This window comes from Pseudophryne corroboree, assembly GCF_028390025.1.
Source record: "Pseudophryne corroboree isolate aPseCor3 chromosome 3 unlocalized genomic scaffold, aPseCor3.hap2 SUPER_3_unloc_1, whole genome shotgun sequence".
In the NCBI taxonomy this organism is placed as follows: Eukaryota; Metazoa; Chordata; class Amphibia; order Anura; family Myobatrachidae; genus Pseudophryne; species Pseudophryne corroboree.
In genome coordinates, this window is record NW_026967493.1 from 4,302,585 (window position 1) to 4,446,763 (window position 144,179).

At 48.1% G+C, this 144,179-nt stretch overlaps 2 protein-coding genes across 2 annotated transcripts; both read right to left on the bottom strand.

The window, feature by feature from the left end:
• Positions 1-1,861: 1,861 nt before the first annotated feature.
• Positions 1,862-68,253, bottom strand: LOC134983085 (zinc finger protein 84-like). The gene is made up of 16 exons (XM_063948779.1): positions 68,137-68,253; positions 66,790-66,975; positions 65,548-65,704; positions 64,703-64,900; positions 63,785-63,908; positions 63,570-63,667; positions 63,403-63,466; positions 63,126-63,185; positions 55,951-57,009; positions 45,784-45,854; positions 39,862-39,928; positions 39,649-39,746; positions 39,421-39,520; positions 34,887-34,981; positions 26,747-26,867; positions 1,862-4,501 (listed from the first exon to the last, which is right to left on the bottom strand). Exons 3-16 carry the CDS (start codon positions 65,623-65,625, stop codon positions 2,961-2,963), a joined length of 3,774 nt encoding a protein of 1,257 aa, XP_063804849.1. The 5' UTR covers positions 65,626-65,704; positions 66,790-66,975; positions 68,137-68,253; the 3' UTR covers positions 1,862-2,960.
• A 14,160-nt stretch (positions 68,254-82,413) lies between these two features.
• Positions 82,414-122,248, bottom strand: LOC134983128 (oocyte zinc finger protein XlCOF7.1-like). The gene is made up of 7 exons (XM_063948861.1): positions 122,173-122,248; positions 102,397-102,497; positions 102,076-102,267; positions 93,722-93,776; positions 91,964-92,061; positions 91,722-91,833; positions 82,414-84,444 (listed from the first exon to the last, which is right to left on the bottom strand). Exons 2-7 carry the CDS (start codon positions 102,472-102,474, stop codon positions 83,747-83,749), a joined length of 1,233 nt encoding a protein of 410 aa, XP_063804931.1. The 5' UTR covers positions 102,475-102,497; positions 122,173-122,248; the 3' UTR covers positions 82,414-83,746.
• Between the last annotated feature and the right edge of the window lie 21,931 nt (positions 122,249-144,179).

Below are 144,179 nucleotides of genomic sequence, written 5' to 3' on the forward strand. Positions count from 1 at the left end.
GGAGATGGTTCATGACCCCTTACAGGGGACACCATTTAAAGAGTCCTCTCCCTAAATGTTTTAGAAGCTGCGCGGAGGTTAGTGCTGGTAAAGAGTGGCTGAAACCTGGCAAAAGGTTTCCAATCTTATTAAGGGAATGTGTTCCTCATTCTTTTCATCCATCAAATAGTCTGGGATAGGGATGGCCATCGGTGGGATATCCATTGATGGTTACCATAGATGGTACCATTGATCGATAACCTCGATGGTGGGAAACTGTCTATGAGGTAACCATCGATGGTTTCACCCATCGATGGTCAGCCCTACTTTAATATTGAGGAAGTCGCGAACCAATCAGGACCCAGGGGGTATGCCTTCATGTTTGTCAGAGGGGCGGAGCTATGCTCTGTGTCCTCAACACCCTGGAGAGAAAAAAAAAAAAATATTCAATAGCTTCTTACCATCGATGGTGGTAAACTATCCTGTTCTCCCCCATCGATGGTAAAAGTAGTTAACATTGATCATAAACGATCAATGATTTTGAATCATTGATGGCCATCCCTAGTTTGGGAGACAAAGGGCAACAAAGAGAAGAACATGATGGTGCAGTTGGAGAAAGAGTGTTAAGAGATGGCTAGGAGATAGGAGAGATTAGGGCACTGTTGAAGACATAAGTGGAACTGAGGAGGGACGGGGAGATGTACTTATCCTTGGAAAGAGATAAAGTACCAGCCAATCAGCTCCTAACTGCCATGTTACAGGCTGTGTTTGAAAAATGTCAGGAGCTGATTGGTTGGTAGTTAATCTCTCTCCACTTTATCCCACTCCAAGGATTAGTACATATGCCCCACAATATGAAGACGTGCAATGCATAGTTCTATGGGGGTTATTCAGAGTTGTTAGCAAACCCCAATAATCACACTATAAAACCATGTTGCACTGCAGGTGGGGCAGATGTAACTTGTGCAGAGAGAGTTAGATTTAGGTGGGTTATATAGCATTGCAGGGCGGCAGATGAAACGTGTGCAGAGAGATTTCGATTTGGGTGGGTTATATTGCACTGCAGGGGGAGCAGATGTAACATGTGCAGAGAGATTTAGATTTGGGTGGGTTATGTTGCACTGCAGGTGGGGCAGATATAACATTTGCAGAGAGAGTTAGATTTGGGTGGGTTATTTTGTTTCTGTGCAGGGTAAATACTGCCTGCTTTATTTTTACACTGCAATTTAGATTTCAGTTTGAACACACCCCACCCAAATCTAACTCTCTCTGCACATGTTACATCTGCCCCCCCTGCAGTGCACATGGTTTTGCCCAACTGCTAACAAGTTTGCTGCTGCGATCAACTCTGAATTAGGCCCATAGGGTGCAGAGCGCCTGCAAAAAATTTTTTGTGTAGTTTCAGTCGCTCAGTGCTTGCGATCACTTCAGACTATTCAGTTCCGGATTTGACGTCATGCACCCGCCCAGCCACGCCTGCGTTTTCCCTGGCACGCCTGTGTTTTTCCGATCTCTCCCTGAAAACAGTCAGTTGCCACTCAGAAACGCCCACTTCATGTCAATCACTCTGCGGCAACCAGTGCGACTGAAATGCATCGCTAGACCCTGTGCAAAACTGAATCGTTCGTTGTGCCCGTACGTTGTGCGTGTGCATTGCGACGCATACGCATGTGCAGAACTGCCATTTTTTAGCCTGATCGCTGCGAACAAATGCAGCTAGCGATCAACTCTGAATGACGCCAATAGTCCTGGAGTCAGAGAACTGTACAGACCTCTATAGAAGCAGCAGGGTTGGTGCCAGAGCCAGCGAACTATAAATGCAATGGTACTGCAAGGAATTAATGGTTGAGATTTTTTATTTATATGTAGAACACTTGTGAATAGTCGTGAAATATAAGTAGCTTTAGCTACTGGGGAACGCAGGCTGCATATTCTAGAATACCAAGGCTGTAACTAAATAAAAAAAGAAGGTATAAGCGCGGTATATTATGTCGACATGTCAACACTGATAAAATGTCGGCATGATTAGGATGTTGACAAAACTTCTCTGGTGGTTCAGTGGTGACATCAGGATGACTTCCAGCAGATCCTGCGTGGATTCCAGTGGGAAACAGGACTAATCTTAACCCCTAACGTCCCCTCTCATATCCTAACCCTCCGCTGTCAGTCCGTGTGGAATGCCGACATTTCAGATATCAACACTGTAAACATGTCGACATACTTTGTAAATGTCAGCTTAAGGACTACACCCCTTATAAACACGTCTCTTCCATCATTAAGGACTCGGATACTTCTGGCTACGGGTCGCTGGGTTGACCCAACTTAGGTCGACACTCATTAGATCGACATGGTCGTTGGGTTGACATGCACTATGTCAAAAGGTCGACATGAGGTTTTTGACTGTTTTTGGTGTTGTTTTCTCTCCGTAAAGTGACGGGGAACCCCAATTAGTGCACCGTGTTCGCTCGCCATGCTTCGGGAAAGGTGCCTCGCTCAGATACCACTTGCTCGGCACCGGTTACCGTTCCAATAGTAGTCCACGTGGATCGTTAAGTATGAAAAAATCCCCAAAATAAATTTTTTTTTGAAAAACTCATGTTGACCTTTTCACCTGTCGACCTAACGACCTTATCCCCTGGCTACAAACTACCACATAGCCCATCAGTAACCACCTATGGGTATAGTACTGCCACTGACCGTCACTTTCCCTTAAACCACATTATTAACCAATGAAGAATTGGCTTTATATGCCACATTTTTTTGTATTTATTAAAAGCTACAGAACACACAGAATAAAGTCAGCACAGTAATTAGAGATAAATACAATTTATCTAAACCTAAAAGCGATATTCACCAAACGCTCCCAGTATTATATAAGAAACATCTCTCAGGAACACAGATATTGAGCACATTGGGCGCCATCGCAGACTTGTAGATCAGGTCAACTGGGGAAGAGAACTTACAGACCTAGTAACACCATTTCACCTGTATGAATCCAGGTGAACTTTCTGATGTTTAATAATGTTGGATTTCTCTGCAAAGCATTTCCCACAGTCGGAGCACGGAAATAGCTTCTTACGTCTGTGAGTTCTCCGATGTTTAATAAGAAATTCCTTCTGTGTAAAACATTTTCCGCACGTTGGACACGGGAACGTTTGTCCATCGGTGTGTGTTTCCTGATGTTTTATGAGACCCGACTTCTGTGTAAAACATTTCTCACACTCAGAGCACGAAAATGGCTGATCCTCTGTGTGAGTTCTCTGATGGTTGAGAAGATTGGACCTGTGCGTAAAACATTTCCCGCAGTTGGCGCACTTAAATGGCTTCTCACCTGTGTGAATTATCTGATGCGCTACAAGATTTGATTTAATTGTAAAACATTTTCCACACTTAGAACACGGAAATGGTTTCTCCCCTGTGTGAGTTCTCTGATGTCGACTAAGTTTCGCTTTCTGCGGGAAGCATTTACCACAATCTGAACATGAAAATGGCTTCTCGCCCGTGTGAATTCTCTGGTGTTTAAGAAGATTTGATTTCTGTGTAAAACATTTCCCACACTCAGAGCATGGAAACGGCTTCTCGCCAGTGTGAATCCTCTGATGTTTAATAAGAAATTCCTTGCGTGTGAAACATTTCCCACACTCAGAACATGAAAACGGATGTTCCCCAGTGTGAATCCTCTGATGATTAATAAGATTTGATTTGTGTGTAAAACATTTCCCGCATTTTGAACATGAAAACGGCTGTTCCCCAGTGTGAATTCTCTGATGTTTAATAAGACCTGATTTCTGTGTAAAACATCTCCCGCATTCAGAACAGGAAAATGGCTGCTCCCCTGTGTGAATTCTCTGATGATTAATAAGATTTGATTTATGGGTAAAACATTTCCCACACTTAGAGCAAGGAAATGGCTTCTCACCTGTGTGAATTATCTGATGTGCAACAAGATTTGACTTAATTGTAAAACATTTTCCACACTCAGAACATGGAAACGGCTTCTCACCAGTGTGAATCCTCTGATGTCGAATAAGTTTTGCTTTCTGCGGAAAACATTTCCCACAATCAGAACATGAAAATGGCTTCTCACCTGTGTGAATTCTCTGGTGTTTCAGGAGATCGGATTTCTGTGTAAAACATTTCCCACACTCAGAGCATGTAAATGGCCTCTCCCCGGTGTGCATTTTCTGATGTATGACCAGAGTCGACTTCAGAGTAAAACATTTTCCACACTCGGTGCATGAAAATGGCTTCTCGCCCGTGTGAATTCTCTCGTGTTTGAGCAAATCTGATTTCTGGGCAAAACATTTCCCACATTCAGAGCATGGAAATCTTTTGCCACCTCTAAAAACTACTCTCTGTATAATGATATCTGAATTATCTTGATTAGAGGGGTCAGAGGATGTATTTGGGGTAACTAGGGTTTCGTCTGCAGAATCTTGTTTGATGTCATTATTTTCTAAGTCGTCACAATCAGTAGATAAATCGGGATTTCCCTCCAAGGTCTCGCCATTCTCTCCGTCTGCTGAAAATGATAAAATAAAGTATTTTACCACATCCTGTTGAAGACACTAATGAAAATAATTATCTTTGCTACATGATTTATCCAAAGAAGTTATTTGCAAATATATATTATATAATTACATTGATATTCCTTATGCACAGCTCCCCATACTATCTGTAATTGTGTACATTACATCCAACATAATGGTACACTAACCAAGGACTTGCTAACTAACAGGAGCCTAGATGGCAGGGCAACTAGAAAATGTCTGCTAGTGCCTAGAGCCATCAAGCACCTCAGTATAAGCACCCTTCCTTCCTCCTTACTTTTGTTATCCCATAGCCAGATTAAAGGGGGGAATGCAGGGCATACTGTAGCCCGGCTCCCCTCTGTCCGGGGGACCCGCCGGCCAGAGCACACTGACATCACTAGCTTTCCCTCTTATGCAACAGCAGAACCAGACAGCCAGAATGCGAGCAGGACAGTATACAGTGCAGGCAGAGACACAGGAGTATCAGATTTCATGAACTATTGATCAGGCTTCCCAAGCAGAGGAGAGATAGGAGGGTGGAGAGAACTGTGACACATGGTGGGTTCCCTGCGTCACTTACAGCTCTCTCACACCTGGGTGTCTGAGTCCTGTGTAACTTGTTATCTAATGAGGGTCTAGAGAGAGAGAGAGAGAGACACACACACACACACACACACATACAGAGTCCTCCTGAGTCCTGTCCCAGTGTGTAAGTAGTACAGAGGCTGCTGCTGCTATTTTTGCATGTGACAAGATAAATTATAGATTTTATTTTTCTATGTATATTTTAAGGTTTAATGGGTATTTCAAGTTTGTTCCACTATAGGTACATTTTATAAAATAGTTGTCTTTCAATTAGGTGGAGCTATAAACAGTACCCAGTCTTTATTAAACTATTAGTTTAAATCTAATATACACCATTGGGCTACATTTAATACACACAATCCATACCTCACACCATGACCCATTCAGGAGGGACAAGATTCTTAAGTTATGATTGCAATCAGCTGAAACACCTTTCTTATCAATTAAATAGTTCAACACAGGTGACTACAATCATATATTAAGAGGGAAGTTCATGTAAAGAGCATTTTTCACTCCTGGAATGGCTCATGTTGGAAGGTATACACAATCTTATACACAGCCCCCTCCCCCCCATGGCACCGGGGACCCCTGTCTAAAGTGCCCTGGGCACCCCCAAGGCTTAATCCGGCCCTGCGTTATCCAACTGTGTCTTGGAGCTGCTATCAGTCCACTATGGAGCGTGAGGAAACCTCCTTCCGCGAACCCATTGGTGAACGTTGCATTCCGGTTCTTTCCTGCTAGTATCCTGTTATGGGCCTACAGTCTTCCATCTGTACAGCATGTACAGAGAGTATAGCTGGGCACACACTGCAATGATCGGCCAATCCAGCGATGCGTCAATACAATATATCGCTGTAGCACGCCAGAGCATGCACTGCACGATCTACCGTACGATGACACAATATATTGTTACATGGTTAACGTAACTGCTCTGTGTCGTCCGGTGTTTCGTCCCATCTGTAGCGTAGGACCACCAATGTAGAGACTCTTTGGTGTGGCTTATCATATGTTTGCAAATGTATGTAACTGAGATCTCTGCATTCTATTATTATGTAGGATGTAAAATTTGTTGGCTTTTCTATTTGTAGTGTGCTTGGGTTAATGTGTTTTTTTTTCTTGTCCCATCTGCCATGCAGCACATCAGATGGGACAATGAGATGAACAAGGCGCGTAAGCAACAGATTGGGAGTACAAACTACACAACGGTCGTGCAAAGTGGTCGCAAATACCATGACTGCAAATTGCGTAGTGTGTACCCAACTTACATAACAGGAATGGATGTCTATAATTGCATACTTGAATTTTCTACCACCAGATATGACTCATGTTCTCATTGATGGTGTCAGATAATACTCCCTGGGACAAAGTACGGCTCATTATATTATACACCGCTCAATTTTCTAGAATTGGCCCCATATATGGCTGAATCTTCTACAGTCAACACCATATTGGACTTGGCTTTCTAAAACAGGCTCGGCTCAATTCTCTAGAGTTGGCTGGGTTTAGCATTTTAATTCTTGGCGCCCGTTATGGCTCGATTGCCAATGCTTGGCCAGCACATACGGGCTCAGTATATTATATATTACACCAGGCCTACATATTACGGGGATAATTCCAAGTTGATCGCAGCAGGACATTTTTTAGCAGTTGGGCAAAACCATGTGCACTGCAGGGGGGTCAGATATAACATGTGCAGAGAGAGATAGATTTGGGTGTGGTGAGTTTAATCTGCAATCTAAATTGCAGTGTAAAAATAAAGCAGCCAGTATTTACCCTGCACAGAAACAAAATAACCCACCCAAATCTAACTCTCTCTGCAAATGTTATATCTGCCCCTCTGCAGTGCACATGGTTTTGCCCAACTGCTAAAAAATATCCTGCTGCGATCAACTTGGAATTACCCCCTACATTTGGATCCAAATATGGTCCACATTTCTTAAGGACAAATTCATCTATCAAGCACTTGTCACTCCATGCCTGGCGATTCGGATAGCGTTGCAGCCCCAGTGTAGTGGTTAAAGCACTCCTCTGTCTGTAATGAATTCTCTCTACTTGCACGCAGCATTATAATAATATGTAATATGGCTCAGCTTTAAAGAATTGCCTACCAGATTATAGAGCATAGGTCGGCAAGATTTTATTATTCTACTTACAAATGTGTCGGCAGACCTCTATATGGCACCAAATAGCCCCGTTTGACACTGCTCCACAGTGAAGTCCACCAGCGGCATTGGTGAGCTGACTGCAGGCTGCTTCTCCCTCAGCTCCTCTCTGCCTGCATAGGTGATTTGGTGGGTGTTGCGAGTTGGCCGCAGACATCTTGAGACCGCTCTCCACCACGACTGCTTCTTGGAGCTCTATGGTGTCCCGGCATTCCTGAGACTGCGGCCGCAATTGTAGACTGGTCACCTGCTCCAGCGGTGCCTTCAGCTTTCTGCCTACTCATGATGATCTGCTGCAGCCTGTCTTCCCCTTTGGCGGCTTGAAGTGGCGGTGTCCATCTTGGCTGGGTGAGCCCTGTGATCCCTATTGGATGCCATTTCTTTCACATCCTGTGCATCAGAGAGTGGTCCTTATCTACCCGGCTACTGTCTGGCATAGGTACTCAATAGGTGCATTTATTTTTGCCTGCTTTTCCTCGACTCATGGTGGTGCCTTTTATTTATTTATTTTTAAATTATGTAGTTTTTTTATTGAAATTTTCAAAGTACAGAACATAGAAATGTAAACAATAACTAAAACATAACATGTGCCATTAATAAAAAGAATGTGCTAAAAGACAAGATCCATATGTGTGGTTCTGTGGTTTCGTGTGTATAACACTCCGTCAAGGGACGTAAAACCTCAGCAATTACATCCGGACATAGTATCTGTAGCTACAGCTGTCTGTAACACATCAGTGCGGTGTGAACCGTCCTGGACAGGTATCAGAATAGGTGTTTATAATCTCTTCATAGAGTTAGGGTACTTAGACATTTAATTCAGGTCTGCCCATCCATTCCACTTCTCCACATGCCTAGTAATGGAACCACGCGTTTTGAACATATGTCGCTCATGCCTGGCCACATCATTAACCACTTGCCTGGCATGGTGGCATCAGATGCAACCATGCCTGCAAGTGCTCTATCTGACCTGGTCGCACAGGATGCGACCAGTCAGATAGAGAGTGTTAGCAGCGGCAGTGAAGATAAACTTCCCTCCGCTGCTGCTGCTGTCAGAGGGACTGGAAGGTCCTTCTGCCTCCCCGCACTCTCCCCCTGTGTCTGCCGATCACTGCTGATTGGTCAGCATGGCAGGATTCCCGCCCCCCCCCCCTCCCCCCTCCAGCGGCTGCAGACAATGGCAGCCACTGGGGAGTGTAAATTAACCCTCCCAAGCCACCCCCTGACCCCCACTGTATACCTACAGGCTGTCCCGGCTTTCAAAATGAAAGCTACGATGTTCCCGATCGATGTTTCCATTTTTAAAAAATATTTTATTTATTTTTTAATTTCCTTTTTTTTTTTTTTTAACTAAAATCATTTGGGATAGGGTTAAATTGATGTTCTTCACCTAATTCACTCATAAAAAAAACCCTGACAATTTCAGAGCAGTTTTGGGAGAAATAAATCGTCAGTTAAGTGGTTAACCAGCGCCCTCCAATGGTATATGTTAAGTGAGTCAGCTGAGAACCAGGCTCTTGCTATAATAACTTTAGGTAAGGTAGTGAGGCAGAGAACATATATATATATATATATATATTGTGACTGAATGCGTCTCTTCAAGATCAAGGCCAGATATGCATATAATAGGATTAAAAGCAGGAAGGGAAGGAGTAGTTAAAATGATATCCTGCCACACACCCTCCCAGAAAGAAGAGAACATAGGTCAGTCCCAGAGTAGGTTGCAAAACCCAGTACCTGCAGCTCGACATTTTGGACAAAAGGAATGGTCTACGAGACCAGCGCTTTGCATGGACACAGGAGTACGGTAAGTCCTATGTAAAACATTAAAAAAAACCTGACTATATCTAATACAGGGTGTAGATAGATCCAAGTATTTGGAGCCATTGCTCATTAGACAAGGGTTCCAGATCCAGCTCCCACTTGGAACAGAGACCATTTAATTGATCCGGGTTGAATCTATCATTTATAGCAGTATACGGGTGGATATTTTCCCCCTTTGGCCTGGGGTGGATAATAGCGTTTTAACGAGTGAATCTAAGATCACCAGGGAATCTCGGGGAAACATACGTTATGGTAAGAACTTACCGTTGATAACGTGATTTCTCTTATGTCCACAGGTATCCACAGGATAACATTGGGATATGGTTGAGTGACAGCGGAAATGGCACCAACACGGTCACGAGCTTTCTGGCCTCCCAGGATGCATCGGGGCCTTCACCATAGAGTCCCGCCCACTGACTCAGTCAGATCAGTTCTTTCCACAGCGATTTAGGCAGGAACATCAGGTAGAGACCTGTTTAGGCGATAAGAACACACATGCACACCCTTCCATACAAGAGGGAAGAGGTTTTAGTGATTGTCAAGATAATCAAATCAGGTGCGTCAGGGTGGGTTCCCTGTGGATACCTGTGGACATAAGAGAAATCACGTTATCAACGGTAAGTTCTTACCATAACGTATATTTCTCTGACGTCCTAGTGGATGCTGGGAACTCCGTAAGGACCATGGGGAATAGACGGGCTCCGCAGGAGACTGGGCACTCTAAGAAAGATTTGGTACTATCTGGTGTGCACTGGCTCCTCCCTCTATGCCCCTCCTCCAAACCTCAGTTAGATTTCTGTGCCCGGCCGAGCTGGATGCACACTAGGGGCTCTCCTGAGCCCCTAGAAAGAAAGTATATGTTAGGTTTTTTATTTTACAGTGAGACCTGCTGGCGGGTGGTCTTCTGTTTGCCGGCGGTCGGGCTCCCGGCGCTCAGTATACCGGCGCCGGGAGCCCGACAGCCGGCATACCGACACTTATTTTCCCTCGTGGCGGTCCACGACCCCCATAGAGGGAGAATAAAATAGTGTGGCGCGTGTAGCGCGCCACCGTGCCCGTGGCGAGCGCAGCGAGCCCGCAAGGGGCTCATTTGCGCTCGCCAAGCTGTCGGTAAGCCGGCGGTCAGCCTCCCGGCGCCGGGATGCTGGTCGCCGGGAGCCCGACCGCCGGCCAGCCGTAGTGAACCCCTGCTGGCAACAGGCTCACTGCAACGAGGCACTAAGGGGAGAAGAAGCGAACCTACCTGCTTGCAGCTAGCTTGGGCTTCTTAGGCTACTGGACACCATTAGCTCCAGAGGGATCGACCGCAGGACCCGTCCTTGGTGTTCGTTCCCGGAGCCGCGCCGCCGTCCCCCTTACAGAGCCAGAAGCATGAAGATGGTCCGGAAAATCGGCGGCAGAAGACTTCAGTGTTCACCAAGGTAGCGCACAGCACTGCAGCTGTGCGCCATTGCTCCTCATACACACTTCACACTCCGGTCACTGAGGGTGCAGGGCGCTGGGGGGGGCGCCCTGAGCAGCAATAAAAACACCTTGGCTGGCAAAATAACCACAATATATAGCCCCAGAGGCTATATATGTGGTAATTACCCCTGCCAGAATGCATAAAAAAGCGGGAGAAAAGTCTGCCGAAAAAGGGGCGGAGCCATCTCCCTCAGCACACTGGCGCCATTTCTCCCTCACAGTTCCGCTGGAAGGAAGCTCCCTGGCTCTCCCCTGCAGTCTACACTACAGAAAGGGTAAAAAAAGAGAGAGGGGGGGCACTAAATTTAGGCGCAGTATAACTTATAGCAGCTATAAGGGGACATAATTCAGTTAGTCCCTGCATTATATAGCGCTCTGGTGTGTGCTGGCATACTCTCTCTCTGTCTCCCCAAAGGGCTTTTGTGGGGTCCTGTCTCCTTTAAGAGCATTCCCTGTGTGTGTGTGGTGTGTCGGTACGGCTGTGTCGACATGTTTGATGAGGAGGCTTATGTGGAGGCAGAGCAGATGCCTAAAAATGTGATGTCACCCCCTGCGGGGCAGACACCGGAGTGGATGGACTTATGGAAGGAATTACGTGCAAGTGTCGACTCCTTACATAAAAAATTTGACGACATGCCAAACCCGGGACAGCCGGCTTCTCAGCTCGTGCCTGCCCAGACAACTCAAAGGCCATCAGGGGCTCTGAAGCGCCCACTACCTCAGATGGCAGACACAGATGTCGACACGGATACGGATACCAGTGTCGACGACGATGAGTCAAATTTAATGTCCACTAGGGCCATTCGTTGCATGATTGAGGCAATGAAAGAGGTATTACACATTTCTGATATAAACCCAGGTACCTCAAAAAAGGGTATTATGTTTGGGGAGAAAAAACTACCAATAGTTTTTCCCCCATCTGAAGAATTAAATGAAGTGTGTGAAGAAGCGTGGGCTTTCCCCGATAAAAAATTGGTGATTTCAAAAAAATTACTAATGGCGTTCCCTTTCTCGCCAGAGGATAGGTCACGTTGGGAAACTCCCCCTAGGGTGGATAAAGCGCTCACACGTTTGTCAAAAAAGGTGGCACTACCGTCTCCGGATACGGCCGCCCTAAAGGAAGCTGCTGATAGAAAGCAGGAGGCTATCCTGAAGTCTATATATACACACACTGGTGTTATACTGAGACCAGCTATTGCTTCAGCGTGGATGTGCAGTGCTGCTGCTGCTTGGTCAGATTCCCTGTCGGAAAATATTGACACCCTACACAGGGACACTATATTGCTAACCGTAGAGCATATAAAAGACTCAGTCTTATACATGAGAGATGCACAGAGGGAGATCTGCCGGCTGGCATCTAGAATAAGTGCATTGTCCATTTCTGCTAGGAGAGGCTTATGGACTCGGCAGTGGATAGGGGATGCAGATTCAAAAAGGCACATGGAAGTTTTGCCTTATAAGGGTGAGGAGTTATTCGGGGATGGTCTCTCAGACCTTGTTTCCACAGCAACAGCTGGGAAGTCAGCATTTTTGCCCCATGTGCCCTCACAGCCTAAGAAAGCGCCGTATTATCAGGTACAGTCCTTTCGAACCCAGAAAAATAGGCGGGGAAAAGGCGGGTCCTTTCTGTCTAGAGGCAGAGGAAGGGGAAAAAAGCTGCAACAAACAGCAGGTTCCCAGGAACAAAAGTCCTCCCCCGCTTCTTCCAAATCCGCCGCATGACGGTGGGGCTCCACAGGCGGAGCCAGGTACGGTGGGGGGCCGCCTCAAAAATTTCAGCGATCAGTGGGTTCGCTCACGGGTGGATCCCTGGATCCTTCAAGTAGTATCTCAGGGGTACAAGCTGGAATTTGAGGCGTCTCCCCCCCGCCGTTTCCTCAAATCGGCCTTACCGACAACTCCCTCGGGCAGGGAGGCTGTGCTAGAGGCAATTCACAAGCTGTATTCCCAGCAGGTGATAGTCAAGGTACCCCTACTTCAACAAGGACGGGGTTACTATTCCACACTGTTTGTGGTACCGAAACCGGACGGTTCGGTGAGACCCATTTTAAATTTGAAATCCTTGAACACATACATAAAAAGATTCAAGTTCAAGATGGAATCGCTCAGGGCGGTTATTGCAAGCCTGGACGAGGGGGATTACATGGTATCCCTGGACATCAAGGATGCTTACCTGCATGTCCCCATTTACCTTCCTCACCAGGAGTACCTCAGATTTGTGGTACAGGATTGCCATTACCAATTCCAGACACTGCCGTTTGGACTGTCCACGGCACCGAGGGTGTTTACCAAGGTAATGGCAGAAATGATGATACTCCTTCGAAAAAAGGGAGTTTTAATTATCCCGTACTTGGACGATCTCCTAATAAAGGCGAGGTCCAAGGAGCAGTTGCTGGTCGGAGTAGCACTATCTCGGGAAGTGCTACAACAGCATGGCTGGATTCTAAACATTCCAAAGTCACAGCTGGTTCCTTCCACACGCCTACTGTTCCTGGGGATGATTCTGGACACAGAACAGAAAAAAGTGTTTCTCCCGCAGGAGAAAGCCAAGGAGCTGTCATCTCTAGTCAGAGACCTCCTGAAACCAAAACGGGTATCGGTGCATCACTGCACACGAGTCCTGGGAAAAATGGTGGCTTCATACGAAGCCATTCCATTCGGCAGGTTCCATGCAAGGACCTTCCAGTGGGACCTCTTGGACAAGTGGTCGGGATCGCATCTTCAGATGCATCGACTGATAACCCTGTCTCCAAGGACCAGGGTGTCTCTACTGTGGTGGCTGCAGAGTGCTCATCTTCTAGAGGGCCGCAGATCCGGCATACAGGACTGGGTCCTGGTGACCACGGATGCCAGCCTTCGAGGCTGGGGGGCAGTCACACAGGGACGAAATTTCCAGGGACTTTGGTCAAGTCAGGAGTCGTCCCTACACATAAATATTCTGGAACTGAGGGCCATTTACAATGCCCTAAGTCAGGCAAGGCCCCTGCTTCAAAACCAGTCGGTACTGATCCAATCAGACAACATCACGGCAGTCGCCCATGTAAACCGACAGGGCGGCACAAGAAGCAGGATGGCGATGGCAGAAGCCACAAGGATTCTCCGATGGGCGGAAAATCACGTACTAGCACTGTCAGCAGTGTTCATTCCGGGAGTGGACAACTGGGAAGCAGACTTCCTCAGCAGACACGACCTACACCCGGGAGAGTGGGGACTTCATCCAGAAGTCTTCCAACTGTTGGTAAACCGTTGGGAAAGGCCACAGGTGGACATGATGGCGTCCCGCCTCAACAAAAAGCTAAAGAGATATTGCGCCAGGTCAAGGGACCCTCAGGCGATAGCTGTGGACGCTCTAGTGACACCGTGGGTGTACCAGTCGGTTTATGTGTTCCCTCCTCTGCCTCTCATACCAAAGGTACTGAGAATAATAAGAAGGCGAGGAGTAAGAACGATACTCGTGGTTCCGGATTGGCCAAGAAGAGCTTGGTACCCAGAACTTCAAGAAATGATATCAGAGGACCCATGGCCTCTACCGCTCAGACAGGATCTGCTACAGCAGGGGCCCTGTCTGTTCCAAGACTTACCGCGGCTGCGTTTGACGGCATGGCGGTTGAATTCCGGATCCTAAAGGAAAAGGGCATTCCGGAGGAAGTCATTCCTACGCTGATAAAAGCCAGGAAAGAAGTAACCGCAAACCATTATCACCGTATTTGGCGGAAATATGTTGCGTGGTGTGAGGCCAGGAAGGCCCCTACAGAGGAATTTCAGCTGGGTCGTTTTCTGCACTTCCTACAGTCGGGAGTGACTATGGGTCTAAAATTGGGTTCCATTAAGGTCCAGATTTCGGCTCTGTCGATTTTCTTCCAGAAAGAACTGGCTTCACTGCCTGAAGTTCAGACTTTTGTAAAGGGAGTGCTTCATATTCAGCCCCCTTTTGTGCCTCCTGTGGCACCTTGGGATCTCAATGTGGTGTTGAGTTTCCTGAAATCACATTGGTTTGAGCCACTTAAAACTGTGGATTTGAAATATCTCACGTGGAAAGTGGTCATGTTATTGGCCTTGGCTTCGGCCAGGCGGGTGTCAGAATTGGCGGCTTTGTCATGTAAAAGCCCTTATCTGATTTTCCATATGGATAGGGCAGAATTGAGGACTCGTCCCCAGTTTCTCCCTAAGGTGGTATCAGCTTTTCACTTGAACCAACCTATTGTAGTGCCTGCGGCTACTAGGGACTTGGAAGATTCCAAGTTACTGGACGTAGTCAGGGCCTTGAAAATTTATGTTTCCAGGACGGCGGGAGTCAGGAAAACTGACTCGCTTTTTATCCTGTATGCACCCAACAAAATAGGTGCTCCTGCTTCTAAGCAGACTATTGCTCGCTGGATTTGTAGCACAATTCAGCTGGCGCATTCTGCGGCTGGATTGCCGCATCCTAAATCAGTAAAAGCCCATTCCACAAGGAAGGTGGGCTCATCTTGGGCGTCTGCCCGAGGGGTCTCGGCTTTACAACTTTGCCGAGCTGCTACTTGGTCAGGGGTAAACACGTTTGCAAAATTCTACAAATTTGATACCCTGGCTGAGGAGGACCTTGAGTTCTCTCATTCGGTGCTGCAGAGTCATCCGCACTCTCCCGCCCGTTTGGGAGCTTTGGTATAATCCCCATGGTCCTTACGGAGTTCCCAGCATCCACTAGGACGTCAGAGAAAATAAGATTTTACTCACCGGTAAATCTATTTCTCGTAGTCCGTAGTGGATGCTGGGCGCCCATCCCAAGTGCGGATTGTCTGCAATACTTGTTTATAGTTATTGCCTAACTAAAGGGTTATTGTTGAGCCATCTGTTGAGAGGCTCAGTTATATTTCATACTGTTAACTGGGTATAGTATCACGAGTTATACGGTGTGATTGGTGTGGCTGGTATGAGTCTTACCCGGGATTCAAAATCCTTCCTTATTGTGTCAGTTCTTCCGGGCACAGTATCCTAACTGAGGTCTGGAGGAGGGGCATAGAGGGAGGAGCCAGTGCACACCAGATAGTACCAAATCTTTCTTATAGAGTGCCCAGTCTCCTGCGGAGCCCGTCTATTCCCCATGGTCCTTACGGAGTTCCCAGCATCCACTACGGACTACGAGAAATAGATTTACCGGTGAGTAAAATCTTATTTTCTCTGGCTGGAACAACAGGATAACATTGGGATTCCCAAAGCCATTCTAGTGGTGGGGACGCTCCTGATTACACAGGAGGACCTTTCGCCCGAAGTCTGCGTCATGAGAGGCAAAAGTATCCAAGGCATAATGTCTAATGAATGTGTTTATGGAAGATCATGTGGCTGCCTTACATATCTGTTCTGCTGAAGCACCCTGTTGAAGGACCTACCTTACGTGTAGAGTGTGCAGAGACATTAGCTGGAATAGGGAGATCTGCATGAGAATAAGCTCCTGATATTACCATTCGGAGCCATCTCATCAGCGTCTGTTTACTAGCAGGCCATCCTCTTCTATGGAATCCGTAGAGGATGAAGAGGGAATCTGTTTTCCTGATGGCACTAGTACGATCTATGTAGATTCTTAAAGCTCGGACCACGTCCAGCGACGCTTCTCCCGCAGATAGTCCCGATACCTGAAAAGCTGGGACTACAATCTCTTCATTCAGGTGAAACTTTGATACCACCTTTGGAAGACAACCAGATCTAGTTCTGAGAACTGCTCTGTCTGGAAAAAAACTTAGGAAAGGAGACTTACACGATAACGCTCCCAAATCTGACACTCTTCTGGCTGACGCCATTGCCAGTAGAAAAAGTACTTTAGCCGTTAACCATTTAAGATCTGCTCTCTTAAGTGGTTCAAACAGAGGACCCTGGAGGAATTTAAGAACTAAATTCAAATCCCAGGGAGCTGCAGGAGGAACAAATGGAGGTTGAATATGTACCACTCCCTGAAAGAAAGTACGTACATCCTGTAAATCAGCGATCTTTCGCTGAAACCATACAGTCAACGCTGATACTTGAACTCTCAAGGAAGCAACTTTCAAACCTTTATCCAATCCTGCTTGAAGGAAATCCAAAATCCTGGATACTTTAAAAGATCTTGGATTCAAATTTTTTCCAGTACACCAATGAATATAGGCTTGCCATATTCTATGATACACACGGGCCGAAGAAGGCTTTCTTGCTCTAAGCATAGTTTGGATTACTTGATTCGAAAATCCTCTAGCCTCTAAGATAGAGGTTTCAACAGCCACGCCGTCAAAGACAGGCGATCCAGATGACTGATAACAAGGACCCTGCATTAGCAGATCTGGACGTTGAGGGAGCAGTATCGGTGCTTCCACGGACATTCTTAACAGATCTGTGTACCAATGCCTTCTTGGCCAAGCTGGAGCTATTAGAATTATTGCTCCTTTTGCTTGCTTTATTTTTCTCACTACTCTGGGTAACAGAGATATTGGAGGGAACAGATACGCCAGATGAAATCTCCATTCTACTGACAGTGCGTCTACAAGGACCGCTCCGGGATCCTTCGTTCTCGATCCGTACCTCGGAACTTTGTTGTTTAGACGAGACGCCATGAGGTCTATCTTTGGTAGACCCCATCTGTTCACTATTGCCTGAAACACTTCTGGGTGTAATGCCCATTCAGTTTCCTGAATGGTGTGTCGACTGAGAAAATCCGCTTCCCAGTTCAGTACACCTGGTACAAACACTGCTGACAATGCTGGAAGATGGAGTTCTGCCCATCTTAGAATGGGAGTTACTTCCTCTATCAGTCTCTTGCTGTGAGTTCCTCCTTGATGATTGAGGTACGCTACTGCTGTCGCATTGTCTGAGCGAATCTGGACCGGTCTTCTTTGCAGACTGTCCTTTGCCTGAACTAGAGCCATGTAAATGGCCCTTATTTCCAACAGATTTATCGGCAGGCGACTTTCCCTTGCGGTCCATTTTCCCTGGAACCACAGGCTTCCGAGTACCGCACCCCAGCCTTGCAGGCTGGCATCTGTTGTCAGGACTTGCCACTCTTTTATCCAAAAGGGTCTCCCCTTGTTTAAATGGTCTGTCTGTAGCCACCACGCTAAAGAACTTTTTACGTTTACTGGAAACTTTATCATCTGCTTTTTTATTGTCTGATGATTTCCGTTCCATTTGGTCAGAATAAGGTGCTGCAATGGTCTGGAGTGGAATTGCGCATATTCTACCATGTCGAAGGTTGATACCATCAGACCCAACAGTCGCATTGCTGCATGGACTGACATTGTCTGGGCGTGCAACGCTTCCTGCGCCATGACCTGCACCTTGACTATCTTTTTCTCTGGTAAGAGAACTCTCTGTAGGTCTGAATCCAATATGGCCCCCAAATGAACCATCCGCTGTGACGGATTCAGGGACGACTTCTCCCAATTTATGAGCCACCCGTGTCTCTGTAAACAAACTATTGTCTGTTGAAGATGGCTCAAAAGTACATCCTGCGAATGTGCTAGGATTAACAGGTCGTCGAGGTATGGGAATATTCTTATCCCCTGTTTGCGCAGACAAGCTGCCATAACCACCATGATCTTGGTAAACACCCTGGGTGCTGTAGCCAGCCCGAAGGGCAGAGCTTGGAACTGAAAATGTTCGTGGAGGATGGAAAACCTGAGGTAACACTGATGCGACAGTGCTATAGGCACATGTAGGTAAGCATCCCGTACATCCAGAGATACCATGTAATCTCCCAGTTCCATAGCCAACATTATGTAGCGTAACGTCTCCATGTGGAACTTCGGGATCCAAATGTATTTGTGCAACATTTTCAGATTGAGAATTGGTCGATATGACCCATTTGGCTTCTGGATTAGAAATAGATTGGAGTAAAACCACTGTCCCCTTTGTGATGGAGGTACTGGGACAATCACACCTGACTGCAGTAATTTTTGGACTGCTTCTTGCAGGGCATTGGCCTTCGACTCTATACGAGATGGGCTGGTGCAAAAAAATCTTTGAGGAGGCTGCCTCCTGAATGGGAACCCATACCCCTGAGATACTACCTTCTGCACCCAAGCATCTGTTGTTGACTGTTGCCATATGTGTGCAAAATGAAGGAGTCGGCCCCCAACCCTGGAATCCTCCAGGCGGAGGCCCGTCTCTTCAGGCTGACTGTTTCTGTTCAGGCTTGGAAGCTGGCTTTTTGCTATCCCACTGCTTCCTACCCCTGGTTTTAAACTGGGGTTGCTTAGGCTCCTCTTTAGCTTTTGCTTTGCCAACGAAAAGAGCGAAATTTTAAACCCTTGGACTTAGGGTTATAGGTAGCCAGAAATCTGACCTTCTTTGATTCAGGGTCTGATTCTAGGATATCCGATAAAGGTTTTCCAAATAATATATTACCAACGAAAGGCAATGCTTCCAATTCTTTCTTGGATTCCGCATCTGCCTTCCAGGTACGTAGCCAAACTGCTCTGCGAGCGACTACTGTCAAGGCTGAAGCTTTAGAAGCAACTGTACCTACATCAATTGCTGCTTCTTCCAAGTATTGGGCAGATTGTCTTAAATGGCTAAAACGATCCTCTTGCTCCCTAGTAGGAGAAAAGATGTCATTCTCTAGTTCCTCTATCCATTCGCCCATTGCCTTTGCTACCCAGGCCGAAGCCATAGCAGGTCTTACTACTGCTCCTACTAGAGAAAATATATTTTTCAAAAGGCTATCTACCCTTCTGTCTGTGACATCATTTAGTGAGGTAGATGACAGTGGTAAAGCAGATTTATGCACAAGTCGCAGAACATGTGCATCTACTTTTGGAGGAACTTCTCTTTTTGAACACTCCACAGCTGGAAATGGATAATAAGAATCCCATCTTTTAGGAATCTTATATTTCTTACTGGGCATCGCCCAAGACTCATCCATCATTTCTGTCAGCTCATCTGACGCTGGGAATTCAGCTTTAACTGATTTTGTTCGTTTAAACACAGGTGCTTTAGATTTTAACACGGTCTTGGCTGGCTCTTCCAAAGAGAGACCAGCCTTCACAGCATTAATAAGTTCAGCTACATCTTCTGAACTAAAACTCTGCGACTGATCATCATACGGAGTATTTGAATCTACTGTATCATCTGTTGTATCACCTTGTGTAGTCTGCCACATAGACGTATCTGTCTTAGTCTTACCTGTCTCTTGGTTGCTTGCAGAGGCTACTGGAACCAAGCCGTAGGAAGGGAGCTGCATGTATGGGTTAATAGTGTAACCTAACCCCTGAGGTGGTGCTACCAGAGTTAACTTGTCCGCTATTGACGATAGAGTCTTTGCGAACATATTCCATGGCGGCTCTGTTGGTGGTTGAACCAACTCCTGTTTTTTCCTTTGCTGAAAAGCAAAACAGTTTGCACACAAACCCTCATAAGTGACTAATTGGTTCATATCAATTAACCCTGACTTACAAGATAAGCTGTAGGAGTGCTTGATAAATTCTCCTCGTCACTTTTGCAGCTCACAGACATGGTAATAATCTGTTAATGACTACACAATTTGTGACTGAAAATCACCTATATATAAGTATATAGAAGTGAGATCAATCTGACCACAGTGCACCTGTTATGCACACCAGTGCCTGCAGGAAAGTACTGGTGTCAGAACTGTTATGCACTCCAGTGCCTGCAGGAATGTACTGGTGTTTGAACTGTTATGCAAAACAAATGGACTCACAGACAGACTGGGGAATATGACATAACGTACACAGAAGGTGATAGGGTAACAAAATACACACAAAGTGAACAGAGAAGCCCAGAGGCTAAGGAACTGGGTATCTCCCTTGTATTAGAACTGCTCAGATGGGAAAAGCAAGATGTTGTGTTTTAATACGTAGAGAACCCGAAATGCTGTTGCTAAGGGCAACAGCAAAACCCTAAAGGGTTACCAACGGGTGTGGCAGTAAACTCCTTGGTCAGAGATGGAATGATAGACACAAGGAGAGTCTCCACAATCCTAATTCTCACTTGCAGTGCACAGGTTCAGCTTACTGCCACTAAACTGACCCCTGACACCTAGCACAGTGAGACAGGATTAGACAGGCAAGTCTTAGAATACAGCCGCAAACTTGCTAAGTTCACAGAGTAGTAACAGAACCCCAGCAAGCTAAACGACTGACTCCAGTCTTACTGCTAGGTCTGGATTGGCAGAGTGTAATACCAAATCCCCAGGCCTATTTGCAGTAAGCAACAAACAAATACAAAGCTACACAGTACTGGTTAACTTTCAGGAACTGACTAACCAACAAAGATTCAGCAGCATCTGCTTACCCTGAGAAGAGGCCTTATAAAGCAGGTGCTGTCCACGCCCCACTCAGACCTCACAGACTGTGAGCACAAAAACCAGCACCGGATCCCCTGCCGTGCACAGAGCCTATAACCACTGCACAGCAAAAGACCCGAACCGGAGTATCAGCTGCGCTCAGGTTACTCCGCTAGCACTTGTCTCCCGGTTGCCATGACGACGTGGCAGCACAGGGCAGGAGACACTAACAGCACCTGATTTGAGGGTCAGAACAGGACTGACATTACACAGAAAAGTCAGCACACATACTAGCAGTCAGTCACATGTTAAAGCATTAGACATTCCCATATGAGAATACAACCTCCATAACAACTTATACATAAGTAGGAAAATTGTACTTCTGTTTTTAACTGGTTCTTTTTCAACATAACATGCAGAAAAACAGTAATATACAGGTCTCATATGCAATAGGTACTAAAAATTAACAATTCATACTAACAAGTAGAGAGAATTTTTAGTACTGTATACCCTGCCTCCGGAGAGCGGGATACAGGGAGACTCACCACACTTTCATATCCAAGAAAATACGCTCGTAAGACGCTGAGTGGATTCAGACGCTACTGATGTACACTACCGCTCTTGATAACTGATAACGGACACGGTCGCTCACTGACGGACACGGACGCTCAGCGACTTCCACGTGTATGCACACGCTAAGGCATGCGACTCGGTCTAGGCGGGATTTCTAGTGTACACAACCGCAGCGTCTAAGCTGCGACCGAGTACCCTCGTGGTAGCGTCTGAGCCGGAAGTGAGGTCATTCAGTTCATGGACGAGAGACACGCGGGAACTGGTCATGAACTCTGAGGAGGTGCGGCCAGGAGAGCGTCTGAATCCCCCCGTTTACTTAAACCCTAAGGATTGCTGCCTCTACCTAGTCCTGGCGCCTATGATCCCTAGAGCGTAGCGCTGTCGCACTCGAGATGTTCGGCGCATCAACACACTGTTTGTAGTCTCCACCAAATCAGTGTAGCTGTGTCCTGACCCCTCTAGTAAGAGGAAATCCATAGACTTACCGTCCCCCCATGCTCCGGCCACAGCCTGGTTACGTCTGCTGGACCTGCTAGAACATCCGACACAGACGCCCGTCGAGACAGCACTAATACCCGAAGTAAGCGTTGTTGCGACCCGGTGGGGAGTTGTTGGAGCGACTCTTTCTAGTATGCGTTTAAGACGCTGTTAAGAGAAGTCGCTCAAAAAAATATAGTAAGTCTATAAAAATAAAATAATAAAAGCTTGAGGCTGCTATTCTCAGCAGCCCTGTGACCATGCGGCTTCCTGCCGCACCAAGCAAAAAACTGATTTGACTGAGTCAGTGGGCGGGACTATATGGTGAAGGCCCCGATGCATCCTGGGAGGCCAGAAAGCTTGTGTCCGTGTTGGTGCCATTTCCGCTGTCGCTCAACCATATCCCAATGTTATCGAGTGGATAATCCTGTGGACCCAGCCAGAGAAATTGAGTTTGTACAGCATGCCGTAGCTGGAGGCATCTGAACAGAGCGGTGCTGGGAACATTGAATTCCTCCTTTAATTGATGAAAAGACTTAAAGACACCGTCATAATATAATTGACCTGATAGCACTCCTTTGATAATCCATATATTATCTAGTGATAGCTTATTCAATTCGATTTATGTGCTATTAAACCATAATGGGGCACATTTATCTTAATCGGACCAGTCGTAAAGAGTATGCGCAAATTGCCAGACCAGTAAGGCCTGACGCAACAAAGGAGGCAAACTAGTAGCAGAGAGGCCGGAGAGAAGGAACTGAAGTGGAGAGAAAGAAAAAGTAGAAGACCACTGCACCCGCTCAGCCAAGAATCCCACCATAGTCAGGTCCACCGAGTCCTTAGTCCAGCTGGATAGATGGGACAGTTATGCAGCAATATAGTAAAATCTCAAGTTAGGGAGACCCATTCCCCCAAAGACTGTGGCTTGCATAATGTTTTAATGGAAACTCGTGCTGGTTTATTGCCCCAGACAAATGACGATATGACACTCTCAATCTCACTACATTTTTATTTTTTGGGATATATATTGAGGACTGGTGCAGAACATATAAGAATTTAGGTTGCATCACCATTTGAAATAGATTAGGTACCTGAACCGTAATGTCCATTGTAGGGGGTGAGCCTCACGTATATATCTTCAGGAAAGTGACCGGAGATGGGGAGAAGATACGACTTACCCCAATTAGTGAACAGGCCCGAAAAGGTACTAAACTTATCAACAGAGTCTACAATGAGTCTTTAGAGTCCTGCAGAAAGAGGAGCATATCGTCTGCGTAAAGAGCCACCACATCCTCAGTATTCCCAATTTTAAGTCCCTTACCACCCCGATCAGTGAGCAACAAGCCAGCCAATGGTTCTATTTGCAATTGCAAATAGTGCAGGAGATAGAGGGTGCCTTTTATTTTAGGGTGCCTTTTATTTTAATATCTTGACTTCCTCTTTGCATTTGCGTGCTGATGTGTTTTTCTATATTCTCTTTACAGTTTGTCATTTTTAACTTGTACCATGTGTGTTTATAGATCCACCTTGTAAGGACATTCGTTGCTTTGAAAATGGTTAGGATCGGGTGGGAGGGGGGGGGGGGGGGGGGGGGAAATCAGGATTTTTAAACAGGTTTAATATTCCCGATCCCGCGTCGCGACCTTTGCGGCAATGGGGGGATTGCCACAATCCATCGCTGGTGAATGGAGGGCATAACATTAATAGACCTTAGCAGTGTCCATGCATCAATGCTGGGGGTGCAGGAGGACAACCATAAATCACTGATGGGCAGCTAATCCACCATCACCGGCGGTTGGAATCCCACCGGTCAGTGTACAGATGCCGGAATCCCGACCGCTAGAAATGCCGACTAACAGGGACTTTCCCCCACTCGTGGGTTTTCCACGACACCCATAGAGTGAAGACAGAACCTGTGGTGAGTGCAGTAAGCCCGCAAGGTGCTTTGTTGCGCTCGCCCCCACCACCACCGCCAGGATCCCAGCATCGGGATGCTGACCACCGGGATCCGAGCCGCCGGCAAAGCACATCCAACCCAACCCAAAGGGGAAAACCCCCAAAATATGGTAATTTAGGTGAGCAGTTCCAAACCCAGATGCCATAGGGTTAGCAGAGGCGGGTGTAAATGTCAAAGTTATGTCAAGTCAGTTTGGGGAGGTACGGATGGTGTAATGGTTAGCATTACTGCCTCACAGCACTGAGGTCATGGGTTCAATTCCCACCAGGGCCCCAACTGTGTGGAGTTTGTATATTCTCCCCCTGCTTCCTCCTGGCACCCCGGTTTCCTCCCACAATCCAAAAATATACTGGTAGGTTAATTGGCTCCCAACAAAAATTAACCCTAGCGTGAATGTGTGTGTGTGTGTGTGTGTGTGATAGGGAATATAGATTGTAAGCACCACTGGGGCAGGGACTGATGTGAATGGCCAAATATTCTCTGTAAAGCGCTATAGAATATGTGTGCGCTATATAAATAACTGGTAATAGAATAACAGAAAAGTCACACAGCCATTAAGAAGACCAGAGGGGAAGTAGCAGACACAGGCATGAATAGGGAACAATGAGAAAGGACCAAGCCCAGCACAATACATATGTAATGAAAAAACAATAAAGCTAAAATGAGGAAGACCCTGGTCAGAATCCCTGCACTTACAGGACAAATGAAACTATGGCCAGTTCCAGTATTCAGGTACCTATAGTTAAGGGGCGGAGTCATGTTAATTCTAATGTTTTGTCCCGCCTTCCAGTGGGAAACTGACCAATCTTCATTGGTGAACCGTTGGCAGCAGGACAGGTGACGGTACCTGTACTACCCATAGGGCCGACCCAAAGGACTCCCGCTGCTAAATATTAATGCACTACAGAAGGTCTAGTTCCAAAATAAACTGTATATAGTGAGGCTACAATGTCTGAGCTGTGTTTTCAGAGAGAAACATAAAAAGGCACAGATCAGAGGACATCAGGTTCAGAGTTTGATTTGGGCTCTGGCCTGGGACCACTAGGCAGGATTGGTGTGAACTTCGTTAGGCGGTGTAATGACGCGTCTCCTCATTCAGTGATATCTTCTGGATAGTTACTGAGCAGGAAGGATAACAGATAAAATACTAGGCTAGGATATGCTGCCCTGCAATGGTAGAAGATGCTAGCTGAAACCTTGAACACAGGTTGACGAGTTAGTGCTCACTGTAGGTGAGGAGTGTCAGCAACCGAGGTATTTGCACAATTGGTAAGAGTAATAATGCACACTGCAGGTTGTGAATGATAATGCACGCTGGTATTGGATGTGCGCTCTGCAGGCTGTCACTGGTACTGCACGCTGGTAATGGATGTGCACTCTGCAGGCTGCAACTGGTACTGCACGCTGGTAATGGATGTGCACTCTGCAGGCTGCAACTGGTACTGCACACTGGTATATGATGTGCACTCTGCAGGCTGCAACTGGTACTGCACGCTGGTAATGGATGTGCACTCTGCAGGCTGCAACTGATACAGCACGCTGGTAATGGATGTGCACTCTGCAGGCTGCAACTGGTACTGCACGCTGGTAATGGATGTGCACTCTGCAGGCTGCAACTGGTACTGCACGCTGGTAATGGATGTGCACTCTGCAGGCTGCAACTGGTACTGCACGCTGGTAATGGATGTGCACTCTGCAGGCTGCAACTGGTACTGCACGCTGGTAATGGATGTGCACTCTGCAGGCTGCAACTGGTACTGCACGCTGGTATATGATGTGCACTCTGCAGGCTGCAACTGGTACTGCACGCTGGTATATGATGTGCACTCTGCAGGCTGTCACTGGTACTGCACGCTGGTAATGGATGTGCACTCTGCAGGCTGCAACTGGTACTGCACGCTGGTATATGATGTGCACTCTGCAGGCTGCAACTGGTACTGCACGCTGGTATATGATGTGCACTCTGCAGGCTGTCACTGGTACTGCACGCTGGTAATGGATGTGCACTCTGCAGGCTGCAACTGGTACTGCACGCTGGTAATGGATGTCCACTCTGCAGGCTGCAACTCGTACTGCACGCTGGTAATGGATGTGCACTCTGCAGGCTGCAACTGGTACTGCACGCTGGTAATGGATGTGCAACTCTGCAGGCTGCAACTGGTACTGCACGCTGGTAATGGATGTGCACTCTGCAGGCTGCAACTGGTACTGCACGCTGGTATATGATGTGCACTCTGCAGGCTGTCACTGGTACTGCACGCTGGTAATGGTAATGGATGTGCACTCTGCAGGCTGCAACTGGTACTGCACGCTGGTAATGGATGTGCACTCTGCAGGCTGCAACTGGTACTGCACGCTGGTATATGATGTGCACTCTGCAGGCTGTCACTGGTACTGCACGCTGGTATTGGATGTGTACTCTGGAAGCTGTCCCTGGTACTGCACACTACAAGGCAGTGTGATAATGCACACTGGTGCAGATGGAATAGTACTGAGCACTATGCACAATGCAGGGAACAACAGAAGCCTGAAGCACAAAGGTAGGAGCCGGAGAACTCGGGAACACTGATGTGCACAATGGAGTGTGCACCAGACAGAAGAACCAGGAATCAGAGCTGCTGATACTGGAGGCAGGAACAGGTAAAGTACAAGTTGTACTGGCAATGAGCAGGAGAAACTGAGGGGTATAAAAAGGTGCTCTGGTCAGTCATTGGTAGTTGATTGGACAAATTCCAGAATCAGCTGATTAATTCAATATGGCAGCGCCTATGCAGCGCTGACCTGAGGAGAAGCGCCAACACACTGATGCTCACTTGACACAGCAGGTTTACATCCACTGCCCTGACAAGCACGCCAACTGATGAAATGACAGCGCCGGGTACGGTAAGAGGTTCTCAGAGGCTGCTGTGAGCGACATAGAATATGTGACACTGTTCTTACTTACCTGTGCTGATACCTGTAGGGATTTCCTCCTCCTTACACTGCTGATCACCCATCACATACGTCTCCTCTGTCTCCTCTTCCTCCTCTATAGCCTCTACTTTAACAACAATCAGGTCTTCAATCTAAATATCACAAACATATCCAATAATTTGTGATTAAACAGTGGGTACGACCCACACAGCCCTTCCACAGATCATTTATTGTGTATAGTCACATTAGGGTGTATGGATGTGTAAGGGGGGGGGGGGGGTTTGAATAGGATGCAGTACATTACAGCAGTAGTACAGGTAGTGTACGGATGCTGTGTGTAATGGGCAGTACAGTACAGGGAGTGTGTATACATGCCGTGTGAAAGGGTGAGAGGATAGGATGCAGTACAGTACAGTACAGTACAGGTAGTGTGTATATATGCCGTGTGTAAGGGTGAGAGGATAGGAAGTGGTACAGTACAGGGAGTGTGTATATATGCCGTGTGTAAGGGTGAGAGGATAGGATGTGGTACAGTACAGGGAGTGTGTATACATGCCGTGTGAAAGGGTGAGAGGATAGGATGCAGTACAGTACAGTACAGGTAATGTGTATATATGCCGTGTGTAAGGGTGAGAGGATAGGAAGTGGTACAGTACAGGGAGTGTGTATATATGCCGTGTGTAAGGGTGAGAGGATAGGATGTGGTACAGTACAGGGATTGTGTATACATGCCGTGTGTAAGGGTGGGAGGATAGGAAGTGGTACAGTACAGGTAGTGTGTATATATGCCGTGTGTAAGGGTGGGACGATAGGAAGTGGTACAGTACAGGTAGTGTGTATATATGCCGTGTGTAAGGGTGAGACGATAAAATGTGGTACAGTACAGGTAGTGTGTATATATGCCGTGTGTAAGGGTGGGAGGATAGGATGCGGTACAGTACAGGTAGTGTGTATATATGAAAGCCCAGGGCTATAAAAAAAGTCAATAAAAGTTATGTTTTAAATATTCCATCTCAATTATCATATCAATTTTACTTCTTCTACAAGAGTGCGCCCACACAAGAGCCTTCTTTTTTCTTCCCATTTTTCAAAGTGTGTATATATGCTGTGTGTAAGGGTGGGAGGAGAGGAAGTGGTACAGTACAGGGAGTGTGTATATATGCCGTGTGTAAGGGTGAGAGGATAGGAAGTGGTACAGTACAGGGAGTGTGTATATATGCCGTGTGTAAGGGTGAGGGGATAGGATGTGGTACAGTACAGACAGTGTGTATATATGTCATGTGGAAGGATAGGAAGTGGTACAGTACAGCAGTGTGTATATATGCCGTGTGTAAGGGTGGGAGGATAGGAAGTGGTACAGTACAGGTAGTGTGTATATATGCCGTGTGTAAGGGTGAGGGGATAGGATGTGGTACAATACAGACAGTGTGTATATATGTCATGTGGAAGGATAGGAAGTGGTACAGTACAGCAGTGTGTATATATGCCATGTGTAAGGGTGAGAGGATAGGAAGTGGTACAATACAGACAGTGTGTATATAGGTCATGTGTAAGGGTGGAAGGATAGGAAGTGGTACAGTACAGACAGTGTGTATATATGTCATGTGTAAGGGTGGAAGGATAGGAAGTGGTACAGTACAGCAGTGTGTATATATGCCGTGTGTAAGGGTGAGAGGATAGGAAGTGGTACAGTACAGGGAGTGTGTATATATGCCGTGTGTAAGGGTGAGAGGATAGGAAGTGGTACAGTACAGGGAGTGTGTATATATGCCGTGTGTAAGGGTGAGGGGATAGGATGTGGTACAATACAGACAGTGTGTATATATGTCATGTGTAAGGGTGGAAGGATAGGAAGTGGTACAGTACAGGGAGTGTGTATATATGCCGTGTGTAAGGGTGAGAGGATAGGAAGTGGTACAGTACAGGGAGTGTGTATATATGCCGTGTGTAAGGGTGAGGGGATAGGATGTGGTACAATACAGACAGTGTGTATATATGTCATGTGTAAGGGTGGAAGGATAGGAAGTGGTACAGTACAGCAGTGTGTATATATGCCGTGTGTAAGGGTGAGAGGATAGGAAGTGGTACAGTACAGACAGTGTGTATATGTGTCATGTGTAAGGGTGGAAGGATAGGATGTGGTACAGTACAGCGGGTGTGTAAATAAATATGCCGTGTGCAAGGGTGGGAGGATAGGAAGTGGTACAGTACAGGTAGTGTGTATGTGTGTCATGTGTAAGGGTGGAAGGATAGGAAGTGGTACAGTACAGCGAGTGTGTATATATGCCGTGTGCAAGGGTGGGAGGATAGGAAGTGGTACAGTACAGGGAGTGTGTATTGATGCGGTTTGTAAAAATGAGGGGATTTGACACGTAAATACAACAATAGTATCTAAAATCAGGGAAATATGAAGGAGATACAAAGACGTGTACAGCTGTACATATATGTGGAGAAATGCTATCTCTCAAGAGTATGTAACGTACGCCCATTTCACTCCCAATTCTGCATCAGCATCTACAACTTTAGCACTTGGGTAAAAAATAAGATTTTACTCACCGGTAAATCTATTTATCGTAGTCCGTAGTGGATGCTGGGACTCCGTAAGGACCATGGGGATTAGCGGCTCCGCAGGAGACTGGGCACAACTAAAGAAAGCTTTAGGACTACCTGGTGTGCACTGGCTCCTCCCACTAAGACCCTCCTCCAGACCTCAGTTAGGATACTGTGCCCGGAAGAGCTGACACAATAAGGAAGGATTTTGAATCCCGGGTAAGACTCATACCAGCCACACCAATCACACCGTATAACTCGTGATACTATACCCAGTTAACAGTATGAAATATAACTGAGCCTCTCAACAGATGGCTCAACAATAACCCTTTAGTTAGGCAATAACTATAAACAAGTATTGCAGACAATCCGCACTTGGGATGGGCGCCCAGCATCCACTACGGACTACGAGAAATAGATTTACCGGTGAGTAAAATCTTATTTTCTCTGACGTCCTAAGTGGATGCTGGGACTCCGTCAGGACCATGGGGATTATACCAAAGCTCCCAAACGGGCGGGAGAGTGCGGATGACTCTGCAGCACCGAATGAGCAAACTCTAGGTCCTCCTCAGCCAGGGTATCAAACTTGTAGACTCTTACAAAAATGTTTTAACCCGACCAAGTATCAGCTCGGCAAAGTTGTAAAGCCGAGACCCCTCGGGCAGCCGCCCAAGAAGAGCCTACTTTTCTCGTGGAATGGGCTTTTACAGAATTAGGGTGCGGCAGTCCAGCCGCAGAATGTGCAAGTTGAATCGTGCTACAGATCCAGCGAGCAATCGTCTGCTTAGAAGCAGGAGCACCCAGCTTGTTGGGTGCATACAGGAGAAATAGCGAGTCAGTTTTCCTGACTCCAGCTGTCCTGGAAACATATACTTTTCAGGGCCCTGACTACATCCAGTAACTTGGAATCCTCCAAGTCCCAAGTAGCCGCAGGCACCACAATAGGTTGGTTCACATTAAAAAATTATACCACCTTAGGAAGGAATTGGGAACGAGTCCTCAATTCCGCCTTATCCATATAAAATACAGATAAGGGCTTTTGTATGACAAAGCCGCCAATTCTGATACACGCCTGGCCGACGCCAAGGCCCACAGAATGACCACTTTCCACGTGAGGTATTATAGCTCCACGGATTTAAGTGGCTCACCCAATGCGACTTCAGGAAATCCAACACCACGTTGAGATCCCACGGTGCCACTGGAGGCACAAACGGGGGCTGACTATGCAGCACTCCCTTAACAAAAGTCTGAACTTCAGGCAGTGAAGCCAGTTCAATTTTGGAAGAAAATCGATAGAGCCGAAATCTGGATCTTAATGGAACCCAATTTTAGGCCCATAGTCACCTCTGACTGTAGGAAGTGCAGAAATCGACCTAGCTGAAATTTCTCCTTTGGGGCCTTCCTGGCCTCACAGTACGCAACATATTTCCGCCATATGCGGTGATAATAGTTTGCGTTCACTTCTTTCCTAGCTTCAAATAGCGTAGGGATAACTTCCTCCGGAATTCCCTTTTCCTTCAGGATCCGGCGTTCAACCGCCATGCCGTCAACGCAGCCGCGGTACATCTTGGAACAGACAGGCCCCCTGCTGCAGCAGGTCCTGTCTGAGCGGCAGAGGCCATGGGTCCTCTGAGATCATTTCTTGGAGTTCTGGTTACCAAGCTCTTCTTGGCCAACCCGGAACAATGAGTATAGTTCTTACTCCTCTCCTTCTTATTATTCTCATTACCCTGGGTAAGAGAGGCAGAGAAGGGAACACATACACCGACTGGTACACCCACGGTGTTACCAGAGCGTCCACAGCTATCGCCAGAGGGTCCTTGACCTGGCGCAATATCTTTGTAACTTTTAGTTGAGGCGGGACGCCATCATGTCCACCTTTGGCCTTTCCCAACGGTGTACAACCATTTGGAAGACTTCTGGATGAAGTCCCCACTCTCCCGGGTGGAGGTTTCTTAGTTGTCCACTCCGGGAATGAACACTGCTGACAGTGCTAACACATGATTTTCCGCCCATCGGAGAATCCTTGTGGCTTCTGCCATCGCCATCCTGCTTCTTGTGCCGCCTTGTCGTTTTACATGAGCGACCGCCGTGATGTTGTCTGACTGGATCAGCACTGGCCGGTGTTGAAGCAGGGGTCTAGCCTGACTTAGGGCATTGTAAATGGCCCTCAGTTCCAGAATATTTATGTGTAGGGAAGTCTCCTGACTTTTCCATAGCCTTGGAAGTTCCTTCCCTGTGTGACTGCCCCCCAGCCTCGAAGGCTGGCATCCGTGATCACCAGGACCCAGTCCTGTATGCCGAATCTGCGGCCCCCTAGAAGATGAGCACTCTGCAGCCACCACAACAGCGACACCCTGACCCTTGGAGACAGGGTTATCCGCCGATGCATCTGAAGATGCGACCCGGACCACTTGTCCAACAGATCCCACTGGAAAATCCTTGCATGGGACCTGGCGAATGGAATTTCTTCGTAAGAAGCTACCATCTTTCCCAGGGCTCGCGTGCATTGATGCACCGACACCTGTATACGTATTAGGAGGTCTCTGTCTAGAGACAACAACTCCTTGGACTTCTCCTCCGGGAGAAACCCTTTTTATCCTGTTCTGTGTCCAGAACCATACCCAGGAACAGTAGACGCGTCGTAGGAACCAGCTGCGACTTTGGAATATTCAGAATCCAGCCGTGCTGTTGTAGTACTTCCCGAGATAGTGCTACTCCGACGAACAACTGCTCCCTGGACCTCGCCTTTATAAGGAGATCGTCTAAGTACGGGATAATTATTTCGGCCATTACCTTGGTAAATACCTCGGTGCCGGGGACAGACCAACGGCAACGTCTGGAATTGCTAATGACAATCCTGTACCACAATATTGAGGTACTCCTGGTGAAGAGGGTAAATAGGGACATGCAAATAATCATCCTTGATGTCCAGTGATACCATGAAATTCTCCAGGCTTGCAATAATCGCCCTGAGCGATTCCATTTTGAACTTGAACCTTCGTATATAAGTGTTCAAGGCTTTCAATTTTAGAATGGGTCTCACCGAACCGTCTGGTTTCGGTACCACAACATTTTGGAATAGTAACCCCGGCCTTGTTGAAGGAGGGGTACCTTGCTTTCACCTGCTGGAAGTACAGCTTGTGAATTGCCGCCAGTACTACCTTTCTCCGAGGGCAGCCGGCAAGGCTGATGTGAGTTAACGGCGAGGGGGAGTCGCCTCGAACTCCAGCCTGTATCCCTGTGATACTATTTGCAGAACCTAGAGATCCACCTGTGGGCAAGCCCACTGGTCCCTGAAGTTCCCGAGACGCGCCCCTACCGCACCTGTCTCCACCTGTGGAGCCCCAGCGTCATGCGGTGGACTCAGAGGAAGCGGGGGAAGATTTTTGATCCTGGGAACTGGCTGCTGGTGCAGCTTTTTTCCTTCTTCCCTTGTCTCTGTGCAGAAAGGAAGCGCCTTTGATCCGCTTGCTTTTCTGAAGCCGAAAGGACTGTACCTGAAAATACGGTGCTTTCTTAGGCTGTGAGGAAACCTGAGGTAAAAAAATTTCTTCCCAGCTGTTGCTGTGGATACGAGGTCCCAGAGACCATCCCCAAACAATTCCTCACCCTTATAAGGCAGAATCTCCATGTGCCTTTTACAGGCAGCATCACCTGTCCACTGCCGGGTTTCTAATACCCTCCTGGCAGAATGGACATTGCATTAATTCTGGATGGCAGCCGGCAAATATCCCTCTGTGCATCTTTTATATATAAGACAACATCTTAAATATGCTCAATGTTAGCAAAATATTATCCCTGTCTTAGCGTATTAATATTATCTGACAGGGTATCAGACCACGCTGCAGCAGCCCTATTTATGCTGAGGCAATTGCAGGTCTCAGTATATAACCTGAGTGTGTAAATACAGACTTCAGGATCGCCTCCTGCTTTTTATCAGCAGGTTCCTTCAAGGTGGCCGTATCCTAAGACGCAGTGCCACCTTTTGACAAACGTGTGAGCGCCTTATCCACCCTAAGGGATATCTCCCAACGTGACCTATCCTCTGGCGGGAAAGGGTACGCCATCAGTAACTTTTTAGAAATTACCAGTTTCTTATCGGGGGAAACCACGCTTCTTTACACACTTCATTCATCTGATGGGGGAACAAAACACTGGCTGCTTTTCCTCCCCAAAAATAAAACCCCTTTTATGTGGTACTTGGGTTCATGTCAGAAAATGCGTAACACATTTTTCATTGCCGAGATCATGTAACGGATGTTCCTAGTGGATTGTGTATATGTCTCAACCTCGTCGCCACTGGAGTCAGACTCCGTGTCGACATCTGTGTCTGCCATCTGAGGTAACGGGCGTTTTTTGAGCCCCTGATGGCCTTTGAGACGCCTGGGCAGGCGCGGGCTGAGAAGCCGGCTGTCCCACAGCTGTTACATCATCCAGCCTTTTATGTAAGGAGTTGACACTGTCGGTTAATACCTTCCACCTATCCATCCACTCTGGTGTCGGCCCCACAGGGGGCGACATCCCATTTATCGGCCTCTGCTCCGCCTCCACGTAACCTTCCTCATCCAACATGTCGACACACCCGTACCGACACACCGCACACACACAGGGAATGCTCTGACTGAGGACAGGACCCCACAAAGTCCTTTGGGGAGACAGAGAGAGAGTATGCCAGCACACACCAGAGCGCTATATAATGCAGGGATTAACACTATAACTGAGTGATTTTTCCCCAAATAGCTGCTTGTATACATATATTGCGCCTAAATTTAGTGCCCCCCCTCTCTTTTTAACCCTTTGAGCCTGAAAACTACAGGGGAGAGCCTGGGGAGCTGTCTTCCAGCTGCACTGTGAAGAGAAAATGGCGCCAGTGTGCTGAGGGAGAAGCCCCGCCCCTTTTTCAACGGACTTTCTCCCGCTTTTTCTGGAATACTGGCAGGGGTAATTTTACATCTATATAGCCTCTAGGACTATATATGATGTAGATTTGCCAGCCAAGGTGTCATATATTGCCCTCAGGGCGCCCCCCCCCAGCGCCCTGCACCCATCAGTGACCGGAGTGTGAGGTGTACATGAGGAGCAATGGCGCACAGCTGCAGTGCTGTGCGCTACCTTGGTGAAGACCGAAGTCTTCTGCCGCCGATTTTCCGGACTCTTCATGCTTCTGGCTCTGTAAGGGGGACGGCGGCGCGGCTCCGGGAACGAACACCAAGGTCGGGTCCTGCGGTCGATCCCTCTGGAGCTAATGGTGTCCAGTAGCCTAAGAAGCCCAAACTACCACCTGTTAGGTAGGTTCGCTTCTTCTCCCCTTAGTCCCTCGCTGCAGTGAGTCTGTTGCCAGCAGATCTCACTGTAAATAAAAAACCTAAATATACTTTCTTTCTAGGAGCTCAGGAGAGCCCCTAGTGTGCATCCAGCTCAGCCGGGCACAAGAATCTAACTGAGGTCTGGAGGAGGGTCTTAGTGGGAGGAGCCAGTGCACACCAAGTAGTCCTAAAGCTTTCTTTAGTTGTGCCCAGTCTCCTGCGGAGCCGCTAATCCCCATGGTCCTTACGGAGTCCCAGCATCCACTTAGGACGTCAGAGGAAAAAAAAAGTATGTAACTCGTTTCCACCTACCTGATCCTCCTGCGGGATATCATCATTCTCTGTATCATCCTGGGAATAAAGAGGACGGGGACATCTCTCTGGGGTATTCCTGTTACTAGCTCCATCTGTAGGAGACACGCAGTGACTGAGTACATTGTATATATGTGATTATCAGATGATGTGTGTAATAGTGATCTGTAGCTGCACTATTCTGTAAGGCTGTAAGTGATGAAGAGCTAGCAGCAATGGCACTGTCCAGTACAGAGTCATTGGTCTTTCTTTCTCTTCATACGGGTAGGTTGTCTACTGTAATCTTAAGTCTTCTATTCATCCATTGGAGGATGCTGGGTATAGACTGTGGCTGACGAGAGTTTGTGCGTTTTGCATCTGCTGGCAAAATACTCAAAGTTCTTCCTCCTCCTCTATACCCCACGGGCTGCCTGGGAACCAGTATTACTAACTGTCCCGCCGCAGCTGGCGCTTGCTTCAGGGCTACTTACAGTGCTGCTCTTTTATTTATTATTTCTCTGTGTCTTTCTTCACTTTCTCCACCTTGGTGGACTTTCGTCGGGCCTTTCTCCCTGTCTCTGTCTTCTGCAAAGCCGCATTCTCCTGGGTTGGGCAACTGCCCTGTGATAGACTTCCATCATTTTTGTCTACTCCAGAGGTCACTCTTTCACTCTCTCCTTTGGGCTCTCTAACCAGCCCCTTATAACTTTGACTCAACCATCTTGGTTTTGGGGCCTGGCATGGTCAGTTCCTGGTCTCTGGCATCGGTCACCTACCTTTTGGAGAGGGACTGGATCGCTGCCACCTCTTCTAGACCATGTCACCAATGGATGACAAGAAATTTGGGGATTTTTGCACCAACTTCACATCCTTCTCCATTAGGGGCACTGGATGTCCCTCCATGTTACGCTCTATTGTTTGCATTCTCTCTCATGGTTTATATTATAATTACGGGCCAGATTCATGTACGCAAAAGCATTAGCAACTGCAAATTTGTACGCAGCGGCTATGCGGCCGTATGCAAACGTCCCCCAGGTCCTGTACTACTTACCTGTCCTGAGACAAAACTGAAGTCCTCCCGCAGCCAATGGGGAGCCGAGGGGGGAGAGCTTGCTCAGTAAATTTAAAGTGGCCAAGGTCTCCAGCTAGAGATGGGCATCGGTGGGTTAACCATTGAGGGTTTTTAACTATCAGGAGATTGCGCATGTGCCAACCGTGGCTGATGTCCGACATGGGACGTCCATGGCTGGTGGTTGCATCAGTGAACACCCATCAATGGTCAGACGAGTTGCCGTCAGTATTGAGCCAAGAATGGTTACGAACCATCAATGGCCGCCCAGTCAATTTTTCCGTAAAGGGAAATAAAGTGAATGGAAAAACATCAGTGCTACTTCCACATTACATGCGCCGCATCGGTCTCAGTGTGGATTTAGACGCAGTTTGATTGACAGTCAGCGACTGTTTGGGGGGGGGGGGGGGGGGTAACAGCGACTAAAATGCAGGCGAGTCACAGCCGCGGGCGTCTCTTTACAAACAACGGCTCCTGCATACCTGCTCAGATCCGCTGCGACCGGAGACACGGTTTGTGACCACCTCTCAATCCGCCCCATTGTCCTTAAAGTCTGCGTCATGAGTTCATAAGGGAATGCGTCTTTATAATCTGAAGTACTAACATGGACCAGGCAGCCCATAAATCTGTGCTCAGCTCAAACCCACAAAACCGAAGGGTACAATGACAAGTAGCCAAGTACGAGCCAGTCACAGCGCTTAAACATATACAAAGAGCACGTTAATGTCAGTCTAGTGAGGGTGTAAGCTTTGTATGAATGAAACGGAGCAGGTAAATCAGGGAGGGTGACGCTGCACTACAAACATGTCACACAGCTCCGTAGCAAATGCAGCGCACGTCACATTTTACAGCCCGTCAGACTTAACAACCAAAGGCGTTTTCCTGTAGTACAGTCCGGGAAGTTGGAACCAGGGGTGATCCATTATCTCTTTTTGTATTCTAGACATAACATTTACGGATGCTGCCGGATTGGCCATTTTATGCTTATGATTGGCCCATTCCTCCAATGGAGGACCTCTAATCACTAGCATTCGTCTCTGAACCGCGTTCAACAGCCCTAATGCTCAGTCCAAATAGAACACACGGTATGCACCATAAGGGGCCAGTAGTGCAAGAGTTGAAAGCCATAACTCAGTGGTTCCCAAACTTTTTGGAACCATGGCACCCTAGAGTATCAGCATTTTATTCATAGCACCCCTAGGCCAAAAATTTATTAGCGAGAGATTTTGTAATAAATATTAAATCAAAGATTGTGTTTATATGTCATCTTTAGGTTCCATTATGTGGCGAGGAACAAGATTTGCTTCTGTTTGTCCACATATTTTATGATTGGCAGCCACCAGCACTGGTTTTGCCTATTTCATTGACCAGAAATAATTTTGATTGGTCCTGGACCACCAATCAAAGGCACCCCTGCAAGTGTTCTGAGGCACCCCAGGGTGCCTAGGCACACAGTTTGGGAACCACTGCCATAACTGCATATATGGAACTAAATGTGCATATTCGCCTGTATGCAGATGTGCGCGCACCTCTACGGCCTTACTCCCCCTTACAGCACGGCCTGCAATTATGTCCGCACGCCCTCTCTGATTTAGTGCAAATGAGAGAGCGCCCCGTTACAGTCTAAATAATCCCACTGGAAGGCAAGGGGAGATTGCGTTCTTTCCTGCATCAGGGATTTAACCACAGCCTTACCCCTCTGACCACAGGAACATAAGGAACGGACTTCCTCTTTCTGCTCCTATCAGGGCTGTGATGTAGTGCATCACATGCCCCTAATGCATCCCATAATTCCTTCTGATTGGCAGTCTGATGCCAAAAGTGCTAAGAGAGGAACCAAAGCTCCCCTTAGCACTAGGTATCGTTCAGTCATTCATTACATCGTATAGTGTACGGGCAATCTTGCATGGTCCGGAGCGAAGGAAATTTGTCCCAACCGTCAGCAAGATTGCCCGTCGTTCTAACATGTACCCGGCCTTAATTCTCCAATTCAGATCTACGGCCAATGGCGTGAGGAATAATGTTAACGGGGTCTGCCAGACAGGCCCCCAGGGTGGTGCTAGATAGTATTAACATAAATATAATTTTTATATATATATATATATTATATATTTTTTTTTATATATATATTTGTCAATTAAGGGGGGTATTCAATTGTAGTCAGAAACTGTTCTGACCTATTCAATGGGGCTGCTTTTCCCCCCCATACAAGTCGGCAATTCCGACCTGTCGGAAAACATGTGGATCGGCAGATTAATGGCGGATCCACGTGTTTTGTCGGATTCCGCGGCCAAAAGTTTTGACCCAGGTTCCGACAATGTCAAAAGTCGGATTGGCTTTGTCGTGAACGGATTTGGCAGCTCATTGAATACGGAGAGGTTGGATCCTTTCCGTCAGAAAGGATCCGACATCTATTGAATACACCCCTAAGTGGTTAAAGCGGCAATGTTTTTAAAAGCAACTTGGTTTTGCCTTTTAAAAATAAATAAATGCTGCTTTAAATCCTGTGGCAAGTTCTGCACTTTTGCTAAACGGGATCCTATGACATGCCTTGCAGGGAGGAAAGACTATGGGGTATATTCAATTGAAGTCGGATCCATTCCGACATTCATTTGTCGGAAATGGATCCGACCTGGGCTATTCAATGCATTATCAATTCGACGTTAAAAAAAGTCGAATTGAGATGCGGAAGCTGAGATGGGTGAGAGCAGCGGTTATATAGCCGCTGCTCTCCCACGACTCTCCTTCCCCCCGGTCTCTCTGCCTCTCCCCGTCAGCGGCGGCCACTGAGAGGTAACTGCAGCGGCCGGGGATACCTGTCAGGCGGCGGGGGACAGGGTGTGCTCATCAGCGGTAGTGCTCTGCATCCCGCCGCCCCGCTCCCCCGTCTCATGTCTCCACATCCCTCCTCTCTCAGTCCCTGCATCACAGCCGTCGCTCACGGCAGCGTCCACTCGACTCCAGCAAGCGAGGTCTCGCTTGCTGGAGCCGGGTGGACGCTGCTGTGAGCGGCGGCTGTGACATCCTCCAGCACTGCTCTCCCCCCGTCTGGCTGCCCGCGGCTCTCCCCCCTCTCCTCCACTAAGGTCCCTCATCTCAGTCCGACATTTTTTTATGTCGGACTAAGATGGTCGGAAACGGGGCCAAATCCTGTCGAATTTGGCCCCGTTTCCCTCAAAAGTACGTGAATCAGCAGCTATACCGCCGAACTCTTCGACAAGTTGAATTCCCGGACTTGTTGAATAAAATGAGCTGAGATCACGATTCGACCTAAAAAAGTCGAAAACTGACGTCTTTTCGGCAGATGGCAGCTTTCGACCCTAATTGAATATACCCCTATAGCAGTAAGCTTAGTGCAGGTACTGTGCCCTTCTAAAGGAGATCATTCATAATTTATGCAAAATGTCTAATGTAACCCAACATTAACAGCTTCATTCTCACCGTTACACAGAGTGTGTACAGTGACAGTATGTGATTATTACTCACCTGTGCTGATACCTGTAGGGATTTCCTCCTCTTTACACTGCTGATCACCCCTCACATACATCTTCTCTTCCTCTGCTTTAGCAGCAATCACCTCTTCATCCTACATAAGGCACAAACCAATTAAATAACACATGTAATAATAATAAAGTTTAATTGTAATATCAGCTGCTCTACAAAGTATAGTGTACAGTCACTTTGGTATTTGGCGAGACCTTTAATCCCACCTACCTGACCCTCCTGTGGGACAGTGTGATTCTCCTCTATATGATCCTGGGAATAAAGAGGACGGGGACATCTCTCTGGGGTATTCCTGTTACTGGCCCCATCTGTAGGAGACACAGTGACTGAGTACATTGTATATATGTGATTATCAGGTGATGTGTATCTAGGTGGCCCCCATAGCTGCTCTCTCCATTACACTACATGACAGTCTCCTCTTACCCAGTGATGTGAGGGGCCGGTCATTCTCCATCATCACGTCCTTGTTGTCCGCCTCTTTGTCAGGACTCTGATTAAATAAAAGATGAGGTCAGTGTAACGTAAAACTCCCAGAATGCCTCACTTCTCCAGTCCCCAAGTAGTTGATCTCGTGGGTGCGATTTAATATCCTCAACGTCACGTGACTCGTATCCCTCTACATCAGAGGTTCTCAAACTCGGTCCTCGGGGGCACACACAGTGCATGTTTTGCAGGTCTCCTCACAGAATCACAAGTGAAATAATTAGCTCCACCTGTGGACCTTTTAAAATGTGTCAGTGAGTAATTAATACACCTGTGCACCTGCTGGGTTACCTGCAAAACATGCACTGTGTGGGCTCCCGAGGACCGAGTTTGAGAACCTCTGCTCTACATCAATGATCTATAAGGACTAATTACCCCATAGACGTCAGTCTCTTCTGAAAGTGTTTTGCCGTTTTATTTATGCACAAAACTACTACAACAATTAAAGACTATGTACAATATAAACCCAGGGAATATAAATACAAGTTGGGCACAAAGTAGAGAACTGAGAGACTCTTATCACAACCCTTCCCTGTGGAAGTTTCCATAAAGTTCCATTAAATACTACAGCAGGGGTAGGGGAACTGTGGCACCCCAGCTGCTGTGGAACTACATATACCAGCATGCACCGCAACACCGTTATAGCATGTCCTAACAGCAAAACTGTGGCAGGGCATGCTGGGGTGTGCAGTCCTACAGCAGCTGGAGAGGTTGCCTACCCTTGCACTACTATATGTTTCAGGATAAAACCCCCAAATATATATATATATATATATATATATATATATATATATATATATATATATATATATATATATATATATTAAATATAGAACATCTACTTCTATGGACGTAACTGGAGTACGGATGTTTGGGGCGTCTAGAGGTCACGTACCCAGGATCCAACGGCATTAGAGGTCAGTATAAAGGATGAACAGTGTGGCTATAATGAACGTTTTTCTAGTCAGTACTGTCTGCAGCTCTAATAGGCGGAATGCCACCATATTTAGCAAGAATACTATATGCAAGGCATGGGGGAGAAGAACCCCGAGGGGGAGAGGAAATAAGGTCTAAAATCTGGATGACGGTGGAAAACATGGCGCTGTACATGGAAAAATGCACGAAAAAGGTCCCAGCACATAGATACCTTAGAGAAAACTCAAATTCAAGTTTATTTTTCCTCTTTAAGCTTAATGCGAATAAGCCTCATACCTATACGTCATGTCTCGCTTTCTTCAAAAGGCACAGATGCACAGGGATAGTGGTATTGGGGACGGAACAGCCTAGCAGCCAATCAGAATTCATCAGCTGCATTCTGATTGGCTGGCAGACTGTCAGTGTACAGTGTAACTTAGCCTTGTGTGTCACGGACATCTAGGAACCGCCTTGTCCGCTCTACAGGACACATAATTATAGAGCGGATACTAATGCAGCGATCAGGCCTGGGACCATGGGACGTGTAATGCGCATCAGGGGTGGGGGAGCCGCTTCAAAGAAAACACACAAAAATAATTTTTTTTTTACATTTCCAAAAAATTGGCTACAAAGAGATCTAAAAAAATAAAAACAAAATAACATTTGTTGGTATCTTTTATAACAGAGTCTATACATGAGCGATTCATTTACCTGTACCGCGAGGTACTGTGAGCGGCACGGCGTAGCTCTGCTCCAGTAGTGACATGAATGCTCCATATTGATTTGGCGCATGCCCACTGCAATTACAACTTGGTTGCAATATGGGTTCAACACACAAAATGGCGGCTTCAGCGGTGGGTGGGCGACAGGTGCTCAATTGCTGGGTCTTGGCAATTGGTGAGAAAGTGTGGGGGGGGGGGGGGGGACACAGCAATGGAGAAGACCCCACAAAACTAGTAATATGTACCTCTCAGACCAGCCTCTATCACCTATGTCACGGTTCCCTGCACATTATAGGTCATCTGTGCTGCAGGGCTTTAGGAACACTATATGAGGAAGGGCGGCAACTCGTATTTAAGATTTGGAGGGAGGGAGGGGGCGGATCAAAAAAATAAAACTTTTATATTTTTTTGGTAGCAGACAGACTCATGAATAACAACGTTCGTAACCCATGTGGCATGCTCTCCTCAGTCCGACACAGGGCGACAGAGCGCTATGGGGGTTAGGGTAATTTTTTTCAAATACATAACACAATATATGAGAAATAAACCCAGGTTTTGCCCCTGGGCAGGAGTAGTGCCCAGCCCCTGCCCTACGGCCCCTATAAGCAGATCTGCTGCATGGAAATTGATGTATTGATGGCTGCCCTTGGATATGACACGGAGCAGCTCTATGCTGATTACTACTGGACCACATATATGAGAGTTATGCATGAAATGCTGTTACAATAGACTCTGTGATTGGTGACTGTTACCTGTTACACCGGGTGTCCGGCCTCCCTCTGCACCACAGGCGGCTCCTGACTCCCGGAGACCCAGCTCAGCTACTTTCTGGGTTACACTAATCCACTTAAAAGGATGCAAAGGATGGGGAACTACTTCCTGTTTAGCTAGGACGTCACTTCCGCCATTTGAACCGCAATCAGGAAGATAACTCACCAAAGATCGACGGTGTGGGCGGAAGCGGAGCGCATTGTAATCCCGGAAGTGACTGGCTGTCACTGGCTTGCATGAGGGGAGTGAGTTCGTTAATATTAATGAGTATAAATTAATATTCAGTAAGTAGGGTGTGTCCGTGACATTCTCATTCACCCAGCATGTTTTTCTCTGACTCATTTATTATCATCTGTGTCCATTAGAAGCTCTCTCCCCATTCACTGTTCCACAATACACAGAGACAATTATACAGCTTCATTCAGTCGGATACATGTTACATAGACAGGAGTCACTTATGTCCCATGCATAAGCCCTTATACACTTTGTATACATATTATATACAGCTAAAGGAATTAGAATTAATTTCATTATGCACATGAGATTATTGTATTACACTAATATGGGGATGAACGTCAGAAGCCCGCCATCAAAACCTTCGCATCTAACCAATTTAATGAAATAAGACACCGCCATGGTTCACAAGTGCACAAAATTCATGACGCTATAGCCAATCGTGGATGTAGTCGATGCTGCACGGCTGAATTCAGATGTATTTTAACGTTGGACGGCCATCGCTTCCACACCTTGGAAAGCAGCCATCGAAAGGTGAAAACATCATTATCAACTGGAAAACATTGATGGTGTCAAAACATCGAACACTGATGTCCATCCCTAAATTAATTTGCTTACATATGCATATGATTATTATTTTATTTATAAGGTGCCAAAAGGGTTCCTTAGGGCCGTAGAAAGGGATAAAACAGCCAATAGGATACGTAAGCGCAGACGAATACAGTATATACATTTACGTAGATACAAAACAACAGCGAGCAGTTGGCATAATTACGTAGCGAAGACAAAGGGAAGAGGGCACATGGATAGGTTATTACAGTCAGTGCTGTCTTTTCGTATGGGCTCTTGCCCAAGGGCCCCAGGAGTATAAGGGCCCTAGGCTGATAGCTGAGGGTCAGCTCTTTCCAGGGGTACCAGATTTTTAAAAATCAGCCCTAGGGAACCGGAGATATCCGACTTCAAAGCAGTGGTTCCAATCCAAGCCTGTTAATTGTTCTTCCCAGCCAGATATTTCGGGTTCTGTCAAAAGCTGTGACTCTCCCCTTTCAGTGGACATTGGCAGCTTGTCTCTACTGTGCCCAGAACCAGAGATATCAGCCTTCCAGCAGCTGGTCCCAGCTCCAGCTCCACACGCCTGGTATGAAGTTTTATATTTTCGTCGGTGGATCGCCCTGGCTCCTGCACTCTGATCCCCAAGTCCCCAGTACCTCCTAAAAGGTGTCCCCAGTACCTCCTGACAGGTGGCACTCTCTAGTTTGTTTTATCCCATTAATGCTAAGAAATCTATTTCCAGGAACTGGAGATATCTGCAGTAAAGCAAGCTGCCCTCCCACCAGAAAATTATGAATATTAAGCCCACTCCACTATCCACACCTCCCCTAGGTATAAAATATCCCCTACCACCCTGAAAGTCATGTACCAGATCCCTTCATTCAGCCCAATGTCCCCTTCTACAGTTTAGTGTTCTCCTTCCTGCCCCATATGTGCAGTAAAGGAGTAATTATCAGAAATTATATCTCCAGGTCCTGCATGCTGAGCGAAAGATAGAACACCCCCTACCAGGGCCAGTGCTAGGGTGTTCGGCACCCCCCTGCAAACTATAAATTTGCGCCCTCCCATATTCAACAAAGGGTCAGCGCGCGCCTTTGGTACGCGCCTGGAAAAGGGATGTGGTCTCACAAGTAAGAGGCATGGCCACACAATAGGACCCCCATTTAAAATTACGCCACATAGTAGCACAATCTTATTCATCTTATACGTAATGTCCCACCCGTAGTAGTAGCGTCCTTATATGTAATGCACCCCAGTAGTAGTAGCATCCTTATACATAATGCACCCACAGTAGTAGTAGCGTCCTTATACGTAGTGGATCCCCAGTAGCAGAAGCGTCCTTATACGTAATGCCCCCCCAGTAGTAGTAGCAGCAGCAGCGTCCTAATACGTAGTGCACCCCCAGTAGCAGAAGCGTCCTTATAAGTAATTCCCCCCTAGTAGTAGTAGCATCCTTATATGTAATGCCCCCCCAGTATTAGCAGCGTCCTTATAAGTAATTCCCCCCTAGTAGTAGTAGCGTCCTTATATGTAATCACCCCCCAGTATTAGCAGCGTCCTTATACTTAATCCCCACCAGTAGTAGTACCGTCCTTATACATAATGCCCACCAGTAGTAGTAGCTTCTTTATACGTAATGCCCCCTCCCAGTAGTAGTAGCATCGTTATATCTAATGCCCCCCCCCCCCAGCAGTAGTAGCGTCCTTATATGTAATGCCCCCCCCCCCAGCAGTAGTAGCGTACTTACATGTAATGGCCCCCCCAGTAGTAGTGTCCTTATACATAATGCCCCCCCAGTAGTAGTAGCGTCCTTATACGTAATGCCCCCTCCCCCAGTAGGAGCGTCCTTATACGTAATACCCCCCCAGTAGTAGTAGCGTACTTACATGTAATGCCCCCCAGCAGTAGCGTCATTATACATAATGCCCCCCTCCCCATAGTAGTAGCGTCCTTACATGTAATGGCCCCCCTGTAGTAGTAGCATCCTTACATGTAATGGCCCCCCCCAGTAGTAGTAGCGTCCTTACATGTAGTGCCCCCCCCCCCCCAGTAGTAGTAGCCTCCTTACATGTAATGGCCCCCCTGTAGTAGCGTCCATAATTCGTGCGCACACAGACATACCTCACACACACAATTCACAATACACACCCCCCCACCATATACACACACACACACATACACTCCACTTACCGAAGTCTGACTGTCCCTCTCTCTCTACAGCAGCCTGGTCCGTTTAGCTCCACCCCTTCCGTACCGTTTAGCTCCACCCCCTTCCATCCCATTTAGCTCCGCCCCCTCCTCTGATCCTACACAGCCGCTGTCACAGGTGATTGGGGACAGGGAGAAGGCTTTTCATGCTGCCGACACCGCTGCCTGTCATACAGTGACAGGCACAGCAGCTGGCAGCAGCGGGGGGGGGCAGGATGGCCCATCAGGGAAGGGATGCAGAGCAGGGACAGCGCCCCTCCGTCCCAGCGCCTCCCTGCACTGCATCCCTTCGCTGAGCGGGTAGCGCCGGGCCTGCCCCCAGCGGGACATCAAAGCTCCCGCTGACAGCACCCCCCACCCCGACCGCTGGAGGATGGGTAGGGGCCCCAGTGCATTGCTGTGCCCAGGGGCCTACACTGCTGTTAAGACGGTTCTGATTAGTGTGCCCCCATTTACTCACCTTCACCACAAAATGAGAAGATATCAATCTTTGTGGACAATGTTCTGCAGCGCAGAATGTCCCTCCTGAAACTACATAGTAGAATGAGTTTGTGGATAAACTATAAACTTCTTTGAGGGCTATCCTGTCTATAGATCTACACTAAAAAGGTCTTCAGTCAATAGGTCAACCACTAATGGTCAACATGCATTAGGTTGACGGGGTCAAAAAGTCGACATGCATTAAGTCGACACAAGGCTATTTTTTGGAAGGGAGGTTGTTTTTGTCAACTTTTTGATACTTCACTATCCACGTGAACTACGATTGCGAATAGTAAGCATGGTAAGTGAACGCGGTACACTAACGGGGCTTGTCTGTGATAAAACACCCCCCAAAAAATACAATTGTGTCTACCTTTTTTGTGTTGACCATTTCCATGTCGACCTTTTGACCGGTCGACCTTTTTTTACTGTCTAGCTATTCCATGTCGACCTTTCAACCCTGTGGACCATTATTGGTCGACCTGTTGACTGTAGACCTTTTTAGTGTAGATCTAATAATCCACACCCGTGGCTGGGCGGGGTCATCATAGCTATAAAAATGATCACAGTTCTCTATCATCTTCTAATGCTTTTTAGCGTTACTCAAAAATTCTTGACCAAATCAGTTTGTTATAGAAAGCCACCAAGGAAAAGCCCACAGTAACATCAGATGTCCACATTACAGCTACCTACCGTCACATTGGATTGACCAAGACAACTAGCTAAATTTTCCAACCGCCTCTCCCCGGTAGGCCTCCTTAGGCTAAAAAGAGTGTACAGTACCTCATGAGGCCATTGCAACACTGAAATGTGGGCATTGTGCAGGGCTCCAGTGAAGATCAATGTCTACACTGGGTGTGGTTCATCAAATCGACAGTATGTAGGTCTACAATGTTTAGGTCGACCACTATAGGTCGACAGTCACTAGGTCGACATGGATGGAAGGTCGACAGGTCTAAAGGTCGACATGAGGATTGATTTATTTTTGGTGTCGTTTTCTTCGTAGAGTGACCGGGATCCCAAATTAGTGCACCGCGTTCGCTCGCCATGCTTCGGGCATGGTGCCTTCGCTTCGCTCAGCACAGATTACCGTTCCAATCGTAGTCCATGTGGATCGTTAAGTATGAAAAAATTCAAAAAAAGAAAAAAATTTGAAAAACTCATGTTGACCTTTAGACCTGTCGACCTAGCACGTCGACCTAGAAACCCTGTTAACCTAGTGACTGTCGACCTATAGTGGGTGACCTAAACATTGTCGACCTAGACAGTGTCGATCTTCAGACCGGATCCCGTCTACACTCACCCGTTATCCATTGTGGAAGAATTGCATTCTGGGATTCACTTTGTTTTCAATCTTATAGAAAGAGATACTTGAGTCTCCTTTGATTCCATACAAGAAAAATGCATATTTCAACCCTACATTCTATTTATTGCTTTTAAAAAACAATGCCCTCCACTGATGGCCTCAAGACACTTACCTCATGTTTTTACTTGGGAATGATAGCCTCCTCATAGAATACTATACTAGGATCCGTGTTAGGGCTACAAACTAGAGATGAGTAGGAATGGCAGAGAGACCTGGGTCCACCAGAGGAGGACTACTTGGATGTTGTGAGGAAATAAGTGGCCTCTAGTTCAATACCACTTAAGGAGCATATCTACAGGCTCTAAGATAGGTGGTACTATGCCTCAAATGTACTTTCTTCACTTTCTAATCCTGAGTGCTGGAGATTTTGTGGTGAGGTCATGTGGGAACTTTGCACATTTGTGGGACGTGTCCCAAAGGGTGCGGAACCTTCTGAGTTCATTCATAAATTGCGCTACGCCCAAAGATCCTGGTTCCTATCTCAAGACGCAAACTTTCATTAACCTGGCCTCCCATATTCCAGCTGGGGCTATTGTTTAGTAGCGGAAGCATTGAAACAGACGGAGCTACCTAATGTTTCCTATTATAGTATATTGTACTCATGGGGGGTAATTCCAAGTTGATCGCAGCAGGAATTCTGTTAGCAGTTGGGCAAAACCATGTGCACTGCAGGGGGAGCAGATTTAACATGTGCAGAGAGAGTTAGATTTGGGTGTTGTGAGTTCAATCTGCAATCTAAATTGCAGTGCAAAAATAAAGCAGCCAGTATTTACCCTGCACAGAAACAAAATAACCCACCCAAATTGAACTCTCTCTGCAAATGTTATATCTGCCAACCCCCCACCCTCTGCAGTGCACATGGTTTTGCCCAACTGCTAAAAAATTTCCTGCTGCGATCAACTTGGAATTGCCCCCCATGGTAAAGATTACTTACCACCCCTATGATAATTTTACTTTAGTCCGGTCACCTCGGACATGTGAGGAGAGACGGGATCATCGCTCGGTTACTCCTTTACAAAGCATTTAAAAGCCTCAGGGGGAAGTTCTAATTTATTAATCCATCACATTGTCATCTTTAAAGTGTAGCATCTCCGTCGGGTGGACTAAAGCTTGGGTGTGAGAGTGGATGACACGGGCGAGGTGCGTGCGCCACTTAAACACACCCAGAACACAGTCTCGACACACCTGCGTTTTTGTAGCCATCTCCCGTTAACTTCTCCATATGCCGTCGACCTGTCACTATCTTTGCGAATATATCCTCTCTGCGACCGCTGCCGCAGACCATCGCGTCACATGCGCAGTAGCATAAGATGGCTCCACAGCGTCTGACAGACACTGCATGCGCCTCTGGCATAGACCCTGTCTGTTCCTAGAGAAGGTCTACAAATTGTATTTCATAGCGATTTATTAAATACAAAATAAAAAAGGTTTTGGACCTTGGTTTCCCAAGGTGATTTCATTGAGTGTGAAGGCCATTTAATGAAATTCAGTGCTGATTTGTGTAGTGCTAGGGACAAGAGAGACTTCAACTCCCCCCCCCCCCCCCCCCCCCCCCCACCCAGGGCCAGGCGCCTAAGCTTTCAGGTATTTTGGGCCCCCTCCGACACTTCAATCTTTCACTCCAATACAGCTGACATTTGGGAAGCAGAGCTTATCCCATCATTCACTTTCAGTAGTCACACGGACAGAGATACCCAGATGAAATAAATGATGACCTCTTTTCTCACATCACAATCGTTCTTCCTTTTCTTTTCTCGTTGAGATAGCGCTAGTGGTCCGCCCCCCCTTCCCCCCCATCCCATTGTCTCAAAACAAACCTCAGCTGATTACAATGCACAGAGCCCAAGGGAGCAGGTGTCTCAGCAACTAAAAAATAATAATAATAATGGGCACCTAGTCCCTGCAGAGCCCCTGGGATTCAGCCTAATGGATAATACAGCCCTTCCCCCGCCCATCTTTTCTTCCTTTTTTTTTAATGGTCTCTCACTTTATGTAATAATGTATTTGGCCGTATTAAGTGCTCTACTTAAGATTTGATTTTCTTTTTCCATTGCAGACTATTACATATCCTAATTCTGTGCAGTATTATATATGGGGCAGCATGGAATTGTGCTGTATTATATATGGGCCATCACGGAATTGTGCTGTATTATATATGGGCCAGCACGGAATTGTGCTGTATTATATATGGGGCAGCACGGAATTGTGCAGTATTATATATGGGGCAGCACGGAATTGTGCTGTATTATATATGGGGCAGCACGGAATTGTGCAGTATTATATATGGGGCAGCACGGAATTGTGCAGTATTATATATGGGGCAGCACGGAATTGTGCTGTATTATATATGGGGCAGCACAGAATTGTGCAGTATTATATATGGGCCATCACGGAATTGTGCTGTATTATATATGGGGCAGCACAGAATTGTGCTGTATTATATATGGGGCAGCACGGAATTGTGCTGTATTATATATGGGGCAGCACAGAATTGTGCAGTATTATATATGGGCCATCACGGAATTGTGCAGTATTATATATGGGGCAGCACGGAATTGTGCAGTATTATATATGGGGCAGCACGGAATTGTGCAGTATTATATATGGGGCAGCACGGATATGTGCAGTATTATATATGGGCCAGCACGGAATTGTGCTGTATTATATATGGGGCAGCACGGAATTGTGCAGTATTATATATGGGGCAGCACGGAATTGTGCAGTATTATATATGGGGCAGCATGGAATTGTGCTGTATTATATATGGGCCATCACGGAATTGTGCTGTATTATATATGGGGCAGCACGGAATTGTGCTGTATTATATATGGGGCAGCACGGAATTGTGCTGTATTATATATGGGGCAGCACGGAATTGTGCAGTATTATATATGGGGCAGCACGGAATTGTGCTGTATTATATATGGGCCATCACGGAATTGTGCTGTATTATATATGGGCCAGCACGGAATTGTGCAGTATTATATATGGGCCAGCACGGAATTGTGCTGTATTATATATGGGCCAGCACGGAATTGTGCAGTATTATATATGGGCCAGCACGGAATTGTGCTGTATTATATATGGGGCAGCACAGAATTGTGCAGTATTATATATGGGCCAGCACGGAATTGTGCTGTATTATATATGGGCCAGCACGGAATTGTGCAGTATTATATATGGGCCAGTGCGGAATTGTGCAGTATTATATATGGGCCATCACGGAATTGTGCAGTATTATATATGGGGCAGCACGGAATTGTGCAGTATTATATATGGGGCAGCACGGAATTGTGCTGTATTATATATGGGCCATCACGGAATTGTGCTGTATTATATATGGGCCAGCACGGAATTGTGCTGTATTATATATGGGGCAGCACGGAATTGTGCAGTATTATATATGGGGCAGCACGGAATTGTGCTGTATTATATATGGGGCAGCACGGAATTGTGCAGTATTATATATGGGGCAGCACGGAATTGTGCAGTATTATATATGGGGCAGCACGGAATTGTGCTGTATTATATATGGGGCAGCACAGAATTGTGCAGTATTATATATGGGCCATCACGGAATTGTGCTGTATTATATATGGGGCAGCACAGAATTGTGCTGTATTATATATGGGGCAGCACGGAATTGTGCTGTATTATATATGGGGCAGCACAGAATTGTGCAGTATTATATATGAGCCATCACGGAATTGTGCAGTATTATATATGGGGCAGCACGGAATTGTGCAGTATTATATATGGGGCAGCACGGAATTGTGCAGTATTATATATGGGGCAGCACGGATATGTGCAGTATTATATATGGGCCAGCACGGAATTGTGCTGTATTATATATGGGGCAGCACGGAATTGTGCAGTATTATATATGGGGCAGCACGGAATTGTGCAGTATTATATATGGGGCAGCATGGAATTGTGCTGTATTATATATGGGCCATCACGGAATTGTGCTGTATTATATATGGGGCAGCACGGAATTGTGCTGTATTATATATGGGGCAGCACGGAATTGTGCTGTATTATATATGGGGCAGCACGGAATTGTGCAGTATTATATATGGGGCAGCACGGAATTGTGCTGTATTATATATGGGCCATCACGGAATTGTGCTGTATTATATATGGGCCAGCACGGAATTGTGCAGTATTATATATGGGCCAGCACGGAATTGTGCTGTATTATATATGGGCCAGCACGGAATTGTGCAGTATTATATATGGGCCAGCACGGAATTGTGCTGTATTATATATGGGGCAGCACAGAATTGTGCAGTATTATATATGGGCCAGCACGGAATTGTGCTGTATTATATATGGGCCAGCACGGAATTGTGCAGTATTATATATGGGCCAGTGCGGAATTGTGCAGTATTATATATGGGCCATCACGGAATTGTGCAGTATTATATATGGGGCAGCACGGAATTGTGCAGTATTATATATGGGGCAGCACGGAATTGTGCTGTATTATATATGGGCCAGCACGGAATTGTGCTGTATTATATATGGGCCAGCACGGAATTGTGCTGTATTATATATGGGGCAGCACGGAATTGTGCTGTATTATATATGGGCCAGCACGGAATTGTGCTGTATTATATATGGGGCAGCACGGAATTGTGCAGTATTATATATGGGGCAGCACGGAATTGTGCAGTATTATATATGGGCCAGCACAGAATTGTGCTGTATTATATATGGGGCAGCACGGAATTGTGCAGTATTATATATGGGGCAGCACGGAATTGTGCAGTATTATATATGGGGCAGCACAGAATTGTGCAGTATTATATATGGGGCAGCACGGAATTGTGCAGTATTATATATGGGGCAGCACGGAATTGTGCTGTATTATATATGGGGCAGCACAGAATTGTGCAGTATTATATATGGGCCATCACGGAATTGTGCAGTATTATATATGGGGCAGCACGGAATTGTGCAGTATTATATATGGGGCAGCACGGAATTGTGCAGTATTATATATGGGGCAGCACGGATATGTGCAGTATTATATATGGGCCAGCACGGAATTGTGCTGTATTATATATGGGGCAGCACGGAATTGTGCAGTATTATATATGGGGCAGCACGGAATTGTGCAGTATTATATATGGGGCAGCATGGAATTGTGCTGTATTATATATGGGCCATCACGGAATTGTGCTGTATTATATATGGGGCAGCACGGAATTGTGCTGTATTATATATGGGGCAGCACGGAATTGTGCTGTATTATATATGGGGCAGCACGGAATTGTGCAGTATTATATATGGGGCAGCACGGAATTGTGCTGTATTATATATGGGCCATCACGGAATTGTGCTGTATTATATATGGGCCAGCACGGAATTGTGCAGTATTATATATGGGCCAGCACGGAATTGTGCTGTATTATATATGGGCCAGCACGGAATTGTGCAGTATTATATATGGGCCAGCACGGAATTGTGCTGTATTATATATGGGGCAGCACAGAATTGTGCAGTATTATATATGGGCCAGCACGGAATTGTGCTGTATTATATATGGGCCAGCACGGAATTGTGCAGTATTATATATGGGCCAGTGCGGAATTGTGCAGTATTATATATGGGCCATCACGGAATTGTGCAGTATTATATATGGGGCAGCACGGAATTGTGCAGTATTATATATGGGGCAGCACGGAATTGTGCTGTATTATATATGGGCCAGCACGGAATTGTGCTGTATTATATATGGGGCAGCACGGAATTGTGCTGTATTATATATGGGGCAGCACGGAATTGTGCTGTATTATATATGGGGCAGCACGGAATTGTGCAGTATTATATATGGGCCAGCACATAATTGTGCTGTATTATATATGGGGCAGCACGGAATTGTGCAGTATTATATATGGGCCAGCACATAATTGTGCAGTATTATATATGGGGCAGCACAGAATTGTGCTGTATTATATATGGGGCAGCACGGAATTGTGCAGTATTATATATGGGGCAGCACGGAATTGTGCAGTATTATATATGGGCCAGCACGGAATTGTGCTGTATTATATATGGGGCAGCATGGAATTGTGCAGTATTATATATGGGGCAGCACGGAATTGTGCAGTATTATATATGGGCCAGCACAGAATTGTGCTGTATTATATATGGGGCAGCACGGAATTGTGCAGTATTATATATGGGGCAGCACGGAATTGTGCAGTATTATATATGGGGCAGCACGGAATTGTGCTGTATTATATATGGGCCAGCACGGAATTGTGCTGTATTATATATGGGCCAGCACGGAATTGTGCAGTATTATATATGGGGCGGCACGGAATTGTGCTGTATTATATATGGGGCAGCACGGAATTGTGCTGTATTATATATGGGGCAGCACGGAATTGTGTTGTATTATATATGGGGCGGCACGGAATTGTGCTGTATTATATGTGGGGCAGCACGGAATTGTGCTGTATTATATGTGGGGCAGCACGGAATTGTGCTGTATTATATATGGGGCAGCACGGAATTGTGCTGTATTATATATTATATGGGGCAGCATGGACGGTGTAATGGTTGGCATTACTGCTTTGCAGCACTGAGGTCTCAAGTTGGATTCCAACCATGGCCATAACCAGTGCTATTTTTGTAGGAAAATAGGTTCAGGAACTGTGGGAGGGGGAAAAGTGGGTGGTGATGTGGGTGGAGCTACCAAAGGGGTGGGCCATCAGTTGGTGCATAAACTTTTTTTTAAACACAATGTCCCCAGCAGTGTTGTATATACACATAATGACCTCAGCAGTGCCGTACATACACAATGCTCCCCCAGTGCCAGATACACAGTGCCCCCCCAACAGTGCCAGATACACAATACTACCCCCACTGCTGCTCAGGCCCGCCGCTTCCCGTGTCTGAGCGGAGGAGAGCGCAGTGCTAGTCTCTCCTGACCCTCACTGTGTCCATGTCTCCCACAGCCATTTAAAATGTAGCTGGGCCGTCAGCCAATCAGAGCTCGCGGGCCGGCACCTGATTGGCCGCCGGACCATGAGCTCTGATTGGCTGACGGCCCAGACACATTATAAAAGGCGGCTTGAGACCGGAACACAGAGAGGGGCAGGAGAGATCCGCACTGTGCTCTCCTCCCCTCAGACACAGGAAGCGGCGACGGTGACAGCAGGGCAGGGCAGGCCGCAAACGTCTCAGAAAGCCTTTCCTGATTACATCATTTTAGAAAAGACCTTCAGGAACGGCGTTCTGGCCCAAAAATAGCCCTGGCCCTTACTGTGTGGAGTTTGTATATTCTCCCCTTGCTTCCTCCGGTTTCCTCTCACAATCCAAAAATATACTGAAAGGTTAATGGTCTCCTAACAAAAATTAACCCTAGAGTGTGTGTACGTGTTGATGTAATAGGGAATATACAGGGTGATTCAAAAGTCGCAGTACACCCTTTTGTTTAAAAAACTGCAGAAAATGGGAAAACTGAATACTCCAGTAAGGTAAAGGTGAGGTGGGCTATCTTTTAGGGTATGTACCGAACATCTGCGCCATCTTGAAATCGGCCATCTTGAACATCAGAATTTGTTGAAAATTTTATTGCTGCAAACAGATTTGAAATAGCAGTTATGGTTCACTTTTTTTGTTGGAATTACAGGCTGAACTGTTCTCCATAAAGGACAGTCATTTAATGTGTGTGCATTGTGCTGCTTTGTGGGCTCTTCACGACGGATGCCAAAACCGTTGTTGAGTTTGTCTCGTCAGTAGCACTGTTTGGACGACCTCTCCGTGACTTGTCAGCCACAGTCCCAGTTTCTCGGTATTTGGAAATTAGGCACCTGACAGTGTTATGTGAAACTGGAGGTCTTTCTGGGTGCCGGTTGTTAAAATCTGCAGCTATGACATGGAAACTTTGTTCTTCAGACATCAAAATAACCTCAATTCTATCCTCTTTTTTTGTCAAAGCCATCTTCAGTTACCTGCAACAAAAAAAGTGTTGTAACTTTTAAACCATAACTGCTATTTCAAATATGTTTGTAGCAATACACATTTCAGCAAATTCTGATATTGTTTGACATGTTACACAACCCCCTTTCCATTTGAATAAACTTCCTTAGATTCAAGATGGCCGATTTCAAGATGGCACCTGTGTTCGGTACATACCCTAAAAGATAGCCCTCCTCACCCATACCTTACTGGAGTATTCAGTTTTCCCATTTCCTGCAGTTTTTGAAACAAAAGGGTGTACTGCGACTTTTGAATCACCCTGTAGAGTGTAAGCTCCACTGGGGCAGGGGCTCATGTGAATGGCCAAATATTCTCTGTAAGGGTGCTGCGTAATGTGTGTGCCCTATATAAATAGCTGGTAATAAATAAATTATATATGTACTAGTATTTTGGACACATCCTTCATGGGTTTGCTAGCAGGACCCATTCCACCCCTCCCCTCATCCATCTCACTACCACTCCATTTCCCCTCCTAGGCACTAGGTGGAGGGTTAGGGGTTAAGGCCCTATCTAACCGTTCCCTTTAACTTTCACCACCAGGGGGTGCTCCTGCGCTAGATGGACACCATACACCGTTATATAATAGATTGAAAGAAATAGTTATAAAAATAAATAATATAATCATACAAGGTGACACCTTTATGTCAGGATAACAAATTGTAGGGTTCAAGAAAAGAGCCTGTGTCAGACGTAAAGAAATTGAGTATTTAATTAGATTTACTGTTTGGATAAAAAAACTTTGAATTTGAAACAAGCCGAAAGTTTTTTTTTTGTTTGTTTTTTAGCTGTGTATATGTGTGTGAAGTCTCCTATGATCTATGAGATGCGACTTCTGCCTAAAGCTTTTCCCACATTCAGAGCATGAAAACAGTTTCAGAACGATGTGAACTTTCTGATGGCGAACAAGAATTGACTTCTGGGTAAAACATTTCCCACACTCAGAGCATGAAAATGGCTTCTTGCCTGTGTGAATTCTCTGATGCTCAACGAGATACGATCTCTGGGTAAAACACTTCCTGCAATCAGGACACGAAAACGGCTTCTCGCCACTGTGAATTTTCTGATGTTGGACCATGTTTGATTTGTGAGTAAAACATTTCCCGCACTGAGGACACTGGAACGGCTTCTCTCCCGTGTGTATCCTCTGATGTATAATAAGATTTGATTTCAGAGTGAAACATTTACCACAGACCGGACACGGAAACGGCCTGTGGCCTGTGTGAATTCTCTGATGCCTGACAAGGTTCGATTTGATTGTAAAACATTTCCCACAGTCATCGCACGGAAACGGCTTGTCATCGCTGTGATTTTTCTGATGCCTGGCAAGGTCTGATTTATGCGTAAAACATTTCTCACACTGAGGACATGGAAACGGCCGCTCAACGGAGTGATTTTTCTCATGTTTAACAAGATCGGATTTATTTGTAAAACATTTCCCACAAGCAGAGCATGAAAATGGTTTCTTGCCGGTGTGAATCCTCTGGTGTTGAACAAGGTTTGATCTATGAGTAAAGCATTTCCCACACTGTAAACATGAATATGGCTTCTCCCCTGTATGAATTCTCTGATGGACGATAAGATTTGAGTTGTGTGTAAAACATTTCCCACACTCAGAGCATGCAAATACTTTACAAGCTCTGCTATAGGTGCGATGTGTAACATCAGAGGTAAGTGGACATTTCTCAGGATTATACGGATCAGATGATATATCTGTACTGTACAGCACTGGATATGGGGTAATGGGGTTTTCTCCTGGATAATCTCGCATGGGGTCATTATCTTCTATGTCATTGTCTGGAGATAACGTGAGATGTTCCTCTGACATATTCCAGCTGTTAAATCCATCTGTTGGGAATAAAACAGTGTTTTCACTCACTCTTCCAGGCACTCTAGTAGTATTTTATTACATTCCCAAAAAGGTTTCCTAAAAAAATTCTAATAAATAAATAAATAAATATATACTTTACAATATTACTAATGCAGGGATGTTGTATAAATGTCGATATTGAACATGTCAGCATGTGAAGAATATGGACATATGAAATGCGGACATTCTGCATGGACCAGCAGTTGCGGGCTAGGCTGCAGTAGCGGGAGGGTTAGGCTGCAGTAGCGGGAGGGTTAGGCTGCAGTAGCGGAAGGGTTAGGCTACAGTAGCGGGAGGGTTAGGCTGCAGTAGCGGGAAGGTTAGGGTTAGGCTGCAGTAGCGGGACGGTTAGGGCTAGGCTGCAGTAGCGGGAGGGTTAGGCTGCAGTAGCGGGAAGGTTAGGGTTAGGCTGCAGTAGCGGGACGGTTAGGGCTAGGCTACAGTAGCGGGAGGGTTAGGCTGCAGTAGCGGGAGGGTTAGGCTACAGTAGCGGAAAGGTTAGGCTACAGTAGCGGGAGGGTTAGGCTGCAGTAGCGGGAGGGTTAGGCTGCAGTAGCGGGAGGGTTAGGCTGCAGTAGCGGGAGGGTTAGGCTACAGTAGCGGAAAGGTTAGGCTACAGTAGCTGGAGGGTTAGGGTTAGGCTGCAGTAGCGGGACGGTTAGGGCTAGGCTGCAGTAGCGGGAGGGTTAGGCTGCAGTAGCGGGAAGGTTAGGGTTAGGGTTAGGCTGCAGTAGCGGGAAGGTTAGGCAATAGGGAGAGGGTTAGGCACTAGAGGGAGGATTAGGGGTTAGGCACTAGAGAGAGGGTTAGACACTAGAGAGCGGTCTTGGTGTGAAGCACTAGATGGAGGGTTAGGGGTTAGCCACTAGAGGGAGGGTTAGGGGTAAGGCACTAGAAGGAGGTGTAGTCACTAGAGGGAGGGTTAGGCACTAGAGGGAGGTGTAGTAACTAGAGGGAGGTGTAGTCACTAGAGGGAGGGTTAGGGGTTAGGCACTAGAGGAAGGGTTAGGCACTAGAGGGAGGGTTAGGTACTAGAGGGAGGGTTTGGGGTTAGGCACTAGAGAGAGGGTTAGGCACTAGAGGGAGGGTTAGGTACTAGAGGGAGGGTTTGGGGTTAGGCACTAGAGAGAGGGTTAGACACTAGAGAGCGGTCTTGGTGTGAAGCACTAGATGGAGGGTTAGGGGTTAGCCACTAGAGGGAGGGTTAGGCACTAGAGGGAGGGGTAGGGGTTAGGCACTAGAGACAGGGTTAGTGGTTAGGCACTAGAGGGAAAGTTAGGTACTAGGGGGAGGGTTTGGGGTAAAGCAATAGTGGGAGGGTTCGGTACTACGCGGGGTTAGGGTAAGGCTGCTGTAGGGGGTTAGGTACTGGGGCAGGGATAGGGTAAGGCACTAGAAGGAGGGTTAGGGGTAAGGCACTAGAGGGAGGGTTAGGCACCAGAGGGAGGGTTAGGGGTTAGGCACTAGAGGGAGGGTTAGGGGTCAGGCACTAGAAGGAGGGTTAGGGGTCAGGCACTAGGAGGAGGGTTAGGGGTCAGGCACTAGGAGGAGGGTTAGGGGTCAGGCACTAGGAGGAGGGTTAGGGGTCAGGCACTAGAGGGAGGGTTAGGGGTCAGGCACTAGAGGGAGGATTAGGGGTCAGGCACTAGAGGGAGGATTAGGGGTTAGGCACTATAGGGAGGGTTAGGCACTAGAGGGAGGGTTAGGCACCAGAGGGAGGGTTAGGCACCAGAGGGAGGGTTAGGCACCAGAGGGAGGGTTAGGGGTAGGCACTAGAAGGAGGTGTAGTCCCTAGAGGGAGGGTTAGGGGTTAGGCACTAGAGGAAGGGTTAGGGGTTAGGCACTAGAGGGAGGGTTAGGGGTTAGACACTAGAGGGAGGGTTAAGCAATAGTAGGAGGGTTCGGCACTACAAGGGTTAGAGAAAGGCTGCTGTAGGGGGTTAGGTACTGGGGCAGGGTTAGGCACTAGAGGGAGGGTTAGGCACTAGAGGGAGGATTAGGGGTTAGGTACTAAAGGGATAGGTTAGGGGTTAGGCACTAGAGGGAGGGTTAGGCACTAGAGGTAGGGGTTAGGCACTAGAGGGAGGGTTAGGCACTAAAGTGGGGGTTAGGCAATAGAGGGAGGGTTAGGGGTTAGGCACTAGATGGAGGGTTAGGGGTTAGGCACTAGACGGAGGGTTAGGCACTAGAGGGAGGGTTAGGGATTAGGCACTAGAGGGAGGGTTAGGCACTAAAGGGAGGGTTAGGGGTTAGGCACTAGAGGGAGGGTTTGGGGTTAGGCACTAGATGGAGAATTAGGGATTTGGCACTAGACGGAAGGTTAGGGGTTAGGCACTATACAGAGGGTTAGGGACTAGAGGGAGGGTTAGGCACTAGAGCGAGAGGTAGGCACTAGAGGGAGGTTCAGGGGTTAGGCACTAGAGGGAGGTTCAGGGGTTAGGCACTAGAGGGAGGGTTTGGGGTTAGGCACTAGAGGGAGGGTTAGGCACTAGAGGTTAGGCACTAGAGGGAGGGTTAGGGGTTAGGTACTAGAGGGAGGTTCAGGGGTTAGGCACTAGAGGGAGGTTCAGGGGTTAGGCACTAGAGGGAGGGTTTGGGGTTAGGCACTAGAGGGAGGGTTAGGCACTAGAGGTTAGGCACTAGAGGGAGGGGTAGGCACTAGAGGGAGGGGTAGGCACTAGAGGGAGCGTTTGGGGTTAGGCACTAGAGGGAGGGTTAGGGGTTAGGCACTAGAGGGAGGGTTAGGCACTAAAGGGAGGGTTAGGGGTTAGGCACTAGAGGGAGGGTTTGGGGTTAGGCACTAGATGGAGAATTAGGGATTTGGCACTAGACGGAAGGTTAGGGGTTAGGCACTATACAGAGGGTTAGGGACTAGAGGGAGGGTTAGGCACTAGAGCGAGAGGTAGGCACTAGAGGGAGGGTTTGGGGTTAGGCACTAGAGGGAGGTTCAGGGGTTAGGCACTAGAGGGAGGGTTTGGGGTTAGGCACTAGAGGGAGGGTTAGGCACTAGAGGTTAGGCACTAGAGGGAGGGTTAGGTACTAGAGGGAGGGTTTGGGGTTAGGCACTAGAGGGAGGTTTAGGGGTTAGGCACTAGAGGGAGGGTTTGGGGTTAGGCACTAGAGGGAGGGTTAGGCACTAGAGGTTAGGCACTAGAGGGAGGGTTTGGGGTTAGGCACTAGAGGGAGGGTTAGGGGTCAGGCACTAGGGGGAGTGTTTGGGGTTAAGCAATAGTGGGAGGGTTCGGTACTACAGGGGGGTTAGGGTAGGCTGCTGTAGGGGGTTAAGGTTAGGTACTGGGGCAGGGTTAGGGTAAGGCACTAGAAGGAGGGTTAGGTACTGGGGGGTTGTTAGGTATAGGGGGAGGGTTTTATACTAGGGAGAGGTAACGATACTGCCCAGGTTCATATAGCTGAACTCAGTGCTGTTTTCCATCTGCAGGCTGGCTCAAACAATATGCTGCAAGTGGTCTCTGAACTCCTGTATGAATTTGTTATTCTGCTATAGACTTGATAGTAAAGCTTGATAGTATAACCTCTGTTGGAGGGAATTTACATTCTTTTTGTGTTAAATGGCTTATACAATATGTCTGTAGGAGTTTTTTAATAAATTGGTATGTCAAATTAAACAAGTAACACAACGGATGACTCAATTAGGGACAGAGAAATCGCTACCATTAGACCACTTTAAGCAACTGCCTAGAGAGCGGGGACGCTGCTACCGCTAAAACACCACTTTAACTGCCCCATTACCTAATACATATGCTATATATCTTTATTTCTCTTACGTCCTAGAGGATGCTGGGGACTCCGTAAGGACCATGGGGTATAGACAGGCTCTGCAGGAGATAGGGCACCTAAAAAGAACTTTGACTATGGGTGTGCACTGGCTCCTCCAGACCTCAGTTAGATCTTGTGCCCAGAGGAGAATGGGTGCACTGCAGAGAGCTCTCCAGTTTTCTGTGGATAAGAATTTTGTTAGGTTTTTTATTTTCAGGGAGTCCTGTTGGCAACAGCTCCTTGCATCGTGGGACCTAGGAGAGAGACGCAGAGCTGCCTTGTCCAGTTGGGCACTGCTGCTAAGGCTACACCATTAGCTCCAGACGGAGTCGGAACACAGGTTTCATCTGGGGTTCGTCCCGGAGCCGCGCCGCCGTCCTCCTCACAGATGCCGAAGACAGAAGCCGGATGAGAAGGCAGAAGACATCTTAGGTGGCAGAAGACATCAGATCTACATGAGGTAAGGGCGCGCCATTGCTCCCAGTCACACACACAGAGCAGCACTGAAGGGTGCAGGGCGCGGGGGGGGGGGGCCCTGAGCAGCAATAAACCTCACATTTGGGCACTGACAAGGTAGATTAGGCTGCTGGGCAGCAATTCTACGATCCCCCGCCATTTTCTATAAAAATATCACCGGGACCGAAGCCCGCCGTCGGGTGGGCGGAGCTTGATCCCCAGCACTAACCAGCGCCATTTTCTGCACAGAAGCTGCATGAGGAAAACGCTGGCTCCCTGGTCTCTCCCCTGCTGAACATTCAGGCTGGAGAAAAGAGATGGGGGGCATTTTGAGTGCAGCGAGTGGGAATCTGGTAAATTTATAGTTATATAAAAGCGCTATCTGGTCATATTTTTCCAGTGTTATAAACGCTGGGTGTGTGCTGGCATACTCTCTCTCTCTGTCTCTCCTAAGGGCCTGGTTGGGGTTTTGTCCCCTTATAGGTAATCCCTGTTTGTGTGTGGGGTGTCGGCACCTGTGTGTCGACATGTCTGAGGCGGAAGGCTTCTCCAAGGAGGCGGTGGAGCAAATGAGTGGTGTGTCCCCGTCGGTTGTGCCGACTCCGGATTGGATGGACATGTAGCATATGTTGAATGCAAGTGTGGCGTCTTTACATAAAAGGCTTGATAAGGCTGAATTAGGGGGGGCATCAATCCCTTACCACGTGTAACGCAATCCCTTACCAAGTGTAACCCCTTACCAAGTGTAACGCAATCCCTTACCAAGTGTAATCCCTCACCAAGTGTAACGCAATCCCTTACCAAGTGTAACGCAATCCCTTACCAAGTGTAACGCAATCCCTTACCAAGTGTAACGCAATCCCTTACCAAGTGTAATCCCCTACCAAGTGTAACGCAATCCCTTACCAAGTGTAACGCAATCCCTTACCACGTGTAACGCAATCCCTTACCACGTGTAACGCAATCCCTTACCACGTGTAACGCAATCCCTTACCACGTGTAACGCAATCCCTTACCACGTGTAACGCAATCCCCTACCAAGTGGAATCCCTTACCAAGTGTAACGCAATCCCTTACCACGTGTAACGCAATCCCTTACCACGTGTAACGCAATCCCTTACCAAGTGTAACGCAATCCCTTACCAAGTGTAACGCAATCCCTTACCAAGTGTAACGCAATCCCTTACCAAGTGTAACGCAATCCCTTACCAAGTGTAACGCAATCCCTTACCAAGTGTAACGCAATCCCTTACCAAGTGTAACGCAATCCCTTACCAAGTGTAACGCAATCCCTCACCACGTGCAAACACAAATAGGCATCTTTTAGTTACAACTGCAAACTCCCTAAGTAACTTAGGGGGTCATTCCGAGTTGATCTCTCGCTAGCTATTTTTTGCAGCGCTGCAAACAGATAGTCGCCGCCTATAGGGGAGTGTATTTTTCGCTTTGCAAGTGTGTGAACGCTTGTGCAGCCGAGTGGTACAAAAATGCTTTGTACAGTTTCTAAGTAGGTTTAAACTTATTCAGCGGCTGCGATCACTTCAGTCTGTTCGTGTCCGGAATTGACGTCAGACACCCGCCCTGCAAACGCTTGGACACGCCTGCGTTTTTCCAAACACTCCCAGAAAACGGTCAGTTGACACCCACAAACGCCTTCTTCCTGCCAATCTCATGATCGGCTGTGTGAATGGATTCTTTGTTAAATCCATTGCTCTTCAACGATCCGCTGTGTACCCTTACGAAGTGCCTACGCATTCGGTGCATGCGCAGTAGTGACCTGACCGCTGCGAAAAACTGCAGCGTGCGATCATGTCGGAATGACCCCCCTATTTCCTTACCACTACATATGTGATTAACTTACTAGCAGTGTGGATATGGTCTTCAATAGGTAGGACACACCACGAGACCCCTCCATCATAGTCTGGAGGAAGAGGAGAGGCATGATATAAAAGTATATATACAATATAATGTATCCAGTCACAGTACGGTTTTCCACATTTGTTAATCCATGTAAATTGTAACCTATTATATATTATAGACTGCTCTCCAGACCAAATACCAGGAATAAGTGCCAATATACAATACACAACCTCTGCTGATACCTGTAGGGATTTCCTCCTCCTTACACAGCTGCTCACCTCTCACATACGTCTCCTCTTCTATCTCTATCTCTTCCACTTTAATATCAGTCAGATCATCAGCCTGAATAACAAACAGCAATAACGCAATGAAGCATGACTTAATGAATTGAAATGATACAGAAGATATTTTTGTATTTGTTAAGACCATCAGTAGTTCCACCTACCTGACCCTCCTGTGGGACACTGTGATTCTCCTCTGTATGATCCTGGGAACACAGAGGACGGGGACATCTCTCTGGGGTATTCCTGTTACTGGCCCCATCTGTAGGAGAAACACAGTGACTGAGTACATTGTATATATGTGACTATCAGATGATGTGTATCTAGGTGGCCCCCATATCTGCTCTCTCCATTACACTACATGACAGTCTCCTCTTACCCAGTGATGTGAGGGGCCGGTGATTCTCCATTATCACGTCCTTGTACAGACCCCTGTGTTCCTCTATATACTCCCACTCCTCCATGGAGAAATAGACGGTGACGTCCTCACACCTTATAGGAACCTGACACACACAATGATACAGTCATCACCCAGACACATCCCCTGGTGTTACTGTATAATGTCTCATTCCCAGCAGTCACCTCACCAGTCATCACCTAAACACAGCCCCTGGTGTTACTGTATAATGTCCAATTCCCAGCAGTCACCTCTCCAGTCATCACCCAGACACATCCCCTGGTGTTACCGTATAATGTCCCATTCCCAGCAGTCACCTCTCCAGTCATCACCCAGACACATCCCCTGGTGTTACTGTATAATGCCCCATTCCCCGCAGTCACCTCTCCGGTGATCACCCAGACACATCCCCTGGTGTTACTGTATAATGTCCCATTCCCAGCAGTCACCTCTCCAGTCATCACCCAGACACATCCCCTGGTCTTACTGTATAATGTCCCATTCCCAGCAGTCACCTTTCCAGTCACACCCCCTGGTGTTACTGTATAATGTCTCATTCCCAGCAGTCACCTCTCCGGTCATCACCCAAACACAGCCCCTGGTGTTACTGTATAATGTCCAATTCCCAGCAGTCACCTCTCCAATCATCACCCAGACACATCCCCTGGTGTTACTGTATAATGTCCCATTCCCAGCAGTCACCTCTCCAGTCATCACCCAGACACATCCCCTGGTGTTATTGTATAATGTCCCATTCCCAGCAGTCACCTCTCCAGTCATCACCCAGACACATCCCCTGGTGTTACTGTATAATGTCCCATTCCCAGCAGTCACCTCTCCGGTGATCACCCAGACACATCCCCTGGTGTTACTGTATAATGTCCCATTCCCAGCAGTCACCTCTCCAGTCAGCAGCTGAATGATCTTGTTGGTGAGTTCCAGGATCTTCTGGTCATTGTGTTTCTCATGTATCCGTGAGTGAGGTGTAGGAACCGGGATGGGGCTCTGGTTCTGGTTCCTGTTCAGTCCTCCTGACACACGAGGGAGACTGCTGAGTGTTACACGCTCTCCGGATGTCTTCTTCAATACTGTGTAATCCTGTTTATTGAGAAAGACACATTCCCAGAAATCTTCACCTTATAAAGTCAGGTCATATTTCATCAACAGACAAAACAGTGATGTCCATGTGAAATTTCCAGAATCCCCCACATTTCCAGTAATCTCTTTATATTATTAACAGATACTAATGTCACAGTAACATTCACAGAATCCCTCACCTCCCCAGTCATGTCCCTGCATTAGTAACAGAGCTAAGAGTCAATTCTCTGTGTTAGTAATCCAGATAAGAGAGTGATGTCACTGTGACACTCCCAGACTCCCTCACCTCCCCAGTCAGGTCCCTGTGTTAATAATAGAGATGAGTGATAATACTGTGACACTCCCAGACTCCCTCGCCTCCACAGCCAGGTCCCTGTGTTAGTAGTAGAGATAAGAGTGATGTCACTGTGACAATCCCAGACTCCCTCATCTCCCCATTCAGGTCCCTGTGTTAGTAGTACAGATGAGTGATGTCACTGTGATGCCCCCAGACTCCCTCACCTCCCCAGTCAGGTCTCTGTGTTAGTAATAGAGATAAGAGTGATGTCACTGTGACATTCCCAGACTCCCTCACCTCCCCAGTCAGGTCCCAGTGTTAGTAATAGAGATAAGAGTGATGTCACTGTGACATTCCCAGACTCCCTCACCTCCCCAGTCAGCAGGTAGATGATCTCTAGGGTGAGGTTTAATATCCTCCCAGTCATGTGACTTCTGGCTTTGTCCATCCTCTGTGGGTCAGTCAGTGAGTGCACTCTAGATTTTGTGGCGGAGACCAATCATGAGGAAACGTCAGCATAACGGATCCTGTAATGCAATAAAATACATGTAAATAAGATTACATGCAGTTATATACAGTGGATCAATAACTGCTATAAATAATCCAGTCAGTACATATACTGCACAGATACTTGTGAAGTGGAGAGAGATAATAATATAAGTTATTGCAGTTTAGTTATAGATACTGGTATAATGTGGAGTTCCTGTAAGGCTAAATAATCGATCATTAGGTGTATCCCTGAAACCAGCTCATAACCTTGTAAAGGATTCGATAAATAAGCCTACGGGGTCCATTTGTCAAACAGATGCCAGTTTGTGTCGTCACACGCTGCCTTGGACAGGACTGTGCAATCTGCAGCTGTCTGACGTCACATGATATGCGCTGGTGTCTCTAGGAGACACTGACACTGCGCTGACGGGGGCCCCACATGCTCCGAGATCGGCTGTTCCCTCCTGCGCACGAAACTAGCGACTACCTACAGGTAAAAGCGTCTGAAACAGTTGACTGGACTCAGATATACAATACTCAATACAGGTAGATAGAGACTGTGTGGAGACGTCAGGATAAACGAATATCAGGATTATTCACACAACAATTAACGTGTACAGACATCACATTGAATGAAGGGAAATTAAATGCAAGATGTTTATTGGAGCTTTCTGCTGTATTCCTGTATTTGTGCTGTATTCCTAATCATCGATGGTTTATGGCCGATGCCAAATGCTTTTGCCATCAATGGGAGAGAATCCGATGGTTTCCCTCCATCGATGGTACAGCATAAACAAACATTTTTTTACATTTGTTTTTGCAAGGTGCCGGGACACGGAGCATAGCTCCAACCCTCTGCACCCGCGAAGCCCCGCTCCTGGATTGTGATTGGCCCGCGGGTCATCTACAGAAATAACAGGGATGACCAATGAAGGGGTAAAACCATCAATGGCCTCCCATAGCATATTTGGTGACCATCAATGGCCACTCACAGATTCACCATCGATGGTGAACACACCGATGGCCATCCCTAATATATAGTATAAATGGCGCTGTGACACAATATTTATAGGGGACAGTTGGATTAAAAGAGTTTGAGGAAGAGTAGGCGGAGCCAGCATACCAGTGGGTGGAGCACATGCATCGGTCACGTGGTGCAGTTTAGCCAATCAGCAGGGAGATTCCAGGGTCAGCATTTACGTGATAGCAGTGGAGTCTGGGAAGTCTTTGCTGCAGCATTCAGCCCGGCCGCCATTAGATAGAGATCTTATTCACTGGGGTCTCCGCCACTCTCTCTCGCCCACTATACCTAGCCGTATGGAAGAAAAATAGAAATCACTGCTTACCTCTACCCAAAGCTTTGGGGAATGGATAGTCAACATGTGGCCCTCCAGCTGCTGTGGGACTACACAGCCCATCATGCCCTACCACAGTTTTAGCATGCCCTAATTGCAAAACTGTAACAAGAGCATGCTGGGATTTGTAGTTGCAAAGCAGCTGGTGGGCCACATGATAAATACCATAGTTTAAATATAACTGTAAAAAGTAGCACGGCCACACGGGCGGAGCCGCTCCACTGGAACAGAATGGCCTAAGCCGCCCCGACTGCGGGCCGCAGTGTGCTGCGGTTCATTATCACCATCTATTCAGAGTGATCAGAAGGCTTGGGGGCCACGCACACAGAAGCCCCTGAGTTCTCCCCGCCGGTGCCCTGCCTGCCACTCACTCTAGAGTGATCTATACTTTGTAAGAAAAACAGATGCTGTGACCCAGTGTAAAGAGGAAACATATAATTTGTGTCCTATGCCTTCCTGACCATTATACAATACAGAGCATCCTAGTGACCGCTATAAAGGATTGACAGCTCCCTAGTGATTACCATACAACAGGGGCATCCTAGTGAATGAAATACAATACAGAGAATATCTGCCATACAATATAGAGAGCGTCCTAATGATCACCATATAATACAGAGATCACCCTAGCCAATGCCATACAATACAGACAGCATCCTAGTGACAACCATACAACACAGACAGCATCATAGAACTTGCCATAAAATATCCTAGTGACCAATATACAGTAAAGAGCAATCTAGGGACCATAATGCAATACAGACAGCACCCTGGTTACCGCCATAAAACAGAGAGCATCCTAGTGACCAGCATGCAATAGCTGTTATGTTAGTCTTGGTAGATGCAGGCTCACTGTGAGGACCACCCTTTTAAGGTAGGTCAGACTCAATGAGTGCAGACAGGCCAGAGTGGATTAAGAAACAGAAAATAATTATAAAAAATGCCCCAGGAACTGCGCTTCCTCTCCAACTAATGCAAAACTACAAGTCCCAGCATGTCCTGCACAGAAAACTGCCAGAGAGCCACAGGCTGCAGGCACCAGACCCCTAATATCTGTTATTAGGAAGGGAGTAATAATGTACTGGGACCCTGACCTATACAGTGACTGTTTGTACCTGATCTACAGCCCGTGACGTCATGCTCAGCAGCCAGCGTCATCAGCCGGCCTGGTACACGAAATGAATATATGTGACACCGGTACACACGGTAGCTACACAGTCCCTCCCGCTGCCGCTCACCTGCCCTTCCGGGATCATCTCCTGTGCGCAGCTGCACTGAGTAACACATCGAGATCACTCTCACGTCACTTCCGCCATTTGGAACGCACAGCAGCAACCCGGAAGTGGCATGGGTCCTATCTGTCTGCGGTTGTGTCTATGTTGCCTGCTCGTAGATGCTTGTATCTGTACTGTCCTGCTCATCATTATTAGTGATAACTTCTACTCATACTGATCATAGGCGTCTGTGTGCCCCTCCTCATTTATCAGCCTTATAATTTTATGTATATATAGATTATATAGATAGATAGATAGATGACAGATGGTAGCGGCACTCTCAGGACTCGTCAAATCAAAAATCTATATCAGTCCTCAACATCTTAGCGGGACCACTGTTAAGTCAACGTTTCAGTTATTATCATAAATTTCATCGGTACAAATATGGATTTTTGATTTGACCAGTCCCGAGAGTGCCGCTAGCATCTGTCTATCCATTAATTTATCTGATTGAAGGCACCTAGGTGATTACCATTTAAATTTTGAGGAGTGCCGGTCACTATAGACCAGGGATGGGGAACCTTCGGCCCTCCAGCTGTTGTTGAACTACACATCCCAGCATGCCCTGCAACAGTTTTAGCATGGCCAAATAGCAAAACTGTAGCAAGGCATGCTGGTATGTGTAGTTCAACAACAGCTGGAGGACCGAAGGTTCCCCATCCCTGCTATAGACTGATATATTGGCGTCACCCATGTTGAACAGGTTAATTGATTAAAAAAGAAGGCGTTTCACCACAGGCGCCAGCAATTTTAAAAAATTTAAGAGAGAAGTCGGGGAACAGAGCAGTTTGTCCCTCCTGGAAAGGGTCATGTTGGGAGGTATGTATATATCTACATACACCCGTAGGAGGTTATTGTACCCCATCCATTCACTCTCATACACATTATATACACAGCCAGTCAGAGAGGGTGTGTTGTACTGTCCTTATGTTCCAACCATTGCTGTCTCCTGTAATGTTTCATTAGGTAACACTTATCAGCCTGAACCCCCGGACACAAGGCAGGACAGAGCCATAGACTCATGCTGTTCCTGCCAAGCTCTGATCTTACAATGTGCAGGTTGCAACAGCAATGGAGATGTGTCAGACAAACAATAAATTCACTAGTGCTGGGTACACACTGGGCGACACATTGGCCATTTGTTTGAACAGCCAATATACAGCGAGCAGGTTGGCATAAACGATACGTCTGTGTACAACGTCATTCACAGACATATCACGTCAGCTGTGCAGCACGGGTGATGGCCGATACATCTGCAGATATACAACGGTGCATCTGGCTGTGTGTATGGGCAGTCCGCTGTCCAGGGGCCTATAGCAACATTTTGAAGGGCCCCCTAGTGCTTCTAGAGAGACGCCTCTCCACAGCAGGTGTCCATTTTATGCACCACAGCTGTTCCCATGTTCATTTGTAAAACCATAGTAGTGTCCTAGTCTCCCTCATTGTCAGGGAGACTCCGGAAACAGCCGCAATCTCCCCGACTCCCTGAAGAGTCTAGCAATCTCCCTGACTGCACCTTACCCACATTATGAGCTGTGATATTCTTGGAGGGAAAAAATAAATCGATATATATATATATTCAACTGGGATCATCAGCGCCATTTTCCTGCATTGCTATAAGGGCATCGGTATGATTAACCGCCACCTGGGATGCCGAATGTCAATATTCTAACAACGGCATCCCGAGCAGTAGCCTGCTGGAAAGGGGGTGAGCGTAACGAAGCCCCTTGCGGGCTCAGTGGCGAGCGTCTCCCTCTATGGGTGTTGTGTACACCCATACAGGGGGAATTACCTACCTCGCCGGTATACTGGTCGCGGTATGGTGCCCCTGTCGGGATCCCAGCGACAGTATTGTGACAGCCAGGATCCTGACGAGTGGTATGCCGACCACACAACTGTACCCTAACGTTCCTTATGTGCACTTGACCGCATTATCGCGGTGTTTAGAACTCGCCCTTCTCCCTAATGTATGATTGGTGCTCCGGCCCCTTTGAGAATTCGTTATGGCCAGGGGTGGCGATGCAGTCACACCCCTTTTTTCGGTGTTCGTTGTGGACTTACACATGCGTAGTGTGCTCACTTCCCAGCGTCCACCGTGCCTGTCACCCTGCACATGCATGAATCCTCTGTAAGGACTCCAGGGAGCTGAGGCGAGCGTGGCAGCGCGCATGTGCCTTCTCCCCAGTGCCCAGCTAGCCGTGCTGTGTAACCCGGCGCCCTAAAGACGCCCTGGGCTATCAATAAAGTTTTATTTAAAAAAAAAAAAAAAAAGAGACCCATATCAAAGCAGCTACAGTGCTGCAGCGCCAGCCCCGACTTGGCGAAGTGACAGAGGGGGCTTAACGAGCGGTAAGTCACTGACCCAGCCTTCATACATCGGGGAGCCTGCAACTTCTTAAAGGCTAAGCGTCGCAGACGAACTGGCAGCATACGCTTCCTGCATTCCTTAAGTACCCGCTGTGAGCAGCATCATACATAGCGATGATGCGGTAACAGCGGCAGTTAGCGCACGTTCTTACATCTGCCTCAGTGGGGCAGATGTATTAACCTGGAGACGGCATACGGAAGTGATAAACCAGTGATAAATGCATGGTGATAAATGCACCAGCCAATCAGCTCATTACTGGCGATTTACATATTGGAGCTGATTGGCGGGTGCATTTATCACCTTGCACTTATCACCGCTTTATCACTTCCTTATGTCATCTCTAGGTTAATACATCTGCCCCATTGATCCCTACGGCTACATGCATTTTCAAATAAGGGGGCAGATGTATTAACCTGGAGACGGCCCAAGGAAGTGATAAACCAGTGATAAGTGCAAGGTGATAAACACCAGCCAATCAGCTCATTACTGTTAATTTACATATTGGAGCTGATTGGCTGATAAGCTTGGTGAATGAGGGAATGTGGTTAAGTCTGAGTGCCATGTACGGGTCTGAGGGTATGTGTGGAGATTTTGGAGCCGGCGAACATGTGCGTCCCATGAAACAGATCAGGTTGTCCTTGACAGAGTTAGATTGTGACGACGGGTATCTGGACGCCATTACTTACCATTCAGATGTCTTCTGGGACTGTCTCAGCTTTCCAGGGCCGGATCTCACTCGTGTTCCTGATGTCCTCATGTTACATCTCCCTCCTGTCACTTTAGAGCGCTGTCACCGCGGCTTCATGTTAAAGGTCAGAATGGCGTCTCCAACCCTCTGCGGTCTCCGCCGCTGTTCCTGTGTTTCCAGCATACCGACTCATCAGTGTGACGTCTCATGTCTTCCGCGGCCTCCGCTGTCATCCATGTGGTTCCAGTATGCAAATTGCCAGTGTGGCGTCACCTGCCCTCCGCGGCCTCCGCCGCCATTACTGCTGAATCTCCACATGGTTTCTCAAACTAACTTTCCCTCCAGGTGCTAGCATGGGCGCAACCATGTTGGTTCTAATCACATGCCTCAGTTTCCACCAATCCGCTACCTCTAGAATCTGCATAATTGCCCAGCCAATGCCTGCCTTGCTGCAGGTATAAGTATCCTGTGCCTGGGCCAGGAAATGGTCAGTGCTTTGGTTGTCAAACCTTGTTTCCAGTGTCTCTCTCCTGTGGTTGTTTTTCCAGGTTTCCAGCTCCTGTCTCCAGCCTCCACTAAAGAGATCCGCACCAGCCTACCACCTGCGGTGCAGCCTGACTCTGCAGTCCTCCGTGACTACTCCAGTTCCAGCTACAGATTCATCTGCTTCCAGCACTCAGCTTCCAGCAGAGATCAGCTTCTCTTAAAGTGCCGGTGCTTTTCCTGCAGATTTCCACAAACCACCGGTACTATTATTTCATCGCTCCCAAGCTTCATACTACCATCTGGCTGGTTCCATCCAGCATCCACTCCGTGGTAACATCTGACTGGTTCCACCCAGTACCCACAGCAGCCACTTCATCATCATTGGACCAGCTTTCCGAGGAACATCAGCTGGCATGTTCCTGGGCTATTCTCACTTCTACAGTCGGGCCTGGTAAGGACTTTCCATCTTGAGGACAATAAGAACTGTACCCTATGCTACCAGGGCCCGTGGCTATTGCCACCCCAAAGTACCCAGGAACTGTATTATACAACTGCTGATTATTCGTATTTCTTTTATCACTGCTGTGTCACACGGAGTTTGTTTAATAAATTTCATTGACTTTTACTTTGGTTGTCGTGGTCACGCCTTCAGGCAATCTTCCTACGTGTAACTTACATGTTCAGGGGTCTGACACAACCTCCCAGGTTTCACTACATCTCAGCCCCTACAACTGAGGCTGCCTCCCGTCAGCACAGGCCCTCAGTTGTGACATAGATAAAGGAGCAAGGTCCTCCTGGAGCACAGAATTATAATGTGAGGCTGGTGTCATATTAACGAAGGACAATTATGGTGTTAAGCACTCCTCTAAATCAAACAAGGTCTCACTGTAATTAGTAAATAACCTGCAGAATGAAGGATTACTTCCAGGCATACAGCACAGTGTAATTACATTTTAGGAAGTGGAGGTGGTCTTTTATAATGTCTTCATATCTGTATTATGATAAGGTAGCTACCCACAGGGTTTTGGGCATATAGATTTCTTCACCCATAGCTTCATAATGATCGTGTTTTAGACATCATTTCAGCAACATATGACCTGCTCCAGAGGTTCTGTTCTCAGGACACAACGGTAGCTGAGGTTTGGTGGACAACCCTTTCTCTAACGTCCTAGTGGATGCTGGGGACTCCGTCAGGACCATGGGGAATAGCGGCTCCGCAGGAGACAGGGCACAAAAGCAAGCTTTTAGGATCACATGGTGTGTACTGGCTCCTCCCCCTATGACCCTCCTCCAAGCCTCAGTTAGGTTTTTGTGCCCGGCCGAGAAGGGTGCAATCTAGGTGGCTCTCTTAAAGAGTTGCTTAGAAAAAGTTTTTAGGTTCTTTATTTTCAGTGAGTCCTGCTGGCAACAGGCTCACTGCATCGAGGGACTTAGGGGAGAGAAGTGAACTCACCTGCGTGCAGGATGGATTGGCTTCTTAGGCTACTGGACACCATTAGCTCCAGAGGGAGTCGGAACACAGGTCTCGCCCTGGGGTTCGTCCCGGAGCCGCGCCGCCGACCCCCCTTGCAGATGCTGAAGATTGAAGAGGTCCGGAACCAGGCGGCAGAAGACTCTCAGTCTTCATCAGGTAGCGCACAGCACTGCAGCTGTGCGCCATTGTTGTCAGCACACTTCACACAGCGGTCACGGAGGGTGCAGGGCGCTGGGGGGGGGCGCCCTGGGCAGCAATGTATAATACCTGTATGGCGAAAAATACATCACATATAGCCCTTGAGGCTATATGGATGTATTTAACCCCTGCCAGATATCTAAAACTCCGGAGAAGAAGCCCGCCGAAAAGGGGGCGGGGCCTATTCTCCTCAGCACACAGCGCCATTTTCCCTCACAGAAAGGCTGGTGGGAAGGCTCCCATGCTCTCCCCTGCACTGCACTACAGAAACAGGGTTAAAACAGAGAGGGGGGGCACTGATTTGGCGATATGTATATATATTAAAATGCTATAAGGGAGGAACACTTATATAAAGGTTGTCCCTGGATAATTATAGCGTTTTGGTGTGTGCTGGCAAACTCTCCCTCTGTCTCCCCAAAGGGCTAGTGGGTCCTGTCCTCTATCAGAGCATTCCCTATGTGTGTGCTGTATGTCGGTACGTGTGTGTCGACATGTATGAGGAAAATATTGGTGAGGAGGCAGAGCAAATTGCCTGTAATGGTGATGTCACTCTCTAGGGAGTCGACACCGGAATGGATGGCTTATTTATGGAATTACGTGACAATGTCAACACGCTGCAAGCCGGTTGACGACATGAGAGGGCCGGCGAACAAATTAGTATCTGTCCAGGCGTCTCAAACACCGTCAGGGGCTGTAAAATGCCCATTTACCTCAGTCGGTCGACACAGACCCAGACACGGACACTGATTTCAGTGTCGACGGTGAAGAAACAAACGTATTTTCTTTTAGGGCCACACGTTAAGGGCAATGAAGGAGGTGTTACATATTTCTGATACTCCAAGTACCACAAAAAAGGGTATTATGTGTGAGGTGAAAAAACTACCTGTAGTTTTTCCTGAATCAGATAAATTAAATGAAGTGTGTGATGATGCGTGGGTTTCCCCCGATAGAAAATTATTGGCGGTATACCCTTTCCCGCCAGAAGTTAAGGCGCGGTGGGAAACACCCCTCAGGGTGGATAAGGCGCTCACACGCTTATCAGAACAAGTGGCGGTACCATCTACGGATAGGGCCGTACTTAAGGAGCCAGCTGATAGGAGGCTGAAAAATATCCTAAAAAGTATACACACACATGCTGGTGTTATACTGCGACCAGCGATCGCCTCAGCCTGGATGTGCAGAGCTGAGGTGGCTTGGTCGGATTCCCTGACTAAAAATATTGATACCTTTGACAGGGACAGTATTTTATTGACTATAGAGCATTTAAAGGATGCATTTCTATATATGCGAGATGCGCAGAGGGATATTTGCACTCTGGCATCAAGAGTAAATGCGATGTCCATATCTGCAAGAAGATGTTTATGGACACGACAGTGGTCAGGTGATGCAGATTCCAAACGGCACAAAGATGTATTGCCGTATAAAGGGGAGGAGTTATTTGGGGTCGGTCCATGGGACCTGGTGGCCAGGGCAACTGCTGGAAAATCCACCGTTTTTTACCCTAAGTCACATCTCTGCAGAAAAAGACACCGTCTTTTCAGCCTCAGTCCTTTCGTCCCTATAAGAGTCATATCTGCCCAGGGATAGAGGAAAGGGAAGAAGACTGCAGCAGGCAGCCCATTCCCAGGAACAGAAGCCCTCCACCGCTTCTACCAAGTTCTCAGCATGACGCTGGGACCGTACAGGACCCCTGGATCCTACAAGTAGTATCCAAGGGGTACAGATTGGAATGTCGAGAGGTTTCCCCCCTCGCAGGTTCCTGTAGTCTGCTGTACCAATGTCTCCCTCCGACAGGGAGGCAGTATTGAAAACAATTCACAAGCTGTATTCCCAGCAGGTGATAATAAAATTACCCCTCCGACAACAAGGAAAGGGGTATTACTCCACACTATATGGTGGTACTGAAGGCTAGGTGAGACCTATTCTAAATCTGGAAAATTTGAACACTTACAAGGGTTCAAATCCAGATGAAGTCACTCAGAGCAGTGATAGCAAAGAACAAGGGGACTATATGGTGTCCCGGGACATCAGGGATGCTTACCTCCATGTCCCAAAATTTGCCTTTTCTCACCAAGGGTACCTCAGGTTCGTGGTACAGAACTGTCACTATCAGTTTCAAGACGATGCCGTTGGATTGTCCAAGGCACCCCGGGTCCTTACCAAGGTAATGACCGAAAGGAGGATTCGTCTTCAAAGAAAATGGACGACCTCCTGATAAGAACAAGGTCCAGAGAACAGTTGGAGGTCGGAGTAGCACTATCTCAAGTAGTTCTACGACAGCACGGGTGGATTCTAAATATTCCAAAACCGCAGTTGTTCCGACGACACGTCTGCTGGTCCTAGGGATGATTCTGGACACAGTCCAGGAAAAGGTGTTTCTCCCAGAGGAGAAAGCCAGGGAGTTATCCGAGCTAATCGGGATCCTCCTAAAACCAGGAAAAGTGTCAGTTCATCATTGCACAAGAGTCCTGGTAAAAATGGTGGCTTATTACGAAGCGCTTCCATTCGGCAGATTTCACGCAAGAACTCTTCAGTGGGATCTGCTGGACAAATGGTCCGGATCGCATCTTCAGATGCATCAGCGGATAACCCTATATCCAAGGACAAGGGTGTCTCTCCTGTGGTGATTACAGAGTGCTCATCTTCTAGAGGGCCGCAGATTCGGCATTCAGGATTGGATGCTGGTGACCACGGAGGCCAGCCTGAGAGGCTGGGGAGCAGTCACACAAGGAGTGTGATCAAGTCTGGAGAATTCTCTCCACATAAATATACTGGAGCTAAGAGCAAATTTATAATGCTCTAAGCTTAGCAAGACCTCTGCTTCAAGGTCAGCCGGTATTGATCCAGTGGGATAACATCACGGCAGTCGCCCACGTAAACAGAAAGGGCGGCACAAGAAGCAGGAGGGCAGTGGCAAAACTGCAAGGATTTTTCGCTAGGCGGAAAATCATGTGATAGCACTGTCAGCAGTGTTCATTCCGGGAGTGGACGACTGGGAAGCAGACTTCCTCAGCAGGCACGACCTCCACCCGGGAGAGTGGGAACTTCATCGGGAAGTTTTCCGCATGATTGTGAACCGTTGGGAAAGACCAAAGGTGGACATGATGGCGTCCCGCCCGAACAAAAAATGGGACAGGTATTGCGCCAGGTCACGAGACCTTCAGGCGATAGCTGTGGACGTCCTGGTAACACCGTGGGTGTAACAGTCGGTGTATGTGTTCCCTCCTCTGCTTCTCATAACCAAGGTATTGAGAATTATAAGACATAGAGGAGTAAGAACTATACTCGTGGCTCCGGATTGGCCAAGAGGGACTTGGTAACCGGAACTTCAAGAGATGCTCACAGAGGACTAATGGCCTCGGGAGCTAAGAAGGGATTTGCTTTCAGCAAGTACCATGTCTGTTCCAAGAGGAACCGTGGCATCGGCCTTTAAGAAAGGACCTGCTCCAGCAGGGACCTTGTCTGTTCCAAGACTTACCGCGACTGCGTTTGACGGCATGGCGGTTTGAACGCCGGATCCTAAGGGAAAAGGCATTCCGGAAGAGGTCATACCTACCCTGGTCAAAGCCAGGAAGGAGGTGACCGCACAACGTTATCACCACATGTGGTGAAAATATGTTGCGTGGGTGAGGCCAGGAAGGCCCCACGAAAAAATTTCAACTAGGTCGTTTTCTGCACTTCCGGGAAACAGGAGTGTCTATGAGCCTCAAATTGGGGTCCATTAAGGTTCAAGTTTCGGCCCTATAGATTTTCTTCCAAAAAGAATTGGCTTCAGTTCCTGAAGTCCAGACGTTTGTCAAGGGAGTATTGCATATACAGCCCTTGTGTGCCTCCAGTGGCACCGTGGGATCTCAACGTAGTGTTGGGATTCCTCAAATCATATTGGTTTGAACCATTCAAATCTGTGGATTTGAAATATCTCACATGGAAAGTGACCATGCTGTTGGCCCTGGCCTGGGCCAGGCGATTGTTAAAATTGGCGGCTTTGTCTTACAAAAGCCCATATTTGATTTTCCATTCGGACAGGGCAGAACTGCGGACTCGTCCCCAGTTTCTTCCTAAGGTGGTGTCAGCGTTTCACCTGAAACAACCTATTGTGGTGCCTGCGGCTACTAGGGACTTGGAGGACTCCAAGTTGCTAGACGTTGTCAGGGCCCTGAAAATATATATATATATAATTCCAGGACGGCTGGAGTCAGAAAGTCTGACTTGCTGTTTATATTGTAGGCACCCAAAAAGCTGGGTGCTCCTGCTTCTAAGCAGACTATTGCTCGTTGGATTTGTAGTACAATTCAGCTTGCACATTCTGTGGCAGGCCTGCCACAGCCAAAATCTGTAAATGCCCATTCCACAAGGAAGGTGGGCTCATCTTGGGCGGCTGCCCGAGGGGTCTCGGCTTTACAACTTTGCCGAGCAGCTACTTGGTCAGGGGCAAACACGTTTGCTAAATTCTACAAATTTGATACCCTGGCTGAGGAGGACCTGGAGTTCTCTCATTCGGTGCTGCAGAGTCATCCGCACTCTCCCGCCCGTTTGGGAGCTTTGGTATAATCCCCATGGTCCTGACGGAGTCCCCAGCATCCACTAGGACGTTAGAGAAATATGAAATTAAAAAAATCACTTTACTTCCGTTTACTTAAAGCCCAGCCTAATACGCAATCCGGCCTGGTCCTGTAGGGGGAACGGTTCACTGGGCTATTATAAAATGGTAGGAAGGAGGCTTTTTTTAAAAAAATATTTATTTTTTTTCGGGATGGTTTCAGTGCCCTAGGATTGTCAGACTATCCTGTAAGGGCTTTTAACACACCTTGTCAAGACAGAACAGACTTTCCCTATGAGTAGGACAGTCCCTTCACGACTTGTGACCAATCACTGGAGTAAGGAGTTAGAGCATGATCAGCTAAAGGGTAATTAGAAGGTAATCAGAGTCCTGTGCTACTATAACTGCCATTATCCTTTCAAATATTTGCTGAATGGTCGAATTAGACCATTTTACTAGTGTGCAATTTGTCCCCAACCCACCTGCTTTGTTGGCTTACACATTGGTAGCTGATGTTTAGTAGGCAGTCTAGTAAAAATAAGATTTTACTTACCGATAAATCTATTTCTCATAGTCTGTAGTGGATGCTGGGGACTCCGTCAGGACCATGGGGAATAGCGGCTCCGCAGGAGACAGGGCACAAAAGCAAGCTTTTAGGATCACATGGTGTGTACTGGCTCCTCCCCCTATGACCCTCCTCCAAGCCTCAGTTAGGTACTGTGCCCGGACGAGCGTACACAATAAGGAAGGATCTTGAATCCCGGGTAAGACTCATACCAGCCACACCAATCACACCGTACAACTTGTGATTTGAACCCAGTTAACAGTATGATAACAATGAAGTAGCCTCTAAAAAAGATGGCTCACAACAATAATAACCCGATTTTTTTGTAACAATAACTATGTACAAGTAATGCAGACAATCCGCACTTGGGATGGGCGCCCAGCATCCACTACGGACTATGAGAAATAGATTTATCGGTAAGTAAAATCTTATTTTATGTGATTACTTAATAACTTAACCCAAAAGGTGTCTTGTGGGAGGCTTCCATCCGATCAGATAAGCCAGAGAACAGTATACTTCATGTAGGAAGACCATAGAGCTGAACCAGTGGCGGAAGTCTGAGAGGCAATGGAGTCGGTTGCCGACGGGCTCCAGCAGTGAACAGGGCACCTTCTCCATTGCCTCTGCTGACCGTATGGCTGCCCCTGCTCCGGCTCCCGCATGACATCCCAACTGCAAGGCTCCAGCACCCGCATGTTTACACCATGGCTCCGTCTCCCATCTCCCGGACAGCTGAGCTGCCCAGCTCCGGCTTTTGCCTGATGACAACACGGATGGCTGTCTCCCACTCCATAGCGTGGCTGCCCGGCTCCGACTCCCGTATGCTGATACCCCGGCAACCGGTGAGCAGAGGGGAAGTGATGGAGGAGAGTGTGTGGGTGCGCACAGTGTGTGTGTGTGTGTGTAAATGTGGTTGTGTACGTAAATGTATGTGTGTGTATACTGTATGTGGCCGTGAGTATGTAGAAATGTGGGTGGTGTAATGTGTGTGTGTGTGTGTGTGTGTGTGTGTGTGTGTGTGTGTGTATATGTGGGGTTGGGTGTGTATTTGTATATGTGAGTGTGTGTTTGTGTGTACCATATGTTACTGTGTGTGTATACCCTAAAGTGAGTAGGGGGGCCAATATAATCTTTTTTTGCCTACAGGCGTTTGGTATTAACTTACGCCCCTGAGCTGAACCATTGAAAGTAATGCCATGTGGGCCGAAACCGCCAAGAATGAGGTCACAAACATTTTTGCCCGCTACCAGAGACTTTTCAAAATGGCGGCAGCTGTACAGGGTTAGTGCTGGAGGCAGGACTCTAAAGCTGCGTACACACCTGGCAGATCAATCTGCCGATCCACCATCGTGCAGACAAAAGCGGTCGATTCAGGTAAGCAGAAAAGCTTACCAATCATTTGAATTTGCCCACCCATCGCCCAGGTGTACCCAGTTTTGGGTTTTACGTTTTCTATACTTTTCTTTTTAAAGTATATCACTGGTGACTGTGTGATTGTTTCTGTCACGGCTGATAGATCATAGTTTCCCCACATTTTCCACTTAAAGAGAATATTTGTTTTATTTTGTGCAGCTTTTGAAGCTGCTGAACATGAACGCGGAGCACACATTGCGTAACAATACAGTAATACAGTACAGCGTACATCGGACACAGACTGAAACAATATGTACAAACAGCTGCCGATATTTTATAATCTCATATGGGGATAATGTTGCAAAACCAGTTATTATTAAGTAAAGCAACAAAAATAGGATTTTAATTACCTACCGGTAAATCCTTTTCTCGTAGTCCGTAGAGGATGCTGGGGTCCCTAATTGAGCGCTGTGTGTGTGCTGGCCCCAAGCTCTGTGTTTCTCTGAAGGTACTTTGCGGGGGGAGGGGGGGGGGGGGCTTTGAACTGTCTGACATTTCCTGTGTGTAAGGGAAAAGCAACCAGAAACCTTTTTGGGATCTGGAATTTTTTTCTCCGGGTTTTCCCAGGATTTTTCAAATAGGGCGTTTAATGCTTTAGACGCAGGGAAGGTTAGCGAGGCTTTCTTATTGTCTGTGAAGTAAGCCTCCTCAACCTGCTCAGGTGGTGTGTCAGTAATGTTCAACACATCTCTAATGGCCTCAATCATGAGCTGCACCCCTTTTGCAAGGGATGCCGCCCCCCTCAGCACATCCCCATCACTGTCTGCCGTGTCAGAGTCGGTATCCGTGTCGGCTTGCATAATCTGGGCAAGTGCACGTTTCTGTAGGTATATGCTAGGGGATTTTGAAGGAATAGGAACAGAACCTGACCAAACTGCCGTAGACTTTTTTTTAAACCTGAGTTTCAGTCTCAGTATGAGCTACTCTAGTAGAGATCTAAGAGATCATTCCCTTAATAAAAGTCAGCCATTCTGGCTCACTAATAGGAATCTGAGACAAGACATTACATTCCAGGGTACATGGAATGGATTTCTCTGGAGAAGAAGCGTCCTCTGCAGCATAAGACACAGAGTCCAGAAGACATACACCCACATACACACAAGAAATGTCAGACAGTTTCCCCACCAAGTACCCTCAAAGAAACACAGAGCTTGGAGCCAGCACACACACACACAGCGATCAATTAGGGACCCCAGCATCCTCTAGGACGTAAAAGAAAAGAAAATCATATAGAGGTGACAATTATAGCGCACAATGCACCGGCAGCGCCTCTGTAGACTGGCAATAAAAGTAATTTATCGTTCTCAAGTGAAATATTTTATTATGGAAGCCAATAAGGGTCACAGACCTAATTAAGGAGGTTAAGTTCCATTGGTGTCCTCTTTGTCCGCCATGGCTAATACCCGCTTACTGCCAGGCATGGCTAGCCGATATATAGCAACACAGGAAGTCTTAGAACAAGACGAAATGGAATCAGCGTACTAACAGAAGGTCAACTAAGAGCTTAGTCTATCAGGCAACCCAAATTTAATAATCCCAGGCTGGTTTACCAACATCTCCTCCCAGAGAAAACCATTTAACCATACAGAGGAAATAAAATAAATAACACATTTTCCTTAATTTAGCCAGTGGATTTAGTTACGATGTCCCAAAACTCTAGGAACCTAAGCCTATGACAAACTCCTTTTAAAGGTGGCTGTATATTAGCTAATACTGTCCTTTGGTCACACAGAAAGATACACAGAAACATAGAATTTGACAGCAGATAAGAACCACTTGGCCCATCTGGTCTGTCCACTAGGGGCAATTTTTTTTGTTGGGAGCCAATTAACATATGTAGAAGGAAACTAGGGTACCCAGAGGAAACCCACACAAGCACATGGAGCACATTCAAACTCCACACAGGTCCCGTGGTGGGAATCAAACCCATGACCTCAGTGCTGTGAGGCAGTTTTGCTAACCATTACACAATCTGTACTGCTGGGATAGAAAACCTTATCAGATCTAAGCACACCATAAGATGACCACACACACAGGTCAATCGAGGCATTATTCTGACTGCATTTTCCACCATACCCAATAATGATTCTATGGGGGGGTCAAAACACCATGCTGTGTCATTTCCAGTTCGCCAGTGTATAAGGCCATTTGCTAGACTGGCCATTTGCTGGTTGCCAAGTACAACAGATCCTACCGCTCTGGAATAGACTGCTCTGGACTAGACGACAGGTGAGAGGACAATTAAACCTGCATCATAGCTATTAAGCAGGATCAGAATGAGGACATGTGGCCTAATTCAGAGAATTACGTAAATTCAAAATTTCCGCACATCTCTTTCATGTTTTTCGATGTGCGGAGGAGCACAAATTTCGCTCAGCGGCTGTGCCATTAGCATCTGCGAGGGTTTTAGACTGTTGGGGACAGTGTCTTTTTGTTTACTAACCTTATTGTTCTAAAACGTAGACCGGCAGTCTGGGTTGTCTCTCCTCTGTGTAAAGGTTGTGCTGGGATTTTCAGTCTCCCCAGCAGCTGCTGTGTAGTTTCACTACATCTCCCAGTATGCTCCTATGTGATTTCCAGTTTCTGTACCAGTTACTACATCTCCCAGCATGCTCCTCTTGGTTTCCCGTGCCCCTAGTCATGTTTCAATGTGGTTTTAAAAGGGAACAGGGGCAGGGTGAGGGGTGTGTCAGTTTTTCCAAATCCTGTGTTGTTGGAAGTTGAGTTTGTTGTTTGGCAGCTTCAGATAAATGGCGGCAGGAGCTCTTTATACTATCAGAGACTAGCAGCAGGTATTCTGAAGGCACTGGGAAGGCCCACGGGTGTAACCCTGTAAGCTGCAGAGGCGTCGCTGGGGCTCCACCATGATGGTGAAGCAAAGTGGCAGAGCGGCCGGGACCCTGAAGAGTCTGCTGGAGTTGTTTACCTATATTAAACTGGGGTAACTGCCTCTGATGAGTTTTGGGGACTCTGCTGGTACTTTTTGGGAGACTGGTTTTCAATGTGATAATTACGAGATGTCGTTACAAGCCCTTTGGTGATTGTGTGATGTTACCTAGGAGTCTGGTGTAGTTATTACATTACCTTTCAATAAATGTATGATTATAAGGCAACTTCTCCGTATCTGTGTGTGCGTTGTGTTTATGGGGGTCCGAGAATAAATGTGGGCTTATGTCCTAAGTCCAGGACCTTCACAGCATCCACCGCTGAATCAGCCCCACCGGGAGGAAGGATGCTTAGTAGAGAGACACTCCAAGAACAGAAAGGCCAGAGGAATTCAGTGGCTGAGGTGGGAAATGGCAATCCCCAAAAAGGATCTTTCACAAACCACCCCACCTAGAGGTGCAGGAGGTAGAGCTAATGGTGGAAAAGCACCTTCTAATTGACCTGACTGAAGCTTAAACCCCTCAGTTAGGTCTGCGCCACCCGAGACGAGGCGAAATACATAAAGTTTAATGAGTTTGGTTATTTTGATAAAGCATCTATCACTTACGTGTGCCCCTCACCCTCTCAGAGGCCTACCATGTCTGCCCTGTGTGTTCTCCGGTGTTCCCCGAGATGGGATTTCTGAGAGAAACCTCTCCCACAGTCCGTGCATGAGAATGGCTTCTCACCGGTGTGACAGATCTGATGTTTGGCCAGGTTGGATTTCTGCGTAAAGCACTTACCGCACTCGGCGCAGGGAAACGGCTTCTCGCCCGTGTGAAATATGTGATGCTTCACCAGGTTGGATTTCTGAGTGAAACGTTTCCCACATTCCAAACAGGAAAATGGCTGTGGATTCTCTGGTGCTGGACCAGGACAGACTTGTATGAAAAGCGCTTGCCGCACACAGGGCACGGAAACGGCTTCTCCCCCGTGTGCGTCACCTGATGCCTAATGAGGTGCGACTTCTGCGTAAACCATTTCCCACACATGCCGCAGGGAAACGGCTTCTCGCCCCTGTGAGTCCTTAGATGTTCCACCAGGTTAGACTTCTGGGTGAAACATTTCCCGCACTCACTACACGGGAACGGCCGCTCGCCCCGGTGGATCACCTGATGTTTGACAAGATCCGACTCCTGTGTAAAACATTTCCCGCACTCCAGACAGGTAAACGGCTTCTCCCCGGTGTGAATCCTCTTATGTCTAATAAGATTTGCATTCTGGGTAAAACATTTACCGCATTCTGAACACGGAAAGAACCTGTCACCTCGACGACCTGCTCTACGTGTTACGTTGTCCGATCTACTGGGTGAACGCTCCTCAGGATGAGGGAGATAAGATGATAGATGTGCAGATAGAAGTTCAGGAGGTGTAGTCGGGGCAATACAGGTTCCTCCTGAAGAATCCTGCGTGGTGTCCTTATCTTTCATTTCACAATCGGTAGTCAGGGTGGGATGTTCCTCTGCTGTAATTCCGTCACTGTGGCGAGCATCTGCTAGGATATAAACACACATTTTTGTTTTTACACAATGTCGTAGTCACTTTAACTCCGTATTTTTATCTAAGATTTATTTATCTGAGGTAAGAATATATTTATTATAACATGCCTAATGCTTGGCTTGCCACACTGACTTGCTGCTACTGTATTATAACTGTACGTCCTATACATGTTATGCTTAATCTGCTACTTTACACCAATTCCTTTGAGACAATGAAAGTACCAACCAATCAGCTCCTAACTGCCATGTTACAGGCTGGGTTTGAAAAATGGCAGTCAAGAGCTGATTGGCTGGTGCTTAATCTCCCTCCAAGATTTAGTAAATAAACTCCTTAGTACACTATGGGGCTGATTCTTAGTCGGGTGTCTACGTCTTCTGGCAGACTTCCGTCTTCTACTTTATGCAGATGATGCTACAAAGATCTTCCCTGGTGTACATCCATAGAAATACAGGGCGATATTCAATTGTTATATCGCACCCGATTTCCCGTCTAAAGTGACGGGAGATGGTGGGGTGATATTCGATTGATCTCTTTTTATCGCGGATGTGGCACCCAAAGAGGTCGAGTTTAGCCAAGCAAAACAGCTAAATCCGACCAAACTAATGGGAACAACATGAAAAATCCCATTTGGGCGCCCAAAAGAGTCATTTTTTGCGCAATTAAGATCGCCACCCCCGGGCTGAAACACAGGCGCCGGAAGCCATTGCGCCCGAACGGAGCAACAACTGAATTTCCCAAACTGAGCAAGAACTGAATTGCTCCGTTGAGCTCCATCTAGTGGCTGCCGGCGCGAATAACAATTGAATATCGCCCACAGAATGTGACGGCGGACAAGAACCACTTGGCCCATCTAGTCTGCCCATGTACACGCACACACACGCTAGGGTGAATTTTTTTGTCGGGAGCTAATTAACCCGTCAGTATATTTTTGGATTGTGGGAGGAAACTGGAGTACCCGGAGGAAACCCACGCAAGTACGGGGAGAATATACAAACTCCACACAGTTAGGGCAATGGTGGGAATTGAACCCATGACCTCAGTGCTGTGAGGCAGTAATGCCAACCATTACACCATCCATACTGTCCACCAATGCGTATGACTATGCCCAATGTCAGCGTCCATAGAAGAGTCTTTAGACATTAGTCGCAACATTGAAACTTTAATAAAGGCCTGCGGCAGGCACAGATTCTCTGTCCATATATGGTCTCCTATGTGAGAGGTGGAGCATCTGTGTATGCACCTACTTTCAGCAACACGCCCAATAAGGATAAGTGTATGAAGACACAATCTGTAGTATGGTAGACACAATCAGTAGCAGTGCGAATCCAATATTAACCATAAGATTAAAAAAAAAAATTCATCTGATGGTAGCTCTTGTCCAAGTATTGAAGAACCTTTGCTTTAAAGTAGGTGCAAAAGGGGGGCGTGGCCACGGCGGCAAGCGGGTAGGAAGCAGGATACAGGAGCTCCCCGGATTATTAATCCTGATCAACTCCTTGGGCTCCCCAAAACCTGCTTTCCGGCTCCTAACTCTCACAGTCTCTCTGGGGAGGCGGCGGGCATCGCTGTGAGACTTCTGCCCGTGTCTCCGGCCGGCGCTGGCTGCCGCCCGGTTCTCGGGCCTAGGCTGCCAGCACATCCCCGGCCTCGATTTGCGGGACACTGCCGCGGGCGCGCGTGGACGCAGACCCGCGGTGAAGATTGCCGCTGCCGGCGGAGTGGGGTGAGCGGCGCCCTCCCCATGCACCACCTGGATCCCATACCTGGCTGCTCCTGTCCCCTGGAGCCCGAGATCCGTGTGCCTGAGTGAGGGAGGTGAGGCAGTGGGCCCGGCGGCCATTTTGGAAGTTCCTCCCTGCATTAACCCTTTCTGCACTGCACTGCTCTGGGACTTTACAGGAGCTGCAGGGCTGGATAAAGTGACCCAGGACACGCTGCCCTGTTTTTCTTTCATTGCCCAGCCTATATTATATTATAACGCCTCCTCTTGGGTCCCCCTGGCCCCCATCCCCCCTCTGTTTTACTACAAGACGCCTGGGGCCCTGGTACATTGCTGACACTGCAATTACTGTCCTTTGCCGCACCTCCGGACACTGAATACCTGGGCTTTGAGCGCTGCTTGAACATTGATATTATGGTGAGTGGTGGTCAAAGCGCGGCGGCGGCTAAATTGGAGAAGTTCGCCCGTCAGCCTCCCACCCAGCCGACGCAATCCTCTCCTAAAACCTCCCCATCTACCCGACCCGTTCCCCCGGCTGGGGCCGATACAGGTGCGGACATGCAGCCGTCTGCTCCTTCCATTCAACAAGTCTTGGAGGCCATAGCGGCCAGCGAACAACGCCTGTCGGACAAAATGGAGAAGGTGCAGTGCGATTTATCACTGTTACGCCAGGATGTCCAGCGCGTCCGAGAGAGAGTGGGCGAAACCGAGACGCGGGTCTCCAACCTAGAGGACCTCACTGGCCCCTTGCAGCGGTCTGTGTCGGCTGTCTCCCAGCAAGTTTCGGCTATGCAAACTAAACTCCTGGATATGGAGGGACGCCTTCGCAGAAACAACGTGAGATTCGTGGGCCTGCCTGAAAAGGAGGAGGGGGCACATCCCAAGGATTTCCTGGAGTCCTGGCTAAAAGAGGCGTATGGCGCTGAATCCTTTACGCCTCAATTTGCGGTGGAGCGGGCGCACCGAGTGCCATTCCGGCCTCTGCCTCCGGGTGCACCTCCGCGAACATTTATAGCCAAGTTTCTGCACTACAAAGACCTGGACTCCGTCCTGCGCCTGGGCCGCGTGAAGGGCCCCCTGCTTCGAAATGGTGTTCGGGTGTCAGCATTTCCAGATTATGCAGCGGATGTCCAGAAGGATCGGGCCCAGTTTCTGCCCATCAAGCGGCGTCTTCGTGACCTGAATCTTCCTTATTCGATGCTGTTTCTCTGCAGGCTGCGTGTGGTGGCGGACGGAGAAACTCAGTTCTTCAGTTCTCCGAGGGAGGCGGCGGCCTGGCTGGACAGATACACTCCGGGTGCCCGCCAGATGGCTCCGGACTGACATCCAGTGTCCGTTCTATATGGGCCTACAATATGCAAGTATAAGTCCGGGGAGCTTCCTTCTGTACTAGTTGTTCTGGACTTTGCTGGGTAGTGACTTTTACGCATTGGGTTTTGCATTGGGGGTTTTTGTTTGAATTTGTACGATACGTATAGCACTGCCGTAGGCTTTCGGATCACCAAGGTTAGAGCTCTGTTAGGGATATGTGTATGCCACAGTTCGGGGAGGTATACGGGGAGGGGGGATGTTGTTGGGATGATGTTTGTTTTTCTGTTGTTTTCCTATTTCTTTTTTTTTTCAGTTTTTTGTTTTTCATGTGACCATTTATCAAACTGCGAGGTGATGTTGTGCTATTTAGAGGGGTTTGGCTCGGGGCCCGGGGCCTGCGGGCGATATGGTTCCAGGGATGGTACCGTGTTCGGGCAGATAGAAACTTGGATAATGGTGATGGGGGGGCTCCCTTCTCACCTTGTAGGGTCTCTGCACGCTGTGTCCCAGATGGTACACAGGATGACATGTCTGCCTTAAAGATTCTGGCATGGAATGTCCGGGGCATTAATAATAAAGTAAAGCGATCCTTAGTTTTTCAAATGATTAAGAAATATGGCCCGGATATTATCTGTCTGAGTGAAACTCATTTGGAGGGCAGTAGTCTATTGTCGCTCCACAGGCCTTGGGTAGGCTGGGCGTATCATTCCTCACACTCCTCCTCTTCCAGGGGGGTGTCAGTCATGATAAAGAGAACTGTACAGTTTGAATTAATCACGGTGAACACGGATCCATATGGTAGGTTTGTGTTTCTGGAATGCAAGCTGAACTCCCGTAATTTCTTTATTCTGTCTGTTTATGTTCCTCCCCCATTCTCGTATGATGTCCTGCAGAAGGCGGCCTCATTTATTGCTGCCTCTCCACATACTCCTGTTATTTGTGTAGGGGATTTTAACAACGTGCTGGATGCCTCTCTGGATAGATGGAGGTCTTCTCGGGATTCGGGGGCGGGGGGTGGCCAATCTATATCTCAATCTAAGTTTGCGGATTTTATAGATAGCATGCAGTGGGTGGATGTCTGGAGGGCTCGCTACCCTACGCTTAGGCAGTACTCCTGTTTCTCCGGTACGCATGGCTCCTTCTCCAGAATCGACCTGGCCCTGGTCTCGCCCATGCTCCTACCTAGTATAACGGATGTTCATTATGAGGCACGGGGGGTGTCCGACCATTCACCCCTGTTACTGTCCCTCGATGTGGAGTGCCGGAGGGGACAGTCTTATTGGAAGTTACACCCGTCCTGGCTGACTCAGCTGGGAGAGTACCCGGATTTACCGCCTAGGTGGGAGGGTTTCTTTGCGGATAATGTGGGCTCTGCCCCGACACCAGTTATATGGGATGCATTCAAAGCTTATTTACGTGGTACGCGGATATGCAAAATAGCTGCCCGCAAGATAGAGTACAGAACGACGGAGAGACGGCTTGAGTCTGAATATAGGGATCTAGAGACCCGCTACTTGGCTCAGGGAACCTCTGCGCTAAAGGCAAGTTGGCTACTAGCTCAGGAGGCTTGGCTAGCTCACCTCTCGGATAGAAATGCGCGCTCCCTTTTGTTCAGGGCCACCAATATATATATGCAGCCAGACAGGCCAGGTAGTTTATTGGCCCATTTGGTGCACTATGACCGTCCTGGGTCCACGATAGTGCAGATGTCTGACCCTGATGGCTCCATAGTAGATAATACCCACGACATAGCGCAGATGTTTTTTTCATACTTTAAAGAGGTCTATGACTCTCAGTCGACGTGCTCCATGGAGGACCTAGACCTGTACCTGTCCAATATACCCCTTTCCAAGCTTTCCCCCGAGGCTAGGGATATTCTAGACGCGCCCTTAGCTTTGGAGGAGGTGACCGCAGCGGTGGGTATGTCTCCCAGTGGCAAGTCTCCGGGAAGCGATGGCATCCCCACTGAGCTGTATAAACAATACATACAGTTCTTTGGTCCCAAGCTGCATGAGATGTATACAGACATATTTGCCACCAATCAACTTCCTCCCTCAATGTCCGAGGCCGTAATTGTAGTACTGCCAAAGCCCAGCAAGGACCCCAAACTAGTAGAGTCCTGTAGACCGATCTCCCTTATCCCTACCAATGCCAAGATCCTGGCAAAAATCCTTGCGGTCCGTACTCAGTAACTTCCATATTCCAGTTATACAACAATGGTACAATGAAGTCCTTTCAGCAACTAAAGGAAGAGTTTGGTCTCCCGAACTCTTACTTTTATAGATTTTTACAGCTCAGGCACGCTTTACAATCACAGTTCGGGGATTCCCCCCCGATGCTTCTCCCCTTCTCTATAAAGACCTTTCTATGCTCATTGAATCGGGTCAAGGTGATCTCCTTCACTTACTCGTACCTTTTAAAAACAATTCACGCTGACCCGCTCTCGAACCTTCGGGAACGCTGGGTGCGTGACGTGGGCCCCATGGATGTGGAGGACTGGGAGGTGGCGCTGGGGAACTCGAGCCAAGTCACCAAATCACTACGGTTCCAACAAATCCAACTCTTTATATTGCATATATCGTATATGACCCCGAACAGGCTGACCAGATTTGGGGCCGGTGGCGGCGCCGCCTGTCCTAAGTGCGGGACCGCTGGCGGATCATTCTGGCACCTGGTGTGGGAGCGTCCATCCTTGCAGGCGTTCTGGGCTAGGGTCGGGTCGATTCTGGAACACACGGGGATACCGAGAGGCATGCTGACTCCAAGATTTTGTATTCTGGGAGTAGGAGGAACTGACTTTGGGACTAAGTGGGAGGACTTGTATGCTCGCAGTATATGCGCCCTCGCCAAGGTGTGCATTGCGCGGACATGGATGGCCTCACACTCCCCTAAGATGTCTGCATTTAAAGCCCTTGTGAATGACACAGTATTGAAGGATCGGTACATTTATATGAAAAATAATGCCCTTTCTAAACATGAGAAGATATGGTCCTCCTGGATTAACTCTACATACTCCTCCCCTGCCCTTAGAATTTGAAGATTTATAACTTAACTTAAATTGTCGTATGCCTTTTACGGCGGCCCGGCTACTCTGGACCCGCGGGGACGAACCAGGCTCTTCTCCCGTACTCTACACTGTAAGCATAATGCACCTCATCTCGCACAACTGTAGGAATCTAGGCTTGCTGGTGTTGTTTTGGTCTGTTTTATTTATGATTTTCTGCTTTCCATCTTTTTTTTTATTTATTTTTTTCGGGCAGGCTTTATTAGGCCCCATAGTTGGGGGGGTTTACCGAAGTATTTCGGGGAGAAAACAAGAAATGTTAGTATGTGTTTTGACCTTGCTTGCAGACTTCAGAGACACTGGTATCTGTGGGTTGACATTATATGGATCTGCGACCACTTGTTACACCACGCATATGCACATATTGTTTGAGAAGGATCTGTGCATGACTATATTGTATAACAACAATTGAAGCTCCCGGTGTAATCTGAAATGTCTGTAATAAGTTCATTCTTGTTGAATAAAAATACTCTATTCAACAACAAAAAAAGTAGGTGCAAAAAGAACCAAGAGAGAACAGCATGGCCCGTAAGGCTCCACGAGACCCAAAAACTGAAGACGGGCGTTGGCCGCTACCTCGGGTTATGGCTAGTGGTAGTTGCCGGTTTTTGTGCTTCTGCAGAGAGCTGCTCTTGCCAACCAAACTACTTATGACCCCGAGTGTCCCGCTGATATAGCCTATATTACTCTGCTTGACAGAAAGGAACATCCAGAGCCTCAGAAGACCACAACGTAAGAATAGAACCTTTCATAGAGAAAATAAAAGTTTCCACCAATAAAATGAACTGACACAGACTTGGCATTCTGGGCTTGTCCTGAGGGGTGAGGGGTTCAAGGTGGCCGACGTGGGTGAGAGGTGCGGACCGCACCGAGCCAGCAAGTTAAGTCTGGGTCCGTGCATGAGTATAATAGGGGCTGATGGCTCCTGATGTATGAGATACACCAGAGAGTGTGGGGAGGAGACTGGTCAGATCTCTGGGCTGGTAACACACAGTGACATGATGTGAGGGGGAGAGCAGGAGTATAATAGGGGCTGATGACTCCCAACTCCCCCATTGGGCAGATTATTTCCCTCCATTAGTCTGTAGTGACAGAGGAGGGTGTAGTATAATATATTGCTGTAGTGACTAAACAAGGAGAATATGTTGCTCTGTACTTAGTGATTATTACTCACCTGTGTCGATACCTGTAGGGATTTCCTCTTCCTTACACAGTTGATCTCCCATATCAGATGTATCTTCATTTCCCTCTATAGCTTCAACCTTAATAACAAACAAGTCTTCATCCTAAACATAAATTTGATTTAAAAAATAAATAAAAATAAATTAATAACACAAGGCAACCAATGACCAAGATAGAACCCAGAATATTAACAGTTTATATAGTGTATAGAATAATTGTTATTTGTGAACCTACCTGATCCTCCTGTGGGACACTGTGATTCTCCTCTGTATGATCCTGGGAATAAAGAGGACGGGGACATCTCTCTGGGGTATACCTGTTACTGGCTCCATCTGTAGGAGACATTCAGTGACTGGGTGCATTGTATGTACCATACTGTGCAAAAGTTTTAGGCAGGTGAGGAAAAAATGCTGCAAAGTAAGAATGTTTTCAAAAATAGAAGTGTTAATAGTTTATTTTTATCAATTAACAAAATGCAAAGTGAATGAACAAGAGAGGCCATCCTTTGCCTTCAAAACAACATCAATTCTTCTAGGTACACTTGCACACAATTATTAAAGGAACTCGGCAGGGAGGTTGTTCCAAACATCTTGGAGAACTAACTACAGATCTTCTGTGGATGTAGACTTGCTCAAATCCTGCTGTCTCATGTAATCCCAGACAGACTCGATGATGTCGAAATCAAGGCTTCCAGGACTCCTTGTTCTACTTTATGCTGAAGATAGTTCTTAATGACATTGGCTGTATGCTTACTTCCCTTCGCGGAAGAAGTCCATTAGCGCCATCAGCTCAGAACTGGCAGAAAACAGTGAGATCCAGGTACGCCCATCTACTGTTCGGAGAAATTTAACTAGAAATGGTCGTCATGGAAAAACCGAGACCAAAAAAACCATAGCTTTGACTTGGAAACATGGCCAAGCGACTCCATTATGCAGGATAACATAGAAACTGGGGTGTAGAAAAATGGCGGCAGGTGCTTTAGACTGATGAGTCAAAATTAATTTTTTTGGGCTGCAACCGAAGGCCGTTTGTGCACCGAAGGGCTGGAGAGCGGTACAATAATGAGGCAGGCAACAGTGAAGCATGGTGGAGGTTCCTTGCAAGTTTGGGTCTGCATTTCAGCAAATGGAGTTGGGGATTTGCTCAAGATGTTTGGAACAACTTCCCTGCCCGTTTCCTTCAAAAACTGTGAGTGTACCTTGAAAAATTGATGCTCTTTTGAAGGCAAAGAGTGGTCACGCTGATACCCTTTTCAGACAGAAATCCTGGCATTTCAGTGCCAGGCCATTTTGCCGGTCTCTGCCTGACCATCCCCCCCCCACCCCACCCCCCCTTCACACAGGGAAGCAAATTACCGGGTCAAGAATTTCTACCTGGTAATTTGCGGATCAAAACGGGTATTTCGTCTGTGTGGAAGGGTCAACCTTGGTCGAAATTCCTGCTTCTCCAACCCTGGTAAATTCCTGGGTCGAAGTTCCGGGAATTTCAACCCGGGATGACCCGTTCACACAGAAAAAATAACCGTGGTTTTCGGCAAATGTTCGACTGGGTAGAACTGCTTCACCCGGGAATTTACCTTTCTGTCTGAAAAGCGGATAAATATTGATTTGATTTAGATTTCTCCTCTATGCATTTTGTTAATTGATAAAAATGAACCATTCTAACTTTTCAGCATTTCTTCCATACCTGCCTTAAACTTTTGCACACTATGGGGGACATTTACTAAGCAGTCATAAGAGTGGAAAAGTGAGCCAGTAGAGAAGTCGCCCATGGCAACCAATCAGCACTGAAGTAACATCTATAATTTGCATACTATAAAATGATACAGAGCTGCTGACTGGTTGATGGGGAAATTTCTCCACTGGCTCACTTCTCCATTCTTATCACTGCTTAGTAAATGTACCCCTCGGTGATTATCAGATGATGTGTATCTAAATTAGGTGGTCCCCATAGCTGCTCTCTCTTTTACAATAACTGAAATTCTCCTCTTACCCAGTGACGTCACATCCTTGTATTGACCCCTGTGTCCTTCTATATAGTCCCATTCCTGTATGGAGAAATAGACAGTGACATCCTGACACACACAATGACACAGAGCCTAATTCAGACCTGATCGTTGCTGTGCGTTTTCACACAGCAGGCGATCAGGTCTGCAGTGCGCCGGTGCATGCCAGAGATGCGATCGACATCTCTGCCCAGTGATCGCCTCTGCCTGATTGACAGGCAGAGGCGGTTGCTGGGCAGGAAGGGGCAGGCTGGTGGCGTTGGGTCGCCGTGTTGAGGGGGGGGCACGGCAGCTATGTGACATCACACGTTGCCGCTGCGACCCGGTGAGCTCCCTGCCAGCGCGCAGAAGCTGCGCTGGTAGGGAGCTACTCTTCAGGTACAAAAGCATCGCCGTTGTATGATGCTTTTGTACCTGTGCGGCGGGGGGAGGGCCAGACATGCGGAGCAGACTAGCCCTGTGCCGGGCATCCCCCCGCATGTCAGGGTGGCTGATCGTAGCCGTGCAAAATTTTGCACGGCTACGATCAGGTCTGAATTAGGCTCAGTCATCACCCAGACACATCCCCTGGTGTTACTGTATAATGCCCCATTCCCAGCAGTCACCTCTCCAGTCATCACCCAGACACATCCCCTGGTGTTACTGTATAATGCCCCATTCCCAGCAGTCACCTCTCCAGTCATCACCCAGACACATCCCCCGGTGTTACTGTATAATGTCCCATTCCCAGCAGTCACCTCTCCAGTCATCACCCAGACACATCCCCTGGTGTTACTGTATAATGTCCCATTCCCAGCAGTCACCTCCCCAGTCATCACCCAGACACATCCCCTGGTGTTACTGTATAATGTCCCATTCCCAGCAGTCACCTCCCCAGTCATCACCCAGACACATCCCCTGGTGTTACTGTATAATGCCCCATTCCCAGCAGTCACCTCTCCAGTCATCACCCACACACATCCCCTGGTGTTACTGTATAATGTCCCATTCCCAGCAGTCACCTCTCCAGTCATCACCCAGACACATCCCCTGGTGTTACTGTATAATGTCCCATTCCCAGCAGTCACCTCTCCAGTCATCACCCAGACACATCCCCCGGTGTTACTGTATAATGTCCCATTCCCAGCAGTCACCTCTCCAGTCATCACCCAGACACATCCCCTGGTGTTACTGTATAATGCCCCATTCCCAGCAGTCACCTCTCCAGTCATCACCCAGACACATCCCCCGGTGTTACTGTATAATGTCCCATTCCCAGCAGTGACCTCTCCAGTCATCACCCAGACACATCCCCTGGTGTTACTGTATAATGCCCCATTCCCAGCAGTCACCTCTCCAGTCATCACCCAGACACATCCCCTGGTGTTACTGTATAATGTCCCATTCCCAGCAGTCACCTCTCCAGTCATCACCCAGACACATCCCCTGGTGTTACTGTATAATGCCCCATTCCCAGCAGTCACCTCTCCAGTCATCACCCAGACACATCCCCCGGTGTTACTGTATAATGTCCCATTCCCAGCAGTCACCTCTCCAGTCATCACCCAGACACATCCCCTGGTGTTACTGTATAATGTCCCATTCCCAGCAGTCACCTCCCCAGTCATCACCCAGACACATCCCCTGGTGTTACTGTATAATGTCCCATTCCCAGCAGTCACCTCCCCAGTCATCACCCAGACACATCCCCTGGTGTTACTGTATAATGCCCCATTCCCAGCAGTCACCTCTCCAGTCATCACCCACACACATCCCCTGGTGTTACTGTATAATGTCCCATTCCCAGCAGTCACCTCTCCAGTCATCACCCAGACACATCCCCTGGTGTTACTGTATAATGTCCCATTCCCAGCAGTCACCTCTCCAGTCATCACCCAGACACATCCCCCGGTGTTACTGTATAATGTCCCATTCCCAGCAGTCACCTCTCCAGTCATCACCCAGACACATCCCCTGGTGTTACTGTATAATGCCCCATTCCCAGCAGTCACCTCTCCAGTCATCACCCAGACACATCCCCCGGTGTTACTGTATAATGTCCCATTCCCAGCAGTGACCTCTCCAGTCATCACCCAGACACATCCCCTGGTGTTACTGTATAATGCCCCATTCCCAGCAGTCACCTCTCCAGTCATCACCCAGACACATCCCCTGGTGTTACTGTATAATGTCCCATTCCCAGCAGTCACCTCTCCAGACACATCCCCTGGTGTTACTGTATAATGCCCCATTCCCAGCAGTCACCTCTCCAGTCATCACCCAGACACATCCCCTGGTGTTACTGTATAATGTCCCAATCCCAGCAGTCACCTCTCCAGACACATCCCCTGGTGTTACTGTATAATGTCCCATTCCCAGCAGTCATCACCCAGACACATCCCCCGGTGTTACTGTATAACGTCCCATTCCCAGCAGTCACCTCTCCAGTCATCACCCAGACACATCCCCTGGTGTTACTGTATAATGTCCCATTCCCAGCAGTCACCTCTCCAGACACATCCCCTGGTGTTACTGTATAATGCCCCATTCCCAGCAGTCACCTCTCCAGTCATCACCCAGACACATCCCCTGGTGTTACTGTATAATGTCCCAATCCCAGCAGTCACCTCTCCAGACACATCCCCTGGTGTTACTGTATAATGTCCCATTCCCAGCAGTCATCACCCAGACACATCCCCCGGTGTTACTGTATAACGTCCCATTCCCAGCAGTCACCTCTCCAGTCATCACCCAGACACATCCCCTGGTGTTACTGTATAATGCCCCATTCCCAGCAGTCACCTCTCCGGTCATCACCGAGACACATCCCCTGGTGTTACTGTATAATGTCCCAATCCCAGCAGTCACCTCTCCAGTCATCACCCAGACACATCCCCCGGTGTTACTGTATAATGCCCCATTCCCAGCAGTCACCACCCAGACACATCCCCTGGTGTTACTGTATAATGTCCCATTCCCAGCAGTCACCTCTCCAGTCATCACCCAGACACATCCCCTGGTGTTACTGTATAATGTCCCATTCCCAGCAGTCACCTCTCCAGTCATCACCCAGACACATCCCCTGGTGTTACTGTATAATGTCCCATTCCCAGCAGTCACCTCTCCAGTCATCACCCGGACACATCCCCTGGTATTACTGTATAATGTCCCATTCCCAGCAGTCACCTCTCCAGACACATCCCCTGGTGTTACTGTATAATGTCCCATTCCCAGCAGTCACCTCTCCGGTCATCACCCAGACACATCCCCTGGTGTTACTATATAATGTCCCATTCCCAGCAGTCACCTCTCCAGTCATCACCCAGACACATCCCCTGGTGTTACTGTATAATGCCCCATTCCCAGCAGTCACCTCTCCAGTCATCACCCAGACACATCCCCCGGTGTTACTGTATAATGTCCCATTCCCAGCAGTCACCTCTCCAGTCATCACCCAGACACATCCCCTGGTGTTACTGTATAATGTCCCATTCCCAGCAGTCACCTCTCCAGTCATCACCCAGACACATCCCCTGGTGTTACTGTATAATGTCCCATTCCCAGCAGTCACCTCTCCAGTCATCACCCAGACACATCCCCCGGTGTTACTGTATAATGTCCCATTCCCAGCAGTCACCTCTCCAGTCATCACCCAGACACATCCCCTGGTGTTACTGTATAATGCCCCATTCCCAGCAGTCACCTCTCCAGTCATCACCCAGACACATCCCCCGGTGTTACTGTATAATGTCCCATTCCCAGCAGTCACCTCTCCAGTCATCACCCAGACACATCCCCTGGTGTTACTGTATAATGCCCCATTCCCAGCAGTCACCTCTCCAGTCATCACCCAGACACATCCCCTGGTGTTACTGTATAATGTCCCATTCCCAGCAGTCACCTCTCCAGACACATCCCCTGGTGTTACTGTATAATGCCCCATTCCCAGCAGTCACCTCTCCAGTCATCACCCAGACACATCCCCTGGTGTTACTGTATAATGTCCCAATCCCAGCAGTCACCTCTCCAGACACATCCCCTGGTGTTACTGTATAATGTCCCCTTCCCAGCAGTCATCACCCAGACACATCCCCCGGTGTTACTGTATAACGTCCCATTCCCAGCAGTCACCTCTCCAGTCATCACCCAGACACATCCCCTGGTGTTACTGTATAATGCCCCATTCCCAGCAGTCACCTCTCCAGTCATCACCGAGACACATCCCCTGGTGTTACTGTATAATGGTCCCAATCCCAGCAGTCACCTCTCCAGTCATCACCCAGACACATCCCCCGGTGTTACTGTATAATGTCCCATTCCCAGCAGTCACCTCTCCAGACACATCCCCTGGTGTTACTGTATAATGTCCCATTCCCAGCAGTCACCTCTCCAGTCATCACCCAGACACATCCCCCGGTGTTACTGTGTAATGTCCCATTCCCAGCAGTCACCTCTCCGGTCATCACCCAGACACATCCCCTGGTGTTACTGTATAATGTCCCATTCCCAGCAGTCACCTCTCCGGTCATTACCCAGACACGTCCCCTGGTGTTACTGTATAATGACCCATTCCCAGCAGTCACCTCTCCAGTCATCACCCAGACACATCCCCTGGTGTTACTGTATAATGTCCCATTCCCAGCAGTCACCTCTCCGGTCATCACCCAGACACATCCCCTGGTGTTACTATATAATGTCCCATTCCCAGCAGTCACCTCTCCAGTCATCACCCAGACACATCCCCTGGTGTTACTGTATAATGCCCCATTCCCAGCAGTCACCTCTCCAGTCATCACCCAGACACATCCCCCGGTGTTACTGTATAATGTCCCATTCCCAGCAGTCACCTCTCCAGTCATCACCCAGACACATCCCCTGGTGTTACTGTATAATGTCCCATTCCCAGCAGTCACCTCTCCAGTCATCACCCAGACACATCCCCCGGTGTTACTGTATAATGTCCCATTCCCAGCAGTCACCTCTCCAGTCATCACCCAGACACATCCCCCGGTGTTACTGTATAATGTCCCATTCCCAGCAGTCACCTCTCCAGTCATCACCCAGACACATCCCCTGGTGTTACTGTATAATGCCCCATTCCCAGCAGTCACCTCTCCAGTCATCACCCAGACACATCCCCCGGTGTTACTGTATAATGTCCCATTCCCAGCAGTGACCTCTCCAGTCATCACCCAGACACATCCCCTGGTGTTACTGTATAATGCCCCATTCCCAGCAGTCACCTCTCCAGTCATCACCCAGACACATCCCCTGGTGTTACTGTATAATGTCCCATTCCCAGCAGTCACCTCTCCAGACACATCCCCTGGTGTTACTGTATAATGCCCCATTCCCAGCAGTCACCTCTCCAGTCATCACCCAGACACATCCCCTGGTGTTACTGTATAATGTCCCATTCCCAGCAGTCACCTCTCCAGACACATCCCCTGGTGTTACTGTATAATGTCCCATTCCCAGCAGTCATCACCCAGACACATCCCCCGGTGTTACTGTATAACGTCCCATTCCCAGCAGTCACCTCTCCAGTCATCACCCAGACACATCCCCTGGTGTTACTGTATAATGTCCCATTCCCAGCAGTCACCTCTCCAGACACATCCCCTGGTGTTACTGTATAATGCCCCATTCCCAGCAGTCACCTCTCCAGTCATCACCCAGACACATCCCCTGGTGTTACTGTATAATGTCCCAATCCCAGCAGTCACCTCTCCAGACACATCCCCTGGTGTTACTGTATAATGTCCCATTCCCAGCAGTCATCACCCAGACACATCCCCCGGTGTTACTGTATAACGTCCCATTCCCAGCAGTCACCTCTCCAGTCATCACCCAGACACATCCCCTGGTGTTACTGTATAATGCCCCATTCCCAGCAGTCACCTCTCCGGTCATCACCGAGACACATCCCCTGGTGTTACTGTATAATGTCCCAATCCCAGCAGTCACCTCTCCAGTCATCACCCAGACACATCCCCCGGTGTTACTGTATAATGCCCCATTCCCAGCAGTCACCACCCAGACACATCCCCTGGTGTTACTGTATAATGTCCCATTCCCAGCAGTCACCTCTCCAGTCATCACCCAGACACATCCCCTGGTGTTACTGTATAATGTCCCATTCCCAGCAGTCACCTCTCCAGTCATCACCCAGACACATCCCCTGGTGTTACTGTATAATGTCCCATTCCCAGCAGTCACCTCTCCAGTCATCACCCAGACACATCCCCTGGTGTTACTGTATAATGTCCCATTCCCAGCAGTCACCTCTCCAGTCATCACCCGGACACATCCCCTGGTATTACTGTATAATGTCCCATTCCCAGCAGTCACCTCTCCAGACACATCCCCTGGTGTTACTGTATAATGTCCCATTCCCAGCAGTCACCTCTCCGGTCATCACCCAGACACATCCCCTGGTGTTACTATATAATGTCCCATTCCCAGCAGTCACCTCTCCAGTCATCACCCAGACACATCCCCTGGTGTTACTGTATAATGCCCCATTCCCAGCAGTCACCTCTCCAGTCATCACCCAGACACATCCCCCGGTGTTACTGTATAATGTCCCATTCCCAGCAGTCACCTCTCCAGTCATCACCCAGACACATCCCCTGGTGTTACTGTATAATGTCCCATTCCCAGCAGTCACCTCTCCAGTCATCACCCAGACACATCCCCTGGTGTTACTGTATAATGTCCCATTCCCAGCAGTCACCTCTCCAGTCATCACCCAGACACATCCCCCGGTGTTACTGTATAATGTCCCATTCCCAGCAGTCACCTCTCCAGTCATCACCCAGACACATCCCCTGGTGTTACTGTATAATGCCCCATTCCCAGCAGTCACCTCTCCAGTCATCACCCAGACACATCCCCCGGTGTTACTGTATAATGTCCCATTCCCAGCAGTCACCTCTCCAGTCATCACCCAGACACATCCCCTGGTGTTACTGTATAATGCCCCATTCCCAGCAGTCACCTCTCCAGTCATCACCCAGACACATCCCCTGGTGTTACTGTATAATGTCCCATTCCCAGCAGTCACCTCTCCAGACACATCCCCTGGTGTTACTGTATAATGCCCCATTCCCAGCAGTCACCTCTCCAGTCATCACCCAGACACATCCCCTGGTGTTACTGTATAATGTCCCATTCCCAGCAGTCACCTCTCCAGACACATCCCCTGGTGTTACTGTATAATGTCCCATTCCCAGCAGTCATCACCCAGACACATCCCCCGGTGTTACTGTATAACGTCCCATTCCCAGCAGTCACCTCTCCAGTCATCACCCAGACACATCCCCTGGTGTTACTGTATAATGTCCCATTCCCAGCAGTCACCTCTCCAGACACATCCCCTGGTGTTACTGTATAATGCCCCATTCCCAGCAGTCACCTCTCCAGTCATCACCCAGACACATCCCCTGGTGTTACTGTATAATGTCCCAATCCCAGCAGTCACCTCTCCAGACACATCCCCTGGTGTTACTGTATAATGTCCCATTCCCAGCAGTCATCACCCAGACACATCCCCCGGTGTTACTGTATAACGTCCCATTCCCAGCAGTCACCTCTCCAGTCATCACCCAGACACATCCCCTGGTGTTACTGTATAATGTCCCAATCCCAGCAGTCACCTCTCCAGTCATCACCCAGACACATCCCCCGGTGTTACTGTATAATGCCCCATTCCCAGCAGTCACCACCCAGACACATCCCCTGGTGTTACTGTATAATGTCCCATTCCCAGCAGTCACCTCTCCAGTCATCACCCAGACACATCCCCCGGTGTTACTGTATAATGTCCCATTCCCAGCAGTCACCTCTCCAGACACATCCCCTGGTGTTACTGTATAATGTCCCATTCCCAGCAGTCACCTCTCCAGTCATCACCCAGACACATCCCCCGGTGTTACTGTGTAATGTCCCATTCCCAGCAGTCACCTCTCCGGTCATCACCCAGACACATCCCCTGGTGTTACTGTATAATGTCCCATTCCCAGCAGTCACCTCTCCGGTCATTACCCAGACACGTCCCCTGGTGTTACTGTATAATGACCCATTCCCAGCAGTCACCTCTCCAGTCATCACCCAGACACATCCCCTGGTGTTACTGTATAATGTCCCATTCCCAGCAGTCACCTCTCCGGTCATCAGCCAGACACGTCCCCTGGTGTTACTGTATAATGACCCATTCCCAGCAGTCACCTCTCCAGTCATCACCCAGACACATCCCCCTGGTGTTATTGTATAATGCCCCATTCCCAGCAGTCACCTCTCCGGTCATCAGCCAGACACGTCCCCTGGTGTTACTGTATAATGACCCATTCCCAGCAGTCACCTCTCCAGTCAGCAGCTGAATGATCTTGTTGGCGAGTTCCAGGATCTTCTGGTCATTGTGTCTCTCATGTATCAGTGAGTGAGGTGGAGGCACCGTGATGAGGCTCTGGGTCTTCCTGAGTCCTCTTGATAAATGGGATCGGCTGCTGGGTGTCTCACACTCAACTGATGTCTTCTTCACTAGTGTGTAATCCTGTGTGTTCAGAGAGACAATTATAAAGTTTAGTCTGTATAGACTGGGATTTCACTATTCGTGGCTCAAGCCCAAATCTAATAAATGGAACACTAGTTATGTCACTGTAACGTTTCCAGGCCCCCTCACCTCTCCTGTCAGCAGGTAGATGATCTCCAGAGTGAGGTTTATTATCTTCCCTGTCATGCGACTTCTGTTCTTGTCCATTGTCCCTTCATCCAGACGCCGATCTAGTAAAGGGACTCAAATTGATCACATTACACTGAACCCTGCATAAGGGGGTTAAAGCGTTAGTAAGTCAGCTGTATAGAGAGGAGACGTCACATCACACAGAGCCCTGTATAAGAGGATTAGAGCACTAGTAACGCAGCTGTATAAGGAGCAGGGCCGGATTCAGGGTAGGGCGAACAGGGCGATCGCTCCCCCCCCCAACCTTTCCTCCCAACTCATACCTGATCATGGTTAAAACCAGCGGCGGTGGAGCCCGCTGCAATGAAGGGGTCTGCAGCCAGCAGCCTGAACATTGCCCATCTAGCACATTGTTCTCAGGCATCCCTGCTGCAACCCCATTTGCTGGGCGCCCGCTGCGATGTCCCTTGCCTGGCTCCTGCTTCTGCACTCTTTAATGTCTCCTTGTGCGAGGACAGCAGAGAATACAGGAGTCGCCATCAGAAGAAGGAGATGAACCAGCGACATTGCAGCGGGCATCTGGCAATTGTGCTTGCAGCACTAGTGCGGACACCTGGCTTAATGCTACATATATATATATATATATATATATATATATATATATAATGGGCGGAGTTAGGTCTGGAAGTGGGAGGAGAATTAAAATAAGATTTTACTTACCGATAAATCTATTTCTTGGAGTCCGTAGTGGATGCTGGGGTTCCTGAAAGGACCATGGGGAATAGCGGCTCCGCAGGAGACAGGGCACAAAAAGTAAAGCTTTTCCAGATCAGGTGGTGTGCACTGGCTCCTCCCCCTATGACCCTCCTCCAGACTCCAGTTAGGTACTGTGCCCGGACGAGCGTACACAATAAGGGAGGATTTTGAATCCCGGGTAAGACTCATACCAGCCACACCAATCACACCGTACAACTTGTGATCTAAACCCAGTTAACAGTATGATAACAGCGGAGCCTCTGAAAGATGGCTTCCTTCAACAATAACCCGAATTAGTTAACAATAACTATGTACAATTATTGCAGATAATCCGCACTTGGGATGGGCGCCCAGCATCCACTACGGACTCCGAGAAATAGATTTATCGGTAAGTAAAATCTTATTTTCTCTATCGTCCTAGTGGATGCTGGGGTTCCTGAAAGGACCATGGGGATTATACCAAAGCTCCCAAACGGGCGGGAGAGTGCGGATGACTCTGCAGCACCGAATGAGAGAACTCCAGGTCCTCCTTAGCCAGAGTATCAAATTTGTAAAATTTTACAAACGTGTTCTCCCCTGACCACGTAGCTGCTCGGCAAAGTTGTAATGCCGAGACCCCTCGGGCAGCCGCCCAAGATGAGCCCACCTTCCTTGTGGAGTGGGCCTTTACAGATTTAGGCTGTGGCAGGCCTGCCACAGAATGTGCAAGTTGGATTGTGCTACAGATCCAACGAGCAATCGTCTGCTTAGACGCAGGAGCACCCATCTTGTTGGGTGCATACAATATAAACAACGAGTCAGATTTTCTGACTCCAGCTGTCCTTGCAATATATATTTTTAATGCTCTGACAACGTCCAGTAACTTGGAGTCCTCCAAGTCACTTGTAGCCGCAGGCACTACAATAGGCTGGTTCAGATGAAATGCTGACACCACCTTAGGGAGAAAATGCGGACGAGTCCGCAGTTCTGCCCTGTCCGAATGGAAAATCAGATATGGGCTTTTGTAAGATAAAGCTGCCAGTTCTGACACTCTCCTGGCCGAAGCCAGGGCTAGAAGCATGGTCACTTTCCATGTGAGATATTTCAAATCCACCTTCTTTAGTGGTTCAAACCAATGAGATTTTAGAAAGTCCAAAACCACATTGAGATCCCACGGTGCCACTGGAGGCACCACAGGAGGCTGTATATGTAGCACTCCCTTAACAAAGGTCTGGACTTCAGGGACTGAAGCCAATTCTTTTTGAAAGAAAATCGACAGGGCCGAAATTTGAACCTTAATAGATCCCAATTTGAGACCCATAGACAATCCTGATTGCAGGAAATGTAGGAATCGACCCAGTTGAAATTCCTCCGTCGGAGCACTCCGATCTTCGCACCACGCAACATATTTTCGCCAAATTCGGTGATAATGTTGCACGGTTACTTCCTTCCTTGCTTTAATCAAAGTAGGAATGACTTCTTCCGGCATGCCTTTTTCCTTTAGGATCCGGCGTTCAACCGCCATGCCGTCAAACGCAGCCGCGGTAAGTCTTGAAACAGACAGGGACCCTGCTGAAGCAAGTCCCTCCTTAGAGGTAGAGGCCACGGATCTTCCGTGATCATCTCTTGAAGTTCCGGGTACCAAGTCCTTCTTGGCCAATCCGGAACCACTAGTATCGTCCTTACGCCTCTTTGCCGTATAATTCTCAATACTTTTGGTATGAGAGGCAGAGGAGGAAACACATACACCGACTGGTACACCCAAGGCGTTACCAGCGCGTCCACAGCTATTGCCTGCGGATCTCTTGACCTGGCGCAATACCTGTCCAGTTTTTTGTTGAGGCGAGACGCCATCATGTCCACCATTGGTCTTTCCCAACGGGTTACCAGCAAGTGGAAGACTTCTGGATGAAGTCCCCACTCTCCCGGGTGAAGATCGTGTCTGCTGAGGAAGTCTGCTTCCCAGTTGTCCACTCCCGGGATGAACACTGCTGACAGTGCTATCACATGATTCTCTGCCCAGCGAAGAATCCTTGCAGCTTCTGCCATTGCACTCCTGCTTCTTGTGCCGCCCTGTCTGTTCACATGGGCGACTGCCGTGATGTTGTCCGACTGGATCAACACCGGTTTTCCCTGAAGCAGAGGTTCTGCCTGGCTTAGAGCATTGTATATTGCTCTTAGTTCCAGAATGTTTATGTGAAGAGACGTTTCCAGGCTCGTCCATACTCCCTGGAAGTTTCTTCCTTGTGTGACTGCTCCCCAGCCTCTCAGGCTGGCGTCCGTGGTCACCAGGATCCAATCCTGTATGCCGAATCTGCGGCCCTCCAATAGATGAGCACTCTGCAACCACCACAGAAGAGACACCCTTGTCCTTGGAGACAGGGTTATCCGCAGGTGCATCTGAAGATGCGACCCTGACCATTTGTCCAACAGATCCCTTTGGAAAATTCTTGCGTGGAATCTGCCGAATGGAATTGCTTCGTAAGAAGCCACCATTTTTCCCAGGACTCTTGTGCATTGATGTACAGACACCTTTCCTGGTTTTAGGAGGTTCCTGACAAGCTCGGATAACTCCTTGGCTTTTTCCTCCGGGAGAAAAACCTTTTTCTGAACCGTGTCCAGAATCATCCCTAGGAACAGCAGACGAGTTGTCGGCATTAACTGGGATTTTGGAATATTCAGAATCCACCCGTGCTGTTTTAGCACTTCTTGCGACAGTGCTAATCCCATCTCTAGCTGTTCTCTGGACCTTGCCCTTATTAGGAGATCGTCCAAGTATGGGATAATTAATATGCCTTTTCTTCGAAGAAGAATCATCATCTCGGCCATTACCTTTGTAAAGACCCGAGGTGCCGTGGACAATCCGAACGGCAGCGTCTGAAACTGATAGTGACAGTTTTGTACAACGAACCTGAGGTACCCCTGGTGTGAGGGGTAAATTGGAACGTGGAGATACGCATTCTTTATGTCCAAGGATACCATAAAGTCCCCCTCTTCCAGGTTCGCTATCACTGCTCTGAGTGACTCCATCTTGAACTTGAACTTCTTTATGTACAGGTTCAAGGACTTCAGATTTAGAATAGGCCTTACCGAGCCATCCGGCTTCGGTACCACAAAAAGAGTGGAATAATACCCCTTCCCTTGTTGTAGAAGAGGTACCTTGTCTATCACCTGCTGAGAGTACAGCTTGTGAATGGCTTCCAAAACCGTCTCCCTTTCGGAGGGGGACGTTGGTAAAGCAGACTTCAGGAAACGGCGAGGTGGATCTGTCTCTAATTCCAACCTGTACCCCTGAGATATTATCTGCAGGATCCAGGGATCTACCTGCGAGTGAGCCCACTGCGCGCTGTAATTTTTGAGACGACCACCCACCGTCCCCGCGTCCGCTTGAGAAGCCCCAGCGTCATGCTGAGGCTTTTGTAGAAGCCGGGGAAGGCTTCTGTTCCTGGGAAGGAGCTGCCTGTTGCTGTCTCTTCCCTCGACCTCTGCCTCGTGGCAGATATGAATAGCCCTTTGCTCTCTTATTTTTAAAGGAACGAAAGGGCTGCGGTTGAAAAGTCGGTGCCTTTTTCTGTTGGGGAGTGACTTGAGGTAGAAAGGTGGATTTCCCGGCTGTAGCCGTGGCCACCAAATCTGATAGACCGACTCCAAATAACTCCTCCCCTTTATACGGCAAAACTTCCATATGTCGTTTTGAATCCGCATCGCCTGTCCACTGTCGCGTCCATAAAGCTCTTCTGGCCGAAATGGACATAGCACTTACCCGTGATGCCAGTGTGCAGATATCCCTCTGTGCATCACGCATATAAAGAAATGCATCCTTTATTTGTTCTAACGACAGTAAAATATTGTCCCTGTCCAGGGTATCAATATTTTCAATCAGGGACTCTGACCAAACTACCCCAGCACTGCACATCCAGGCAGTCGCTATAGCTGGTCGTAGTATAACACCTGCATGTGTGTATATACTTTTTTGGATATTTTCCATCCTCCTATCTGATGGATCTTTAAGTGCGGCCGTCTCAGGAGAGGGTAACGCCACTTGTTTAGATAAGCGTGTTAGCGCCTTGTCCACCCTAGGAGGTGTTTCCCAGCGCTCCCTAACCTCTGGCGGGAAAGGGTATAATGCCAATAATTTCTTTGAAATTATCAGCTTTTTATCAGGGGCAACCCACGCTTCATTACACACGTCATTTAATTCTTCTGATTCAGGAAAAACTATAGGTAGTTTTTTCACACCCCACATAATACCCTGTTTAGTGGTACCTGTAGTATCAGCTAAATGTAACGCCTCCTTCATTGCCAAAATCATATAACGTGTGGCCCTACTGGAAAATACGGTTGATTCGTCACCGTCACCACTGGAGTCAGTGCCTGTGTCTGGGTCTGTGTCGACCGACTGAGGCAAAGGGCGTTTCACAGCCCCTGACGGTGTTTGAGTCGCCTGGACAGGCACTAATTGATTGTCCGGCCGTCTCATGTCGTCAAACGACTGCTTTAGCGTGTTGACACTATCCCGTAGTTCCATAAATAAAGGCATCCATTCTGGTGTCGACTCCCTAGGGGGTGACATCCTCATATTTGGCAATTGCTCCGCCTCCACACCAATATCGTCCTCATACATGTCGACACACACGTACCGACACACAGCAGACACACAGGGAATGCTCCTAACGAAGACAGGACCCACTAGCCCTTTGGGGAGACAGAGGGAGAGTTTGCCAGCACACACCAAAAGCGCTATATATAACAGGGATAGCCTTATAATAAGTGCTCCCTTATAGCTGCTTTATATATATCAAAATATCGCCATAAATTTGCCCCCCCTCTCTGTTTTACCCTGTTTCTGTAGTGCAGTGCAGGGGAGAGACCTGGGAGCCGTCCTGACCAGCGGAGCTGTGAGAGGAAATGGCGCCGTGTGCTGAGGAGATAGGCCCCGCCCCTTTTCCGGCGGGCTAGTCTCCCGCTATTTAGTGAATCCAGGCAGGGGTTAAATATCTCCATATAGCCTCTGGGGGCTATATGTGAGGTATTTTTAGCCTTTATATAGGTTACATTTGCCTCCCAGGGCGCCCCCCCCCAGCGCCCTGCACCCTCAGTGACTGCGTGTGAAGTGTGCTGAGAGGAAAATGGCGCACAGCTGCAGTGCTGTGCGCTACCTTTAGAAGACTGCAGGAGTCTTCAGCCGCCGATTCTGGACCTCTTCTGACTTCAGCATCTGCAAGGGGGCCGGCGGCGCGGCTCCGGTGACCATCCAGGCTGTACCTGTGATCGTCCCTCTGGAGCTGATGTCCAGTAGCCAAGAAGCCAATCCATCCTGCACGCAGGTGAGTTCACTTCTTCTCCCCTCAGTCCCTCGTTGCAGTGATCCTGTTGCCAGCAGGACTCACTGTAAAATAAAAAACCTAAGCTAAACTTTTTCTAAGCAGCTCTTTAGGAGAGCCACCTAGATTGCACCCTTCTCGGCCGGGCACAAAAATCTAACTGGAGTCTGGAGGAGGGTCATAGGGGGAGGAGCCAGTGCACACCACCTGATCTGGAAAAGCTTTACTTTTTGTGCCCTGTCTCCTGCGGAGCCGCTATTCCCCATGGTCCTTTCAGGAACCCCAGCATCCACTAGGACGATAGAGAAATAGGGAGGAGAGGCATCAGGAACCATTTTTAAACCACCTTCCCTATAAGAAAAGTCTAGATCTGCCCCTGATAAGGGGGAGACGTCACACAGGGCTCCGTAAAGGGGGTCAGAGCATTAGTAATGCAGCTATATACGGAGGAGAACTCACATCACACAGAGCCCTGTATAAGGGAGTCAGAGCGTCAGTAACGCAGCTATATACAGAGGAGAACTCACATCACACAGAGCCCCGTATAAGGAAGTCAGAGCGTCAGTAACGCAGCTATATACAGAGGAGAACTCACATCACACAGAGCCCCGTATAAGGGAGTCAGTAACGCAGCTATATACAGAGGAGAACTCACATCACACAGAGCCCCGTATAAGGAAGTCAGAGCGTCAGTAATGCAGCTATATACAGAGGAGACCTCACATCACAGAGAGCCCCGTATAAGGGAGTCAGAGCGTCAGTAACGCAGCTATATACAGAGGAGTACTCACATCACACAGAGCCCCGTATAAGGAAGTCAGAGCGTCAGTAACGCAGCTGTATACAGAGGAGACCTCACATCACACAGAGCCCCATATAAGGGAGTCAGAGCGTCAGTAATGCAGCTGTATATAGAGGAGAATTCACATCACACAGAGCCCCGTATAAGGGAGTCAGAGCGTCAGTAAGCAGCTGTATACAGAGGAGACCTCACATCACACAGAGCCCCGTATAAGGGAGTCAGAGCGTCAGTAACGCAGCTGTATACAGGGGAGACCTCACATCACACAGAGCTCCGTACAAGGGAGTCAGAGAGTCAGTAACGCAGCTATATACAGAGGAGTACTCACATCACACAGAGAACTGTATAAGGGAGTCAGAGCGTCAGTAACGCAGCTGTATACAGAGGAGACCTCACATCACACAGAGCTCCGTATAAGGGAGTCAGAGCGTCAGTAACGCAGCTGTATACAGAGGAGACCTCACATCACACAGCGCCCCGTATAAGGGAGTCAGAACGTCAGTAACGCAGCTGTATACAGAGGAGACCTCACATCACACAGAGCCCCGTATAAGGAAGTCAGAGCGTCAGTAACGCAGCTGTATACAGGGGAGACCTCACATCACACAGAGCTCCGTATAAGGGGGTCAGAGCGTCAGTAACGCAGCTGTATACAGAGGAGACCTCACATCACACAGAGCTCCGTATAAGGGAGTCAGAACGTCAGTAATGCAGCTGTATATAGAGGAGAATTCACATCACACAGAGCCCCGTATAAGGGAGTCAGAGCGTCAGTAAGCAGCTGTATACAGAGGTGACCTCACATCACACAGAGCCCCGTATAAGGGAGTCAGAGCGTCAGTAACGCAGCTGTATACAGAGGTGACCTCACATCACACAGAGCCCCGTATAAGGGGGTCAGAGCGTCAGTAACGCAGCTGTATACAGGGGAGACGTCACATCACACAGAGCTCCGTATAAGGGAGTCAGAGCGTCAGTAACGCAGCTGTATACAGAGGAGACCTCACATCACACAGAGCTCCGTATAAGGGAGTCAGAGCGTCAGTAACGCAGCTGTATACAGAGGAGACCTCACATCACACAGCGCCCCGTATAAGGGAGTCAGAACGTCAGTAACGCAGCTGTATACAGAGGAGACCTCACATCACACAGAGCCCCGTATAAGGAAGTCAGAGCGTCAGTAACGCAGCTGTATACAGGGGAGACCTCACATCACACAGAGCTCCGTATAAGGGGGTCAGAGCGTCAGTAACGCAGCTGTATACAGAGGAGACCTCACATCACACAGAGCCCCGTATAAGGGAGTCAGAGCATCAGTAACGCAGCTGTATACAGAGGAGACCTCACATCACACAGAGCTCCGTATAAGAGAGTCAGTAACGCAGCTATATACAGAGGAGACCTCACATCACACAGCGCCCCGTATAAGGGAGTCAGAGCGTCAGTAACGCAGCTGTATACAGAGGAGACCTCACATCACACAGAGCCCCGTATAAGGGAGTCAGAGCGTCAGTAACGCAGCTGTATACAGGGGAGACCTCACATCACACAGAGCTCCGTATAAGGGGGTCAGAGCGTCAGTAACGCAGCTGTATACAGAGGAGACCTCACATCACACAGAGCCCCGTATAAGGGAGTCAGAGCGTCAGTAACGCAGCTGTATACAGAGGAGACCTCACATCACACAGAGCTCCGTATAAGAGAGTCAGTAACGCAGCTATATACAGAGGAGACATCACATCACACAGAGCCCCTTATAAGGGAGTCAGAGCGTCAGTAACGCAGCTGTATACAGGGGAGACCTCACATCACACAGAGCTCCGTATAAGGGGGTCAGAGCGTCAGTAACGCAGCTGTATACAGAGGAGACCTCACATCACACAGAGCCCCGTATAAGGGAGTCAGAGTGTCAGTAACGCAGCTGTATACAGAGGAGACCTCACATCACACAGAGCCCCGTATAAGGGAGTCAGAGCATCAGTAACGCAGCTGTATACAGAGGAGACCTCACATCACACAGAGCTCCGTATAAGAGAGTCAGTAACGCAGCTATATACAGAGGAGACCTCACATCACACAGAGCCCCGTATAAGGGAGTCAGAGCGTCAGTAATGCAGCTGTATACAGAGGAGACCTCACATCACACAGAGCTCCGTATAAGAGAGTCAGAGCATCAGTAACGCAGCTGTATACAGAGGAGACCTCACATCACACAGAGCTCCGTATAAGAGAGTCAGAGCATCAGTAACGCAGCTGTATACAGAGGAGACCTCACATCACACAGAGCCCCGTATAAGGGAGTCAGAGCGTCAGTAACGCAGCTGTATACAGGGGAGACCTCACATCACACAGAGCTCCGTACAAGGGAGTCAGAGAGTCAGTAACGCAGCTATATACAGAGGAGTACTCACATCACACAGAGCCCCGTATAAGGGAGTCAGAGCGTCAGTAACGCAGCTGTATACAGGGGAGACCTCACATCACACAGAGCTCCGTACAAGGGAGTCAGAGAGTCAGTAACGCAGCTATATACAGAGGAGACATCACATCACACAGAGCCCCTTATAAGGGAGTCAGAGCGTCAGTAACGCAGCTGTATACAGAGGAGACCTCACATCACACAGAGCTCCATATAAGGGGGTCAGAGCGTCAGTAACGCAGCTGTATACAGAGGAGACCTCACATCACACAGAGCCCCGTATAAGGAAGTCAGAGCGTCAGTAACGCAGCTGTATACAGGGGAGACCTCACATCACACAGAGCTCCGTATAAGGGGGTCAGAGCGTCAGTAACGCAGCTGTATACAGAGGAGACCTCACATCACACAGAGCCCCGTATAAGGGAGTCAGAGCATCAGTAACGCAGCTGTATACAGAGGAGACCTCACATCACACAGAGCCCTGTATAAGGGAGTCAGAGCGTCAGTAACGCAGCTGTATACAGAGGAGACCTCACATCACACAGAGCCCCGTATAAGGGAGTCAGAGCGTCAGTAACGCAGCTGTATACAGAGGAGACCTCACATCACACAGAGCCCCGCATAAGGGAGTCAGAGCGTCAGTAACGCAGCTGTATACAGAGGAGACCTCACATCACACAGAGCCCCGTATAAGGAAGTCAGAGCGTCAGTAACGCAGCTGTATACAGGGGAGACCTCACATCACACAGAGCCCTGTATAAGGGAGTCAGAGCGTCAGTAACGCAGCTGTATACAGGGGAGACCTCACATCACACAGAGCTCCGTATAAGGGGGTCAGAGCGTCAGTAACGCAGCTGTATACAGAGGAGACCTCACATCACACAGAGCCCCGTATAAGGGAGTCAGAGCATCAGTAACGCAGCTGTATACAGAGGAGACCTTACATCACATAGAGCTCCGTATAAGAGAGTCAGTAACGCAGCTATATACAGAGGAGACCTCACATCACACAGCGCCCCGTATAAGGGAGTCAGAGCGTCAGTAACGCAGCTGTATACAGAGGAGACCTCACATCACACAGAGCCCCGTATAAGGGAGTCAGAGCGTCAGTAACGCAGCTGTATACAGAGGAGACCTCACATCACACAGAGCTCCGTATAAGAGAGTCAGTAACGCAGCTATATACAGAGGAGACATCACATCACACAGAGCCCCTTATAAGGGAGTCAGAGCGTCAGTAACGCAGCTGTATACAGAGGAGACATCACATCACACAGAGCCCCGTATAAGGGAGTCAGAGTGTCAGTAACGCAGCTGTATACAGGGGAGACCTCACATCACACAGAGCTCCGTATAAGGGGGTCAGAGCGTCAGTAACGCAGCTGTATATAGAGGAGACCTCACATCACACAGAGCCCCGTATAAGGGAGTCAGAGTGTCAGTAACGCAGCTGTATACAGAGGAGACCTCACATCACACAGAGCCCCGTATAAGGGAGTCAGAGCATCAGTAACGCAGCTGTATACAGAGGAGACCTCACATCACACAGAGCCCCGTATACGGGAGTCAGAGCGTCAGTAACGCAGCTGTATACAGGGGAGACCTCACATCACACAGAGCTCCGTATAAGAGAGTCAGTAACGCAGCTATATACAGAGGAGACATCACATCACACAGAGCCCCTTATAAGGGAGTCAGAGCGTCAGTAACGCAGCTGTATATAGGGGAGACCTCACATCACACAGAGCTCCGTATAAGGGGGTCAGAGCGTCAGTAACGCAGCTGTATGTAGAGGAGACCTCACATCACACAGAGCCCCGTATAAGGGAGTCAGAGCGTCAGTAATGCAGCTGTATACAGAGGAGACCTCACATCACACAGAGTCCCGTATAAGGGAGTCAGAGCGTCAGTAACGCAGCTGTATACAGAGGAGACCTCACATCACACAGAGCCCGGTATAAGGGAGTCAGAGCGTCAGTAACGCAGCTGTATACAGAGGAGACCTCACATCACACAGAGCCCCGTATAAGGGAGTCAGGGCCTCAGTAACGCAGCTGTATACAGAGGAGACCTCACATCACACAGAGCTCCGTATAAGAGAGTCAGTAACGCAGCTATATACAGAGGAGACCTCACATCACACAGCGCCCCGTATAAGGGAGTCAGAGCGTCAGTAACGCAGCTGTATACAGAGGAGACCTCACATCACACAGAGCCCCGTATAAGGGAGTCAGAGCGTCAGTAACGCAGCTGTATACAGAGGAGACCTCACATCACACAGAGCTCCGTATAAGAGAGTCAGTAACGCAGCTATATACAGAGGAGACATCACATCACACAGAGCCCCTTATAAGGGAGTCAGAGCGTCAGTAAAGCAGCTGTATACAGGGGAGACCTCACATCACACAGAGCTCCGTATAAGGGGGTCAGAGCGTCAGTAACGCAGCTGTATATAGAGGAGACCTCACATCACACAGAGCCCCGTATAAGGGAGTCAGAGTGTCAGTAACGCAGCTGTATACAGAGGAGACCTCACATCACACAGAGCCCCGTATAAGGGAGTCAGAGTGTCAGTAACGCAGCTGTATACAGAGGAGACCTCACATCACACAGAGCCCCGTATACGGGAGTCAGAGCGTCAGTAACGCAGCTGTATACAGGGGAGACCTCACATCACACAGAGCTCCGTATAAGAGAGTCAGTAACGCAGCTATATACAGAGGAGACATCACATCACACAGAGCCCCTTATAAGGGAGTCAGAGCGTCAGTAACGCAGCTGTATATAGGGGAGACCTCACATCACACAGAGCTCCGTATAAGGGGGTCAGAGCGTCAGTAACGCAGCTGTATATAGAGGAGACCTCACATCACACAGAGCCCCGTATAAGGGAGTCAGAGCGTCAGTAATGCAGCTGTATACAGAGGAGACCTCACATCACACAGAGTCCCGTATAAGGGAGTCAGAGCGTCAGTAACGCAGCTGTATACAGGGGAGACCTCACATCACACAGAGCTCCGTACAAGGGAGTCAGAGAGTCAGTAACGCAGCTATATACAGAGGAGTACTCACATCACACAGAGCTCCGTATAAGAGAGTCAGAGCGTCAGTAACGCAGCTGTATACAGAGGAGACCTCACATCACACAGAGCTCCGTATAAGGGGGTCAGAGCGTCAGTAACGCAGCTGTATACAGAGGAGACCTCACATCACACAGAGCCCCGTATAAGGGAGTCAGAGCGTCAGTAACGCAGCTGTATACAGAGGAGACCTCACATCACACAGAGCTCCGTATAAGGGGGTCAGAGCGTCAGTAACGCAGCTGTATACAGAGGAGACCTCACATCACACAGAGCCCCGTATAAGGAAGTCAGAGCGTCAGTAACGCAGCTGTATACAGGGGAGACCTCACATCACACAGAGCCCTGTATAAGGGAGTCAGAGAGTCAGTAACGCAGCTATATACAGAGGAGACCTCACATCACACAGAGCCCCGTATAAGGGAGTCAGAGCGTCAGTAACGCAGCTGTATACAGGGGAGTCCTCACATCACACAGAGCCCCGTATAAGGGAGTCAGAGCATCAGTAACGCAGCTGTATACAGAGGAGACCTCACATCACACAGAGCCCCGTATAAGGAAGTCAGAGCGTCAGTAACGCAGCTGTATACAGGGGAGACCTCACATCACACAGAGCTCCGTATAAGGGGGTCAGAGCGTCAGTAACGCAGCTGTATACAGAGGAGACGTCACATCACACAGAGCCCCGTATAAGGGAGTCAGAGAGTCAGTAACGCAGCTATATACAGAGGAGACATCACATCACACAGAGCTCCGTATAAGGGAGTCAGAGCATCAGTAACGCAGCTGTATACAGAGGAGACCTCACATCACACAGAGCCCCGTATAAGGGAGTCAGGGCGTCAGTAACGCAGCTGTATACAGGGGAGACCTCACATCACACAGAGCCCCGTATAAGGGAGTCAGAGCATCAGTAACGCAGCTGTATACAGAGGAGACCTCACATCACACAGAGCCCCGTATAAGGGAGTCAGAGCGTCAGTAACGCAGCTGTATACAGAGGAGACCTCACATCACACAGAGCCCCGTATAAGGGAGTCAGAGCGTCAGTAACGCAGCTGTATACAGAGGAGACCTCACATCACACAGAGCCCCGTATAAGGAAGTCAGAGCGTCAGTAACGCAGCTGTATACAGGGGAGACGTCACATCACACAGAGCTCCGTATAAGGGGGTCAGAGCGTCAGTAACGCAGCTGTATACAGAGGAGACCTCACATCACACAGAGCCCCGTATAAGGAAGTCAGAGCGTCAGTAACGCAGCTGTATACAGGGGAGACCTCACATCACACAGAGCTCCGTATAAGGGGGTCAGAGCGTCAGTAACGCAGCTGTATACAGAGGAGACCTCACATCACACAGAGCCCCGTATAAGGGAGTCAGAGCATCAGTAACGCAGCTGTATACAGAGGAGACCTCACATCACATAGAGCTCCGTATAAGAGAGTCAGTAACGCAGCTATATACAGAGGAGACCTCACATCACACAGCGCCCCGTATAAGGGAGTCAGAGCGTCAGTAACGCAGCTGTATACAGAGGAGACCTCACATCACACAGAGCCCCGTATAAGGGAGTCAGAGCGTCAGTAACGCAGCTGTATACAGAGGAGACATCACATCACACAGAGCCCCGTATAAGGGAGTCAGAGCGTCAGTAACGCAGCTGTATACAGGGGAGACCTCACATCACACAGAGCTCCGTATAAGAGAGTCAGTAACGCAGCTATATACAGAGGAGACATCACATCACACAGAGCCCCTTATAAGGGAGTCAGAGCGTCAGTAACGCAGCTGTATACAGGGGAGACCTCACATCACACAGAGCTCCGTATAAGGGGGTCAGAGCGTCAGTAACGCAGCTGTATATAGAGGAGACCTCACATCACACAGAGCCCCGTATAAGGGAGTCAGAGTGTCAGTAACGCAGCTGTATACAGAGGAGACCTCACATCACACAGAGCCCCGTATAAGGGAGTCAGAGCATCAGTAACGCAGCTGTATACAGAGGAGACCTCACATCACACAGAGCCCCGTATACGGGAGTCAGAGCGTCAGTAACGCAGCTGTATACAGGGGAGACCTCACATCACACAGAGCTCCGTATAAGAGAGTCAGTAACGCAGCTATATACAGAGGAGACATCACATCACACAGAGCCCCTTATAAGGGAGTCAGAGCGTCAGTAACGCAGCTGTATATAGGGGAGACCTCACATCACACAGAGCTCCGTATAAGGGGGTCAGAGCGTCAGTAACGCAGCTGTATATAGAGGAGACCTCACATCACACAGAGCCCCGTATAAGGGAGTCAGAGCGTCAGTAATGCAGCTGTATACAGAGGAGACCTCACATCACACAGAGTCCCGTATAAGGGAGTCAGAGCGTCAGTAACGCAGCTGTATACAGGGGAGACCTCACATCACACAGAGCTCCGTATAAGGGAGTCAGAGAGTCAGTAACGCATCTATATACAGAGGAGAACTCACATCACACAGAGCCCCGTATAAGGGAGTCAGAACGTCAGTAACGCAGCTATATACAGAGGAGTACTCACATCACACAGAGCCCCGTATAAGGGAGTCAGAGCGTCAGTAACGCAGCTGTATACAGAGGAGTACTCACATCACACAGAGCCCCGTATAAGGGAGTCAGAGCGTCAGTAACGCAGCTGTATACAGAGGAGTACTCACATCACACAGAGCCCCTAATAAGGGAGTCAGAGCGTCAGTAACGCAGCTGTATACGGAGGAGTACTCACATCACACAGAGCCCCGTATAAGGGAGTCAGAGCGTCAGTAACGCAGCTGTATACAGAGGAGACCTCACATCACACAGAGCTCCGTATAAGGGAGTCAGAGCGTCAGTAACGCAGCTGTATACAGAGGAGACCTCACATCACTCAGCGCCCCGTATAAGGGAGTCAGAGCGTCAGTAACGCAGCTGTATACAGAGGAGACCTCACATCACACAGCGCCCCGTATAAGGTAGTCAGAGCGTCAGTAACGCAGCTGTATACAGAGGAGACCTCACATCACACAGAGCCCCGTATAAGGGAGTCAGAGCGTCAGTAACGCAGCTGTATACAGGAGAGACGTCACATCACACAGAGCTCCGTATAAGGGGGTCAGAGCGTCAGTAACGCAGCTGTATACAGAGGAGACCTCACATCACACAGAGCCCCGTATAAGGGAGTCAGAGCGTCAGTAACGCAGCTGTATACAGCGGAGACCTCACATCACACAGAGCTCCGTATAAGAGAGTCAGTAACGCAGCTATATACAGAGGAGACATCACATCACACAGAGCCCCGTATAAGGGAGTCAGAGCGTCAGTAACGCAGCTGTATACAGAGGAGACCTCACATCACACAGAGCTCCGTATAAGGGAGTCAGAGCGTCAGTAACGCAGCTGTATACAGAGGAGACATCACATCACACAGAGCCCCTTATAAGGGAGTCAGAGCGTCAGTAACGCAGCTGTATACAGAGGAGACCTCACATCACACAGAGCTCCGTATAAGGGGGTCAGAGCATCAGTAACACAGCTGTATACAGAGGAGACCTCACATCACACAGAGCCCCGTATAAGGGAGTCAGAGCGTCAGTAACGCAGCTGTATACAGAGGAGACCTCGCATCACACAGAGCTCCGTATAAGGGGGTCAGAGCGTCAGTAACGCAGCTGTATACAGCGGAGACCTCACATCACACAGAGCTCCGTATAAGAGAGTCAGTAACGCAGCTATATACAGAGGAGACATCACATCACACAGAGCCCCTTATAAGGGAGTCAGAGCGTCAGTAACGCAGCTGTATACAGAGGAGACCTCACATCACACAGAGCCCCGTATAAGGGAGTCAGAGCGTCAGTAACGCAGCTGTATACAGGGGAGACCTCACATCACACAGAGCTCCGTATAAGGGGGTCAGAGCGTCAGTAACGCAGCTGTATACAGAGGAGACCTCACATCACACAGAGCCCCGTATAAGGGAGTCAGAGCGTCAGTAACGCAGCTGTATACAGAGGAGACCTCACATCACACAGAGCTCCGTATAAGAGAGTCAGTAACGCAGCTATATACAGAGGAGACCTCACATCACACAGAGCCCCTTATAAGGGAGTCAGAGCGTCAGTAACGCAGCTGTATACAGGGGAGACCTCACATCACACAGAGCTCCGTATAAGGGGGTCAGAGCGTCAGTAACGCAGCTGTATATAGAGGAGACCTCACATCACACAGAGCCCTGTATAAGGGAGTCAGAGTGTCAGTAACGCAGCTGTATACAGAGGAGACCTCACATCACACAGAGCCCCGTATAAGGGAGTCAGAGCGTCAGTAACGCAGCTGTATACAGAGGAGACCTCACATCACACAGAGCCCCGTATACGGGAGTCAGAGCGTCAGTAACGCAGCTGTATACAGGGGAGACCTCACATCACACAGAGCTCCGTATAAGAGAGTCAGTAATGCAGCTATATACAGAGGAGACATCACATCACACAGAGCCCCTTATAAGGGAGTCAGAGCGTCAGTAACGCAGCTGTATACAGAGGAGACCTCACATCACACAGAGCTCCGTATAAGGGGGTCAGAGCGTCAGTAACGCAGCTGTATACAGAGGAGACCTCACATCACACAGAGCCCCGTATAAGGGAGTCAGGGCGTCAGTAACGCAGCTATATACAGAGGAGTACTCACATCACACAGAGCCCCGTATAAGGGAGTCAGAGCGTCAGTAACGCAGCTGTATACAGAGGAGTACTCACATCACACAGAGCCCCGTATAAGGGAGTCAGAGCGTCAGTAACGCAGCTGTATACGGAGGAGTACTCACATCACACAGAGCCCCGTATAAGGGAGTCAGAGCGTCAGTAACGCAGCTGTATACAGAGGAGACCTCACATCACACAGAGCTCCGTATAAGGGAGTCAGAGCGTCAGTAACGCAGCTGTATACAGAGGAGACCTCACATCACACAGCGCCCCGTATAAGGTAGTCAGAGCGTCAGTAACGCAGCTGTATACAGAGGAGACCTCACATCACACAGAGCCCCGTATAAGGGAGTCAGAGCGTCAGTAACGCAGCTGTATACAGGGGAGACGTCACATCACACAGAGCTCCGTATAAGGGGGTCAGAGCGTCAGTAACGCAGCTGTATACAGAGGAGACCTCACATCACACAGAGCCCCGTATAAGGAAGTCAGAGCGTCAGTAACGCAGCTGTATACAGAGGAGACCTCACATCACACAGAGCTCCGTATAAGGGGGTCAGAGCGTCAGTAACACAGCTGTATACAGAGGAGACCTCACATCACAGAGAGCCCCGTATAAGGGAGTCAGAGCGTCAGTAACGCAGCTGTATACAGAGGAGACCTCACATCACACAGAGCTCCGTATAAGAGAGTCAGTAACGCAGCTGTATACAGAGGAGACCTAACATCACACAGAGCCCCGTATAAGGGAGTCAGAGCGTCAGTAACGCAGCTATATACAGAGGAGACCTCACATCACACAGAGCTCCGTATAAGGGGGTCAGAGCGTCAGTAACGCAGCTGTATACAGAGGAGAACTCACATCACACAGAGCTCCGTATAAGAGAGTCAGTAACGCAGCTATATACAGAGGAGACATCACATCACACAGAGCCCCTTATAAGGGAGTCAGAGCGTCAGTAACGCAGCTGTATACAGAGGAGACCTCACATCACACAGAGCTCCGTATAAGGGGGTCAGAGCGTCAGTAACGCAGCTGTATACAGAGGAGACATCACATCACACAGAGCTCCGTATAAGGGGGTCAGAGCGTCAGTAACGCAGCTGTATACAGAGGAGACCTCACATCACACAGAGCTCCGTATAAGGGAGTCAGAGCGTCAGTAACGCAGCTGTATACAGAGGAGACATCACATCACACAGAGCTCCGTATAAGGGAGTCAGAGCGTCAGTAACGCAGCTGTATACAGAGGAGACATCACATCACACAGAGCTCCGTATAAGGGGGTCAGAGCGTCAGTAACGCAGCTGTATACAGAGGAGACCTCACATCACACAGAGCTCCGTATAAGGGAGTCAGAGCGTCAGTAACGCAGCTGTATACAGAGGAGACATCACATCACACAGAGCTCCGTATAAGGGAGTCAGAGCGTCAGTAACGCAGCTGTATACAGAGGAGACCTCACATCACACAGAGCCCCGTATAAGGGAGTCAGAGCGTCAGTAACGCAGCTGTATACAGAGGAGACCTCACATCACACAGAGCCCCGTATACTGGAGTCAGAGCGTCAGTAACGCAGCTGTATACAGGGGAGACCTCACATCACACAGAGCCCCGTATAAGGGAGTCAGAGCGTCAGTAACGCAGCTGTATACAGAGGAGACCTCACATCACACAGAGCTCCGTATAAGGGAGTTAGAGCGTCAGTAACGCAGCTGTATACAGAGGAGACCTCACATCACACAGAGCCCCGTATACTGGAGTCAGAGCGTCAGTAACGCAGCTGTATACAGGGGAGACCTCACATCACACAGAGCTCCGTATAAGGGGGTCAGAGCGTCAGTAACGCAGCTGTATACAGAGAAGACATCACACAGAGCCCCATATAAGGTGGTCAGAGAGTCAGTAACGCAGCTGTATACAGAGGAGACCTCACATCACACAGAGCTCCGTATAAGAGAGTCAGTAACGCAGCTATATACAGAGGAGACCTCACATCACACAGAGCTCCGTATAAGGGGGTCAGAGCGTCAGTAACGCAGCTGTATACAGAGGAGACATCACATCACACAGAGCTCCGTATAAGGGGGTCAGAGCGTCAGTAACGCAGCTGTATACAGAGAAGACATCACACAGAGCCCCATATAAGGTGGTCAGAGAGTCAGTAACGCAGCTGTGTATGTAGATATAGATAGCTAGATAGATAGAAAACACTGACTATAATCATATTTAATATACTTTATAACCTAAAAGTAAACATATTATATAGGTTAAAATACCGAATGACAATGACAATATCTATGTTATCTATATTGAGGTGTAGTGACTACTATATGTATATATTATACTGTATATAGTTGATGTTAGTATATATATTGTATAATAGACTGAATAACAGTGACTACTACACTGATATGGTATGTACACTACACTGAATTAAGGTGATGATAGATAGATAGATAGATAGATAGATAGATAGATAGATAGATAGATAGATAGATAGATAGATAGATAGATAGATAGATGATAGATAGATAGATAGAATGACAGGGACACTATATAGCGTGAAACTGGGGTGACAGCAGCAATAAGTGTAAGTTATATATTATAAACTGAATGGCAGTGACTATACACATCTATGTACAATATACTGTAAAATAATAATAAATAATTGCCAATATTAATAAAATAAACTGCAATGTTACCTCTATGTCACAGAGGGGTGGCGCTGCCTGATGACGTTTTGCCAGGAGTTGCCGCCGAGCATGCCGGGTAATGTAGTTTCTCTGCGCTTGAGGTTCCTAGTTCGGCCCCGCCCCCTTCCAATCACATGACCGTGACGTCGCTCTTGTGCCTGATTCTGTACAAGTAGTGTGGTGTGTGTCACTCTGTGCTCCTGGCTATTATACACATTGTGTCACCACCTGTATCAGTGACAGTCAATGTGTGTTATCCCACTACACATATATACACAGGTATAGGTACCTGTTTGTGTATGTATGTATGTGTATATATATATATATATATATATATATATACATACATACACACACACACACACACACATATTTCTCTATCGTCCTAAGTGGATGCTGGGGTTCCTGAAAGGACCATGGGGAATAGCGGCTCCGCAGGAGACAGGGCACAAAAAAGTAAAGCTTTTACCAGATCAGGTGGTGTGCACTGGCTCCTCCCCCTATGACCCTCCTCCAGACTCCAGTTAGATTTTGTGCCCGAACGAGAAGGGTGCAATCTAGGTGGCTCTCCTAAAGAGCTGCTTAGAGAAAGTTTAGCTTAGGTTTTTTACTTTACAGTGAGTCCTGCTGGCAACAGGATCACTGCAACGAGGGACTTAGGGGAGAAGTAGTGAACTCACCTGCGTGCAGAGTGGATTTGCTGCTTGGCTACTGGACACTAGCTCCAGAGGGACGATCACAGGTACAGCCTGGATGGTCACCGGAGCCGCGCCGCCGGCCCCCTTGCAGACGCTGAAGAGAGAAGAGGTCCAAAATCGGCGGCTGAAGACTCCTGAGTCTTCATAAAGGTAGCGCACAGCACTGCAGCTGTGCGCCATTTTCCTCTCAGCACACTTCACACAACAGTCACTGAGGGTGCAGAGCGCTGGGGGGGGCGCTCTGAGAGGCAAATAAAAACCTTATTAGAGGCAAAAAATACCTCACATATAGCCCACAGAGGCTATATGGAGATATTTAACCCCTGCCTAACTTCAAAAATAGCGGGAGACGAGCCCGCCGAAAAAGGGGCGGGGCCTATCTCCTCAGCACACAGCGCCATTTTCTCTCACAGAAAAGCTGGAGAGAAGGCTCCCAGGCTCTCCCCTGCACTGCACTACAGAAACAGGGTTAAAACAGAGAGGGGGGGCACTGATTTTGGCGATATTGTATATATATAAAAGATGCTATAAGGGAGTAACACTTATATAAGGTTGTCCCTATATAATTATAGCGTTTTTGGTGTGTGCTGGCAGACTCTCCCTCTGTCTCCCCAAAGGGCTAGTGGGTCCTGTCCTCTGTCAGAGCATTCCCGGTGTGTGTGCTGTGTGTCGGTACGTGTGTGTCGACATGTATGAGGACGATGTTGGTGAGGAGGCGGAGAAATTGCCTGTAATGGTGATGTCACTCTCTAGGGAGTCGACACCGGAATGGATGGCTTATTTAGAGAATTACGTGAGAATGTCAACACGCTGCAAGGTCGGTTGACGACATGAGACGGCCGACAATCTATTAGGACCGGTCCAGGCGTCTCAGAAACACCGTCAGGGGTTTTAAAAACGCCCATTTACCTCAGTCGGTCGACACAGACACAGACACGGACACTGAATACAGTGTCGACGGTGAATAAACAAACGTATTTCTCATTAGGGCCACACGTTAAGGGCAATGAAGGAGGTGTTACGTGTTTCTGATACTACAAGTACCACAAGAAAGGGTATTATGTGGGAGTGAAAAAACTACCTGTAGTTTTTCCTGAATCAGATAAAATAAAATGAAGTGTGTGATGATGCGTAGGGTTACCCCGATAGCAAATATTGGCGTTATACCCTTTCCCGCCAGAAATTAGGGTACGTTGGGAAACACCCCTTAGGGTGATAAGGCGCTCACACGCTTATCAAGTGGCGTTACCGTCTCCAGATACGGCCGCCCTCAAGGAGCCAGCTGATAGGAAGCTGGAAAAATATCCTAAAAAGTATATACACACATACGGTGGTTATACTGCGACCAGCGATCGCCATCAGCCTGGAGATGCAGTGCTGGGTTGGCTTGGTCGGATTCCCTGACTGAAAATATTTTATTCATGTAGAGCATTTAATAGGATGCATTCTATATATATGTATGTGAGATGCACAGAGGGATATTTGCTCTCTGGCATCAAGATAAGTGCGTTGTCCATATCTCCCAGAAGATGTCAGGGACACGACAGTGGTCAGGTGATACAGATCCCATACGGCAGATGGAAGTATTGCTGTATAAAGGGAAGGAGTTATTTGGGGGTCGGTCCATCGGACCTGGGGACCACAGCAACAGCTGGGAAATCCAACCTTTTTTACCCCAAGTTACATCTCAGCTAAAAAAGACACCGTCTTTTCAGCCTCAATCTTTCCTTTCCCATGAGGGCATGCAGGCAAAAGGCCAGTCATATCTGCCCAGACATAGAGGTAAGGGAAGTAGACTGCAGCAGGCAGCCCTTTCCCAGGAAAAGAAGCCCTCCACCGCGTCTGCCAAGTCCTCAGCATGACGCTGGGGCCGTGCAAGCGGACTCAAGGTGGGGGGGTAGTCTCAAGAGTCTCAGGGCGCAGTGGGATCACTCGCAAGTTGACCCCTAGATCGTACGAGTATTATCCCAGGGGTAAAGATTGGAGAGTCGAGACATCTTCTCCTCGCAGGTTCCTGAAGTCTGCTTTACCAACGGCTCCCTCCGACAGGGAGGCAGCATTGGAAACAATTCACAAGCTGTATATCCAGCAGGTGATAATCAAAGTACCCCTCCTACGACAAGGAAAAGGGTATTATTTTTCCACACTATATTGTGGTACTGAAGCCAGACGGCTTGGTGACACATAGTCTAAATCTAAAATGTTTTGAACACTTACATAAAAGGTTCAAATCGAGATAAAGTCACTCAGAGCAGTGATAGCGAACCGGAAAAAAGGGGACTATATGGTGTCCCTGGACATCAAGGATTACCTCCATGTCCAAAATTTGTCCTTCTCATCAAGGGTACCTCTGGTTCGTGGTACAGAACTGTCAATATCAGTTTCAGACGATGCCGTTTGAATTATCCACGGCACCCCGGGCCTTTTTACCAAGGTAATGGCCGAAAAGATGTTTCTTCAAAGAAAAAAGGCATCTAAATTATCCCTTACTTGCACGACCTAAAAAGGGCAAGTTCCAGAGAACAGTTGGAGGTCGGAAGAGCACTATCTAAAGTAGTTCTTCGACGGCACGACTGGATTCTAAATATTCCAAGAATCGCAGCTGTTTTCCGACGATACGTCTGCTGTTCCTAGGGATGATTCTGGACACGGTTCAGAAAAAGGTTTTTCTTCCCGAGGAAAAAGCCAAGGAGTTATCCGACCTGTCAGGAACCTCCTAAAACCAGGAAAGGTGTCTGTACATCAATGCACAAGAGTCCTGGGAAAAATGGTGGCTTTTTACGAAGCAATTCCATTCGGCAGATTCCATGCAAGAATTTTCCAAAGGGATCTGTTGGACAAATGGTCAGGGTCGCATCCTCAGATGCACCTGCGAATAACCCTGTCGCCAAGGACAAGGGTATATCTTCTGTGGTGGTTGCAAAAGGCTCATCTATTGGAGGGCCGCAGATTCGGCATACAGGATTTGATCCTGGTGACCACGGACGCCAGCCTGAGAGGTTGGGGAGCAGTCACACAAGGAAGAAACTTCCAGGGGGTATGGACGAACCTGGAAAAGTCTATTCACATAAACATTCTGGTACTAAGAGCAATCTAAAATGCTCTAAGCCAGGCGGAACCACTCCTGCAAGGAAAACCGGTGTTGATTCAGTCGGACAACATCACGGCGGTCGCCCATGTAAACAGACAGGGCGGCACAAGAAGCAGGAGTGCAATGGCAGAAGCTGCCAAGATTCTTCGCTGGGCGGAGAATCACGTAATAGCACTGTCAGCAGTGTTCTTCCCGGGCGTGGACAACTGGGAAGCAGACTTCCTCAGCAGACACGATATACACCCGGGAGAGGGGGGTCTTCATCCAGAAGTCTTCCACATGCTAATAAACTGTTGGGAAAGACCAATGGTAGACATGATGGCGTCTCGCCTCAACAAGAAACTGGACAAGTATTGCGCCAGGTCAAGAGATCCACAGGCAATAGCTGTGGACGCACTGGTAACACCTTGGGTGTACAAATCAGTATATGTGTTTCCTCCTCTGCCTCTCATACCAAAGGTATTGAAGATTATACGGTGAGGAGGAGTAAGAAATACTAGTGGCTCCGGATTGGCCAAGAAGGACTTGGTACCCGGAACTTCAAGAGTTGGTCACGGACGACCCGTGCCCTCTACTTCTGAGAAGGGACCTGCTACAACAGGGTCCCTGTCTCTTTCAAGACTTACCGCGGCTGCGTTTGACGGCATGGCGGTTGAACGCCAGATCCTAAAAGGGAAAGGCATTCCAGAAGAAGTCATTCCTACCTTGATTAAGGCAAGGAAGGAAGTCACCGCGAAACATTATCACCGCATTTGGCGAAAATATGTCGCGTGGTGCGAGGATCGGAGTGTTCCGACGGAGGAATTTCAACTGGGTCGTTTCCTACATTTCCTACAATCAGGATTGTCTAGGGGTCTCAAATTGAGATCTATTAAGGTTCAAATTTCGGCCCTGTCAATATTCTTCCAAAAAGAATTGGCCTCAGTTCCTGAGGTACAGACTTTTGTTAAAGGAGTACTGCATATACAGCCTCCTGTGGTGCCTCCGGTGGCACCGTGGGATCTAAATGTAGTTTTAGATTTCCTCAAATCCCATTGGTTTGAACCATTGAAAAAGGTGGATTTTAAATATCTCACATGGAAAGTGACTATGTTACTGGCCCTGGCTTCCGCCAGGAGAGTATCTGAATTGGCGGCTTTATCTTATAAAAGCCCTTATCTAATCTTCCATTCGGATAGGGCAGAACTGAGGACTCGTCCGCATTTTCTCCCTAAGGTGGTATCAGCGTTTCACCTGAACCAACCTATTGTGGTGCCTGCGGCCACTGGCGACTTGGAGGACTCCAAGTTGTTGGACGTTGTCAGAGCCTTAAAAATATACATTTCAAGGACGGCTGAAGTCAGAAAATCTGACTCGCTGTTGATACTATATGCACCCAACAAGTTGGGTGCCCCTGCTTCTAAGCAGACGATTGCTCGTTGGATTTGTAACACAATTCAACTTGCTCATTCTGTGGCAGGCCTGCCACAGCCTAAATCTGTTAAGGCCCATTCCACAAGGAAGGTGGGCTCATCTTGGGCGGCTGCCCGAGGGGTCTCGGCATTACAATTCTGCCGAGCAGCTACGTGGTCGGGGGAAAACACGTTTGTAAAATTCTACAAATTTGATACCCTGGCAAAAGAGGACTGGGAATTCTCTCATTCGGTGCTGCAGAGTCATCCGCACTCTCCCGCCCGTTTGGGAGCTTTGGTATAATCCCCATGGTCCTTTCAGGAACCCCAGCATCCACTTAGGACGATAGAGAAAATAAGAATTTACTTACCGATAATTCTATTTCTCGGAGTCCGTAGTGGATGCTGGGCGCCCATCCCAAGTGCGGATTATCTGCAATACTGTACATAGTTATTGTTAACAAATTCGGGTTATATTGTTAAGGAGCCATCTTTAAGAGGCTCTTTCTGTTATCATACTGTTAACTGGGTTTAGATCACAAGTTGTACGGTGTGATTGGTGTGGCTGGTATGAGTCTTACCCGGGATTCAAATTGCCTCCCTTATTGTGTACGCTCGTCCGGGCACAGTACCTAACTGGAGTCTGGAGGAGGGTCATAGGGGGAGGAGCCAGTGCACACCACCTGATCTGGTAAAAGCTTTACTTTTTTGTGCCCTGTCTCCTGCGGAGCCGCTATTCCCCATGGTCCTTTCAGGAACCCCAGCATCCACTACGGACTCCGAGAAATAGAATTATCGGTAAGTAAATTCTTATTATATATATGTCAGTGCAAGTTTACATTTACTTTGAATGTAAGGCTAATGCTTGCCCTGTCCCTAAAACCGTCTTGTTAACATTATATGGAGGTGTTGCCTATAGAAACCAATCAACCAATCAGATTTTAGCTATCATTCCTCTATTGCAGCTAGAATCTGATTGGTTGCTATAGGCAACACCTCCACTTGTCTGTGTTATAGACCCTACACACTGGGCGATATCACTCAAATATATGAACGATCTCGTTCATTAATGAATGAGATACCACTTCCGGTGCGCGGGGCACCTCGTGTGGCCGCATTTTAACTTCTTTCCAGACAGGGGTCTACAGAATCATCCCTCATCCACCATTATAACTTCGATTTTGGGGTTTATAAATTGCACCATCGGATAGCCACAGTACTGTGGATTGCCCTGATACCAAATAACTGTCTGGAGCTTTTGTACCCCCCGGAGTCTGGCCTCTGAAGTGAGTGGCCTGTGTGAGCGCCTCTTCTTTGGCGCAAAAGCTGGCGTGGCAGAGCGACTACAAACGCTTCCAACTTAAACTGGTGACCGCTCACCTACACCTGCTTGGCCATCTGCATCTACCCCTCTCCTAACGGTGGTTCCTGGGGCGGACCCGCTGGCGGTCGCAGTCGGGTAGCTGGGGGTGTCCCTGAGTCGGTGACCCACGGGACTCCCTGCTCCGACGTCTGCCTACTACAGCCGCTGACCTGATTTCTACCTCCGGACCGCTGACGGGACCCAGTGCGGGGTGATGAGATCTGAGGTCTCTGATGTTCTCCTGGCTTCCGCGGCTCCCTCCACCCGCCCGCAAGTTGATTGCTGCTCTCCCTCGGCGGCCCCGTTTACCAGCATACTCCATCGCAGAGATCCCGTGGTGACCGCTGGAGCTGCATAGCTTACCTGACGGCTGGGTGCTGCCCGTCTTTCAGCTGCCTTCTCTTGCTGTATGTTTGACTGCTGGGGCCCGTTTGCCTACTGCCGAGAGCTCCTTTTCATCTGATCGCCTGGTGTCCACGGAGGCGCTGCACTGCCTCTCCACAGCTGTGTCTCGCTGGTTGTGGGGGTGCCGGGTTATCCTCCAGTGCTCCCTCACACACTGACGAGCGGAAGCTCTATCCACTGGTGGCCCCGTCTCTCTACAAGCCCCACTGCTGACCTGGTTCTTTGGCCGCTCGGTTATACTGGTCCCTGGCAGCTGTGCTCCGCTGCTCTTCTTACTGCCAGGTCCTGCATACCATCCCCCTGCTGCCCTGCACTGGTCACCCCCTTGCCTGGTGCATCTGCTGGAGTTCACGGCGGCCCGGGCTCCCCTGTCCTGAGTGGCGGACTGGCAACGTTTCCCCAGGATTTGTCTGTCTGTATACCTGGACTCCTCTGATAAAATCCCAAGCTGCTTGATTCTCTCCGGCTGGACCTGCACTCTTCAGTTTGGACGCCTGGATTCGTATCCCCCCAGGTACTAATATTGTTCGTGTCCTTCCCTGTTTTCTATTAACACCCTCCATACCCCTATGCTCCGAACCGTTCCCTCCTTGTGTGTTACCCGTACCCCCCCTCCTGCATACCTCCTTTCCTCACCCACTCAGCGATCCTCTCTGATAACCCCCTTTCTACTGCTCTTCTTCTTCACCGGACGTCAGATTGCATACTTCAGAACTCCGTTTCTCTTACCAATACATCGGAGGGCCGCCTGAGTGGAGCACCTTGAGACTTTAATTGCCCCTGCATTGTTTCACAAGAAACTATAACTGTACCTTATCCATTCTCTGGACTGGTCTACACAGCACTCCCTCTGCCAGAAGGCTGTTCCGTTTTTTTTTTTTTTTTTTTATTATTATTATTATTATTAATTACTCTCTCTCTCTCTCTCTCTCTCTCTCTATATATATATATATATATATATAGCTGTACTTAAACAGGTTATTTTCTATGGGATGCTGCCCTCTTGTGGTGTTCTTGCATTATGTTGTCATCTATAATATTTTTTTATGGAAAATGCTATGGTTGCTATTATAACATCATAGCGTGCCATTATATGTCTGATACTGAGCTTAGCGCTTTGTCTAACAATTACTCTTCTTCTGTAGGGTTATCAATAATAATAACGGAACTTTATCGTTAACTGGCAGCGTTTTGCCACTCAGTGTGGTTATCATCACGCTACTGCCTCCGCCGTGCATGGTCTCTTACTGCAGGCTTTGTTAAACCGCTTGATTCTTTTGCAGCGGTACTTTGCCTGGAGTGACGCCCTAGAATGCACTGTTACTGGCATTATTGTAATATAGCTTTACCACTCTTTGACATATAACTATTGCCTTTTTTTTTTTTTTTTTTATTATTATAATTGCTGTTCCTATATTGGCAGTGATTCCTTTGCTTTATATGGGACCTACTGAGTATTCAATGTGAACTAGCTCCCTCTCTACAGGAAGCTACCTCGAAACATAGTTTAAATGTAATTGTCAACTGTTCTAATTCTGACCCCTACCCGATATTATCATACGTATATATTTTTTCATTATCGACTTCCTCTCTCTACAACCTTCATAATTGTCCTCCTCTACAGGGGTATGGACAAATTTGTCTATAAAGTCATGCCTCCCAAACAAAAGAATAATGCAAACAAGGCCCCAAAAACAAAACCCAACACTCAAAAATCTGGACCGCCTTCCCCATCTTTCTCTGAAAGTGATGGCCGGGATTCTCCGGGAACAACTGCCACCCCCCTGACGGCTAAAGAAATCGCAGATTTCATGATGCCACTTATGGATAAACGTTTTGAAGATCTCCAAACGCGTCTAGAAGCAGGCCTTACTCGTATAGATTCTCATACCTCACGTATAACTGCTCTGGAAACTAGAGTTAGTGATGTGGAGGATCGCCTGCATTCTTGTCAGGAAGGCGCGGAGAGTCATGACAGGGCTATCATACAACTACAAGAAAAGGTAGATGAGTTAGAAAATAGGTCCCGACGGAACAATTTGAGATTCATAGGTGTTCCGGAATCTGTAGTGGGCCATGCTTTAACAACTTTCCTCACTGCTGACTTACCCAAAGCATTGGGGGTTCTGAATGACTGACTTAGAAATCCCCCATATTGAAAGAGCCCACAGAATTGGCATAGAGCAAGAGGGTCCCAGACGACGTCCTCGTCCGGTCATAGCCCGTTACTTGGACTATAGAACAAAAGAAAAAATCCTGGCGTCCTATCGTAGGTCCCAGGGACTAGTGGTGGGAGGGACTAAAATACTGATCTTCCAGGATTTCTCAGCATCAGTCACGCAGAAGCGTAAAGAATTTTCTGAGATACGCACCTTCCTCCATGGTGAAAAAATCAGGTTTTCCTCGCTATATCCGGCAAAATTGAGGGTGTTGGAGGATGGAAAGCCGATTTACTTCTCTGACCCACGGGAGGCCAAATCATACTTTAAGCCCCCTCAATTGTCCCCCCGCTCTCCTCATAGATGACTTACAGTTACAAAAGGTCGATCACCGGGTAGGGGAATAATGACTACTATTGGTTCCCTGGGGTAGTATTACTGTGTTACGGATGAAGCATTTTCTCTTTTACTGGGTTTGCTTTATTTTTGCTCTTTCGTTTTCTGTTTCTAATTTTGGTTTCAGGTGCGCACATCTAATTTTAGATGGTGCCCGCCACTGTTCTGGTTTGGTTGAAAATTTTTAAATTTGGAGTTTAGAGGTAACTTGGATTGCAGTTATTTGTATGTTATTCACTGCGAGTCCTGAAATGTTGCTGTGGCTTTTTGGTGTCTCTCTGTTTCCTGTCTTCCATGCCGTGATTGGATGTAGCTGTTACATTGCCGACTGGGTGATGCGCCGTCTCCGGGATCCCCTGCCTGATGACAACCTCCTACTGATACTTGACCCCTGGTGGGGGGATGGGTAGCCATGTTGTCTCCCCATATAGGTACTGACACCTCCCCCACGCTTAAACCATTACATAGAATATCATGAAACGTCGGCGGACTCAATACACCGGTTAAACGAAAGAGAGTCATTACCCACCTTAAACGGTTTAGTCCGGATATCATATTTTTGCAAGAAACACATTGGGTCAACACAGAGGACAACCTACTAAAGGCCCCTTGGTTAGGCTCTTGTATATCTGCTCCCTACCATCGTAAGGTGCGAGGTGTAGCAATAGTATTTCATAAAGACCTTCCTGTCACTATTCTGTCTCAAGTTGTTGACCCGGAAGGCCGTTATATCATATTGGACATCGACCTGTACCATACCCAATATACTCTAGTCAACCTATATGCCCCTAATATAAATCCACATGTATATATCCAAGATTTTGGGCACATCCTTCAGGGCAGAACGAACCATTCCCTCATCATAGGGGGTGATTTTAATATGGTAGAAGACCCCTCTTTAGATAAATTGCCTCCAGTGCAAAGACCTTCTAACTTCTATGCCCATCTTTACCATTCCTTTAAATTGGACTTATGCCTGTCAGACCCTTGGCGCCTTTTGAACCCTACAGACAAAACTCATACATACCTCTCAATGGTCCATGGTTCCCTTTCACGTATCGATAGGATCCTTATTTCAGATAATCTACTCAATAATATAGCTCACACGGATATTCATGATATAATGGTGTCAGATCAAGCTCCAGTCTCCATCTCCCTGACTCATCCGCACATGCACCCTCGTAGCCGTATATGGAGATTTCCCCATTACTTAGCACACTCAGACGATTTTAAGACCTACCTGATTGGTCATTGGACTAATTATGTCGATGACAACCTTGAACACTGGGATGACTCTGTTCTTTTCTGGAGTGCCTCTAAGGCGGTTATGAGGGGTCACATAATCAGTTATGTCTCCCAGAAACACAGACACTCTAGGAGAGAATATGAAGCACTTAAGGCTGAAATGCAAACCTCCTTTGTTCAATACACAAATGCACCTTCAGACGATACCAAAAACTCATATAGACAAGCCCGCCAATTACTGGAGACATATCTTGCCACCAAGGCAAAACAATCAATTGACTTTACACGAAACAAATATTACCGCTGGGGTAACAGAGCAGGGAAACTTTTAGCAACAATGTCTAAGCCATTTAGGAAACGCCATGGTATTACTACTTTGAAACATCCCGTTACGGGAGCTTTATTAACTAAATCTTTGGATATAACTGCACAATTCCGCCACTTTTTTTGTAAATGCATTTCGCTCAACCCCTATTAATTTGGCCGACCAGATGACTATCCTTTCGGAATCAGTGCTTCCTAAATTGACGTCTGATCAGAGAGAAGCACTTGCTGGCCCAATAACTATGGATGAAATCAATAAAACCATATCTAACCTTCCTAATGGAAAGTCTCCGGGACCTGATGGTCTGTCGGGCGACTATTACCGAATTTTACAAGCCCACATTGCCCCGACCTTGCTAGAATTATTTAGGTCTATACACGAAAAGGGAGCTCCCTACTCATCTTTCAATTATGCTTTCATGACCCTACTTCCTAAGCCAGACAAGGATCTGAGCTTGTTGACGTCTTACAGACCTATAAGCCTGTTAAATGTCGATTACAAATTGGTGGCCAAAATCATGGCAACGCGCCTCCAGGCTATACTGCCATCAATCCTCTCGGACCATCAAATGGGATTCGTACAGGGACGTCATGCAGTTAGAGCTATTAGGATGGCTATAGCGGCTGTTGTGGCGGCTCAACGCCCGGCACCCACTCAAAATATATTGGTCAGTTTAGACATCCATAGGGCCTTTGACTCTATATTGTGTTAGAAAAAAAGAGGCTTTGATGATAGTTTTGTAAATTTTATAAAATATATCTACCATGATCCGAATACTTCCCTACTGGTAAACGGCCTTTTAAGCCCAAGCTTTACACTAGAAAGAGGCACCCGTCAAGGTTGCCCTTTATGACCCCTCCTCTTCAACATAGCACTGGATCCCTTACTACGCACTCTTCAGCAATGGCACGCCTTTCAGGGTATTAGAGTTGGGTGTAGAGAAATAAAGATCTCTGCATTCGCAGACGATATTTTGTTGTATGTATCCAACCCGGAACACTCCCTAGATCAAATATTACACACAATTAATTTATATGGTTCCATATCCGGCCTGCAACTTAACATGGACAAATCAGTGGCAATGCTCCTTAGGGGTACATTAACTCAACCTCGCTGGGCCTCCCATTTGTCTCTGCAATGGGCCAGAACATTTATCCCTTACTTGGGAATAATTCTACCCCGAAATCCGGTCAATTTATATCAGTTTAATATTAAAAAGGTAATACATACTCTTATGGAAGATGTGAGATGTTGGGAACGCCTGCCACTCTCTTTCCTGGGGCGAGCAGATCTCTTAAAAATGGTAGCAATACCTAGAATATTATACCCATTACAAAACCTTCCAGTACTTTTGACTAGAGCAGATACGGTTCACTTGAACGCTTTAATTAGGAAATTTATATGGAAGGGAGGGCGCGCACGCATAGCCCTACGGAAGTTACATCAACCAAAAACGAATGGCGGCATCAACTTCCCTGATGTCACTGGGTATAATTACTCAGCTCTCTTGCGACATTTAAGAGACTGGCTACAGGGGACATCGATTTATACTGATGTCTCTCTGGAACAGGACACTGCATTAATAGGCTTGTTACATCAACATGATCAGGAAGTGGAGGAACATATCAAATTGAATCCTTTGCTTTGGACAACGCGGAGGCTTTGGCACATCCTGCGTCACAAGGCTGGACTCAATGGTTTCTATTCTTTACATCTGCCCCTGGTCAAAAATCCTCAATTCCTAGACGGCATGGCTGCTCATCCCTTCACCCTATGGAGACTCGCAGGAATAGAGAATATTGGGTCTCTAGTGTCGGGTGGGAAACGCCCTCTCACCTTTACAGAACTGTCCACTAAATATGCCATGGTTAGGCCATATCCTCTGGCCTTCCTGCAGACACTCTTTTATGTTAGCCACGTCCTACAGCATTTTTCTGACAAAGATTGGGATAGCCCCCTAGACGTCCTCTTGAAAAATACAGTCCCCCAACGTAAAGCTATCTCGATCCATTATACATTTCTCAGAGATATTATGGATCATACTAAAGTGTCGGGAGGAGTGTCGGGGTGGTTGTCCCACTTCCCTGAACTAACAGTCCCAGACTTGGAAAAGGCCTTCTGTATTCTCGCAGAACTCTACCTTCTAGCATGTATACTGAGCTATTCTTAAACATATTTCATAATGCATATCTTTCCCCGCTACGTTGATTTCGTATAGGAACCTCCGCGACTCATAACTGTCCCAGGTGTCATCAGGAGGGGGCGGATAACTACCATTGCCTGTGGGCTTGCCCTATTGTAAAATATTTCTGGCACTTAATACGCAGATATGCTGAATTAAAATTGACAAATTATATCCCATTTACCCCGGAGTGGGCAATTTTTGGAATGGTTAATACTATGCTTCGAATAACCCCGGGTAGTAAGAAATTACTACTGGCCATAAGCGCAGCGGGTAAAAATAAGAATTTACTCACCGGTAATTCTATTTCTCGTAGTCCGTAGTGGATGCTGGGTACTCCGTAAGGACCATGGGGAATAGACGGGCCCCGCAGGAGACTGGGCACTCTAAAAGAAAGATTAGGTACTATCTGGTGTGCACTGGCTCCTCCCTCTATGCCCCTCCTCCAGACCTCAGTTAGGGAAACTGTGCCCGGAAGAGCTGACACTACAAGGAAAGGATTTGGAATCCAGGGTAAGACTCATACCAGCCACACCAATCACACCGTACAACTCGTGATAACTATACCCAGTTAACAGTATGAATAACAACTGAGCCTCACTGAACAGATGGCTCATAACAATAACCCTTTAGTTAAGCAATAACTATATACAAGTATTGCAGAAAATCCGCACTTGGGACGGGCTCCCAGCATCCACTACGGACTACGAGAAATAGAATTACCGGTAAGTAAATTCTTATTTTCTCTGACGTCCTAGTGGATGCTGGGTACTCCGTAAGGACCATGGGGATTATACCAAAGCTCCCAAACGGGCGGGAGAGTGCGGATGACTCTGCAGCACCGCATGAGCAAACTCAAGGTCCTCCTCAGCCAGGGTATCAAACTTGTAGAATTTTGCAAACGTGTTTGACCCCGACGAGGTAGCAGCTCGGCAAAGTTGTAATGCCGAGACCCCTTGGGCAGCCGCCCAAGAAGAGCCCCCTTCCTCGTGGAATGGGCTTTTACTGATTTAGGATGCGGCAGTCTAGCCGCAGAATGTGCAAGTTGAATCGTGCTACAGATCCAGCGAGCAATAGTCTGCTTAGAAGCAGGAGCACCCAGCTTGTTGGGTGCATGCAGGATAAACAGCGAGTCAGTATTTCTGACTCTAGCCGTCCTGGAAACATAGATTTACAGGGCCCCGACTACGTCCAGCAACTTGGAATCCTCCAAGTCCTGAGTAGCCGCAGGCACCACAATAGGTTGGTTCAAATGAAACGCTGATACCACCTTAGGGAGAAATTGGGGACGAATCCTCAAATCTGCCCTGTCCATATGGAAGATCAGATAAGGGCTTTTACATGACAAAGCCGCCAATTCTGACACACGCCTAGCCGAAGCCAAGGCCAAAAACATGACCACTTTCCACGTGAGATACTTCAACTCCACGGTCTGAAGTGGCTCAAAACAATGTGATTTTAGGAAATCCAACACTACGTTGAGATCCCAAGGTGCCACTGGAGGCACAAAAGGGGGCTGAATATACAGCACTCCCTTAACAACGTCTGAACTTCAGGCAGCGTCTTTCCTAGCCTTTAACAGCGTAGGAATCACTTCATCTGGAATGCCCTTTTCCGTTAGGATCCGGCGTTCAACCGCCAAGCCTTCAACGCAGCCGCGGTAAGTCTTGGAACAGACAGGGCCCCTGCAGTAGCAGGTCCTGTCTGAGAGACAGAGGCCATGGGTCCTCAGAGATCATTTCTTGTAGTTCTGGGTACCAAGTTCTTCTTGGCCAATCCGGAACTACGAGTATAGTTCTTACTCCTCTCTTACTTACTATCCTCAGTACCTTGGGTATGAGAGGAAGAGGAGGGAACACATAAACCGACTGGTACACCCACGGTGTCACTAGTGAGTCCACAGCTATCGCCTGAGGGTCTCTTGACCTGGCGCAATACTTTTTTAGCTTTTTGTTGAGGCGGGACGCCATCATGTCCACCTGTGGCCGTTCCCAATGGTTCACAATCTGCGTGAAGACTTCTGAATGAAGTCCCCACTCTCCCGGGTGGAGGTCGTGCCTGCTGAGGAAGTCTGCTTCCTAGTTTTCCACACCCGGAATGAACACTGCTGACAGTGTTAGCACGTGATACTCCGCCCATCGGAGAATCCTTGTGGCTACTGCCAACGCCATCCTGCTTCTTGTGCCGCCTTGTCGGTTTACATGGGCGACAGCCGTGATGTCTGACTGAATCAGCACCGGCTGGTTTTGAAGCAGGGATTCTGCTTGACTGAGGGCATTGAAAATGGCCCTTAGGTCCAGAATATTTATGTGTAGGGAAGTCTTCTGACTCGACCGTTGTCCTTGGAAGTTTCTTCCCTGAGTGACTGCTCCCCAACCTCGGAGGCTTGCATCCGTGGTCACCAGAACCCAGTCCTGAATGCCGAATCTGCGGCCCTCGAGATGATGAGCACTCTGCAGCCACCACAGCAGAGACACCCTGGCCCTCGGGGACAGGGTGATCAGCCGATGCATCTGAAGATGCGATCCTCACTTGTCTAACAGGTCCCACTGAAAATTCCTTGCATGGAACCTGCCGAAGGGAATTGCTTCGTAAATAGCTACCATTTTTTCCAGGACTCGCGTGCAATCATGCACTGACACCTGTTTTGGTTTCAGGAGGTCTCTGACCAGAGATGACAACTCCTTGGCCTTCTCCTCCGGGAGAAACACCTTCTTCTGTTCTGTGTCCAGAAACATGCCCAATATCAGCAGACGCGTCGTAGGAACCCGCTGCGACTTTGGGATATTCAGAATCCAGCCGTGCTGTTGTAGCACTTCCTGAGATAGTGCTACTCCGATCAACGACTGCTCCTTGGACCTCGCCTTTATAAGGAGATCGTCCAAGTATGGGATAATTATAACTCCCTTCTTTCGAAGGAGTATCATCATTTTGGCCATTACCTTGGAACACACCCTCGGTGCCATGGACAGACCAAACGGCAACGTCTGGAATTGGTAATGGCAGTTCTGTACCACAACCCTGAGGTACTCCTGGTGAGGTGGGTAAATGGGGACATGAAGGTAAGCATCCATGATGTCCAGTGACACCATAATATCCCCCTCTTCCAGGCTTGCAATAACCGCCCTGAGCGATTCTATTTTGAACTTGAACTTCCTTATATAAGTGTTCAAGGATTTCAATTTTAGAATGGGTCTCACCGAACCGTCTGGTTTCGGTATCACAAACATTGTGGAATAGTAACCTTGTCCCTGTTGAAGGAGAGGAACTTTGATTATCACCTGCTGGAGGTACAGCTTGTGAATTGCCGCCAGTACTACCTCCCTTTCCTTGGGAGTAGCAGGCAAGGCTGATTTGAGGTAACGGCGAGGGGGAGACGTCTCGAACTCTAGCTTGTATCCCTGAGATACCTGTAGAGCCCAGAGATCCACCTGTGAGCGAACCCACTGGTCGCTGAAGTTCCGGAGACGGGCCCCCACCGCACCTGGCTCCACCTGTGAAGCCCCAGCGTCATGCAGGGGAGGATATTTGTTCCTGGAAACTGGCTGTCTGGTGCAGCTTTTTCCCTCTACCCCTGCCTCTGGGCAGAAAGGACGCGCCTCTGACCCGCTTGCCTTTCTGAGGCCGAAAGGACTGTACTTGATAATACGGTGCTTTCTTAGGCTGTGAGGGGACCTGAGGTAAAAAAGTCGACGTCCCAGCTGTTGCTGTGGACACGAGGTCCGAGAGACCGTCCCCAAACAATTCCTCACCCTTATAAGGCAAAACTTCCATGTGCCTTTTAGAATCAGCATCACCTGTCCACTGCCGAGTCCATAATACTCTCCTGGCAGAAATGGACATTGCATTAATTCTAGATGCCAGCTGGCAAATGTCCCTCTGTGCATCTCTCATATATAAGACTACGTCTTTAATATGCTCTATAGTTAGCAAAATAGTATCTCTGTCAAGGGAATCAATGTTATCTGACAGGGAATCAGACCACGCTGCTGCAGCACTACACATCCATGCTGAAGCAATAGCAGGTCTCAGTATAGTACCTGAGTGTGTATACACAGACTTCAGGATAGCCTCCTGCTTTCTATCTGCAGGCTCCTTTAAGGCGGCCGTATCCTGAGACGGCAGTGCCACCTTTTTTGATAAGCGTGTGAGCGCCTTGTCCACCCTAGGGGATGTCTCTCAGCGTAACCTATCCGTTGGCGGGAAAGGGTACGCCATTAGTAACTGTTTAGAAATCACTAGTTTCTTATCTGGGGAACACCACGCATCTTCACACAATTTATTTAACTCATCAGATGGGGGAAAAGTCACTGGCAGTTTTTTCTCCCCAAACATAATACCCTTTTTTGTGGTAACCGGGTTAATGTCAGAAATGTGCAACACATTTTTCATTGCCGTAATCATACATCGGATGGCCCTTGTGGATTGTACATTTGTCTCATCCTCGTCGACACTGGAGTCAGACTCCGTGTCGACATCTATGTCTGCCATCTGAGGTAGCGGGCGTTTTTGAGCCCCTGATGGCCCTTGAGATGCCTGGGCAGGCGCGGGCTGAGATGCCGGCTGTCCCAAAGCTGCGTCATCTAACCTTTTATGCAAGGAGTTGACACTGTCGGTTAATACCTTCCACATATCCATCCACTCAGGTGTCGGCCCCGCAGGGGGCGACATCACACTTATCGGCACCTGCTCCGCCTCCACGTAAGCGTCCTCATCAAACATGTCGACACAGCCGTACCGACACACAGCACACACACACAGGGAATGCTCTGACTGAGGACAGGACCCCACAAAGTCCTTTGGGGAGACAGAGAGAGAGTATGCCAGCACACACCACAGCGCTATATAATCAGGGATTTACACTAACACAAAGTGATTTTTCCCTATAGCTGCTTTACATATACAGTTTTGCGCCTAAATTTAGTGCCCCCCTCTCTTTTTTACCCTTTGAGCCTGGAAACTGCAGGGGAGAGCCTGGGGAGCTGTCTTCCAGCGGAGCTGTGAAGAGGAAATGGCGCCAGTGTGCTGAGGGAGATAGCCCCGCCCCCTTCTCGGCGGACTTCTCCCGCTCTTATATTTATATTATGGCGGGGGATTTTTGCACATATATAGTTTTTTAGACTATATTATGTGCTGTTTGCCAATGTAAGGTACTCTAATTGCAGCCTAGGGCGCCCCCCCCCAGCGCCCTGCACCCATCAGTGACCGGAGTATGTGGTGTGCATAGGGAGCAATGGCGCACAGCTGCAGTGCTGTGCGCTACCTTAATGAAGACCGGAGTCTTCAGCCGCCGATTTCCAGGATGTCTTCTTGCTTCTGGCTCTGCAAGGGGGACGGCGGGGCGGCTCCGGGACCGGACGACCGAGGCTGGGCCTGTGTTCGATCCCTCTGGAGCTAATGGTGTCCAGTAGCCTAGAAGCCCAAGCTAGCTGCAAGCAGGTAGGTTCGCTTCTCTCCCCTAAGTCCCTCGTAGCAGTGAGTCTGTTGCCAGCAGATCTCACTGAAAATAAAAAACCTAACAAATACTTTCTTTACTAGAAGCTCAGGAGAGCCCCTAGTGTGCAACCAGCTCGAGCCGGGCACAGATTCTAACTGAGGTCTGGAGGAGGCGCATAGAGGGAGGAGCCAGTGCACACCAGATAGTACCTAATCTTTCTTTTAGAGTGCCCAGTCTCCTGCGGAGCCCGTCTATTCCCTATGGTCCTTACGGAGAACCCAGCATCCACTAGGACGTCAGAGAAAAAAATAAGAATTTACTCACCGGTAATTCTATTTCTCGTAGTCCGTAGTGGATGCTGGGAACTCCGTAAGGACCATGGGGAATAGCGGGCTCCGAAGGAGGCTGGGCACTCTAGAAAGATCTTAGACTACCTGGTGTGCACTGGCTCCTCCCACTATGACCCTCCTCCAAGCCTCAGTTAGGATACTGTGCCCGGACGAGCGTACACAATAAGGAAGGATTTTGAATCCCGGGTAAGACTCATACCAGCCACACCAATCACACCGTACAACTCGTGATATGAAACCCAGTTAACAGTATGAAACAACAGAGCCTCTCAACAGATGGCTCAACAATAACCCGATTTAGTTAACAGTAACTATGTACAAGTATTGCAGATAAACCGCACTTGGGATGGGCGCCCAGCATCCACTACGGACTACGAGAAATAGAATTACCGGTGAGTAAATTCTTATTTTCTCTGACGTCCTAGTGGATGCTGGGAACTCCGTAAGGACCATGGGGATTATACCAAAGCTCCCAAACGGGCGGGAGAGTGCGGATGACTCTGCAACACCGAATGAGAGAACTCCAGGTCCTCCTCAGCCAGGGTATCAAATTTATAGAATTTTGCAAATGTGTTTGCCCCTGACCAAGTAGCAGCTCGGCAAAGTTGTAAAGCCGAGACCCCTCGGGCAGCCGCCCAAGATGAGCCCACCTTCCTTGTGGAATGGGCATTGACAGATTTTGGCTGTGGCAGGCCTGCCACAGAATGTGCAAGCTGAATTGTATTACAAATCCAACGAGCAATAGTCTGCTTAGAAGCAGGAGCACCCAGCTTGTTGGGTGCACATAGGATAAACAGCGAGTCAGATTTTCTGACTGTAGCCGTTCTGGAAACATATATTTTCAGTGCCCTGACAACGTCTAGCAACTTGGAGTCCTCCAAGTCCCTAGTAGCCGCAGGCACCACAATAGGCTGGTTCAGGTGAAACGCTGACACCACCTTTGGGAGAAACTGGGGACGAGTCCTCAATTCTGCCCTATCCATATGGAAAATCAGATAAGGGCTTTTACAGGACAAAGCCGCCAATTCTGATACTCGCCTGGCAGAAGCCAAGGCCAATAACATAACCACCTTCCACGTGAGATATTTCAGATCCACGGTTTTTAGTGGTTCAAACCAATGTGATTTTAAGAAACTCAACACCACGTTGAGATCCCAAGGTGCCACAGGGGGCACAAACGGGGGCTGAATATGCAGCACTCCTTTAACAAATGTCTGAACTTCAGGTACTGAAGCTAGTTCTTTTTGAAAGAAAATCGACAGAGCCGAGATCTGTACCTTAATGGAGCCCAGTTTTAGGCCCATATTTACTCCTGCTTGCAGGAAATGCAGAAATCGACCTAGTTGAAATTCCTCCGTTGGGGCCTTTTCGGCCTCACACCATGCAACATACTTCCGCCATGTGCGGTGATAATGAGTTGCTGTGACCTCTTTCCTGGCTTTAATAAGCGTAGGAATGACTTCCACCGGAATGCCCTTTTCCTTCAGGATCCGGCGTTCAACCGCCATGCCGTCAAACGCAGCCGCGGTAAGTCTTGGAACAGACAGGGCCCCTGCTGTAGCAGGTCTTGCCTGAGCGGCAGAGACCACGGGTCCTCTGAGATCATCTCTTGAAGTTCCGGGTACCACGCTCTTCTTGGCCAATCCGGAACCACGAGAATTGTGTTTACTCCTCGCTTTCTTATTATTCTCAATACCTTTGGTATGAGAGGTAGAGGAGGGAACACATAAACTGACCGGTACACCCACGGTGTCACTAGAGCGTCCACAGCTATCGCCTGAGGGTCTCTTGACCTGGCGCAATACCTCTCTAGTTTTTTGTTTAGGCGGGACGCCATCATGTCCACCTGTGGACGACCCCATTGATTTACAATCATTTGGAAGACTTCTGGATGAAGTCCCCACTCTCCCGGGTGGAGGTCGTGCCTGCTGAGAAAGTCTGCTTCCCAGTTGTCCACTCCCGGGATGAACACTGCTGATAGTGCTAGTACATGATTCTCCGCCCATCGGAGAATTCTTGTGGCTTCTGCCATTGCCATCCTGCTTCTTGTGCCGCCCTGTCGATTCACATGGGCGACTGCCGTGATGTTGTCTGACTGGATCAGCACCGGCTGGTGTAGGAGCAGGGATTTTGCTTGACTTAGGGCATTGTAAATGGCCCTTAGTTCCAGAATATTTATGTGAAGGGCAGTCTCCTGACTTGACCATAGTCCTTGGAAGTTTCTTCCCTTTGTGACTGCCCCCCAGCCTCGTAGGCTGGCATCCGTGGTCACCAGGACCCAGTCCTGTATGCCGAATCTGCGGCCCTCCAGAAGATGACCACTCTGCAGCCACCACAGAAGAGACACCCTGGTTCTTGGGGACAGGGTTATCAAGCGATGCATCTGAAGATGCGATCCGGACCACTTGTCCAACAGGTCCCACTGAAAAATTCTGGCATGGAACCTGCCGAATGGAATTGCTTCGTAAGAAGCTACCATCTTTCCCAGGACCCGCGTGCAGTGATGCACCGATACCTGTTTTGGTTTTAGGAGGTCTCTGACTAGAGAAGACAACTCCCTGGCTTTCTCCTCCGGGAGAAACACTCTTTTCTGGACTGTGTCCAGAATCATTCCCAGGAACATTAGACGTGTCGTGGGGACCAGCTGTGACTTTGGGATATTCAGAATCCAGCCGTGCTGGCGCAGCACTTCCTGAGATAGTGCTACTCCCACTAACAACTGTTCCTTGGACCTTTATTAGGAGATCGTCCAAGTATGGGATAATTAAAACTCCCTTTTTTCGAAGGAGTATCATCATTTCCGCCATAACCTTAGTAAATACCCTCGGTGCCGTGGAGAGTCCAAACGGCAGCGTCTGGAATTGGTAATGGCAATCCTGTACCACAAATCTGAGGTACTCCTGGTGAGGATGGTAAATGGGGACATGCAGGTAAGCATCCTTGATGTCCAGGGATACCATGTAATCCCCCTCGT

Excerpts from the sequence above, each read along its gene's own strand:
- LOC134983128 (XM_063948861.1), bottom strand. The coding sequence starts at position 102,474 with ATGGACAAGAACAGAAGTCGCATGACAGGGAAGATAATAAACCTCACT. Across the intron at positions 102,268-102,396 it reads TCTACCTGCTGACAGGAGAG|GATTACACACTAGTGAAGAA; the intron begins GTGAGGGGGCCT and ends CTGAACACACAG. Across the intron at positions 92,062-93,721 it reads CAAGGATGTGACGTCACTGG|ATGGAGCCAGTAACAGGTAT; the intron begins GTAAGAGGAGAA and ends TGTCTCCTACAG.
- LOC134983085 (XM_063948779.1), bottom strand. The coding sequence starts at position 65,625 with ATGGACAAAGCCAGAAGTCACATGACTGGGAGGATATTAAACCTCACC. Across the intron at positions 63,668-63,784 it reads CCGGCCCCTCACATCACTGG|ATGGGGCCAGTAACAGGAAT; the intron begins GTAAGAGGAGAC and ends TTTCTCCTACAG. Across the intron at positions 39,929-45,783 it reads CTTCTCATTTTGTGGTGAAG|AGTCCTGACAAAGAGGCGGA; the intron begins GTGAGTAAATGG and ends TTATTTAATCAG.